This window comes from Vidua chalybeata, chromosome 16, assembly GCF_026979565.1.
Source record: "Vidua chalybeata isolate OUT-0048 chromosome 16, bVidCha1 merged haplotype, whole genome shotgun sequence".
In the NCBI taxonomy this organism is placed as follows: Eukaryota; Metazoa; Chordata; class Aves; order Passeriformes; family Viduidae; genus Vidua; species Vidua chalybeata.
The window spans coordinates 1,371,582-1,510,921 of NC_071545.1; the positions used below are offsets into that span (position 1 = coordinate 1,371,582).

The window sequence follows — 139,340 nt, forward strand, 5'->3', positions numbered from 1 at the left end:
TCCCCGCCCGCTCCCCTGGAAGGCGCCGCCGTGAGGGGATGGAGGATCCGGGCGTTCCCTGTGCGGATCAGAGCCCGCGGCTGAGCCAACCTGGGCAGAAGCCGCTCGTAATTACAGCTGTTAATGACCTGGCGGCACATGAAGCGGAGGTGGAGCCGGCAGGGATCTGCTCGGCTCTGCGGGCGATGTGCAGCCGTGGTTCGGCGTGGGACGGCGGGAGCGGGGCCGGGCCGGGGCCCTCGGGCAGCTGCAGGTGGAGCCTGCACCCACCCAGCCTCGGAGTCCAGACCCACATCCCGACCCAGCACAAGGCCAGATTCACCGGGTTAAGAAGCACCTTCAAACCCTCCCATCCCACAGAGATGAGAGCTGGGAGCAGTTCGTGCAGCACCTGCTGCACTCTCCGTGCTGGGCTGCTCCCTCCCAGAGCCACGAGTGGAAACGGGGAGGGGGGTCCCAGATGGGACCCAGCCCAGCTCGTCCAGCACACCCTGATGGAAAATCAGGGGTCGTTGTTCCAGCAAAAGCAGCATCATTTAAGCCACCAGTCTTGGAGGGGGATTAGTGGCTGATAAGTGAAACTCCACAGTTGCTAAAGAGGAAGAATGTTCTCTTTAGGCTGCTGGACCCTCCCCAAAGGGCACTCCAGGCTTTCTCTGTGGGCAGTTGAGGGGTGCTGAAATGGCAAATGTTCATGAGACCTTCTATAAGACAATGCAGGACCAAAAACTGATGAAGAGCTTGGGCTTCCCTTCATCCCTCTGTAAAATGTGACTGCGAGTCATATCAACACATTTATTTGCAGACAGATCTTTTCTAGAGGCTTCAGACACAGTTCTGCCACTGTTCTTTGGGGTGGGCCAGGGGAGGAGCAGCCCCATGCTGCCCTCACTCACAGATGGGATTCCTGGTCTGGAGGAATTGAGGGCTTGGTGCTCCAGCAGTGCCTGAGGAAAGCACAGAGCAGGTATCCCCAAAATCACAGGATCATGGAATATCCCAAGCTGGAAGGGACCCATGAGGATCATCAAGTCCAACTGCCCAGGACATCCCCAGGAATCCTGCCATGGCCAGTGGGGCTGCCTTGCCCATTGTAGGGCAAAATCTCTCAGGATCCACTGGGGAAAGGGAGAAATTTGGCTTAAAAGAATCCTCTGGCTCCACCATGGTGGGTGTTCCCAGTAAGATCTGTCACCAGCTATGGAGTGGGAGCTTGGGCACTCGGGGACATTCAGTGGCTGCACTCTAATGCTACATGAGGTTTCCTCAGGTGTCCAAGTCCTGGCCCCACAGGTCACATGAGACCTGCTGGGTGTCTTCATCCCTGATCTCTTCAGCCTTATGGAATAGCAGCTGGCTCCTCAAAGCACCCAAAACATGCCCATGTGTGGGCAGTTGGGTTCAGCTCCTTTTGTTATGCTCGGGATTATTAATGAGTGTGAGAACACAGCAGAGAACTCCCTGCAGTTCATGTGGGCTTCAACATCTTCATGGCACAGACCCCAGCTCTGGCAGGACAGGGAGTTCCTGGCTGGAATTATGTCACCAGCCTGGCCATCTTTATTTGGAGAATAATGTATGAAGCAAACTTTGCCCAGTTAAAAAGTTATTTCAAAAAGTGGATGTTTTGAGCATGTTCAGTTAGGAATTACAATCACGTAAGGTTTGGGATGGAAGGGACTGTAAAGCTCATCTCATCCCAACCCCTGCCATGGGCAGGGACACCTTCCACTATCCCAGGTTGCTCCAAGCCCCATCCAACCTGGTCTTGGATCCAGATGTTCCAGGGATCCAGGGGCAGCCACAGCTTCTCTGGGCACCCTGTGCCAGCCCCCCCCCCCCCCTGCCAGGGAACAATTCCTTCCCAATATCCCATCCATCCCTGCCCTCTGGCAGTGGGAAGCCATTCCCTGTGTCCTGTCCCTCCATCCCTTGTCCCCAGTCCCTCTCCAGCTCTCCTGGAGCCCCTTTAGGCTCTGCAAGGGGCTCTGAGGTGTCCCTGGAACCTTCTCTTTTCCAGGTGAGCACCCCCAGCTCTCCCACCCTGTCAGAAATTCAGTGAACTGGGATCCACATTCCCTAATTTTAGCTGGATAATCTGAGCCCCATTACTGGCAGTGCCCATCACATCTTTGAGCACCGGAGAAAGAGAGGTTTACAGTTATTCCAGACAAATTCCTGTTCCTGTCATTGATGATAAAGTGGATCTAACATTCAGTTGGTGCAGCAGAGGCATCAATATTGCAGTGAGCTGCATTCCTGGGAATGAAGGAATGCCGTGGCTGAAGGCCTGGCTAAAGGTGAGGCCAATGTAACCTCCTGCTCTGCCCTGAGCAAACCTCATCACAGAAAACAATCATTTTCAAGCATTGTAACTCCACACTGACTGTTCCCCAGCTTCTCCTCCACCTGCCATGCCTCCTAAAATGATCATTCCATGGCTTCTCCTAGAGCTGGCTGGGCTGCCTGGGCCATCCCAAGCTTTTTTTGACCATACAAACCTTGGTTTCCTCCAGCTGCAAAGGTTCTCCCCTACCCACCAGCACTTCCCAAATCTGACAGAGAAGAGTGTCAGCCAGCTCTCCCTGATGTCTTGGGAAGGCTGACCTAGAACAGTGACTAGACAGAGCTAAAGAATAAAGTAGGGATTTATTAGGAGGCCTCAGTGGATCCACCTTGGGCAGTACAAGAACCCAGCCAGGGCTACACCCCAGGTGAACTCAAAATGATCACAAAATGCACAACTGGTCACAGGGTCTCTCAGTTTTATAAGTTCTGGTCCATTTGCATATTGGAGTTAATTGTCCAATTACAGCTCCAGCCCATGAAGTCCCATCCTCCTTGTTTTTCTCTCTTCAGTCCACGTTGTTTGTGCTCTTGGGCCTGAGATTTGGATCATTTGTCCTTGGTCCCCAGCTAGAGCAGGAATTGTTTTGTCTCCCTACTCTGTGAAGAGAGCTCACCATCCCCTAATATGAAGCTCAGAAGTACACACTAAAGCAGCACAGAATCTGAAACATATAAAAGCTAAAACCTGAGGCATCATCCCCACACCATGGACTCGCACAGCTGAGATCCAACCAGCCATGGTGGACCCATGTGTGTCAGCCCAGACACAGCTCCTGATCTCTCTGTGAGCTCCCCTGGCACTGATCCTGAGCTGCTGTGCCATGGGATACCCCAGAGGATGGGAGGTGGTCTGAAGCAGACCCAGCTGGCCAAGCACAGGGGTACACTCACAGGGTTGGCACAGACTGGAGGATCCACAGGGAGAATTCCCGTTGTGTTCTGGCAGTGCTGGAACCAGCAGCTCCTGCCTGAGGCACATCAGGTGAGAGAGAGAAAGGGTTTGCATGTTCCACATCCCAGAATGTTCCACTGTGGATACTCACAGCTCAGTCAGAGAGAAAGAGAAAGGTTTTCTAACCAGGCAAAAGCCTGGGAAACAGTTGGGAAAGAATGTAAATAATTCTCTAATCTATCTTGTTATTCACATTGTTTATAGATATGTTCTGCTACTGTGTGTCATTCACTGCACACCAATGGTGTGACATGTTTTTACTCTAAGACCAATGAAATTAGTCTTCTCGATGTTCTCTATATATAGAGTGGTACATTTGAAATAAAGAGAGAGCTCATTTTCTTTGCCTTCTGATCTGGAGTTCTCTGTTCCCGTCCTGCTTGACAGCGACATTCCACAGTCATTTCCCAGGACACCAAGCTTGAATGAGCCTTCCCTCAGTTCTTACCTCTGCTGTGACCTCCACTTCACACTGGCACGAGCTCTTTCCTGGTGCCTGCCCCCAACCCTCCCAGCTGCAGCCTGAGCAACGAGGAGGTCCTGATGGCTGTCAAAGGGCAGGACAGAAAGCCATATGATCCATCATTGTTTTGGGAGATCTTCCTCCTTGAGCTGTTGCAATGGAAGGTGCAAGGCAGGTGCAAGGAAATGCAACCCTTGACTAAATATATAATGTATATACATTGTATATATATTGTACATATATTGTATATATATTGTGTAAGGGTGGGGAGGCCCTGGTACAGGCTACCCAAAGAAGCTGTGGCTGCCCCATCCCTGGAAATGTCCAAGACCAGGCTGGACAGGGCTTGGAGCAACCTGGGACTGTGGAAGGTGTCCCTGCCCATGGCAGGGCGTGGGACAAGATGAGCTTTAAAGTTCCTTCAAACCATTCCACGACTCTGTGATTATCTATGTGTGCATCTATCACTGATCAGTGATATGTTTTTAACTGGTAGGGATCTCAAAGTTATGCAGAAGATATAGTCCTGTGTGTGCAACACTGAGGGCACTTGAGGGCACAATATGGTACAAACCCAGAAGAGTTTTGCTTTCATTGTCAAGAGAATGCATCACCCACATTTTTGAGTTGAGGGAAATTGGACTCGATGACTTTGAGAGGGACAGGAATGGCGCAGGGAAGATCCAGACTGTGTTTGTGGAGGCACGTGGTCGTTGCAGAGGCCCAGCAGCTGTCAGCAGTGTGTGTCTGACACCAGGCTCCTGGTTCCTCCTGCTTGCCCAGTGCTGTCACCTGCAGTGGGACAGCTGAGGGGATGGAGATGAATGGTCCTGCTGCAGCTGTGCCAGGACATGTTCAGTGTGCACTGTTGTCTTTTTTTGGTGTGGTTATGGCATTCAAACGTCTCCCTGCTTGAGGGAAAGGTATCTATCCCCTCTACTCAGGGAGGATTATCTGTTCCAAAACCCCTAGGTGATCCCAGGGCCCCACACCTGTCCTTGGGACTGAATCTGTGCCTAAAATGGCCCCCTGGGCTCCACATCATGGGGACATGGGGGATCGGGGTGTCTCTTGGCTTGCTGGAGCTGTGGGAATGTTCATAGCACTCTGGGGGTACTGTGAATTCCCTGTAGTCCTGGGGGAATTCTTACTAGAGGAGGAGAGTTGTCAGCATTTCCTTAGGGGAATTTGAGAGTCCTGGGAGTATCAGGGCCTTCTTGGGGGAATCTGGGAGCTCTGGGAGTATCAGGCATCCCCCTGGGTATGTGGTGTCCCCAGGAGATGTCACAGTCCTCAGTTCCTCACAAGCATTGCACAAATGCACAGGGACCTTGGAGATTTGGGGTACCCCAGCTACCATCAGTGGGGTGGAGGTGTCAGGGGACCCCAGGGAGGGAAGGCCTCCCCAGGTCACTGGTCGGGGGCAGGGCTTGCTGTGGCCCTTGGGCACACCTTGGGGCAGAGGTAGTGACAGGGACCCCCAGGGCCTTGTGAAGGACAGGTCTCATCCCCCCGGAGCCCCTCTATCAACTCCACCATCCCTCAACACCCAGGCTCCCCCTTGACTCTCTACTTTCCCAATGCTTCCCAACAGCCCCTGCTCACTCTCCCACACCCCCAGTGACCCCCAGCCTTCCCCAGTGATGACCCAAAGGATCCTACTGCCCCACCACTTCATTCCCCACTTGCTGTCCCACCCTGAGCCACTATTTACCCTAGGAAAGAAAGGGATGTGGCTTTGGCAAGGGCCTGGGCATGGGGTCCACGGCCTCCCTCATCTCCTTTGACTGCTGGGCAGTTTTCCCCATTGTTTGCCATGGCCCTGATGGTTCAAATCCCTACCAGAGCTATTATGAGGGGTCTGGCTGTCCCCAAACACAGTACAGGGGCTCTTACCTGTCCCCTGCTCCTCACACACATGGGCTGGGCTGCTCTCTCATGGCTCCTTGAGGAGATTCTGTCACAGCCACCCAGGCGACCCTTTGGATTACTGGTTTAACCCTTCCTATCCCCAAAGCAGCTACGAAAACACTTCAAATCATAGAATATGTCAGATTGGAAGAGATCCACAGGGATCACTGCTCTTTAAGAAACCAGTCTTCCCAGTACAAAGTGCCCCAGGTGTGTGGGGACTGGAAAACTCTTCCTCAGAAAGGGCTGAAGGCAGAGGGAAGAGTGGTAGAAAGGATTTTTGGCAGCAGTGCCTCTTCTGCCACCCTCCCTAGGCAGAGAGGTGGGATGACATAGGCAGAAGCTACGTTTTCACTGGAAGTCTGTCAGAAAGGGTTGGTAGAAAGGGTTTGGTAGAGTGGGAATTGAGAACCAAGTGTGTGTGTGAGCTCAGGGTGACTCTGCTCCTTGGAGCAGCCTGCTCCAAAATCCATGGGATCCAGAGTGCCTCCCTCGTCACCCCAAAGCCCACATTGTCCATCTGCCAGGTCTCGCTGAGAGGTGAGTAAGGGCCTTGGAGATCCCCAGGATCCAGCAATAATGATCTCCCATAGAAGGAGCACCTGGAATGACAGGGGCTAAAGAGACAGTAAATGACACAGTAGCTGAGACAATGCAGAATAAAGACTTTTATGGAAGAGACACAGCAGGTGCAGCTCTGGCCATGTTCCCCCACAGAGGAAACTGGCTCCTGGCCATCAGTGGTGCCTGTGGTGCTCGTCTCTCAGGGGTGGCATGATCTCTCCAGTCTCTAAAATCCTGTCCCCCTGTGGGATGAGAGCATGGTGAGCATTCCCTGTGGCATCCAGACTCTCCCTGCACAGCCCTCCTTCAGGGAACCTGCAACTGCCCCCATTTCCAGGCAAGAATCTCACCACAACTCACTCAGAACACTCCCATTCCCCCAACATTCCCAGAATGCCGGAATAACATCACAGCAAAACTACCTGGAGCCTGTACTTGCTTTACCCATTGTTTTCACTACGGAACAGCAGCCACACATTTTGAGCCTGTTTTGTTTTAAAAATTACTTATAGCACTGCATACTTCACTCCAGCAGTGATCAGCAAGTCCAAACCCACGGCCCAGAGCCCATGGAGAGCCATAGAATCCCTCAAAAAGCAACCTGCTGCCCCAGTGCCATTTGTTCCAGCTCCAGGCATAGTCTTGGCCTGCTGAGTTGACCTAACTCGACTGAAAAATTAAGCTGAAGACAGTGGCCAACAGCTTGACCTTCAGCATGTTGCTTTGTGGTTGTTTGGGATGGAATATTTTATAATTTTATTTTAGATAGAGCATGATTAGGAGGTGTTATGCCAAAAATGGGCAGCTGTCAGAAAGGGCAGAGCTGATCTTCTGTATGAATATTTGCCCTCTGACTTGTTATACCAATCAGTAACAGCTCAGAGCAGCCTGAAAACAGAAAAGACCAAACATTGTGACACTCTCTGCTTCATGAAACTCCTCCCAAGCTGAGGTGACACAACTCTTTGGGGACACCTGAGTGTGGGGGACCTTCAGGGACAACTGGGACCAAGCCAGAACCAACATTCTCTGACAACGAGAAGCAGAGCCACTCCTGTGTGATTCCATGTGCTCATATTCACGGGGGCTTTGAACACCCATTCCCAAAGGGAATGTTTCTATTTTCCACCCAGGATGGGCAGCATCAGCCAGGCTCTGACAGCCAGGCGCTACAGAGAGGTAACACTGAAACAGGGACTGAGGACAAGATGAAAGTGCCCAAACCCACTGTCCCCGTGCTGCCCACAGGACCCAGCACATCCCTTGGGAAAGCTGTTACTAGACATTTCCCAGGTGCTGCTCAAAGCTCCCTGGAAACCCCTTCCTGTCTGTGTGACACAGCTGGAAGATAAGACAAGCCATGAGAGATTTACCGGGAATATCCGTGGGTTTGTCATAACCACACCGTGCGGCGATTTCTGGAAGCAGGGGAGAAGAGAGGGAAAGGGCAAAGAGAACAGTGTTACTTGGAGGAAGCACAAAGGATTTTCAAAATGGGCACCATGACCCTTCCAGGATACAAACTGTGCTAAGCAAAAGTCATGTTAAACCTTCCACTACTTAGAGAAATATCTGAGGCTGCAACAGCCACACCTGCCAGGGAGGGCAGGGCTGGCCCTTCTCCCTCCCCACACCAGCAGCTATCCTGGTTATTCCCAGGGCTGTTCCTGCAGGACAGGAACAGTTCAGACACAGCTTTTCTACTTAGATCACAGGAGAAGCTGGGAACTGCCATAAATCATGGAATGGTTTTGGTTGGAAGGGACCTTAAATCTTCCAGCTCCTGTCATGGGCAGGGACACGTTCCACTATCCCAGGGTGCTCCAAGCCCCATCCAGCCTGGTCTTGGACACTTCCAGGGATCCAGGGGCAGCCACAGCTGCTCTGGGCACCCTGTGCCAGGGCCTGCCCACCCTCCCAGGGAACAATTCCTTCCCAATATCCCATCCATCCCTGCCCTCTGGCAGTGGAAGCCATTCCCTGTGTCCTGTCCCTCCATGCTTTGTCCCCAGTCCCTCTCCAGCTCTCCTGGAGCCCCTTTAGGCCCTGCAAGGGGCTCTGAGCTCTCCCTGGAGCCTTCTCCTCTCCAGGTGAGCACCCCCAGCTCTCCCAGCCTGGTTCCAGAGCAGAGGGGCTCCAGCCCTTGGAGCATCTCCATGGGCTCCCCTGGGCTCTCTCCAGCAGCTCCAGGTCCTGCTGCTGTTGGCCCCAGGGCTGGAGCAGGTCTGCAGGTGGGGTGTCACAAGAGTGATTCTTTGTGATGAAGATCACACTAGATTTAAATGTAAGTGCTACCCCGGCAAGGAAGCACAAGCGGTGAACAGGCCACGGGGAATAGCCTTCATCTGCAACCGAATGTGAGCAGCACATTCCCTCACACACCCGCTGTGGGAACACTCCTCTCATCATCCCCCCCGGCCCTGCGCTTTTCCCAGCGTTTCCCCGCCCCTTCCCGCGCATTCCCCTTTACCCCGCCGGGCCCGCACGCACCTGGACGTGGTACTTCAAGTAGTAGGTGATGGCCCAGGCGGGGAGCAGCAGCCGCAGCAGGACGAAGCGGCCGGTCTGGTAGAACTTGTGCACCTGCGGGCACAGCGACGGTCAGGCCTGGCCAGCGGCCCAGGAGAGGCCGCGCGGTGCCCGCGTCCCGCCGCTCACCTGCAGCCGCCAGGGATCCCCGGGCCGCAGGAAGCTCTCCCAGAAGGCGGCCACGGGCCCGAGCCGCCGCGGCGGCAGGACGGGCTCCCGCGGGCTCAGCTCCTGGTCCCGCAGCCAGCGGCGCCGCAGGGCGCGGAGCTGCTGCGCCCGCAGCTTCTCATCCTCTGCGGGGCCGCTCATGGCGCCTGAGCCCGCCCGGGGCCGCTCGCTCCGCTCCGGTTCGGCCCGGCCCCGCTCGGCCCGGCTTGGTTCGGCCCGGCCCCGCTCGGCTCGCTCCGGTCCCGTTCGGCCCCGCTCGGGCGCTGTGTCCTTCGCCGCGGCGCGCGGCGGTGACGTCGGGGCGCGCGCAGTTGTGACGCTCCGGGCAAGGCCGCCGAGGTGGTGGCGGGGCTGTGGCGGCTCTGCCGTGAGGGGAGCTCAGGGAACCGCGCGTGTCTGGGGAAGGCACAGCTCAGGGGGCTCAGCTGTGGCCTCTTCCAGTGCCGGCAGGGAACTGACGGGACAGATGGGGCAAGTCTATTTGCAGCAGCAATCAGGGACAGGACACAGGGAATGGCTTCCCAGTACCAGAGGGCAGGGAGGGATGGGATTTTGGGAAGGAATTGTTCCCTGGCAGGGTGGGCAGGCCCTGGCACAGGGTGCCCAGAGCAGCTGTGGCTGCCCCTGGATCCCTGGCAGTGCCCAAGGCCAGGCTGGACAGGGCTTGGAGCAGCCTGGGCTGGTGGAAGGTGTCCCTGTCCATGGCAGGGGTGGAATGAGATGGTCCCTAATGACCCTTCCCAGCCAAACCATTCCATGATTCCATTGTTCCAATATTCTGTGATTCTGTGCTTCCATGTTTCCAGTGATTCCATAATTACATTGTTTCCATGATTCTTATGATCCCAATGATTCATTGATCCAGTGGGTTCCACGTTTCCCCGATTCCGGTGTTCCACGATCCCAATGTTTCCCTGGCCCCGTTGTTTCCCCGCTCACGGTGTGTGTTCCCCTGCCCCCGGCGATACCATGATCCCGGTGTGTGTTCCCCGTTCCCCTGCCCCCGGTGTTTCCCCGATCCCGGTGTGTGATTCCCCCGATCCCGGTGTGTGCTTTCCCTGCCCCCGGTGTTTCCCCGATCCCGGTGTGTGTTTTCCCGATCCCGGTGTGTGATTCCCCCGATCCCGGTGTGTGTTTTCCCGATCCCGGTGTGTGATTCCCCCGATCCCGGTGTGTGATTCCCCCGATCCCGGTGTGTGTTTTCCCGATCCCGGTGTGTGATTCCCCCGATCCCGGTGTGTGATTCCCCCGATCCCGGTGTGTGTTTTCCCGATGCCGGTGTGTGTTTTCCCGATGCCGGTGTGTGATTCCCCGATCCCGGTGTGTGTTTTCCCGATGCCGGTGTGTGATTCCCCGATGCCGGTGTGTGTTTTCCCGATGCCGGTGTGTGATTCCCCGATCCCGGTGTGTGATTCCCCCGCTCCCTCCACTCCCGCTGGGGCTGCAGCGGGGCCGTGGCGCCCCCTTGCGGCGGGGCAGCTCGGTGGGGAGAGCCGCGGCGTGTCCGGGGGCCGCGGGTTCGATCCCCGCTCGGGCGTTCCGTGCTCGGGGCCGCCGCGGGCGGTGCCGCTCCGCCCTCGGCGCGGCTCCTCCGCCGGGGACTCGCGGCCTGCCCGGCCGTGCGCTGGGGAGCCATGGCCGAGCCGCGGCCGGGGCTGGCGCTGCGCTTCCAGCGCCGCTTCCTGGCGGCGCGGCCGCTCTGCTCGCTGCCCTGGCCGGTACGGAGGGGCCGGGCGGGGGGAGGCGGTACCGCGGCGTTGTTTATTTATTTATCCTGTTCTAGGAACTCGAACAAAGCCTGCGGACTGCGCCGGACTCCGCGCTGCTGGCGGATATTCTGCACAAGGTGAGGGACGGCTCGGAGTCACCCCCGTACCACCGACGGGCGGTGCCAGCGCGTGTCCCGGATCCGCCGGATCGCTCAGAAATGCGGGGATCGGTGATCCGGTATCGCGGTGTTTCGTTAGGCCCTGCAGAACCGCAGATTTCCTTCTTTGCCTGGTATTTGAGTGTTCTTTGATCAAAACTGAGGCCCGCGTGCTAGAGCACTGATGTGCTGAATGGCTCAGTCAGCGCAGCCGCTCCTGGATATTCGGGATACAGGGAATGGGGGTGCCTAAACTGTCCCAGTGGATGGAGATCACAAATCAGGCAGAAAACCAAAACGGAAAGAAGGAAGAGAAGAGCAAACGAAGGAGGAGAGTAAATTGGATTTTTCTCACTCTATTTTCCTCTTTGCTCTATTGAAAAGTGATATTTTTGTTGCCACAAAAAGTAAGAAATCTGTGGACACAGTTCTGTAAACTTATAGACCTGTCAGAAATCATCCCATTTCAATTTCTGGCTTAGCATCTCTTGTACGGACTAAATCCCAAAGTGTTTCATGGCACCCAGGCCCAATTAATGGTCCTCCTGTGATCCTTAGTGCCTTTCCTAAACCCTGCCCTGGGTAATTGGTTTCCCTGGCTCTTCTCATTGTAGACAATTCTTCACCCTCTGTGTGTGAAATATCCTCCTTCGGCCAAGTACAGGAGGTGCTTCCTGACTGAGCTCATCAAAAAGGTACCTCTTGCTTTTCAGCTTATTTTTCACTTTTTTTTTTTTTTTTTTTCCTGAGAATACCTCATGTAATAAACCAGCCACAACATTCAGTGTAAATACACTGTACTAAAATGGGTCTTAGAGTGCAGTTGTTTTCTCTTTCATGACAATGTGATGCTCAGAGCTGCCCTGTTCTCCTCCCCCACAGCTTGAATCCACAGCAGCTGAACCCCTGGATGAACTCTATGAGGCACTGGCAGATGTTCTAAAAGAAGAAGAAGAATCTACTCACTGTTACAAAAACTATTTACTGGTAAAAACTGACACTGCAGTGTTCTAAACCACATTTGCTCACCCAAACTAAGCAATAATTGGCTTTAAAAACAGCCACGCTGAAGCCTGGAGTGCTTCCTGCCTTTTTGCAGGTGCTCCTATTGATTGTAAACTCTAAATCCATGGCCTGTGCTGATGCATCTTTGCCTTCCCGTGTCCTGCAGCCCTCGGGGGAGTGTGTGAGCCTCTGCGAGAGCACAGCGCTGATCTCCGGGGGCACCACGGGGCTCCTCACGTGGGAGGCTGCCCTGCACCTGGCCCAGTGGGCACTGCAGAACCCCGGCCTCTTCAGGGACAGGTATGGCAGCAGCAGGGCTGCAGTAAAGAGCTGTTCATTCCTGTGGGATCACAGAACAGGCTGGGAAGGGACATCATTCCATAGCAGACACCTCCCATTGTCCTGGGGTGTTCCAGCCCCTGCCCATCCTGGCCTTAGACCCTTCCAGGGATCCAGGGGCAGCCACAGCTTCTCTGACACCCTGTGCCAGGGCCTGCCCACGCTGCCAGGGAACAATTCCTTCCCAATATCCCATCCATCCCTGCCCTCTGGCAGTGGAAAGCCATCCCCTGTGTCCTGTCCCTCCATCCCTTGTCCCCAGTCCCTCTCCTGGAGTCCCTTGAGGCCCTGGAAGGGGCTCTGAGGTGTCCCTGGAGCCTTCTCTTCTGCAGGTGAGCACCCCCAGCTCTCCCAGAGCAGAGGGGCTCCAGCCCTCTGATACTGTGAGCTACACAACTATAATCTAATAACAGAAATATTTATTAACAGACTATGCATCTAAAATAACTGCAATGACACCCTTTTGCTGCTGAGTAATTGCTGCTCTTGTCTGTTCTGCCAAACTTAACCTAGGAGAGGACCTGTCAAGACATGGTTTAGAAGCAAACCCTTGCACTGTGCAGTCTGACCTGCTGTGAGGTCAGCTGTTCAGTTTTCAGTAATTTCACTCATGGCCTTCGGTCCATGATGGTATTCACCAAGGAGTATCTACGTTAGATGAGTGTGCAGCTCTGATCACATCATTTCTACTTTATTTATAAGCAGTCAAGACGAGCAAGGACCTTTGAGGAAAGATAATTTAATAATAGTTAAGCCCACAGGGGAAGGAACTGTGCTGCTCAGTGTCTGTTTCTCTCCACTGACTAAAAACTGGAGAGCCAGCTCAGGTGGAAACCACTGTGCTGCAGATGGCTAAAGCCAGGTGGGAATGTCTCTCATCCCTGTGGTGGGAATGCTTTGTGCCTTACAGAAATCAGCATTTTAGCTAATTAATTTTATGCTGACAATTCCACCCTCAGTTATTCCCAACTCTCCAGTTGCTTGGAACAAAGGTTAGATTGTGGATGGTTCACTCAAAAATTACTGTAATTATCTGGAACTGATTTTACCTTTAATTATATTTAGAATGTTTTGATTTTTAACTCAATGCAGAGTCCTGTTAGTACTTTTTTACTCCATTACCCTCAGGACAATCCTGGAATTGGGGAGTGGGATTGGCTTCACTGGAATTGCCATCTGCAAGACCTGCCAACCCGGGACATTCATATTCAGTGACTGCCACCCCCGTGTTCTCAGACAGCTGAGGGAAAACATCCAGCTGAATGGCTTCATCCCGGAGCCTGATGTGACCTGCAGCACCCAAACAGAGTCCCAAGGACAGGAGGTGGAAGGACAGAACTGCCAAAACCCAAAAGTGATTGTTGCTGAGCTTGACTGGGGCTCAGTGACAGAAAAACAACTGCTGGGTCTCAGAGCTGACGTTGTCATTGCAGCAGGTACTGCACCCACAGGGAGCAGGGATGGGCAGGGCTCAGCAACCCCAGCAGCCTCTTGAGGAGTAACAGAATAACAACAACCAAACACAGACTTTTTTTGTACTTGTCTGTGTATAAATTCAGAGGGAGTTTTATAAAAAATCCAATCATGGAAAATCTAGTGACAGTAGGACGATGGTGGTGATACCTAGTGAGAGGAGAATGTCTCAGCTGTAGGTCTTAGACCCTGATTTGGAGCTTTGCACTGAAAAACCTGAGAATCCAGGTGCAAAAATGACTTTGGCATCCAAGGTATCAAGGTTGCAGTGAATGGGAATTCTATAAAATGAAGTCACTGAATGGTACCTAATGCCAATGACTGCTCAGTGCTCAAACCAGCCCCAGCTGAACTCTCCTGAAGGCAAGAACTGAGGGGCACTGACATCTCTCTGCTATTTGCTGTTACTCACTGCAGCACAAGTAACTGCAGTGGAACACACACCTGGACACCTCTGTGTAGGAAACAGCCCCCTCTGAGCATCAGCATTCTGCTCCCCTTGGTGTTCCCTGATCTCTCACCACCATTTCTGCTCTCCAGGGAATGACTCCAGATGAAAACTTCTGCATGTCCTTGGCAGAAGCCTCTAAACCACTCATTTCTAACAGGGCAGGTTTGTTTTGCCAAGGGCAGTGGGAACAGAGCACCAACACTCAGTGGTTCTGCTGCCTCCCTTAGGATGGGCTTAAATAAAATATCTGACAATCCATTTACTAAAAGGAGCACTGATTTTTAGTGATGAGGGCATAGCCCACAAAATGTCAATATTCTCCTGCACTGTGAAGATTTTATTTCTGCTTTGCAGTTTTTATTCTGGTTTTTGCTCGGTTCTCAATAAATATTGTATTTTTGTTTTTTTGTAGACGTGGTGTATGATCCTGAGATAATTTTAGCCCTCATTGGGATGCTACAGAAACTCTCCACCTCCAGAGCAGACAGGAAAGCTCCTGAGGTGTTCATTGCCTCCACAATCCGAAATCCAGACACGTATCAGCTGTTCCAGGCTGAGCTGGGTGGGTGCCTGTTCCATCCATGTTCAAGAGTTTTGCCTTTTTGCCTCTTTCCCCATTAGTTGTTCTGTGGTAGAGGAGCAGGAGCATTGTCCAAGAGCAGAATCTTATCCTAGAGCTGGATTTAAGAGCAGTAGCTTTTGCACATGGATTTCATCAGGAGCTTGGAACTCCCCTTTAGGTACATCCTGGCTATCACTGCTCACATCTGCGAGGGATGATTTGTAAGTCTGGTACCAACAGGAAAGTAAAAAGAGGTTTAAGCTTAGAGGAGGGAACCATCAGTGCTGCACTGTCCATGATAACACCTGAGATGCAGCCTAAACCCTTTTATCTTACCTGTTCTTTGACTCGACTCTTTTCATCTTTTCTCTTTTGATAAAAACCTCCAACTAGAGATTAAATAAAATAAGGATTTGGGGATTTTTCTTCATATACACTTCTAAAGCCTGTCTTTTGCAGTGCCTTTGCTGTTCAGCTGGTGTTCACCAATTGGACCTGGTGATCCTTCTGGGTTCCTTCAGCTCAGGATATTCTGTGAAATTCTGGTTAATTCACAAAGTGACACTGAGTGTTCAGTGGCATTAATGGGATTTTTAAAAAAACACTCATAAGCATTTGCCTGACAATCACAGCATGCTAAAGATCTCTTCTTACGGAACTTGTCATGCAACTTTTGCTCTTCATTTTATTAAGCATAAGTATGATTCCCAGTGTTTCTCTTCACAGATAAAGCTGGGATCAGGTGGCAGGTGATTCCAGCCCACAGCAGCTGTAATTTTCTCTATGATGTGCAGCCAGATGTAACTATTCTACAGCTATTTATATAGGCTTGGCAAACAGAACTGGAATTTTGAGACCAACATGAGCTGTGTCAGCCTTGTAACAAGCTTATCCTGAATTCTGGAAACGAGGTTCTGAGGATACAACTGTACACATGGACACATGGAGTCCTGCCTTCCTCTAATTCCCAGCATAGATCCAAGCCTGCAGCTACCCCTGGGAAGTGACTGAACCTCAAGCAACAGAAACCAAAAAGCCCCAATCACACTTCACGTGGATTCTGTAGAAGACAGCAGAATTCAAGCACGGTTTTTTCCAACTGTGTAGTGATTTGTAAGTATTGGGGACAATCTACAGGATCACAGGATGAGGATCTCTCACAGACAAGGGAGCAAAACAATGTTTCGGAGTAATCATTGGGTTTTGATATTAAAACCAGCTGTAATACTCTGGTCTGGTGTTTTATGTCTGTGTATACTTGCAGTTTGGGTTAGCTTAAAAACCCCCAATAAACAGTGACCAGTACCTGTAGTTGTGTCCCAGGATGACTCTGCTGTAAGAGCAGGTCACAGACTCTGCAGTGATGACAAGTCAGAATTGATGTCCCTTTCTCTCACATAAGGAGTGCCACTTCCACAGTGGCTGCTGGGAATCTGGGCAGGGCTGGGAATGGAAAAGGAATCACTCTCCATAGCAGTGTTCCAGGTATCCTGCAAAGAGGAATGACTGAGCTCCCATGCTCTGAAACTTTCCATCATTCTCCTGAGTCAATCATTCTCCTGTCGGGTAGCATTGGTCCTGAAGCACAAAAATCAAAGTGATGCTCATTCTTCTGACTTCCTTTTCTCTATTAAAAACTACTTAAAAGGAAATGAAAACTTCAACCTCCTCCTTCTGTAGCAATGGAGAGAAAACTGATACCTAACTTGAAACCTGAAGAATCTTCTTATTCTTCAAGTTTAAGGAGACCATGACTGCTGGGATCAAGCAGAAATCACACCAGCCCAGCCCCAGCCCTGTCCCCAAAGAAAGAGCTCAAAGGTGTTACTTCCAGAGTAAACACAAACTGGCAGCCCATACAGGAGCTCCTTTATCTCCCCTTACACAAAATTCAAGACAAAGGTTCTGTACAAAGCTCATTTTGGATCTAAGAAGTTAAATTCTATGAAGAGGAGACCTCTCTAAAGCTTTTGGCATTACTGTTTAAAGAAGGGCCTAACTTACCTCCATGTGCACAGGAATGGCCAAACCTCTAGACAGGATTTTGACTGAAAGCAGGGAAAAAAACCCTAAAAAATTGGCAAATCAATCTTTATGAATCATTCTTCAGTTAATAAGCTGGAGGTTTTTCCAAAATCCTGCAGTAAAGCAACCTGGCCCTATTTTCACCTTTTCTCTTTTGACAAAAGCAGATATTCAATAGTTGCTCAGAGTTTAAAACTGCTGGTACTGAACCCACTGTCCTCACCTCCCACCCTGAAGCAGGAGCTCTGAGGAGCAGTAAATACAGTCCAAACCAAGTATATTTACCAATGACTGACATCTATTTTATCATCAAAAAGGTGATGAAAAAAATCTTGTAAGCATTAGGCTTGCATGTGAATACTGAGCTTAATAAAAAGCTGAAGGCTGTACCTGAGTAAGCACTCACAAAGCAAAGTGCCTTTTGACTAAATTATACATCCTTTGTTCATGTATTTTGGGTTTATTTTTCCCTTTTCTGTTCATGTGTTCAAGAAGAGATGAACTTTATGTTCTTTCCCAAAGTAAATGGGCACATTCATTTCAGAGTACAAGGAGAACAACACACTGCATGCTCTGTTTTGCTCTAAGTGCCCAGTAAAGCTGTCACACACCAGTGCTGTGCTTCCACACTATTGCACACACTGTCAAAAGGAAAAACAACTTGGAAACAAAATGGTTCTGTCTCAATAAAACCACACAGGAGGATATTCAGTGCCTGGGCAATTAACTGGCCATCAAATTGATCAGCTGAAATGAAACAACTCAAATGAAAAGCATCTGCCATGTGCCAAAGAAACCATACCCAAGCCACCTATTAAAGTGCTGACTGTACAGGAGGTGAAGCTGGCAATAGTTTATCTGTATTCAAGGATCTCCACCAAAAAGGGCCCTTCAAGCAGCACAGGTTCCCACACAACAAACAGCCTCAGCACCTTCAGCACCTCCTACTCACCCAGGAAGCTGAAACTGTAAAGGAAGAGAGTGAGAGCCAAGACAAAGGAGTTAGAAACTGTAAGTACAGACAATACAAAGTGTTTATTCACTGTTTCCCAAATCTCTGCAGCTGCAGGAATGTGTTTGACACCCTCCTTCCCTCCAGTCATTCCTTGTTGCCCAGCAAGGGAAGGACAATCTGGTCCCAGCTCTGGTCCCAGCGCAGCTGCTGGGATGCTCGCAGGTTCTCTCGGAAGCTGTGAAGTTTCCCTTCCAGGCTAGGGAAATCCAGGAAAAGCATCTGTAATTTAAAAAGCAAAACCATAGAAAAATAGCTGTCATGTTCCATTTCAGGCACATTCCAGCCTCCCTCAACTACAGCTGCAATTCTGAGGTCTGGCCCCATAAAGAAAGAACAAGGACAAAATTTGAAATGCTTTTGCCAGCTTCAGGTTCACATTCAAACAGAAGTGAGGCAAACAATGCTCTCCAGGCCAGGCAGTACCTTGTGAGAATGCAAAACACACAGGTGATGTTCAGATCTAAAAAGGCTGCTCACACAGTGGCACCTCTGGGGTTATTTCTGGGGGGACAGAAATCAGTCAGAGCCTTTACCTTGAGCTGTTTTGCAAGTTCCTGTGAGTCCCTGAATATCAGACCGTTCTCATTGTGTTTCACCAGTTCATGTAAACTGTGAAAAAAAAGTCAGAAAAGGAAAACTGAGGCAAAAAGCAGTGAATGGGACATTTACAATGTTGCCCTGTGACATCCAAAGGACCAAACCAGGGTATCTGTATCATTATGGCCCCAGATGTCACAAGCTCCACACCTGATATAATGGAGTTAAACAGGCAGTGTTAAACAGTTAAAGACTTCTTCTCCTTTCTATGTCAGACTAAATCTACCACAACCGTACCAAAAGGCCCTCATTCTGTCTTTGTGCCACTCATCTGGACATCCATTAAAACCAGGGCAATTATCTACTTTCAAACTAGATTTTTTTTTCCACAAGGAAATTCTGTCCATGATCCATCATGAAATCTTCAGGAATTTGTCTTCTTTTCTAAAGCTACTGTTTTCCCAAAGGACCATAAATTCCAAGAATGCCCATGCATACTCTCAGTCTTTCACTGAACAGGTGTGTCTATGCAGAAGAAAGATTTTTTTTTTTAAATTAAATATATGGAAACAATGGAATACAGGGATTTTTTAAGGCAAGTGCTTGCATTAAATACTCCCATTTTTGTAGAAACTAGTATTAACTTTTAAACTGCAAACAACCTTGACTTCTATCTTATTGAATTTTAAAAATGGCAAAATACAGGAATCTCACTGAATTCCTGCAGTAGCTGCTGAACTCTGGCTTTGTAAGAATATTGTTTTATGTGATTCCCTTGAGCTGTAACAGAATAAGCTCTTACCATTCAAAATGTATTGCACACACAGGTAAACAGCAGCCAAACATATCCACCACCTTCATGGGCAAATCCAAACCACTGGAGGATTTATGGAGACACACCCCCAGGTCTGCTGAGCCTGAAAAGCCAACACAACACAGTCTGAACTCTCTGAAAGCAACTCCTCTGTGCTCCTGCAAACCTTTATTTTTGTGCTGCTTTGGATGGTGCAAGTGAAACTTTCAACTACCCAGACACAATTTCAAGCCATCAGGGAAAAAAATAAAGCACAGGGTGTTTTGGGACTCAAAATTAGTTATGTTTTAGAAAAGCAGGAGGTGAGTGCATTAAATTAAAGGGGATTTTGAAGATTTACGTATCTTAAAACAGCCTTTCTGCCTCTTAATCTGCTAAAAATGGGTAAGTAAAGGAAAACCCCATCACAACCCCATCAGTATACACTGTGACCTCACTAGTGACCTCTCCCAGCTGAAGTCAGCTCAAACAGAGGAATTACAGTGTGATTTTACAGACATTATGTTCATTATTTTAAAAGGACCAAATAAACAGTGTTTTACAGCCACATAAATTGTCAGGCTCTAACCCTGCAGAATGAAGATCACATGGAATATGTATTTTATAACTCTATTACTCCCATTTTTGTAATGAAGATTCTGAGGGAATAACATTCCAATGACATGTTAATTTAGAATTTCAGCTACTTTTGGTTGCTCAGCCAACTTTTTCATTTCATTTACTGGAGTGATCTTGAAAGTAAAGTAGGACATGCTCAGGCACCTGTATTTCAGCACAGCTGGAAGAAACAAAGAGTGCAAAGAACAAGCTGAAACAGCACCACAGTTACTTCTTAGGAAAACAGGGAAAAGCCAGCCAGAGGAATTCAGCAGCTTTTCTGGAATGAGTCAAATCCATGAATATCCTGTCACTAACCAGCAACATTCCTGACTATATTCTCCAAGTCTGCATCAGCCCCCTGCAACTGTGCTGTTTCCCACACATCCTCAAGCCTTTTCCATCACCCACTATTTACCAAGCAGAAGAGGGTAATCCTCAGCTTCCAGCCATGGTGTACAGATCTGGATATGCTTAAAGCACAGTTTTTGGATCAGTCCATTGTAATAATCTTTTAGAGGTCCTTTACCTGTGTAAAACAGAAAAAAAAAAAGTTTTATCGAGATGACTGAAAACAGTGTGGTCTGTGAAATACAAGCTCATGTTGGATCAGGTGAACAAACAGGATACAACACTTGTGGTACCCTAAAAAGACATGAAAAGTCTTAAGTTCCCTTGAAAGCAATGTGCACCTGGACTTCTCTTACTCAGTATTTCAGTTAGTTTTCCATCAATGTAGAATCATGGAGTTTGTAAGGTTGGAAAAGCCCTCTCCAATCAAGTCCAACTGTTCCTCAGCACTGCCAGGGCCAACACTGACCCACAACCCAAAAGCCACACCCACAGGGCTTTAAATTCCTGCAGGGATGGGCATTCCACCACTGCCCTGGGCAGCTGTACCAGTGCCTGACCACCCCTTCCATGAAGGAATTCTCCCAATATCCAGTCTAAGCCTCCCCTGGCACAGCTTGAGGCTGCTGCTTCTGACATTGCTTTTGCAGCATCATCTTAACCTTGACCTTAGATTGTTTTTCATGCAGAGCTGGAGCAAACAAGGAGGCTCTTTGAGGATGTGCCATAATTGGTGGATGGTGCAATAACTCAGCTATAAATCACTGTCCTTATAACCAGACACAAAGGCAACAGTCCCTCCTCTCTCCCACCAGCAACAGAAGAGTCAGCACAGAACAAAAATGACAACTAAACCTTCTGTTAGCACTGAAAGAACTGTAACACAAACATTCTCACCTGTTATCACACACACTAAAGCTGGAAGCCTGGCTCCCTCCTTGATAAACCTCTCATAATCTGGAGAAGATAAAAGCACTGGTCAGAGCTGACAAATCTCAGGGTGCTTGGCTGAAGAGTGGTGACAGTGCATTAATTATTGAGCTTCCCACTACAAGCTATTTCCTTACAAGTATGTATGAGTAACACAGCAGTAAATTCACCTATGTTAACATTTACAGACTTCTCCAGAAATAAATCAGGCTGTTTATGCATGAAGCATTTCTTCAACTGCTCCCCAATCAGTTGCTTCAATAGATCAATTTAGAATTGCAGCTGCAAAGTCTACAAGCTAAGACAAAGTATTCCCTCCCTTCCCATTAGCAGATACCTGTGGAGAGTAGATGTAATAGCTCAGAAAATAAAACTGCAGTTTAGGAGCCAGTTAGAGATTTAACTCTCCCTGACAACTCCTCTAATTGAATTCAGATGTTGCACTGCTGTATTTCAATTTACCAATGACTGACTAGTGCTAATTAATCAAACACAACTGCATTTTCACCTGAATATAGAAGCATTGCTCTTTAGCAAAACCCTTCTTAAGTGTCCAGAAGATCTCCTTGAAATAGTGAGATCAATTCCTTCATACCAACCTTCTAAAGCTCTTAAAAGGACTGAGAAGTCTTCATCCTCTGAAAGAGAAGGCTTTATTAGTAACGTTCCTATTTCTACCATTTAAATTTTTTTACTTTAAATAACAATTGAGATTTTCCTCACCTTCACCTACACTATTTAAATACAGACCAAGTACTCAAAGGTTAAGTACATAGTCTGTACTTAAAGTTTACTATTTACTGAAATGTGCTATTAAAAGTCCCCTAGTTTATTTTCATAAATAAAAGTCCATAATCATGCACAGTGTTTATCTATTTTGCTTGTTGGCAACATGACAAACAAACCAGCTACAAATACTGTACATCTTTGAAGCTATCAAGATAAAATTTTCTAGTTTCTAAAACTGAGAATTAAGTGCAAAAACTGCCCTGATTGTTCAAAGATAAATACAATCCTGCCCATGGTTACCGGCAATGGTTTTGTTTCCAGTCTCTGTTTGCTTCCTCATACAGAGGAAAAAAAAGTACATAATTATGTAATAAACATAATCAGAAATCATGGAATTTCAAATTGGTTTGGGCAGGATGGGACCTTAAAGCTCATCTCATCCCAGCCTCCTGCCATGGGCAGAGACACCTGCAGGGTGCTCAGTAAGGAGTAAATATTTGAGTTTCTTCATCTGTTTTACACCACCATGCAAGACTGTATGTCTAGAATGAAAGCAAAAAAAAAACAAATAGGAAATCTCTTTTAATCATTCTTAAAGTTGAGCTCTATAATTAAAATACAACTTCAAAAAATCATTCATTTGTAGTATTATTTAAGTTACACAACATTTAGTTGCATCATACACACTTTGTCTTCAAATTCTCCCAGGAAAATAAAGGACAAACATAACTTCAAGTGTGAGAAAGTACAACCAGCCCTATTTGATATGGAAAATAAAACCGATTCCCAACCTGTCCAGCTGGTGCTGCTGATGAGGAGGGCTGGCCGGCCCCTGGACTTGAGCACACTCCCACTGCTCCCATCCCTCTCGGTGAAGGCTGATCTGTCACCACTGGGACTGGCAGCTCTGTACTATGGAAACACAACTTCCTGAGCATGAGCTATACACACAGCCAGCAACAGCAGGGAACACTCTGCTTAACTGGCACCAATTTCCACACATTTGGCTTCAGATTTGCTGCTCAGCTTGTCTAGAAACAGAATCATTACATGACAGAAATACCAGGACAGGGCAGGCCATTTTTCCCCCTTTCCTGCTGCTACAGGCACAATTCCACTTTCCAGCCAAATGTTTTCCTTCACAAGTTGAGCAGAGTCAGCCTCCCTTTCCACAGTCTGTCTCACACTTACCACAGCATGGAGGCCAACAGCACATTTATTCAACTAAACTCAGAACCTACACATTCTGAGCTGGGCATTCCCAAAAAATCCCTACCATGCACTGTGGATTTCACTTCTTTTTCAAGCCTTAGTTTGGTGAAGTCAGCTCCTTGGTACATCTGCTTCAGGTGACATCCTGCACTGCCAGAGTGAAGTGTTTAACACTTGGACCAAGATCCTGAAGGCTCTGCACAGTAATTAAGGAAGGGATGCTATTAAGGAAGCATCCAGCTACTCCAGTGTGGGTCAGTGGCAAGCAGACACCTGCAGAGTTCCACCCCAGACACTCAGCACAGATTGCCTCAGTGCTTATGCCAACTTCTTTAGAAACAAAACACTTCTACTACTTGTGTTACCACAGCTCAATCATTTCACTTCTTCTGGCCTCTCCTAGTGACAATTAAGGCACCTCAGTGCCCCCTGTGCCTACTGGGGTTCAGAATACCCCACACAAGTATTTTGGTAACTTAAGTGCCACAACTCCATGTCCCTTGGTTAAGGACTGCAGGGGCAGCTGCTCTTGCACATACCGTGCTTTGAAAGGCTCGTAGTCCTTGGCAAGTTTCATGAACAAGTTGTGTTGGAGGTCTAATGGTGTTTCCTTAAAATAAGATGCTGGTTTGTCATACAATGTTACAGCCCTGGGAGGAAATAAATGTGCAGCTTAAATAAGATACAGATGTAACAACATGCACATGGCACAGTGGCAGGCTGCAACAATGTAATCAGAAAAAAATAACTACAAAACTAAAACATTAACTAAAAAAACTTAACTATGCAGCAAAGTAATTCATTTTTTGACTCTTACAACTTCCTGTATTCCTGAAGTTTGCTGGAACACACCAAGGTGGGCACAAGTAACAAGGAACCCCTTTCTTGTGTGCTTATTCTAGGGGTGAAATGCACCTGTAAAATCTGCAGACATCACTGTCCTGATTTTCAAACTTCATAACTGCCCCTGAGCAACTCTGATCCTGAAGGCCTCAAGATAAGCTGGCAGGTCAGAGTAATTGTTCCAATCCCAGCGATACCCGTCCCTCTCTGGCTCCACAGGCAACCTGCAGCAAACTTCCATGGCTCCTGGGCTGCCACTCAGTCAGTGGAGTGTTAGTTTAGAAGGACGATGAAGATTCCTGAATGCCCACACTATAGTGGCCCATCACAAAACCAAGCTGATGTGTTTCACTGGTGATGGATGAGCTCAGGAGAGCTGCTTTTGTAAGATCCCTCTGGATCCTGAATCCTCAGGGATCTGTTCTGTCATTTACTTAGCACACACACACTCAGTTATCTGAGGCACATGGCTTACTTTATCTTGAAATTCACCCAGAGATCTTTCCTCATGGCATCAGTGACACACAGGTTATAGTCAGACAAGCGCCCAAAAAGCTTTTCATACCTGACAAAAATGAAATATCAGTCAGAAACCACAGGCAGGCAATTGCAGCAACTGCTCCCAGTGTCCACGCTGGATGAAAGCCAAACAACACCCAGAGAAACCCAACTGCCCCCAGAACTGAAATTTGATCACCAATTTTTGATGGACTCCTATTCTCCAAAGCCTTTAAAGCCTTTAACTACATATAACTAATTATTTTCAGCAAGGAGCTGTTCAAAGAAGAGCTGGAGTGTAAAGCAGCACTAGAGAATAAAAAACCCAGGACATATAAAGCAATTCCAATAACAAGATCAACATTTGCATAGGTAGGTAAAAGCAACCTGCCTAATTCCTGCAACCCCCACCCACGTGTTCAACAAAGCAGCTGCAGAACAGAAACCACTTTCACACAGCAAAGCCCAGAAACCCCTCCCTGTGCCAATTACATTCTCCCCACTGGCCTCCATTCTGAATTCACCAAGGCACATCATTTCTAAAGAGCAGAAATGACTGTACAAACCATTCTGCAATCAGGACCAGTGGGTGGCTCCTCCCGTGACTCAGGCTCATGATGGTGTACCCATAGTTGTGCCAATCAATGATGAGTTTGCTCCCCCACCACAGCCCTGCCACCCAGGCAGCAGCTATACTGGGTAAGCCTGGGGGATTCTGCTCAAAAACAAAACCAAAATAGCATAAGAGAGTTTGTGACCAAGTGACAAACACAAAGCAATTATGAGAAACAAAAAATCAAATTGAAGTTGCATCACCTTAAAGGAGCTTCATGAACAGAGACTCTGTATTCACTTACAAACACTGGCAGGTACTTCAAATTGAACCCTTGGATCAAGATCAAAATTCCCCTCCATTAAACACACCAACATTTCCAGTAACATTTATTCTTTACTGCTACCCATGGCAACGAGGTTTGAAAGCACAACAACTAATGGGAAGAGAAAACTTGGCTTGTTAACAGAGCAATCAAAGTTTAGAGCCAAAAAATAGCTGGATACAGGTTTACACCACCGATGAGGCCAGTTCAGCTCTGAAATAATTAGAACAATGTCTGAGATGGCCAAAAACACCCTGTAACACAGCACTATTTATTTGTACTGAAATTAGTCCCAACACAAAACATACCTGAAGAAGAATACAGGATGGCTGTTCTATCCTCAGCAACGTGTACAGTAACTGCACTGACTGCACGAGCACCTTTAGGACATACTGGAAAAGCTTTGGACCCACTGCAAAGTGACAGAAAAACAGGTAAGAGTATTAGAGCTCTCCCCACAGAAATGTGAACATCAGAACTAACCAGCTCTGTAGAGACAGGGTCAAAATAACATGAAAATGGACACACTTTACCAATGACCTGGGTACGTGATTGAGTGCACCCTCAGCAAGTTTGGAGATGGCACCAAGCTGGGTGAGAGTGTCAATCTGCTTGAGGGTAGGAAGGCTCTGCAGAGGGATCTGGACAGGCTGGATCACTCCAAGGCAGACACTGAGGGGCTGGAGCGTGTCCAGGGAAGGGAACAGAGCTGGGAAGGGGCTGGAGCACCAGGAGCAGCTGAGGGAGCTGGAAAGGGGCTCAGCCTGGAGAAAAGGAGGCTCAGGGGGGACCTTGTGGCTCTGCACAACTCCTGACAGGAGGGGACAGACAGGGGGATCGGGCTCTGCTCCCAGGGAACAGGGACAGATTGAGAGGGAACGGCCTCTAGTGCCAGGGGAGGTTCAGGTTGGATATTGGAAACATTTCTTCATGGAAGGGGTGGTCAGGCACTGGCACAGCTGCCCAGGGCAGTGGTTGAGTCCCCATCCCTGGAGGGATTTAAAAGTGGAGGTGGCACTTGGGGACAGAGGTCAGTGGTGGCCTTGGCAGTGCTGGGGAAATGGGTGAACTCAATGTTCTTAGAGGGCTTTTGCAACCTCTGTAATTTTATTCTACGATCACTGTAAAGCTATGTAAACATCTCGTCATCCCTACAAATTCTCATTCTGTATTTTGTACAGAAAGAAATCCTGCATTCACTGAATGGTTTGAGTTAGAATGGACCTTAAAGGTCATCTCATTGCGCCCCCTGCCATGGGCAGGGACACCTTCCACTGTCCCAGGCTGCTCCAAGCCCTGTCCAACCCGGCCTTGGACACTGCCAGGGACAGGGTGGCCACAGCTTCTCTGGGCAACGGGGCTAAACACAAGGTGGGGGAGAAAGAGGTAGAATGAAAATAATTTCCACATTTTACTCTGCGTGTGAACAGCACCAATGTAGCGGCAGGTGTTTAACTCCAGCGGCTCCTGTTTAACAGAGAAAGGCAGCCAAGGGTGCGGAGCTGTGCGTGCGGCGGGGCTGCACCCGCACACGCTGCGGGCTCTTGATGGTCCCCGGTTCCCCCCGCTCCCTCGGCTCCCCGGCCCGGCCCGCACGCACCTCGCAGCCCGCTCAGCTCCGCCACGGGCACCAGCCGGATGTTCTCGCTGCGCAGCACGTCCCGGTGCGGCCGGGTCTCTGCGGGGGGAGAGCCCGGTCAAACCCGGCCGCCCCGCCCGGCCCCGCGGCCCCGGCCGCCCCTCACTCACGGAGGTAGCCCAGCAGAGCGACCTCGCGCCCGTGCCGGGCCAGCGCCAACGCGTGGTACTGCATCCGCGGGCTGCGGCCCAGGTCCCCCAGCACGGCCACGCACACCCGGCCTGCGCCGCCCGCCCGCCGCCGCCGCCGCCACAGCAGCAGCAGAAACAGCAGAGCCGCCACCGCGCCCGCCACGGCCGCCCACGGCCACGGCCCCGCCGCCGCCATCTTAGAGCACCGCAAGGCGGGAAAGGCGCCGCGCGCGGCCCCTGGCGGCGCGGAGGAGCCGCGCTCTGAGGGGACCCCGGGCCGGCCGCGGGAGCGGGCAATTACCGAGAGAACGGGTAATTAATTAATGACAGCACGGAGGGCGCGTCATCAATTACAGCGGCACTGCACACTCGGCCGCACTCTGGGGTTTCCTGGTAAATCTTAGAGTATCTCGAAGTCAGGGGCGATTTCAGTGCAGCCCGGTCACCATCCAATGCGTGTGCTTTTCCGTAGTTTGAATTCAGCTGAATTCTAACTAGATCTTCTCTGGATCTGAGTTAATACTCTACATATTTCTGTGCTATCCCTCAGTTTGTTGTCTCAATCCCTTATCCTACTAGGTACTAAATCCTTTCAACATCTGCATCCCACTGGTTTCTCACATGTGTGTCTAATAAACAATTTCCATCTATTTTCAGCTTGCTGATCCCTGTTTTCTGGTGGAAACACAGAACAAACAGAAGCCCACCGACAGAAATATTTGCCTCGTGACATTGGCACCTTGGAAGTGACTGAACACCACGCTGAAAAAATCATTAAGTTGTACAAAAGTTTAATATTAAGTCAGTTGTACTGGCCAAGAATCCAATAGGATTGTCAAACAAGGCAGAGAACAGATGGTATTTTTTTCACTACAAACAGGGATAAAGACACAAATGAAAGACGTTGGCTGGGACAGGGACAGATATTGACCAGGGACAGGACCCAAGGGAATGGCTGGAGCTGTGCCAGGGCAGGTTTAGGCTGGATATCAGGAAAGGTTCTTCCCCCAGAGGGCGCTGGGCACTGCCCAGGCTCCCCAGGGAATGGGCACAACCCTGAGGCTGCCAGAGCTCCAGGAGTGCTTGGACAATGATCTCAGGGATGCCCAGGGTGGGGTTGTTGGGGGGTCTGTGCAGGGCCAGGGGCTGGACTCAGTGATCCCCGTGAGACTCTTCCCAACCAGGAAATTTCACAATTCCACGATTCTCTCTGCAGGCCCTTGTGGCCTCCCATCTGAATGGTGTCCTGCTGTTCCAGTGAGGTTTCTTTTCCCCCTTTGACAAAGGCAGATGTCAGCTGTTGAATTTCCAGCGTAACTCTCCATATTGCCAATTAGCTAGTAGGTGGTAACAATGAAACCATTCTTCCCTTCTAAAACATATAACGAATTACAAGTGTGGGCAGACTAGTTCCACAACAAAATAAAGCCTGGAATGTTTGCTCAAAGATTCTGCTCGGAATGCATATTTTTCTACTGACAAAGCATGGAATCATAGAATCTTCTGAGTGGGAAGGGATCCACAGGGATCATCCAGTCCAACCCCTGTCCCTGCACAGACACCCCAACAATCCCACCCTGGGCATCCCTGGCAGTGCTGTCCAAACACTCCTGGAGCCCTGGCAGCCTCGGGGCTGTGCCCATTCCCTGGGGATCCAAGGTTTCCTCAAGAAAAGCCCCACATCCCTTCCTGCTGTTACACACGCAGCCCTACCGTGGCAGACACACATCCATTCCAGCCTGTAGGAGGACTGATCTTGTGGAAATCCCTCGCTTCAGTCCCTCCTATCTCACCTGACAGCTCCTTGCCTGTACTGTTTTAATGCAAAATGCAAATTGCTTTTCTGTTTACTTCCTTGAATAAAGTGCAAATGTCCTGGCTGCAATGGAATGAGGGACTGATGGATTCTTGCAGGCTATCAGGCATAACACCCCAACTCCATACAGCTGTATTTTCTGCAGGTTATCAAAGTACTTAAAATCACAAGTGTTTCAGCTTTAGGGATGTGGTGACTTTTAGTTTATGAAGGTAGAGTTGCAATAAAAGTCCTTTTGACCTATGTAATCTTCAGAGTTTAGCTGGAAAAAGATAAAGAAGGTGCAGTCATCACTTCTGGCTGAGCTTTGAGAACAGGGATGCACTTGAGAGAAATGCATTTTCAGAGACTACTGATCTCTGCCCAGAGAATTTTTCATATGTATTGAATAGCAGATCTGTTTTACAAAAGCCTTTTCCTGTCTCTTCTTCCTGACCATTTCAGAAAGTTTGGAAATGCTGTTTGCACTTACCCTAGAAATAGTCTGTTTAAGCTCCATCCCCAGTCCTCCTGCCCTCGATGGACTGCTGTGAGTGCAATAAACAGAGACAGAGCAGCCAAAATCCCTCTCACACATGGAACTTCTCTCATCCCAGAAGTCTCCAATTCAAATGTCTCAAGCAAATCTCATGACAGCCTGCTGCTACCCTGGTTACTCTTACAGCCATGTGATATATGTAGTTGAAACATTTTAAAACCCACTTTTTTTTTCTTTTCTTTTTTTTTTTTTTAATTTGCACTGAAAAAAATAACATGGAATATCTCAGTAACAAGTATTTGCACGAATCACACCTGCACTGCGGGATACAGGCTAACTCCTCACAAACTCAACATGACTCCAAAGGGCTCCGAGCACAGGCACTGTGCTATATCATGAGGGATAAATTATGGCCATTTTTAACAGCAAGGTAATTTGCTTCTTGTGTTTTGCCACAGTGAAGATGAAAGGAGTCAGCTGCAGAATAACCTCAGTTTGGAAGCTATTCCAGGTGGCCTGAAATGCCACTGCAGGTGGCCTGCTCTGGTGCTGCTGGGATGCCCCTGGGCTTTGTCTTGAAGATGAAAAGCCTGTGGTGTTTGAAGGGAGGACTGGCCCTAATGTTCCTCTAATAATCCCCATTCTCTAAAATACTGAATTAATGTTATTGCTTAGTACCTGCACCTGCTTTACCTCATCCAATGTCAGCTGTTTCCATAAACTTTTCACCAAGCCTTCCAACCTTCTTGTCAGAAGGGAAGATGGCACAGGATCACAGAATCAATGAAGAGTTTGGATTGCAAAGGACCTTAAAGGACTAAAGATCATCTCTTTCCAACCCACTGCATGAAAAGACACCTTTAATGCTCCTTTTTCCTCAAACACTCCAAACTCTGCACCCTTCTTGCAATTGCTGCCTTTTAACCTCACCAGCTGCTTTTTATCTGCTTTATTCATTTTCTCCTCACCCAAAAAATCCCTAAGGAAGGAGTGAAGGTAAAAGAAGTGACCTAGGAAATTTTTACGTAACTTCCCAAAGACAGTTTCCCCTGAATGGTTTGTATTGGCTTAGACAGCTTTTCAGGCAGGTACAGGCTTAGATTATAGAAATACATTTTTTATTCCTCCCAGGGCATAGAAGAGGAAGAAGGGAGATAATCAGGAAAAGCAAAGCCAGTGTGGTTATTAGCCATATGGGAAATTCAGCCATATCAGCCACAGGGAAATTCAAATTAGTAAAAGTTTGTTTCACAATACAAAGCTTTCAAATTGCAGGAAAAGGATAAAATACTTCCTAATTGCAGTCATGCCCAAATTTTCAGAGCTGGACTGAACTTGAGGCTCAAGACAGAAGAATATCTGCCTTATATTCCAATATATAATTGGAATTAGTATTAGATCTAGACATCAGCATGCACTCTCTTCTCATGATATTCACTCTGATAGCAGAAAAAAACCCACCCACTGGCTGACCTCCACTGAGTGGATAAAACAGAGATATTCTGACTTAGAGCCTGACATAGACTTCAGTTAGGGCTGGGAATGTGTCTTCATACCAGAGCTCAGCTGCTCAGATTCATTCGGCCCAGTGTGGCCACAAGGTGTTTTCCCAGCCCCTGCACACACATGTACTTTAGACCCTGCATTTTGGGGACATGAATGTGGTTGTGACACAACCTGGAATGGATACTGGTTATCTTTAACAGCAGGTAGTTATCTCAATTAGTGGGGAAATCATGTGTCTCTGCAAAACAAATACTGGAATTCTGGCAATGCCACCCTTTTCTCTGAGCAATTCTGGAAAAAACAAATCCCTTGTACTCCACTTAATATTAATTCGGTGGAAGGAGCTGCTTTAGAGGGGAAAGTAAACTGAAAAGCAAAGGCACTATATGGAAAGGACAGAGTATTCCTTTTTGAAAAACTGCTTTGTTTTTCATTCCAATTTGGAAGAGGTTTCTGTTCCCTGTGGATTTCCAAAGGTGACTTTTGGCCCGTGGATTCTACACTGTATATGATGTGATTCCAGGCTCTCCAGGCTTCTCTCATGGAAAAGACCGGGTGAATTTGGGAACTGGGTGGAAACCTCCCAATGGAACCCTTAGTACACGATGATCCCTGTGAAAAGGTGAAGCTCTTTGAGCAAAAGACCAAGCACAAAGCTGAGTGAACTCCCAGAGCGCTCTATTCATGCTTTATGTAGAGCTGAGTTTAGACAATGAAAACCACCTTTAGGCCACCCTGGAGTGTGGCAAGCACATTTCTCTCTCAGGACTTTTCATAGAGGTGCACAGAGAGAAAGGAAGAGAAAACAATTTCTATTTCTGCTCCTTGTTTTCTCATGTGAAATGTGTTTGGAGAATTGTTTACCTGGGGTGATTGCTTGATTGGATTCTGGTGAGGATTGTTTGAGCCTGGTGGCCAATCCAATCCACCTGTATCTGGATTCTTAAGAACAGGGTCACAAGTTGTGAGTTAGTTAGATTTGGTAGTTAGAAAAGCAGGTATGTAGTTTTAGTATCTTCCTTTATACAGTATATTAATGTATTATAGCATAGTTATAATAAAGAAATAATTCAGCCTTCTGAACTGGAGTCAGACATCAGCATTTCTTCCCACTGGGTTCGCCTGCATTTTACAATACTGGAGTTCCACTGGACAGCTTGTTTCCAGCTGGAAACACAAGCAGGACACCTGCAGTTCTCCATGGCTGAATAAAACTGGAGGCATAAAAACCCATAAGCTAAGATCTTTTAACACACTGGCTTGTCCTAAGCGAGTTTTCTGGTTAATTTGTGATATAAAACTCCATTTTCCCACCTGTGAGACACCTGAGACAGCAGCACATTTATTTACCTGAACCAGGTCTGCTTATCCTGGGAAAGCTGAGGTATAATCCACTGGCTATGGAAACACTGGGTTCTCCTCCTGCAATACAGCCTCAAGCTTGTGACTCCACAGCCCCGGTGCCCAGGGCACAGGGGTCGTTCCCGTCGTTATTCCACCTCATTTATGGAATCAAGGCCTGAAGAGAGCTGGGGAGGGACTTTGACAATGTGATAAGACAAGGGGAATGCTGTGTGTCCAAGACCCCCCGTTCCTCCCAGAAGGGAATGTGGCCTGTGAAGAACCTGCTGCATGCTCCCACAAAGCCACTGCTGCAAGTGAACCACAGGCTGAGAGTGGAGGAATTTGTCTCCTTGAATATCTCAGTCCTCAAATACCTTAGTAAAGAGTTTTGCTACTATGGGCAAACATGGACATAATTACTACTCCTTGAGTAAGCCAAGCTGCTGCCTGCCCTCTCTCTGAGCAGGCTGAGTGCCACTATCACCCCATTAAATTCCATTCCAGCAGTATAAATACTGATAAAAAATGTGGTGATAGGACGCAGGGAATGGCTTCCCACTGCCAGAGGTCAGGGATGGATGGGATATTGGGAAGGAATTGTTCCCTGGGAGGGTGGGCAGGCCCTGGCACAGGGTGCCAGAGCAGCTGTGACTGCCCCTAGATCCCTGGAAGTGCTCAAGGCCAGGTTGGACAGAGCTTGGAGCAGCCTGGGATGGTGGAAGATGTCCCTGCCATGACAGGGGTGGAAATGGCTGAGTTTTAAAGTCCCTTCAAACACTAAACATTCCATGATTCTGTGATTTAATTATTTTAATAATATATTTGACTAAGACATTTCTTGAAAGATTATATTCCCAGGTTTACAAACTACAGCTCATTTCCATCCTTCGTCCATTAGCTATGGTGTACCAGAGGATCCAGGCACTGAAGTTAGATTCAGGATAACCCAGAGCTGCTTCAATGTACCATCATTCCCTGAGTGTAGCTATTTTTCCCTTCTGGAAAACAGACACAGTCTTAAACCTCCGAAAGGGGGTGCTGGATCTGCAGTGGCTGTAAGGGATGATCTGTATGATCTGTGCTGTCCGTGACATGCGTGAGTGTCACAGGAGCTGTGGAGAAAAAGCCGGACCCTCGGAGCCCGGGTTCCCGGCCCGTGTCCCTGTGGGAGTTATCCCGTTCCTGGCCCGTGTCCCTGTGGGAGCTCTCCCGGTTCCTGGCCCGTGTCCCTGTGGGAGCTCTCCCAGTTCCTGGCCCGTGTCCCTGTGGGAGCTCTCCCGGTTCCCGGCTTGTGTCCCTGTGGGAGTTATCCCGTTCCAGGCCCGTGTCCCTGTGGGAGCTCTCCCGCTTCCTGGCCCGTGTCCCTGTGGGAGCTCTCCCGCTTCCTGGCCCGTGTCCCTGTGGGAGTTATCCCGTTCCCGGCCCGTGTCCCTGTGGGAGCTCTCCCCGTTCCCGGCCCGTGTCCCTGTGGGAGCTCTCCCGGTTCCCGGCCCGTGTCCCTGTGGGAGCTCTCCCGCTTCCCCGCTCCGGCGCCCCTCAGGCCCCGCCAGCCGCCAGAGGGCGCTGCCGCGCGCCGCGCGCCGAGCGCCTGCCAAGATGGCGGCGTGTGGGGCGGCGGGGAGTGCGGGGAGCGCGGGTGGGAGTCCCGGCCGGGCGGGGGTCGGGGCGGGCCCGGCCCCGGGACGGGGATCGGGGCGAGCAGGGGTCGGGACGGTCCTGGTGGCCGCGTTGGCGGTGCTCGGCTCGCTGCAAGTGGCCCGCGGCGCCGGGTGAGTGTCTGGGCGCCGTCTGTTCCGGGGCGCGGCTGTGCCCGGCTCCGGGGGCTCCCGGTGCCCTGAGGTCGGGCTGGTGGAGCGGGTGCCAAGCGGGACGGCCGCCCTTGAGCCGCGGTGGGCCATACCGGGGACGCGGGAGAAGCGGGCCTGGGGTGTCAGCGAGGCCGTGCCCACCCCGAGCCGCGCCGCTCTCATCCCCCCGCGTTTGCGGCCTTGGGACAACCGGGTGTTGTCGTTGCAGGAGCCCCCGCAGCGAGCCCCTGCTGCAGCCCTACCCGCCCGGGCAGCACGGCCCTCGGCACGGCCACAGGCACGTCAGGGACTGCCAGCCCCTCAGGTACGGCAACGTCACGCACGAAGCGTGGCCCGGCGACGACAGCGCGGCCGGCCCGGTGGCTGTCACCAGGACGTTTGTCTCGTACATCCACCCGGAGGGCAGCGACCGCAAGGTGATCTATGGCCACGTCACTTTCGTGAGGAACCCCCTGAGGACCTTCTCTGTACTGGAGCCGGGCGGTGCCGGCGGCTGCCTGGCTCAACGCAGAGCCCCCGTGGAGGAGACTGCAAAGCTCAGGAAGTGTCTGGTGGCCCAGAACGGCGGGTACTTTAACATGGAAACTGGAGAGTGCCTTGGGAATGTTGTGAGCGATGGGAGGCTGGTGAGAGACTCTGGAGGCCTACAAAACGCTCAGTTTGGCATCCGGAAAGATGGCACCATGGTGTTCGGGTAAGAGCTGGGGGCTGTTTGGAGAATGCTCTCTAGCCTGAAGACTTTCAGGCATAACTGGGCAGGAAGCTCATCCCAGCACTGCCTCCTTGGCCTCCCCAGTTAGAGCAGAAGCTCACTTGGAATACTGAAGCTAGGGATGTTCTAGCTGTACCTCATGGAGCTATGTCTGTGGCCCTTGGCTTGTGTCCTAGGATGAAGAGAGGCTCAGTAAGTTATGATCTCCAGCTGTTTAGGTTCCAGTGTCTCCTCTCCCAGCTTGCAGTAGGGACACTGGCTGGGGTAGAAGGGGAGAGGGCTCTGTTTCCCCACAGAGGAGACACAGAGCAGAGTGTCTGTGCTCTGGCTGCAGTACAGAAAGGCTGGGTTTGGAAGGGACCTCAGGAGGTGCCTCATCCAGCACCCTGCTCAGCACAGGTTGGATGGAGTGGGCTGCTCAGGGCCACGCCTGGTTGGATTTTGAACATCTCCAAGGTTGGATACTCCACATCCTCTCTGGGCAAACCTGTGATTGAACATATTAACGCATTTTTGGAGCACTTCAAGGGTTGTGACTCCACCACTGCCCCGAGCAGCTGTGCCAGTGCCTGATCACACTTTCCATGAAGGAATTTTCCCCATGTCCAACCTGAATCTCCCCTGGCACTAGAGGCCATTTCCTCTCAATCTGTCCCCGTTCCCTGGGAGCAGAGCCCGACCCCCCGGCTGTCCCCTCCTGTCAGGGAGTTGTGCAGAGCCACAGGGTCCCCCCTGAGCCTCCTTTTCTCCAGGCTGAGCCCCTTTCCCAGCTCCCTCAGCCCCTCCTGGTGCTCCAGCCCCTTCCCAGCTTTGTTCCCTTCCCTGGACACGCTCCAGCCCCTCCGTGTCCTTCCTGTCATGAGGGGCTCAGGACTGGAGGTGCCTCAGCAGTGCCCAGCACAGGGGATGGTCACTACCCTGAGCCTGTGGCCACACTGTGGCTGGTCCAGGCCAGGTGTCACTGGCCTTCTTGCTCACCTGGGCATGTGACCCTCCCCAAGCAGATGGAGACAGAAGTTCTCATCACCCTCTGATGAGGAATATTTGACTGAGAGACTGGAGTGCCCCCTGGAGTGCAAGGCTGTGGTATTCACATATAGTTTGAACAGAGAGAGACACCAACTTGCCCAGGATTTTCCTGGGAAAGTCTGTGTCTCTCTCTGTTCAAAGGATGTGTGAATACCACACAATGCCTCCAGGAGCTGCCCTTTCCCAGCAGCAGGAGGATCCTAAATGTCCCAGAAGGGTTCTGAGGACCCTTCTGCTGGTCTCAGAAGATGCAGCAGCAGCAGCCTGGAAGTTTCATCCTCCACCTTCTGGTAGCTCACTCCCAGGCCTCAGGAAGGATCCCTGCAAAGCCACACTGAGCGTGCCAAACCAGGGCTTTATCCTGCAGCCATTCTGGCAGCCCTGAGTACCATGGCCTTGATTTATGTGAGAGAGGTGTTGGGTGGGTCAGTGATATGTCCCTTCAGTGAGGGGGCTTCTGCAGAGGGGACCAACAGCAGTTTCGGGGTCACTGTAGAGTCCTTAACCTCAGCTCTGCCCTGCTGCTCCCCAGCTCTGGCAGGATGTCCCTGTTAAATGGAGCTATTGTGATGTTTGGTGGCTTTGTGCCTTCCAAACCATGATCAGAAAAATAGTTTGGGTGTAAGTAATTTTGGCTGTCAGGACAGTGGGGAAAGTCCTTCACTCCCTCCCCCTGCATCACACTCAGCAGGACACAGCCCAGGGCACAGTTACCCCTGCAGAGCTGCTGCTGCTCCCTGGGCTGGCAGTGGGTGAATCCAGGCTTTAAAAGCTGTCGGTCCCTGCCCAAACTGTTTTGTAGTTTGATCTACTTTCAGCCATGTTCAGGTTGTCTTCTTGTTCCTTTCCCATGGGAAAAGGGAATTCATTTTGCATGTTTTCCATTCGGGTATTTCCAATTACACCTTTCTACAAAGCACAAAGCTTTGTTTGCCCACAGTCACGGATACCAAACAAAAGTTGAGCATCCAGCTCCCACAAGACATCAAAAAAGTCATCTTTAAACCCAAAACCTCTGGCAGAGCACAGCTGTCCAGCTCCAGCCCCTGCTCCCATGCTCTCAGTTGCAAACATCTCCCAGCACCAGGCTCCCCTGAGGCAGGTGTTCCCCATCACCCTAATTCAGGAGAGAGCAGTATCCCTCAGGAAGCACCCTGTGGTGACACACAACACCTGAGCATGGAGCTGGTACCTGAACAATCCTTTTGCTCTCTGCAGGAGCAGGGAAATCTCCTTTCCAGATGGAAGGAGCAGGTGGCATCCAGTGCAGCTACAGGCAGGCTGGATGCTGTAGCTCCAAATGCTCTCCAAAGCTGTTTGGTGTCACATTTTTGGAGAATAGAAGCTGACAGGCACGAAGATGTTACAGCTGCTTCCACAGATCCCTGAGTATTTGGCAGTGGCTGTGTCCTTGTGTTCTGCCAGATGCTTTCTGCTCTTGTTACCCTGGCTCAGATCCACTGGTCACATTGCTGCCATTGCTGGCCACATTGTTTGAGGCATAGTGGCCTGGGACTGTCATTAGCTGTGGGTTTGTGTAGAGGAGCAGAGAACAGGGGCTGCTCTGGCTCCTAAAGTGATGTTTCACACTGCTTGGCCCCTGGATGTAGCTGTTCTTCATTCTACCTTTTCCTGCCCTTCTCCCTGCTTCAGGAGCCTGCTGGCAGCAGGAGAGGCTGATTGACGTGCCTGTGGGTAACCCTGCTGCCCTCTGTTCCTAGTTACCTGTCTGAGGAGGATGTCCTGGATCAGTCAAACCCTTTTGTGCAGCTCGTGAGTGGGGTGGTTTGGCTGCTGAGGAATGGAGAGGTGTACGTCAACCAAAGCCGGGCGGCCGAGTGTGGTGACACTCAAACCACAGGTAAATACTGTGGGGCCTGCCTTCAGCCTGCCCAGGGACTGTCCTTCCCCTGGCACTCTGGGGAGAAGGGGCACTTGAGAAGTCCAACTTTCATAGATCATGGAGTAGTTTGGGTTGGAAAGGAACTTAATGGTGATCTTACTCCACACCCCTGCCATGGGAAGGGACCTTCCACTGTCCCAGGTAGCTCCAAGCCCTGTCCATTCTGGCCTTGGACAATGCCAGGGATCCAGGGGCAGCCACAGCTTCTCTGGGCATCCTGTGCCAGGGCCTCACCACCCTCACAGCCAAGAATTCCTATCCTGTCTAAACCTGTCCAGAGAAACTCAAAGCAGGTGCCTCTTACAGGAGTGTAAAGCCAAGGGATTGTAAATCCCCTGCTTTTTGCCTGTGCCAGAAAAAAACTTAATCAAGAGCACTTTTGTAGAGCTTGGATGAATGAGAGGAGGCTGGGCTGTGCTCTCCCTGTGTTTCAGTTCAGATGAGGCCCTTGCTGGGAGCTCTTGTGCAGACACATGTGTCTTGGCAGACCATCCTGTCCCCCATCTGAGTGTGAATTGTTCCCTGTCCTGCAGGAACCTTCGACAGGTTCATCAATGTGATCTCAGCCAGGACTGCGGTGGGACACGACCATCAGGGCCGGCTGGTCTTGGTTCACGTGGATGGACAGACAGAGTCCAGAGGGTAAGGGCTTAAATTCCTGGGACTGGAGGGGCACTGCAGCTGTCAGGGACATGTTTTAAGGCAGAGACTTGCAGAGCTCAGGAGAGCCAGAAAAGGCTCACAGAGCCCTCCTCAGGGTGCCTGGGATGGGAGAGCTTCCCCTTCGACCACAGAGAGCAGCAAGCTCCTGATCTAACAGCTTCACTGAAGGCAAATCAACAAACAAGCTCTGCTTTGCAGGGTCAACCTGTGGGAAATGGCAGAATTCCTGAAGCAGCAGGGAGTCATCAACGCTATCAACCTGGATGGTGGAGGCTCTGCCACGCTGGTCCTGAACGGGACCCTGGCCAACTACCCCTCTGAGCACTGGTGAGTGCTGCTGGCTCGTGCCCAGGGCTGCCCAGGGGCCCTGCAGCTCCTGTCAGGGTGCAGAGCCCAGCCCTACACCCTGGCCTGGCTGGAAGGGCACAGCAAAGGCAGGTGACAGGATCTGCAGGAGAGAGCAGCTCTAGAATTTAAAGAGATTGAGTGACTCCATGTTTTTTCCACTTAGTCATCAAGGATTAAAGCTGAGCTGGTTCCAGACAGGCAGCAAAGCTGTGGCTGTGACTGAGTGGCTGATGTGGGAATCGGATAAGGCAGCAGCTCTTAGTCTGGGAGATTCAGAGGTGCACATCCATAGGAATTAGCAGAGATCTGTCAGCAGCTTATTATTGTGGAAGAGAAACACTGACTGGGAGACCCTGCCCTTCCTCATTGGAGGGAATCTAAAGAATAGTTTGTTTTAAATTCAGCTTTTTAGTCGGTTCTGACTGTAAACATGACAGGATTTAATTAACATTCAGTTGCTATAACTACAGTGATATAATTTATATCAAAGTAAATAATGTTCAAGAAAATGTGTGCTGTGTGTCAAAATGAGGGAAGTTGGGACTGCTTTAAGGGGGACTGTGTTGCTTCTGTAATTCCATGTTTGAAATGATACCTATCAGATGGGATTTTTAGCTCAGTTCAAACCTTGACTCCAATGCAGTTTTATGTTTATATTTTCCCAGTATTAACATTCATGTTTGGCAGCGTGGCTCAGGAGGAAATCTCTGAGTTATGTAATGGGTGTTGTGTTGGGCTGGGCAGTGCAGGGTCAGCTCAGGCTGTCCCCTCTGCTGTCCCCAGCTCTTTTGACAGCATGTGGCGCTGTCCCCGGAGCATCTCCACCGTGGTGTGTGTGCACGAGCCAGGCTGTGACCCGCCTGACTGCAGTGGCCACGGGCTCTGCGTGGCCGGGCACTGCCGCTGCGACGGCCCCTTCTGGGCAGGTCCCGCCTGTGACACCTTGGACTGCGGCCCCGCCAACTGCAGCCTGCGCGGCGTCTGCAGCGCCGGTGAGTCCCTGTGCGGGTGACTCCGGGGGGCCCGGTGATACCGAGGGGCCTGGGGCGCAGCAGGGGGGCAGGACCTGGCCGTGCATCCCTGGGGAATATCCCTGGGGAATCCAGCGTGCCTGCCGCCAGGCACCAGCTGGGTGGGTGGGGCTGCTTCCCCTCTCCGGCATCCGAGGCACAGATAGTCAGAACACGTTGCCTTTAGGAGCCAGCAGCAGGGCTGGGCAGGGGCTCGGGGCTGGAAACTTCAAGCTCTGTGCCTCAGTTTCCTTTTTTGCCCCAGGGTTGTGCTCTGGGTTTGTTGTGAGGCTGCTGATGGACAGGGCTGTGTATTATGCTGTGTGACAGCAGCTGCTTCTGTCTGCTGCCCTTACTGTTCCTTCTTCACCTGCCTCTCCTACTTCATAATTTTTACAAGTGTGCAATTGCTACTCTTCCATTAATCTGAACTGAGGGATTGCTGCAATGTCTGCCCCCATCTTCTGCCCCTCTGTGCCCAGTGCTGTTACCCTCTTCCTGTGCTCCTGACTCCACTCTCGTTCAGGTGTGCCCCAGTGCAGTGGCTGGCAGATCTTGGTGGGTGCAGGTGTTGCCAGTAGCTGCCCCAGAGCTGATCCCAGGGAATGCCATCAGCAGGGATTCTGCTGCATTTGGCTGCTGGGGAGGGGGGGTGTGTGAACCCACCCTTTGTGTGAGTGCAGGGTTCCTCTTCTGGGGCTTTGCTGGCAGGGGTAAGAGGGCACCTCAAGAGGCAGAGGCTCCTAATTTCAAGTCCTTGCTGCTTGCAAGTGTTTTGTTGTTGTCAGTAATGCCTGGTCCGTGTTTGCATAGCTGGATGCCTGTGTGACGCCGGCTGGACTGGCAGCAACTGCACTGAAGGTAAATACTGACTGCTGCTCCACTGCCTCTTCACAGGCAGGAAGAGGGCAGGGGGAGCCACTTTCCAACAGCTGCCTGCCCGAGGGGGGGAGCAGGGAAGGGAAAGGCCACCCTGTGGGCTGGGCTGCTCTTTTCTGGCAGTGTGTGTTTAGTTGCAGCTGGAGCATCTACAGTTGGCTTGGTGGGAGACACTCAAGCCCTTGCTCCTTGTTCAGGACACACACTCAGCTTATTGCTGAGCATCCCTCCACAGGGATGAGCTGTGGCTGTGTGCTGGGATTGCTCACCTCTGCTGCCAGGGCCCTGGTGACACCTCTGCTTGTCTCCTGCAGCTTGTGCTCCTGGTTCCTACGGGGAGTCCTGCAGCCAGAAGTGCCAGTGCCAGCACGGCAGCTCCTGCGACCCCGTGCACGGAGCCTGTTCCTGCCCTGCCGGCTTCTATGGCACCAGCTGTGAGCATGGTAAGGCTCTCAGCGACCTCTGGGGCTGGGGACAGCATTTTGTGTCACCTCTGAGCCTCCTCTTGGGTGCAGTTCTGCCAGGGTAGCTCAGGCCTGACCATCACCAGCCAGCTCCCAGCTCTTCTGGGCCTGCCTCTCCTATCCAAATGGGCTGAAAAGCAGAGGAAGGAGCAGAGAGGAAAGAGGAGTTTGCTTCATCAATGGAAAACTGTAGATTCCTGCTTAGTCTCAGCCCCAAAGAACTGCATTCTTTTCCCAGAGCTCCTGGGTGAACACAAAACATCCTCTGCTCCAGGGTGTTGCACCAGGCCCTGCTGTAGCCCAGGCTTCAGGTGATGCAGGTCAGTGCCTGTGGAATGCTCCAGAGGGCTGTCCTGCCATCCCACCCTCACACTACTTGTGCCAGTGCTAAGTGTTCTGCCTGGTAACCACTCCAGGCTCCCTGTGTCTGAGTTACAGGGGGGTGTGAACTTCCTGGCTGCCTGATTCTGTCACTGATGCTCTGTTCCAGCCTGGGAACACTCAGCCAATCCCATCCCAGAGATGTTGCCCAGAGAAGCTGTGGCTGCCCCATCCCTGGAAGTGTTCAATGCCAGGTTGGACGGGTCTTGGAGCAGCCTGGCATAGTGGAAGATGTCCCTGCCCATGGCAGCGGGTTGTAGCAAGATGAGCTCTAAAGTCCCTTTCAACTCAAACCATTCCATGATTCTGTGATCCCAGTTTTACACAACCTTCCCTCTGAAGCACACCAAAGAGCAGCCTTGAACTCCCAGCACGGTGCTCCCAGGCTGCTGCAGGCTCAGCTGAGCTGAGGGAGCTGCAGCCACAGCCTGCAGCCTCAGAGCAGGTGGAGCTTTGGCAATGACCAATCCCTTTGTGATCCCCATCCCCAGAGTGTCCCCTGGGCTGGTTTGGGCCGGGCTGCCAGAGCCGCTGTGAGTGTGACCACTCGTGTCCCTGTGACCCCGAGACGGGCAGCTGCAACATCACCCACCACGGGGCACTGCAGGACCACTTACACAGAGGTATCCGACTGCAGGGGGTGGGGTTTGAATAAAAGCTGGAAGAGCAGCTTTAGTGCATAATGGTGTTTGCTTAGTCACCTCACCAGCTCTGCTTTACCTTGCTCTTTTTTAGGGGACTTTTACACCCTGGCCCATTTTTCTTCTCTCTTTGTTTTCCAGCTGGACAGTGTTTGGCTTCCCAGAAAAAGGAAAAGAGCAAAGAAGAGTTCTCTCTGTCAGAGTAAGTGTTTGGTGCTCACTGTGCATCTCAGAGGCTGTCACAGAGCATGGGGGTGTTCAGTCTGCAGAAAAGGAGGCTCAGGGGGCCCTTGTGTCTCTGCACAACTCCCTGACAGGAGGGGACAGCCAGGGGGGTCAGGCTCTGCTCCCAGGGAACAGGGACAGGACAAGGGGAAATGGCTCCAACTGTGCCAGGGGAGGTTTAGGTTGGGTATTGGGAAAATTCCTTCACAGAAGGGTGGTCAGGTAGTGGCACAGGGCGCCCAGGGAGGTGGTGGAGTCCCCATCCCTGGAGGGATTTAGAAGCTGTGTTGATGTGGCAGTTGGGGACATGGGTTAGTGGTGGCCTTGGCAGTGCTGGGAGAATGGTTTGACTCTATGATCCTGGAGGGATTTTCCAACCTAAATGATTCCGTGGTTCTGTCCTGCCTGAGAGCAGGCTCACAAGCTTGGGAGCACAGAGAAGGGAGAACAATCCTCTGCACACTTGGGCACATGTGCCACAGGTGAGCTGTTGGTGATGTGACTTGTGTGTCCCACAGAAGCTCGTGGCTCTCCCTGAGCTCTGCCCTGGCCCTGCTGCTTGTGCTGAGTGCCCTGGGGAACGTGGGGCTGGTGCTGCAGGGGCGGCGGCAGCAGCAGGACCGGGACTATCGCTACCACCCCCTGAGGGACATCAACGGGGACACCCCTCACAGCCCCACCTCTGCTGCCTGGGACCAGGAGGATATTCAGGAGCCTGAGGACACTCAGGAGCCCGAGGACACTCAGGACCCAAACCAAGAGTTCCTTTAAAATCATGGATGGGATGAGGCATTTCACCCTGCATTGCCTCTCAGCACCGACTGGGACTGGGGCTGTTCCCATTGGGAGCCTCAAACTGCTGCCTGAGGAACCTCGGCCCAAGAACTGCCCTGTTGAGGCTGTGGTTTCCTTTCCTCTGCTGCCCCAGCACCCAGGACTGCAGCATTAGGGGATGGAGGACATCCCTTGGGTGAGGGAATTCCACAGCTGTAGCAGGAAAGGAGATGGGCTGGTTCCTTCCAAAACTTGAGGGAAACAGGTGAGGGATGCAAGTCACAGGCACCTCCGAAAGATCCCTGCTCACCTGAGCAGTGCTTTTTAAGATGCTAGTTAAACTGCCTCTAGTACAAAGCTGGGCTTAAGGGTATTAGTGTCTGCCCTTCCTTGCTAATCTCAGATTTTAGTCAGAGAAGTGACCAAAAGTTTGTTCTGAAGTGTTGAAGGAGGTGCAGCACCCAGTGCCAGCAGAGCTCTCCTCTTCCGGCCATGGTGGGGGCTCGGGTGACTCGCAGGGTTGTGACAGCCCCTGCAGGGCTGGAGTGTTTCCTGACCAATCCTCAGGCCAGAGCAGCCCCAGAGGGTGATGAGTGCTGTGTTTTGGGGCAGCTCCTGCAGCACAGCACCAAAAAAGCCCTCTCAGGTCCCAGATTCCATTTGTGCATCTCTCCAGCTCCCAGGAGCCAAAGGCTCTGCCCAGCTCCGTGGGCTGAGGGACCCTGGCACAGCCTGGAGCTGCCCCCGTGGGGAAGGACACAGACAGGGACAGCCTGGCATGGCTGGCATGGCACGGACTGGGCTGCCCTGCCCCAGCTGGGCACTCCTCAGAGGGACCAGCAAGGGCTCCAGCCCAGCCCGGATCTCGAGCACCTCCGCTGGAAATCTGGAATGTGTCCTTGCACAGTTACATTCAGTGTTTTGAGTTTGCATCCCCGTGAGGGAAACCCAGCCTTGAATGAGCTCCTTGGATGCTGCAGAGGGGTGAGAGCCTGTCTGAGCCCCACACATCTTTATGCACTCACTCCCTTTTTACCTCTCCAAGTAAAGGATGTGTAATTTCTGTGCCAGTGTTGGCACCAAATCAGCCTGTAACCAAGAGACTCTATTTTTCTATGATTTACAAAAACTTGAATAAAGTCTTTTAGTGCTACTTGCCTGAAACTCCAAATTCCTGATGTGCAGCTGAAGGAGCTAATCCTTTCCCAGTTAACCTCAGCCACCCAGTGGAACCTAGGGGCTCTTTTATTTTTAATAACACCCACACTGCAGGCTGTGCTGTTCCAGCCCACTTTGTGCTAGGAAATTAAACAAAAGATACTGGTTCTGTAGAAAAAAGTCCAAACATTTTAGTTAAAAACCAGGAACAAGTGATTACAGGCATTACCTGTGCTTCTGGGGACAAAGAGTGCAGCACACTGGCTTGAATTTTCACTGCCCTGCAATTTCAACAGTTGAATCAAACAATTCCACATGTTCTCAGAGATGTTTTATTTCCCACATCCCCCAAAGTACAGCTCTACCAGGACCCACAGACACCATCACAGGAGGACATCTGTTATTTCAGTGCCCTGCAGTGGGTTCTTACGGGAGGTTTGAGGGTTTTGGCTGAGAAAAATGAGGATTTCAGTGTATAAAACCAAAGCCAGCTGCAAAGGAGAGAAAAGTAAGTGCTGCTAAAAAACTTAATTAATGCCCATTTAACTTAGGTGTAACTGAAATCTTGGAAGTGGGTGTTGGTGTCACTAAAAGCCAGCAAATGTGACTTGACTCCAATTTCACCTTCCAAGAGAGAAAGAATCAGATGGAAGGAGCATCACAAAGGTGTTGGAGGAATATTAAAGCTAATTGCATGCAGGAATCTTTGACAGCTGCTGTCAAGTAAGTCTCTAATAGCTGTTCCTTGCTTTAATTGCTCACATTACAAACATTTGGGACATTAAAGCAGTGTGAGCTTGTAAAATGCCTTTTGAAATGAGGGATTCCCTGCCTGGAGCAGGGTTGGCCTCAGCCCCAGCAGCTTCCCAGCCCAGTGTGGAGGACAGCTGGGCTCACCACTTCCTACTGGGAATTGTGAGTAGATTATGGCATTTCAAAATCTTCTCCCAACAAACCAAATTGGGATTACAAACTGTTATTCACAGTTCCTGAAAGGGAACAGACGGAACCGAAGTGGCTGAGCAGAGGAGCACAGCTGCAGCTCAGTCACTCAGGATTCCCTGGCCTGGTCACTGTTAGGAATGCTGTTTCCAGCAGAGAGTTCAGGAGCTGTGGAACGACAGAGCTGCTGTGGGGCCTCCCTGTGAGAGCCCCCAGAGCGCTGGGAGTGTCCCCTGGCACTGCTGACACCTGCGGGGCTGGAGCCACCCCTGGTGCCCCGGGGGCTCAGCCCTCCTCCTTCAGTGGGGACAGAGCCCTTTCCACACCGGAGAGAGCAAAACATGGCTCAGGACTGTGCCCTGAACGACAGCTGAGGCCATCCAACATCCATCCTCACACTCTGTGTTTGCCCTTCCCAGCCCTGGGACAGAGCCCAGGGAATGGGGCAAACCTGGAGAACTCACACGTGGCTGTATTTAACTGTGACCTCTGGCACAGCCCTTGGCACCTTGCACAGCATCCTGCACTCCCCCACCACCACAGGACATGGCACCAGCTCTGAGGTAGGTGGTGTGTTTGCATAGGGAGTATCTGAAGCAGGGAGAGCCCCAATTTATTGGGAGCCAGTTTTTAATTAGCAGCTCCTTCCCTGCAAACAGCCCGAGCTCACCAGCCTTGCTGCTGGGGATGGAGCAGGGAGGGCTTTGCTGCATCACCCAAAATGAGCCCATTTACCAGGTTCTGGCTTAGGAAATTTCTGAGGATCCAGAACCGCTCCCAGCCTCAGCTCACTGTGAAGAAAACTGAGTTTATTTTCTAAAGCACACTGATGTCGTTTGAGGGAGGAAAAAAGTGATGTAGAAGTTCTGTGTCTCTGGTACCTGCAGTTCACAGGGTCAGGTTTAGAAAGCACAGCACAGCATTCAGGCTGTTGCTCCCTTTCTCCTGTCAATATTCAGGAGAAAAAGGAAAAAAATTGAATTATTTAAATTTATTTCAAAGTAAATTGTCAGGTGGGATAAACCAGGCAGCCTTGCCAAGGAGAGGTCACAAGCTGCTTCACAGACCTGTGCCACAATCTTATGATGGGCAGAGGAGTGGTACTGCCAAGGGACAAGAGGAAAAACTGGGACTGGGACATCCCCAGAGCCAGGAACACTCTGTGGAACCACCCTTGACCTCACCCTTCAGAGATCTGCCAGAGGCCAAGTTCCAGGTGCTTCACTGACAAATGTCAAATTTCTGGTGGGCAGAAGATAGCATATCCCACATTTCAAAATAAAATTACAAAAAAAAAAAAAAAAAAAATCCAGGGCAAAGAAAGAGATTCTTACTCAGAGCAAACCCAGGGAACAGGAATGTTGCCACTGCAGGATGTGAGCAACCACATGAGAAGGGAAGGTAAAATCCTGAAACAGCACAGGGGGACAGGGCTGGGTTTGCTCCTGGGGCTTTGGGAGCCTGAAACTGTTTCTAGAGTGAGATTTTACTCTGGGTCAAGGATTTTCCATGAGGGATACACGCATGCACTTTTGCTTCCAGAATTCCCGACTTTCCAGAGGAAAGGTAGGAATTACATTTACATTTGTCCCTCTTTATCAGACTCCAGTTATGCTGAAATGCCAGAGACAGAAGTTTCACTTGTCTGGGAAAAACATTAAAGTCTATGGAACAACTGAGAATTGGAAATCAGAATTTCCCTGAGCTCTACATAACCAAGTTACCTGTTCACAGGGAGAGATGCAAGATGCAGAGTGATTCCCTTGGCTCCAATCCTTAAAAAACCCCACCAAAGAACTCAAAACCATATCAAGTTCTTTGTCTCCCATTGTCCTAAATATTTTGGCTCTTTTCTCCTTTGGCAGAGCCTGGTGCTTTAAAGCCAGTGATTAAAAAAACCAGGGTGGGAAGGAACAACAACACAGATTCCTGAATAAAAACCTGATGAGTATTTGACACCTGCTTTCATTTTTTTTTTCACCTGGACAAGAACATGGATAAATTTGCTCCCCAACCTGACTACAGGAACAATCAGATATTAGGGAGAAACGTGGCATTTTTTGGTGTGTAGGAAGACAGTGCATCTTCATCACAACTCCTAAACTCAATCCTTGTTTCTTAATCCTAAAAAAAAGTCTAAAAAAGCACTGGACTCTCACCTTTCCTTGCAAGGAAGGTGACGCAAGCCCTTACCCCACTGCAGCCCTTTTGCAAGAACATCCAGTGACTATAAAGATCAGGACCCAAGCAGAAAGATTGCTTGGGTTTGAAAACAATCAGTTATTCCTTTCTAAAACAAAGTTCATCTCATTAAAAAAAGGTGACTGTATTTAATAAATAGTAATTTCTGACATAATAAGTTAAAAATTAATTTAAAATAAGCTAGTATAGAATAAATAGGCTTCAGTAAGTGCTTACATACATACATGCCTCTGAATGGTTTCAAGTGAGCTCATGTTTAAAAGAAGCAAGTTCTGTAATACTGCCAGAAAATCTTGTGCCTTCAGGAAATCAAATATTGCTTTTCTTAGCCCTTTAGGACTGGATTCAGTTCCCATACACTAGGGAAGGGGACAGACCTACTCGTTATTGCTGTAAACCTGAGTAAAAAGAAACAATAGTTTGGAAGATGCCACTCACTGCAGGCAGATTCAATGCCTGGAATTCCTAAAAAAAACCATTTTGACTTTGTTTCTCAGCAGGGTTAAAAAAATCCAACACATTTCCCAGAGCATCCTGCCAGACCAGAAGAGGTTTTTGGTTTGGAAGTGATTTCTGAACTATCCTACCTGTACCCAGGTGTTGGCAGTTCCTTCCAAGGCTCTGCCCCTGGAATGCCCACTTGACTGCCCAGTGTGGAACCAGTACCCCGTGGGCACCCAGGACATTCCCTTGGTTTTGCCACCCAGGAATTATCTAAAGGTCCAACAGGTAAGGCAACATCAGCCTCCTCTGGAGAAAATTACCGATGGGAAGAGCCCTTTGGAGTGGAGTGGATTCCTGCAAACTCACAGGCACCCAAAATCCACAGGTGGTGAAGGAGGCTACTGAGAAGCATGCAGCTGACCCAAAACTCCTAAACCTGCCCTTGGAATTTCAGTTTTTGTGGTTGAAGCAGCTCCCAGAGGCCTCTCTGTGTCCAAATGGCTGTGACTGCCCCACGGCTCAGCCCTGGAGCTCTTTGGTGTGGGGCTGAAGCAGCCCCAGGTGCCCCTGCTGCTGGAGCCTTGGCTCTGCTATCTGGAGAGGTGGGAGCTGCTCTGGGACTGGCTGGAAGATGTGGTGACTCCACTCAGCTGGGAAAAGCCACTGTTGCAAGATTCCAGGCTCGACATGGATCCCCTGGGATGGGACAGAACAGATGTGCTGTTAGGAAGGCTGCAATTAAGGCATTCCTCCCACAGATAGGCTCCCCCTTTCTAACACTTGCACAAGTGCTTTTTGGCCCATTATTTCTCACTTGCTCTCTAAGAATCTCTGTGTCATGATGAAAAATTAATCAGTCAGAGACATTTTTTCTCATTTACAGATATTATTCCTTGTCTCTGACTATTGTTCTGGTGAAAGGGACACAGCTGGAGCCTCTGGGAGCTGTCTCTGAGGAGAAAGGAAAGCTCCAGAGCACTCCAAATGCAGTCCTGTGAACCCAAGGACTCCAGGCTGCTGAACACCAGAGTCCCAGCTCAGCATCTCCAGCTCCTCCTGCCAAAAGCAGGCTGGGCTCAGGAAGAGCCCCAAGGAAGAGCATGACTGAAGTGAGGCATTTCTGCTACTCTGACCCCAAGGACCTGGCCAGGTCAAACCTCAAGCAACCACCTTCAAGTCTGTTCTGGCCAATGCCTCCTCCAGCTCTAGGGAGGAGTCAAGGAGCTCAGATGAACAGGAGATGGGGAGGTGCTTCTGCCATTGAAGGAGGGGGCCAGGCACACCCTGCCAAGGCTGGCTGTTCAGCTGTTCAGAAGTGCTCATCCTTCTCAAGTGCCAAACAAAATCATCTGGGAAATAGCCTAGCTGATATTTAAATTACTCCAAAAGCAGCTTCTCAAAATATTCCCAACTAAGATAAAAACCCTCTTGAGTCAAAAATCTCCTGCTCTTCAGGCAGCTGCAAGCAAGACCCAAAGCACAAATTTCACTGGTGGACACAGATTCAAGGGAACTTTTAAATACCTACAGCACCAGAGGAGTTTGGTTGCAAAAATGCCACCAATTTTGTGTCCATCCACTCCTCAGTGAAACACACCCCCTGTGAGGGTCTCTGATATCCAAGTGTTTAACTCACACTCAGTGCAATTCGTAGTAAACCTCTTGTAAATGCCCTACCTGAAGTCCTTGGAGGCCAGCACCTCGTAGTAGTAGATGAGCTTGCACTTGTGGCCGGAGCCCTGCAGGGAGGCCAGGACATCGTCCACGCGGGGGAGGCTGGAGCTGGAGCAGGGCAGGGGCCCGTGCATCCTCCACTGCAGGATGTAAAAGCCAGGCCAGCGTGTGACATGGGACCCCTGCAGAGAGGGAGGGACACCAGGTGACCACAGGTGTCTGGGGGAATGGCTGAATGACCCAGCACAGGTGTCATTCACCTGGCTCACCTCCCTGAGACACAGCCCTGTAGTACCCGTAGGAAAAAAAAAAAAAAACACAACTTATTCTTATTCAGCTTAATTTCCGTAAGAATTTTAGCTTGGAGTCTCTTTCTAATGACTCACTCTAAATAAGGATTTCCCACTTTCACAGGATATCCAGAAATTGATCACAGAATGGTTTGGGTGGGAATGGACCTTAAAGCCCATCCCATTCCAACCCCTTCCACTGTCCCAGGCTGCTCCAAGCCCCATCCAGCCTGGCCTTGGGCACTTCAGGGATCCAGGGGCAGCCACAGCTGCTCTGGCACCCTGTGCCAGGGCCTGCCCACCCTCCCAGGGAACAATTCCTTCCCAATATCCCATCCATCCCTGCCCTCTGGCAGTGGGAAGCCATTCCCTGTGTCCTGTCCCTCCATCCCTTGTCCCCAGTCCCTCTCCAGCTCTCCTGGAGCCCCTTTAGGCCCTGCAAGGGGCTCTGAGCTCTCCCTGGAGCCTTCTCCTCTCCAGGTGAGCACCCCCAGCTCTCCCAGCCTGGCTCCAGAGCAGAGGGGCTCCAGCCCTTGGGGCATCTCCATGGGCTCCCCTGGACTCTCTCCAGCAGCTCCAGGTCCTGCTGCTGTTGGGCCCCAGGGCTGGGGGTGAGGTCTGCAGGTGGGGTCTCACCTGAGGGGGCAGAGGGGCAGAATCCCCCCCCTCCTGCTGCTGGATATGACCACAGCCCCCCTTTCTAGCAGTTCCTGATTTCCCACACCATCAATTCCCTCCCTACCACCTGATTACTTTGGAGCTCACAGGACTCTGAAGCCATGGCAGGACCCAAACCCCTCTGACCTGGATGCTCTCTCCTTCCCTGCAGACCAGGGGAGATTCCACCCGGCTGTAATCCACCCCCAGCACCCAGGTCTTGTCAATGAGCTGCACATTGTCCCCTGCACCAGAGGGACTTGGTGATGTGGCTTCTTTGTGACTTGGCTCAGGAGCTCGTTTGGAGTGGAAGAGGCTGAACACCACATCTCCCTTCAGGATGTCAAAATCCCAGGTGATGACAGATTCCCCTTCCAGGATCTCCACAAGTATCTAAGAAAGGAACAGAACAAGCCCCTTGCAGGGTTAGGTGCTCAGGTGGCAGCAGTGTGTTTGCCCCCCCACTCTGGAGCAGACAGCCTTGGCTCCACAATCCTTCAGCTGGCCAATGGTCTCGATTCCTGAGGGGGAATCACCAATTTCCACTCCCAGCCCTACCACAGTACACCCACTCAGGTGTTTTTACCTTTTCTCCCCATATCAGAGTTGCTTGTAAATAAGTTACTTGTTCTAGGAAAACCTCAGTGGAACTGAGGCACAAAGAGCCAAATCAGAGTGATTCCCCATCAGAGAGGCCAGAAGACTGATTTGACACTAATTTGCTCCTTTCTGGGACATCCTGTTTCCTGGTGACTCCCATCAAGCAGTTCCCAGCACACATCTTCTTTATCACCCCCGCTACTGTCCCAGCTACACTGCTGGGAATGGGAGCTGAACTATCAGAAGGGAAACTGTGTGCACTTTATTTCTCCCAAGAGGAGGAGTAGAGGGAGGAGGAAGAGACTGGACCTTACAGAAGGTCAGGCCATAGTAGAGATAAGAGACACTGCTGTTCTTCACTTCCCTTGCAGGAACAGCAGCTGCTGCCGAGCCCTCTGCTGCTCCCTGTGTTGGGAGCCCTTGGCTGCTCCAGTCAGCCCAGCAGAGGGGACACATGTCACTGTGCCATCCCAGCACCTCAAGCTGTGCTCTGTACCTCGTGTGGGGCTCCTTTGAGGACACTTGCAGAGTGGTAGATGGTTTCTGTCCACAGCCGGATGTGATCCAAGTTCTCCGGCTCGTCCTCAGACTGGTACAGGGACTTGGGGACGAGTCCTCCTTCTGAGACAGTGCACTGCAATGGCCAGACAGACAAACAGGAGGCTCAGGATGTTCCAGCAGTGAACCAGGAACTCTTGCTGGCTGTCAGACACGGCTGACCCTCAGCTGAGCCAGAACTCACAGTGGCTCTGAGCTCACTGGAACTACCGAGGTTTATGTGAGCTCCCTGTAGAGAGCTGCCCTCTGATCCTGCCCCAGGATCCCAGAGCAGCACCAGCACTGCAGGGGGCAGCCCTCTGTGCCCAAATGAACTGCCCTGTGCCCACAGCAGGGGCATGCTGGCCAGCACAGAGGCTTAAGCCCTTCCAGAAGGCAGTGGAAGGCCAGGGTGGCGAGGAAGAGGGAATCAGTTCCAGAGTGCACCTGCACACAAGGATGGAAAACCCACCATGCAGTCTCCTCCCAGGAAGTCTGGGATCACATCCTTGTCCACATAGTCCACCAGCCCTCCTGAGCCCTGGTAGTTATTGCCACTGTAGATGAGGAACTTCTGCCGTGTGTTCTCATTGATAAAGGGACTGACCTGGAAGACAAAGGGCACACAGGACATGGCAGTCACTGAGGGCAGCTGGGGACGCTGCCTGAGCCATCTCATGATGATGCTTCGGGCTCTAGCCTGGAACGTCCCAGCAGTGTGCAGAGCTTCACAGCTCTGAGGCACTTCCCAAGGAGAGGGTAACAAACTGAAAATGTTCTCTCTCTGTATCACCATTTCACAATACTTTCTGCTTCATGTAAACGAAGTCTGCAGTCACTGTCTCACCTACAAACCTCACAAGAAATATAACAACCACGTTCTCACACTGCCAGAGCAGTCAGCAGGCAACAGGCAGAACTAGATTTATTATTTACTACTTATTTGTTGGGGAAGATGAAATAGCAAAGCCCTATAAATATGATGGCCTGGCAAAAGAATCAGAGAATACAGATATTGAGATGAAAACAAGGTTTGAAATACCAAACCTTAATCACTGAACATCTCGAAAACAGTAATATAGCCAAGCTGAAAGCAATCCCCCTTTCTGATGATCTAAAAGGTCAAATGGAATGTCCTGTCTCACCCCCCAATGTGTGGTTCATCCCATACCTGTAACCCTCCCCTGAAGTATCAGGTATCTGTAACCCCATTGGCCCAAGTCCTGTCCCAGCCCACCTTGAAGCCCCCTGATAAGGTGTGGCCGAGGGACCGGACGCTCTCGCTTGGACCTTCCTGCTGGGACGCCCACCTGGCACCCTCTCTCTCTCTCTCTCTCTCTCTCTCCCTCTCTCTCTCTCTCTCTCTCCCCACTCTCCCTGGGCCTAACACAAGTTGCGGCTGGCAACTCCAAGCAAGGCCCTTCACCCTTTACAATAAACTATATGTTCTAAAGACCGGGCTTCAGAGATCCCTCATCACCACCCATCCAAACCGTCCAGGAGCCCAGCAGTCCCCGCACTTATTATTACTACTTATTACCCTTCAGTGTCCTACAACACGAGATTAAAAGGTGTCTGTCTTTTCCCATCTATATGAAAGCCCACCAAGTTTGGGTGGAATGGGGAATTCCAATCCAGGTTTCTCATCCTGTCCTGGTGGATGGCACACCAGAACCCAGTGAGCTACAGGCACCCCATGGCCTGGTTCTGCTGTGGCTCTTCAGGAGCTCACAATAAGTTGCCTGGAGATTTTCCTACCCTGCCTCTGCTGCTGTAGCTATCTGTGAACCTGCACAAGTGCCAGTGATCCTGCAGAGCCCAGGTTTCACCCACCAGGGTCCAGAGCACAGGGAAGACCCGTGGTGCTCTCACGATCAGGAGCCTCCCCAGGGTCTCAGGGTAGTTGTCCTCCACCACCTCAATGATCCTGAGCAGGGCCTTCACCCCAGGCCGCCAGAGATGCCTCATATTGAGCCCTTCCAAGTCCACCAGGCAGGTCCAGGATCTAAAATAAACAGGCAGAAAAAGACCTGTCAGAACTTTAGAGTGTGGTGGCTGCTCTGTTTAGGATCCACAGTAACCCCACAGCCTGTGGAGGCTCCAGGGAAGCCAACAAGGGACACGAACAGTTCCAATAAAAGCACATCTCCACTCAGGCAGCAAACACCTGAATCCAGGTGAGCTCCAGGTAACACAGACACCCAGCCCCAAGGGCAGGAACAGCTGTCACTCTGAAGGAAGGTGAAGGTATGCAGGCCTATTGCTAAAAATAATGTAAAAATGCATTCTAAATGAAGGTGGAATCTGGTAGACAGGCTCCTGTATTAAAAAAAACCCAAAATTTCAAAGATGTGGATTAAAATCACTGAGACAGAAAGATTAAATTAATCTGAGATGGGATATGAAAATTATGTAAGGAAGGATCAATACTTACTTTCCAATGAAACTGCAGGATTTGTCTGCATTTAAGTCCAACAAATAAATGTATATATAGATCTGTGATCCCCATCCAGCCCGTAAGACACATTGCTGTCTGCATTGTAACCCTAAGGACATCACCCCAAACCACAGCAGCATCCTTCATCATGGCACTGAGAGTCTGAAAGGACTCAGGAAAACCAATTATAAACCAATTTATACTGACGTGATGGGGCGGCCGAAGATGTTGGTGTTTTCCTCACATCTCTTCTGTCCTTCCTCATTAATGGACAGAACCTGGAGTCAAAGACAGGGTTTGAGTAACCAGGATGGCCCGGAGATATTATTTTAAAAGATACAGAAAGCAGAGGACAGGGAGGGATGGGATATTGGGAAGGAATTGTTCCCTGGCAGGGTGGGCAGGCCCTGGCACAGGGCCCCTGGATCCCTGGAAGTGTCCAAGGCCAGGCTGGACGGGGCTTGGAGCATCCTGGGATAGTGGAAGGTGTCCCTGCCCGAGACAAGGGGTGGGGTGAGATGAGCTTTAAGGTCCCTTCCCACCCAAACCATTCCAGGATTTTGATGCACCATGACAAGACTTCCCAACACCCTGAGGGGAACAGGTGACACACAAAGGCACAGCTCACATGTCGCAGCAGGGATTCCTCTCCCAGGGCCTTCACCAAACCCTTGGTGTCCATCTGGCCGAGGCGGAGGATGTAGAGCGGCCGCCCATCTTCAAAACAAAGGGGTTAGAGAGGGCAGCACCTTAGTCTCCCAGGCTATCACTCTCATACCTTTTTTAAAAGCTACATTAAATTTCTGAAAAGGATAAAAATCACTGCCAAAAGCAACCTGTTCAGAGAAATTGCTTTGCACTGACTATCTGTGCAGAGGAAATACACTTAGAGGGAAGCAGAGTGGCACTCACAGGCACTGAACTGCTTTGTTAACTTTAAAAACGTCAATACAGCTTTCCTCAACATCCCAGGCCACGGGTGAGGTGCCAGGACCAGCTCCTCACCTTTATCCTGGTAGTGCCACCCCCCAGTGTAGTACTCCTGCAGCAGGGCTGGGGGTCTCCAGGACTGCAGGATGAAATCCACCTGGTACTGCTTGCGCCAGGCCAGCGACTGGCACAGCATCTCCCGCGCTTTGTCGATGTTGAAGTCGCGGGCGCGCAGGAACCGCAGGATGTGCTCATCCTTGGGGATCTGCCAGGAGAGAAAGCCCCAGGATCAGCACTGGAATGTTCCATTTGGCCTGCAGAGGAGGCTGCACAGTTGACACCATTGTTCAATCTTTAAAATGAAGACAGCAAACATTAAACTTCTCTTCTGCCTCCCTCCCTCCATAGCTAACCCAGCTGGAAGCAGCAGAGGGTGCCAGCAGCACAAAAGCAGGGACCAGGTCACTGACTGTGAGAAGCCCTTCCCCAGTGCAATTCTCAGGAGCCCCAGCAAACTCCGGGCTGGCTGTTGTTTCCCTTGGCTGGTTATCCACAAGGACCTCCAAAATACTGTAAGAAAGTCAGGAAGCTGCAAGTTCACCTGCCCAGGGCCAATCAGCCCAAGATGGCAACAGGTAACAAACAGCCACAGGTAACACACTGACCACACCAGGCACTGGAGGGGAAACACAACTGTGCAGTCTGAATGATGCCACCAGTACCAATTCCAGTTCTTGTGCAGGCCCTGCTGCTGGTGTTTGAACAGGAAAGCTCTTGAGTGCTTCCAAAGACTTCTCTGCCCCATTATACCACAATATCTCTTGATCCAAATCAACCTAAACTACAACACACCATCTCCCAATCACCCACCCCAGCACTAGCACTAATCCTAACATCATAGGCACAAAAGCTTTCCAAAGCAAGTCTGCAGAATGGCTTATTCCAACCTCCTTCCAGATCTGCCATATTCTCTTCAGCTGGAGAATCAAAGAAAGCTTGGCAGGAATGCCAAGCAGCAGGAATTAACAACAAACCTGATGGATTCCACAGAAGTGCCAAATGTGACTAAGAGCCTGTCAGCTGCAAATCCAACTGGATTAAAGCTGCATGTGCTGCTGGATTCCCAGTCCCTCACTCCAACTTCTCCAAAAGTGCTTGGCCTCATTCTCTACAAGTTTCCATAAAAAATTCCAGCTCTGTGGAGCAGGGATAGTCTCTTTCAGAGTATCCCTATTGTGCTAGCACAACCCAAGCACTCCCAGCCCTGCTGGGACACAAACCCCCATGTTCAGGAGTCAAAGCTCCTTTGTTTGTCCACTGCCATGCCCAGGGAAACAGAAAGCTGGGTAGAAAGCAAGGCTGGCAGCTGTGTCAGGAGGGAGCAATCTTGGATTCACAAGCAAAGGATGGTAACTACTGACTCACCTAAAGAAGGGGCAGAGTTCAGGCAGTCTAAACCAATCCTAAAGCACCTTAGGAGTAGGGGGGAGATTAACACTGGTTCTAACACTACATCTGTGTGTCCTGGAAAGGAGAGGGCAGCCTTCCCAAAGATGATCTCAGGAGTATTTAGAGGAATTCAGTATGACATCAAGTTTAAAGCCAGCAGAGTGTTCATCAGATAATTCAGGCTTGTGTTCCTGCTGCTCAGAGGCAGCTGTCACTCATCAGACCCAGCCCAGACACCCACAACAGCTCCTGGATCTCTGCAGGAGAGGGAATGGCTGGTGGAAGGTTTGATACTTCTCCTGTTTCAAACCTCCCCTGTGCACAGCTTCAGGCAAGAGTCAAATCCAGCACTTCTGTTTGCTGTTTGGACCAAAGGCAGGAAGCTCCAAGAAGACTTATTTCACAGCAGAATTAGTCTTTTATCCTTGTCCAACCAAAGCAGTAACTCCCACATGCAAGAAAACAAAGGTTTAATTTCAGCCTGCTTTTGTATTCCCTGGTAAAACTGCTGCACTCTTCTGCATGGTGCAAAGCCTTGAACAGAGCTTTAAGTTGCTGCAAACAACCATTTACAGTTTGTTCCTTCAACTCTTCAGATTTTTTAAGCAACAACATATCTGATTGTAAAGGTAACATCTGCTTTGGAAGGAATAGGGAAAGGATAGTGAAATAGGACAGAGGACAAAAATAAGAAGGGCCATTTTCCAAGAAACAGGAGATCTATTTTTTGATAATTTCTGACAGAGGAATAAGGCCATCTCTGCTCTGAATTAAAAGAACAGATTGTCACAGCAAGGTAAGAGCCTCTCCAGGGACAATCCCAGCCTTGCAGGATAAGCTCCTGATTTTGGTCTGCTCTGTCAGGGAATCGGAAGAGGCAGCTGAGCAGGCAGGGGGTTCAATTTGAAGTTTCAGTAGCCAGCACCTCCCTTCCTGTGTGCCCACATCCTCCTGGGGACAAGGCCCAGCAAGGCCACCCAAAGTCCTGAGACAACTCTACTGTCCCCCGAACTCAGGATTCAGCGGCTCCCAGCACAGCACAGGGGACAAGTGCTGCCACTCCCTGCCCAGCTCCAGGCACCCAAGGGGCAGCTGTTCCATATTTTGCTTATGTGCTCTCACTTTTTCCTTCTCCAGCTTGATTCCCCAGCCTCTGACATGGAGGGGGAAAATCAACCTGTGTGTTGATACTTTTCAACCTAAACAAATGTTCAGGTGGTGCCTGTTCCAGCTGAAAGCAAGATCCTTGCAAGTCACACCAGGGACATCCCTCTCTTTGGGATGTCCTCCCATCCAGGAGCCACTACGTGAGATATCTCCTACCCCAATGGAGCCCACACCACTTCACTGTTCAGGTCTCCATGAAAAGCCTCCTGTCCTCTCTCAGAGCACAGTCACACCTGGGGACTGATCCCTGCCTGTCCAGTGCCTCTCATCTGACTGGAGGCTGGATCATAGGCAGACACAGATCAAAAGCAGTTTCCAGCAGAGCCCCTTTTCCTGGTGAAGCTGTTCCTGCTCACACAGCTCACTCACCACCCCTGGCTGGCTGGGAGCCCAGCCCCAGCTCCTTCCTCAGGGGCAGAGCATCACAGTGACACAAGAGCAGCTGCCAGGGAGGTGTCACAGCCCTTCAAGGGGCCCTTTGCTACATCAGGTGTGTGTATATGTGCAATACATTATATATCATACAGATACTCCTGTAGTCTCTACCTGCCCCCAGCAGCTCCCACCCTTCTGGTCCAAGTTATCCAACCTGCTGTTGATACCACTGTACACCAGTGGCCTTGGCCAGCTCTGGCAGATGTTTGGGGTGGGAATTTATCAGCTCCTACAATTCAACAGCACTGTTGGTGTCTGGAGCTTATCAGCTGCTGGGAGCCTCTCACACTGCCCCAACACCTCCTGATCTCTTCAGACTGAGGTTTGCTGGGAGCTGTTTCTTCATCCACATTCCTGGGTGCCAACAAAACTCACGTGCCTGCTCGCACACAAGGGAACTTCAGGAGTTCAACAGCAGCAGAACAATAGCACTAAATCTTTGTTACATTTTATTTCTACAGAGGTGATTCATATTCACTTTTCCAAGAAAAAAAAAAGCATTCTAAATCATGTTCAGACTCCCTTTACACAGATGAAACATGCTCAGCTCTGAGACATACAGCACAGCATGCAGGACTGGCAAAGCTCCTTGTAAGCAGCAGAGTCTTTGGAAAGGCCAGGTAAAGAAAAAAGAATGAAAATCTTCCCAAAGCCAGGAATGCAGAGCATCTCACCTAACCCATCCTGACTGAGCTGATTCCTTCTAAGCCAGGAAGCTTTTACTGTTGAAACTTCATCCAGCTATTCTTTGCTTCCAAGTAAGATCACTTGCTCCTCTTCCTAAGCACCCTTTATCTGCTCAGCCCACCCAACTACTCTCTCTTGTGCTATGCTCAGTCCTTCTTTCCTTCCCTCCTAATCCCCCTCCATGAGGAAATCTGGAGTTAAACCCCTTTTGAGGCATTCAAGCTGTTCTAGGCCCTTTCTTTTCCCAGCCATATATCAGTTACCGTGCTGGTCTGAGAGAGACTTTCCTTTAACCAAAAGGAGCCCGGGTAGCTTCTGGACATTCCAGCAGAGCAGACACACCTGTCCCTCAGTGCCCATGCTGCTTCTCAGGGAAAATATCAGAGAACCATGGAATTTCCTTGAGCAGGAAGGGACTCACAAGGATTATCCAGTCCAACCTCGACCCTGCACAGACCTCCCCCCCCCACAACAAACCCACCCTGTGCCTGAGTATTGTCCAAGCACTCCTGGAGCTCTGGCAGCCTCAGGTTTGTGCCCATTCCCTGTGGAGCCTGGGCAGTGCCCAGCACCCTCTGGGGGAAGAACCTTTCCTGATCTCCAACCTAAACCTGCCCTGATACAGTTCCAGCTGTTTCCTTTCCCTGGTCACAGAGCAGAGATTGGAGCTGCTCCTCAGGAGGAGCTGCAGCCCTGGTGAGCTCTGTGCTTCATCTCCTCCAGCTGAACAGACCAAGTGCCCTCAGCTGCTCCTCCCATGGCTTCCCCTTGAGACCCTTTCCCACCCTCATGTTCCTGCTTGGAACACTTTCTGACAGCTTTAGATCCTTCTGATATCCTGATATCTGATATTCTGATACTCCTGGCGTCCAGGATTAGAGGTGAGGTCACTCCAGCACAGGGCAGAGCAGGACAGTGCCTGCAGGGCACAGTGACCCTTTGGGCTGCCAGGGCTGACTCATGGTCAGCTCGACATCGACCAGGATCTCCAGGTCCCTTCCTGTGGTGTCACACTCCAGCCTCTCACTACCAAGTGTGTTTGTGCATCCAGGGTTCTCCATCCCAGCTGGGGATCCCCCCAGATGCCCCTCAGTGCCTGTCCTACCCACCTTTCCCTTGTGGGTCTCCTGGAGCCACTGGCGCAGGCGGATCAGGCAGCTCTCCTGCATCGGGGTGAGCTGGCCCAGGTAGCGCTCGATGTAATCAGCATCCAGTTTGTCAGCTGCAGGAAGGAAACAGCTCAGAGCAGACTGGCACAGCCAGCAGGGAGGGGAGCAGGTGTGTCTACACATTGGGTTCCCTATGATTTACAAGGGACTTGCTCAGAAGCCTCATCCCAGCAGCCTGGGGGAGGAAGGGAAGGGAGACAGGGATGGAAGGACACTCTCCTGGTGACTGGGGCATGAGGCCACAGGCTGTATCACAGCTGGATCACTCCTCCTGTCTCTGGGAACACCAATGTTCCATTCAGCCCTGAATTGCTCCAGAAGGAGCTTTTAAAAATCTATCATGAGCTCTGGCACTCAGCTCACCAACCACTCCAAGACTTGGGCACTTCCATCTCCACGTGCCCTAAATTTCATGCACAACTGCAGTGACTAGTGGCTTGCTGGAAAACCAAGCCATTATTCTACCCAGGGACACCAGAGACTAAGGGAGAACAACAGCACATTTCTGACAGCCAGGAAGGATTTTGGCAGGAGGAAAACTCCTGTGCACACCAAGCAGCTCAATGCTTCTCCAGCTCAGAGACAAAGGACAAGGGGTTGGTGACTGCCAGCACTGAGGGACAGAGGGATGTGCCTGCACCAAGGGACAGAGGGATGTGTCACCCAGGGCTGGCAGCTGCTAGCCAGCAGAACAGGGCAGCTGGGGGGAGCAGCCCAGGCAGCAGCTGGGCTGGAAGACACAGGGAGCAGGGCTGGGGACAGAGCTGGCTCTTTGTCAGGCACAAGGCTCTCAGTGGATGCCACCACCTACAGAAGGAGGCCTGTTCACCCACAGGATAAGTGAGAAATTGCATTTGGAAGTGAGACATGCCATGGAACCCCCAGAGCTAGCAAGGTGGGGAGCAGGCCCAGGGAAGCTAATCCTGTCCTGAATAGGAATATGGACAGAAAAATAAGGGCTATTCTTCCTCTTCTGCTGGCTGGGACCTGCCACTCTGAGGTCAACATTAATCTCAAACATTTCTCCTAGCAGCTTGTCAGTAGATTCCCATCTTTTTCCAGAAAAGTTCCCAGAGAATGTCAGGTGAGAGCAGAACTACTGATATTTCCGAATTCCAGGCTTTTTGGCTAGTTCCACTCAGCAAAACAAGTGCTGCCTTTCCTTCTCAGGAATGACAACAACTGTTTCTATTACAACAGCTCTGGATTCAAAGGTCCCTGCTATTTCTTTTTGCCAGATAAGTACTTTATTTAGTCTAGAAAATATCATCAGACCAACACACAGAAAGATAAAGTTTGTTTCAGGCATTTTGTGGGAAAAATGCATTAGGAGACATTCCTCAAATTCGTCTTGGTCTGATACAGGGCCAAAAACTATCCAAACCTGTCCTCAATAATATTAATTTTGGAACAGATAAAATATTTAATTCCAGCATACTGAAGACCTTAAAGGGCTGATCAAACCTAATTTTTTTTCTGAGCTCCAAAACATACTGCTTGCACAGCTTTTTTGTTCTAGGGGAAAAAAAAGTTTCATTGTTTATTTTTCTTGAAAAAAGAAAAGAGCTTTCCCTCCTCCTCCTCCCCCACACTCCAGATGAAAAACCTGATGCCAAGAGAAATTAAAATAAGCTCCTTGGTCAGTGCTACTGACCGAGTGCTGCAGTGCCTACCGTCAGGGCTGGCAGGCTCTGGGGGCGGGCAGGGGCTGGCAGCCGGCTCCCTGCTGGTGCCAGCAGCCCCAGAATCCAGCAGGATGTCACCGGGGGCCCGCCCCACCGCCGGGGCTCGCTCTTCCTTCGCCGCGGGAGGGCTCCAGCGTGGGATGAACGTGATCCCTTGGGAGATCAGCTCCTTCAGGTAGTGCTCGATCACCTCCTTGCCCTGAAGGGGAAAACTCTCATTAGGAGAAAGCCTCCTCCAGAGCCAGCAAGGCACTGGAGTTTCCTCAGGACAGATGATGAATGCTGCTAAGGATAAACATAGGGGAAATCTCTCCTTCCATCCCCATGATCCTGTCAAAAAACCTCCAGTATCAAAGCCCCCTGTGAATGATGAATTACACTAATGGCCAGGCAAATCCCAGTTATGGATGCAGCTGCCTTTCTAACACTTTTACCCCATCCTCCTGCTCCCAAACCCAATTAGCTGCCCTGTTCCTCTGCAGCCCAGAGGCACTGACCCAAGCCCAAGCTCTGGAGATGCAGGGCATGATTTTCACCCGGAACTTTCCCTTCCTGCACAAGAAGAGTGTCCTCAGTGTCCAGCAGCCCTGCACTCACAGCACCCAGTGCCGTGCTCCTCTGGCACAGCCGGCTCCATCTCTGCACAGCCACATTCCAGCCAGCTCTGTTCTGTTCTGTGCTCTTTGCACATCGGCTTTGCCTTCCTTGGCCCAACTGAGGGATTTCAGAGCCGTAAGCAAGGGCACAAAACTACACTGGGTCTGCTTACAGAAAGGCAAATAGAGGGCCTGGGGTGTTCAGGCAGCCAGGGAAGCCCACCTTACCCGTTTGATGTTGGAGGTGTACTGCTTCATGGCAATTTTTTCCACAGTGCTTTCAAAGCCAAAGAAGGATTTGATGTCGAGAGAGGCTGACTGCTCAAAGCAGGTCCACTCCTCGTTCTCAGGGTGAACCTGCAGCCAGGGAACACACAGGAGGGATGGTGGCAGATGGCTCATGGCACTGGCACCACACTGGCTGTTCAACCTCCACAGCTACAGAGAGGGGCAGAGGAGGCACTGCCAGACCTGGAGTGACCAGCCAGGTTCATTCCCGTTGTGAGAACCCTTTGTGAACTGGACATCCAGACTTTTGCTAGCCCAACATTCTTCACATGCACAAGGAAATCAAGATGTAAACCCATCCCTGCCTGAACTGTTGTAGTAAAAGCTGTACAAAAATAGCAGTGGAACTGCCCACTTCAAGCCATCATGTCAAGGTCTCCTTATGGAAAGACAGGGATGGCCTTGTGGAACACGCAATTAAAACTCCTACACCTGAAAAGAAGAAAAATGCAAACCAGGTTTCTTTTTTAGTTTTGGATGGGAGACTTAGCCTTCTCCCCAAAACACTGGGGACATGGCAGAGCAGGGAGTTTCCCCATTCTTCAGCTCAACACACACCTTTCCCTTATTTCCTCTCTGTTGCTCTATATATGGTAGAATCCTTCCCTCTTTTAAACTTAACCTTTCCCGAGAAGGCTCTGCCTTCTCTCTGCAGGTGCTGCTGTTCACAAACTGACACGAAATAAAAACAACTCCAGCCCCCACACAAAGATACCATAAAAGACAAATTCCCTGGAGAGATATTAAGTAACTGCAGGAGCAGGATCATATTTCTCCAAGTTGCCTCAGAGAACACTGCAGAAAAGGAAAGATGAGAATAAACCTGCTTCCGGTGCACTCTGGCAGGGAAAAGGGAACTGGTAAAAATAGAGCAGGGAACCATCTTAAGGATGCAGCCAGCAGCTCCCACCCTGTTCCCCTCAAAGCCCAGATGCTGACGTTTCCTTCCTAAGGACACAGCCAAAATCAGCAAGTGTAACAATCTCAGAGTTGACCTGGGAGCATTTCAGACCTGTCAGTGCCTTTGATGATGATGGAAGTTTAATTTACAGCATTTTTTAGGATGTTTTTAGGCAGTTTTTAGGAAGCTTCATTGCAGCCACCAAGGGACCTCTGACCCAGGAACACCCTCACCATCCAAAATGTTCACAGCTTTTCCACTCCTCCTCTTGCCTGAAGCTCCTCACAGCCTCCTTACTCCCAAGAAACTGAGCTGCTGTCCAGCTGCCAAAAGGGCAGGTAAGTAACAGGAGCTGGACATTTGTGTAAGGAGCAACAAGCAGGATCTGATTGCTTCCAGAAACAGCTGAGCTATTTCATGGTGACTGGGTCCTCAGAGCACCATTGCAGTGAACAGCACAGAAACAGCCACAGAGACAGACCAGGCCACAAATAAGGCTCAAGTCCTTTCTCCAAGTCTTTAGAGCATGAAAATAATGACAAACAAAGTGCTAAAACTTTTACTTATTTGTTGGCAAAATAAATGGCAGACTTCACTCAGGCCCTTATAATAAAGAATACTAAGGGTTTAATTCTAGATTTCCAGATTTATAGACATGCCTAAGCTCTAGATGTTTTTGTTAGCCTGAATTTCAACCAAAAAGAAACTGAGGGAATACCAGCAGTTCTGTTTTCCACTTTCACTCCAAGCAGGGAATCACAATCAACCTGAAGAAGTTTCTCAAGCCTTATGAAATCACAGAATGGTTTGGATGGACACACAGAATCACTAGGTTGGAAGAGACCTTTAAGATCATTGAGACCTTAAAGTCCACCTTGTTCCACCCCCTGCCATGGGCAGGGACACCTTCCATCATCCTAGGTTGCTCCAAGTGCCGCCCAACCTGACCTTGGACATTTCCAGGGATCCAGGGGCAGCCACAGCTTCTCTGGGCACCCTGTGCCAGGGCCTCCTCACCCTCACAAAGAAGAATTCCTTCCCAATGTCCAATTTGTCTGTGGGAAGCCATCCCTCCTGGTCTTGTCTCTCCAGGCCCTTCATCCAAAGCAACTGAACAATCCCACACCCAGGACCCAACAGCCTTTCCAGCCCCAGAGTCTCTAATCCCAGCCCAGCGCTGCAGGGGTGCTCAAACCCATTCAGGCACCTTCCCCCTGTGTGTGAGTGCACAGTTCCCCCCTCCCAGCACAGACAGCCCCAGCAGGGCTCTCACTGAGTAGCTGCAGGTCTCCCTGACCACCACCCGGTTGGCAAAGGTCTCGTTGTGGGCTTCGATGCGGAGCGTTCTCTCTCTCCAGTTCACTGTGTTCTTCTGGATGAAGAAGACATACTCCACCCCTGCAATCTGAAGAGGAGGGGGAAACACAGAGAGACAAGAGTAACTTTAGGAGCCTTTGTCTATCTGAGCCAGCCAACAGAATGCAGCCTCTCTGCTCCCAAGGTTCCACCTGCCTTCTTCAGCAGCCTGGGAGCATCCACATTCAGCTTGCAGCTTCGCTCAATGACATGGATGGCTCCATCCTCACTCCTGGATTCGTGCAGGATTTCACTCCCCAGGAAGACTGGGATCTCTGGGCATGTAGGAAAGCGTTTCTCATAGGCCTAGAAGAGAAAATAAAGTAAACTTCAGCTTCTGGGTAAATCAGTTTTAACTCTTTCTGAATTAATTCATTCCCTTACAGTGAAAGTCCAACAAAACCTAAGGCCCCTGAACCCTGGAGTTGGCCCCAGTTTTCTCAGAGATGAAGTTAAAGCAGAGTAGGTACAAGCAGGGACAGCACCACGTCAGTCACCAGCCAAGCACATCCTAACATAACTTTTCCTTCACACGTGAAGTAGAAACAGAATTCTGTTGTTGAAAAATACTAGGAAGGGAATCATCACTTCAACATCAGGAAGCTCCTAACTAGCAAAAGCAAACAGAGCTCTGCTGATTTCTGCTGGCTAAAGACTTAGATATTATAATCTCTGTGTCAATACTGTCTGTATGAAGCCTTAAAATGTGATGTGTCAAACAGTTCTTGTTGCCCTAAACTATCAAGAGTAAGACCACCAATTATTGGCTACTCACTTTGCCTCAATTTATCCCTTTCTAAAACAACTCTGTCCTGGCTCTGAAATCTTCCCTGTTCTCTTAGCACATCCCTCTGAAAAGCCCTTTCTCCAAAGCTTCTTTAGCAGCTCAGGCAGAAATCCAGTCTTCCCTGGCACTTACAGTGAAGCTAACTTGCATGAACAGTACCTACTGCTGCTGCTCCTTCCCTAACTTCATCTCTTACTATAGTCTAAGATGTTTGCAGGATGGAATGTTTTCCTTGGATTTCTGTAAAACCTCTTGCATGTTGTGTTGCTGTTGAAAATATGTGGTAGCTGCACAAGCTGCCCAGAATTCCAGTGCAGCTGTTCCAGGAAGAGAACCTGTGCTCTCCTTCCACTGGACTCTCAGAGCTCCACATTTCCATCGTAACATGCTTCTGCCATCGTTCCAAGGCAATTCCTCTAGGAACTGCTGTCATCTTCCCATCTTCCAGAAGACACCACCATTTTATACAGCACAGAAAAATAAAAATGTTCATGAGTTCTCTGCCCCAAAAGCAATCATTGATGTGCTGATGCTGGAGCTGGGCTGTGCTGTCAGCTCCCCGTTAGCACAGCCATGCACAGCCTGGATGCCCCTGCACAGATTCATGTCCCTGCTCCCAAAATAGCCCAGGCACTTAAGGACACATTCCATATCTCCTGCTCCTGGACCTCTGGACGGGAAAGGAGCTATTTCAGATTATCATGTTGCTCCAGTATCAGGAGGGAAGTGCAGGCAGCTGCCAGCTGGAGTCCTGGCCAGAACAGAGCACGCAGGTTTGAAACTCTGCTCTCCCAGTTCCTCAGCAATATCCTGCTTGCTTTGCCACACTTCTCAGAGAACCTTCCTCCTGTTCTTCTACCTGTGCTTTTCACTCCTCATCACAGGAATAACAAAACCAGTTTAGATAAATCCAAAATTCCCATGGTAAGTGTCTGTTTCCAACACAGATCCACCTGGCTCCAGCCAAGAGAAGCACACTCGCTGCTTTAAGCAGCTTAATTTGTTAGGATGGGAGTTCATGGATCTGTGTCAGGCATTGCCACAGGACACTCTCAGCCATCCCCTCCTGGTGCCCTTTGCTCCAGGGCCACCAGGCAGGAGGGCTGCACACCTCAGTCACTGCTCTCCTCTCTGCACTTGCCAGCCCATTTATCTGCTAAGGCAGAGTCAACACTTCCTATTTGTGCTTCCATCTGCCCTCTCCCAACCCTCCAGACTCCAAACCACCACCCAGGGCTATCCTGAGGCCAAAGCCTTCACCTTGCTGGTCTCTTCTGTTCCAGCACATACAAAATGTATCTCTTCAGGCCATCCATTCTAAGTTGCTGGAGTCCTGAGTGGTTGGGCAGCGCATGCTGAGAACACCTTCAGAGGCCACTGGGATACCAGAATATTTAGCAAATGGTTTTGAGCAGTTTGTCCCATGACACTCTGTACACATGCCCTTAACACACTTTCAAGAAGTGTCACTGAAAGCCCTTCCCTGAGAGAAGGCTGCCCCAATTAACTCCACAGCAAGGGTGGACAGCTTGATAGGACAATGGGAAAGGGTCTTAAACTAAAACAGGACACACTTAAATCAGATGTTAGGAAGAAATTGTTCCCTGTGAGGGTGTTGAGGGCCTGGCACAGGGCACCCAGAGAAGCTGTGGCAGCCCCTGGATCCCTGGAAATGTCCGAGGTCAGGCTGGACAGGGCTTGGAGCGGCCTAGGACAGCAAAATGTGTCCTGCCCATGGCAAGGGGGTGGGACTGGATGGGCTTTTAGGGTCTCTTCCCACCCAAATTATTCTGTGATTCTGCTCTTTCAGGGGTGCAGCCATGCCAGGAACATTTGAGGGAGTGTCCAGACAAACAAGAGCTGTTCTAGGGGGACCAGGATCCTCCAAAGGCCTCACTTGAACAGCTTCACCTGTAAGTGTCCCCTCACCACAGAGAGACCACAAGAGCCAGTCTGAAACCACCACTGAATCCAGGTGCCTGTGGCTCCCATCTGAAGGTAAACCACTGGATCTAAAATCCCAGCTGCTTCTTTCTCCACTAAGTATGGACTCGATCCAGCTGGAAACAGGCTCCCTAATAAACTGTGATCCAGCAAAACTAAGACCAGGACTAAGAGAGCAGCCACTTTTTCAGTCAACTAAACAACATCTGGAGCAGGAAGAGAGGCCAGGGCAGAGGCACATGGCAGTGCACAGCCTGGTGATATAACTGTGACACGAGCCCAAACACATTGCCTAAATAGGGGGAACAGTGCCATATTTGACAAAGAATCCATATCCACATCGATATTAAGTCCTTTGCTAATCTTCTTTGCACAACAGCTCTAAAAATACAGCAGGGAAGATGCCTGAGATCACATGAAGGACAGCTGAAGCCCCACGCTGCAGACACAGCAAAGCTGTTCCCAGAGCACCCAAAATTTCCATCCCTGCAGACTGAGCTGAGCAGGAGAGCAACCCATTTCTGCACCCAGCAGAATCCTCTTAATCAAAATCATCCTCTCTATGCAACAGCCCATTGCTGCAACAGGGAAACTGAGAGAGGTTATAAAGACAGAGAAATACTTGATTTTTTCCAAGCCATCACAAGGCTGTTATGTCTCCTCTTCTGGGATTCTGCAGAGTCCAAGGTGGAAACAGAACATCCCAGAGAAATGAAAGGCACAGAGTATTTAGTATTAATTGTTTTAATGCTTTGGCTGCCTGCACTTGCTCTTTCAGCTCCTTCCTGCAGGAATTCTGCACTGGGCAGGATATAGGAACTAGGATTTGTCTCTCCCTTCTGTGCCTCTCCTTTCCCAGAAGGAACAACAGCAGTGTTTAACAGTGTGTGTTAAACTGTGGGTCTGCACTTCAGACTGACACTGGGATGACTAAAGTTTCCAACAGAATCAGATATATATCAAAAATATATATAATAAAATTCATGGTGCCATGAAGCCACTTCCTCCCTTCCTCTAAACCCCACTGGGATTAGCACCTCATACCCAAACCAACCATTCCACAAGGGGTGCTGGCTCAGGCCCACCAGTGTCCTCCCCTAAATCAAGTTGGTTTTCCCCAGATTTCTGGCCAAAGATTTGTTGCAAAAATCAGTGTTTTTATTGTAGTAGACTGTGACCAACAGTTCAAAGAGTTTAAATCTCTGCAGCCCTGAAACTGGAATTACACATTAAATTTCACAAGAGGGCAAGACAGAGGAACCCAGAATCTGTTTGAACTTGTCAAGATCTTTTGCTTAGAACTATAACCAATTATTTTTGGGTGCATCTAAATGTAAAAAAAAAAAAAAAAAAAAAAAAAAAAAGCATTTAGATACAGTTCATTGGAATGAAAAAAAAATCAACAAAGAAGAAAAGAAGAAATTAAATGAAAAAAACACAAGTGAAACAATTTCTAGCTGAAAAGTTAAAACATGCAGGAAAGTCAAAGATCTCAAAGGTTCAATAGTGTCAGATTTTCCTTTCACACTGAAGAGAGCCCAAACTAGGATAAGGATATTTCCAGCTGGCTACAGTGACCTCTGCATCCCAACAAAGACCCCTTTTAATGCCACTTAAGCTGACAAATGATTAATTACAAGGAGCAATCATTAACAGTGATATGGCTGACTGTGAAACCAGCAGAGTGATCTGACCAAGCTTTTGCCCTGTGATCTCCTGGGAAATACACCCAAGTGGTTTTACCTGCTCTGGTAAATATCCATCCCAAATGGATTATGGACCAACACCGAAAAGTGAAAATCAGCTTGTGAGAAGAGAGCTTGAGAACAATGCAAGAAGCCATGCTTGGAAGTGTTCTGAACTGTACAAACTCTCAGTAACCAGTACGAACCCCACATCTGTGACAAGACAGTACTCCAAAGGTCAGCCAGATAGATGCCAAACAAGAACAAATTATACAAAACCACAAGTGTCAAACCCCAAAAGTGACATTCTAAAGCCTCACAGCCACAGAGAAAAGAGGAAATTACCTTCCTTTACACTCCCCCTGACTCCACCTGCTCAGCCCCTTCCCCTGCAGAGCAGGGCCCTCTGCAAGCCCTGCACATTCCCAGCTTCGGGGTGTCAGAGATCCTGACAGTGCCAGAGTGCTCCTGCCTCCACTTTAGGAGCTGTGTCACTGCTGTTCCTGCAGGAGCCACAGGACATGGCCAGCAGGCAGCATCTTTCTAACAGCTACTCCTGTTTCTCCTTGGCAGGGTTTTCTAGGAAGTGACCTTGAAATCAATTTACACCACAGAGACCTCAGGAATGCACAACAACAGGGACGTGTAACCACTGAATTACTGCAGGAAACAAAACACCTCAGCAGCCAAACCCCCTGCACACCTCGAGGTAGCTCCCTCCAGCCTGCTGGGTCCTGAGTGGTTTCTTCCAGAGGCAGCTTCTGTGAGATGGGATCTCCAAGAGTACAAAAGCTGTTGGGGGGGAAACTGCATTGTGTGGAGCACAAAGAAACTTAATTGTGACGCACCTGATGTAGACAGAATTTATGGTCAATATTACACGAATATGTGACAAGGAGAAGACTTCATCCTCATGCTAAAACACTTCAAATTTTCATGATCAGATAATGGTTAAATCTGTATTAATTAATGAGATTCCTCAAGGTCATGTTACAGCCATGTGCAGGTTGCCAGGAAAAAGGAACCCCTGTGTTCAGAAGAAGGGAAGTGAGGAGGAGGTACAATACCAGGCTTTGAGCTGAAGATGCCCAGATCATCATCCCTTTGAAAAGAGATGATGAGAAGCAAGATGAAGACACTTCATCACTTTTAAGTAGGAAGTGGATGCATTCGGAGCAGCTTTTGAGCGGCTCTAATGATACATAAATATTCCTTTGCAGATTCAGGCCTTCTAGGAAAAAGGAATTTCATCCTGTAGTTCCTCCCACTGCTTGGTTTCAGTGCTGAAGGGAACCACAGAGTCTGCACACACCAGACACAATAATCCATGTGCTTTGAACAGATCAGATACCAGCTTCCCAGTAGCCACAAAGTAAGATAAAATATACAAGGAACAATGTGGGAGGGACAAAATTTATATTTAGGGTAGAGAAAGACACTGATTCAGGGAAAAGAGAATTTCCTTTCAAGGAGGTGCAGAGTATGCACAACAAAAGTGTTTGGGGCCCAAGGGAAAAAAAGAAACACTTCTGTTGGCCAGAGGAAAAAGATTTGCCAACAAGAAGTGCATGGGACAACAGCACCCAGGCTACAAACATTGACCCAGTGTTATCTCTGCCTGGACTACAGCCAATAATTTGCCTCATTCCTTCAGATTTTGGTGAAAGAAACAATTCAGGGAGCAGAAGCATCTATTGCAATACAGGCACAACTGAGGGCCACAGCAAACCTCCTAAACCCAGGCCCTGCACTGCAGCTGCACAAAGGCCTCCCAGGAAGCCACCAACGTGCCTGACCTGTCTGAGAAAGAACAATATCCCATTCAAGCTGTCCTGCTGCAGCCTTCTCTCCTCTGCTGGGAGAAGGAACTCTGTGTGGAGCAGTTGGGGTCACCAACAGCACAAGGCTTTGGCCTTTACAAAAAACTGTGGAAGTGACACCTTATCCAGGAACCACTGCTTGTCACAGCCCAGTGTGGAAAGAGAGAAACCAAAATGGGAAGGCAAGGAAGCAGAGATCTGGTGTGAGTAACACCTGAAAGAGCAAAACACAGCAGTCAAGTGTCACATCACACATTTACTGCTTGATGATTCACCCCAAAATCAAACAGGCTGGCTCACAAACTAATGGCTACTCAGAAGGACACTCTGCCATTGCCAGAAGCTGCTGTGAGGATTTATACAAACTGGCCATGATTCAGGGTCAGACTTGGGAAGGCCACTTTGCTTATCAATTAAAACAATCCCATACTGGTTGAGATGTAAGGATTAATTATGATTCTAAATTTTACCAATTCTTTTAGTCCCTACTGAAGAGTTTGTAATTCATCTTCTGCACCTACACATTCAGTAGAGAAGGGTCTTTTGGTCACTACTGAAAGACGAGAAAAAGGTGGTACAGCAGAGCTGGAGGTGTCTCCTTGTGCTGTGCCTCTGAACTGGAGCTCCCTTCAGAGCTCAGCCATCCCTGCACCAGCCAGATTAAGCTTGAGACACAACCCTTCCTTCAAGGAAATAACCTCCATGCTGCAGCTGGAGAAGGTGAGTAAACCTGTACAGACCCTTGGAATTAGTGTAAACCCTCTCCAGCCCACACATGGTGCCAGCACCATCCTGCCCAGCAAATGGAGTCTGAGCAGTGGCAAAGCTCTCAGAGACCGCTATCATCCCCACAAAACACACTGAGGGCGACTGCAGATGTTGCCAACAGTTCTTCCATCAGTTCCTCCCAGAAAGCAGCTCTTCCATCATCCAGCAGCTGTGACAAACAGCACTCACCAAACACTTTCTGCTCATTTGAGGGGAAACATCCCACACCACGGTCCCAGGAGAAATGTCAGCTCTTTCCCAGCTATTGCTCACTCTCAACCTGCTTCATGCCAAAGGAGGAGGTGGCAGGGCCTGGGGCTGAGCCCCCAGTGCAGAGCCAGCCCAGCTGACACACAGAGCATCACTCCCAGGCTCCTGGTGCCAAATGCTGCTCAGCAGATGAGGGGATATTTTTAGTGTATCTTGACAGCAGAGTTTCAAGCCTTCAAGTCACACTGAAGCATCATGTCTTGAGTCAACACTAGATTATCTCTAAGTGCATAAAATGTTAACCCAGTAGCTTCTGGCAGTCACAGCAAACTCACCTTCCAAACGTGGCAAAAAGTAGGGATGAGGGAAGCTGCCTTCTTTAAAACATCTGGCACAGCCCATGGTGCAGGCAGACCATGCACATCCAAGGAGGAATTGTCAAGTTTTATATACCAAACAATCTATAATCAATAAAAATCTGAAACATATATCCATAACAATCAATAACAAACAAAACAGATCATGTTTTGCAGGGATTTCTTAACTTCTTAAGTGCTTAGGTTATTATCAAGACATTTCATGTCACGTGTGGCATGGGCTGACCACCAAAGAACACCTGTTTTGAAGCATTTTTCCCCCTTGCACATTGATTCTCTCTCCATCTCCAGGGCCCTGCTACCCAGCAATACCATTTCAGGCAGTACCTAAAAACTGTGCCAACTGCATCACAGCAGCTGCAAAGGAGCTCCCAAGCACTGGACACACTGCAAAGCTCTTCCCTGTGCCACCTGCAGCCACCCAAAGAGAGGGCAGCAGGATCCTCTCCCCTGGCACTCCTGCAGCTACTGCACTGAGAGCTCCACTCCAACTGCCCTGGCTGCTCCACACAGCCCTCTGTGCCTTCACTGCTGCTCCTGAGGATTCCAGCTGCCAGGAACTGCTCTGTTCCCTGCAGCAAGTCCTCTCCTGGCTCCAGAGCTCACACTTGAAAGCAGAGGCTATGAGCCAGCATCAAATATTTTAGTACGATTCTAATATTTTAGTTAAGATTCTACTTTTCTTTATGAAGATGCCCCATGGCATCATTAAAACCAGGCTGTGACAATACCATAATAGTGACAACAACTTGGCGCCCCAGATGGGGCTATTCCAGCCTGTAACTACAACTTGGCATCCAGGAACCCCCCAAAGTGTCCTCTGTGGTGCATCAGTGCCATGGCACTGTAGGTGACCTGACAAACAACCTGCAGCACTTAGGAAGCAAGACAGCAGCAGCCTTTGAGGCCTGGCTAGGCTGTGAACACACACATTGAACTGTCACTCTGAACAAACCCACAGAGCTGATGTGACCTCTGCTAGACATCAGCCTGCTTGTGCATTGTACAGCTCTCACAGCACTTATCTGTTCCCAGCACACCCCGAGCTGTTTGAGTGTTAAGTAGCAAAAGGGAGCTCAGAGGTTCTGTTGCAGGAGCATCACTTCATCAGCCAGTGAAAAATCAAACCCTTTAAGACACCACAGCATTAGGGAGGAGAGCACACTCAGCACACCAGGATTTAAGCAGTCTCTTTATACATTCAGTCTGCTAAAGGCAACATGAAGAAGTCATTAAATAAAAGCTACTTAAAATCTAAAAACTTTAACACAATGCATGTTGATGCTGAAAAGGAAAATAAGTTTGAAAAAGTGTATGGAAAGCAGTCCTGGCTGTCAGGACCTGACCTCCAGCATTCAGAGTTTCTTCTCCTCCAGCTAAGCCTGACAGCCAAAACAGCAGTATAAGGAGGAGAACTCCTGTTCCTGAGGGTGAGCTCCACAAAGGGCCCACTATTTTTTCAATTAGCCTGCATCGACAAACCTCCTAACACTCGTGACACAAAAGAATGTTAGGATGGTTGTGGAATGAGTGATGCATTTGGATTTTAGTTGTCCTGGATGGTGGCTCTTGCATCTAACCCTGGGCCAGATCCTCAGCTGTCGGAAAGGAGCAAAAGCTTTGCCAGTGAGCAAACAGTGCAGAGAAGGCTGAGGAACAGCAGTGAGGACCACTGCCAAACCCAGTGAGAATCATTGGACTGCTCCTGAGAGTCAGGCACAAGAGAAAGACATCTCACACTGGGACCATGGATGTTTGCTTTTCATGGGGATGACCCTGTGTACAAGATGAGAGAGTAGAGATGATGGAGAAGGAATATTTCTGCTGCTTACTCCATGAGAAGTAAGTTTTGACTTTAAATAAACTTGCAGCATTTGTAGCCTGAATTAAACTTGTCACTCAGCTTGTTAGAACCTCTGACACTCAAACTATACTGAGCTGAAACAGAACCATCCACTGTTAATTTCCTACTTCGTCTTACCTGTGAAATAAACTGCAGATCAACTAAATGTAAAGAACATTGGAGACCTACAAATCTGGAGATGGACTTTGGATGAGGACATAGAGTGATAGGACAAAGGGGAATGATTTCACCCTGCCACAGGCCAGAGTTAGATGGGATGTTGGGGAGAAATTGTTCCCTGGGAGGTGGGGAGGCCCTGGCACAGGGTGCCCAGAGCAGCTGTGGCTGCCCCTGGATCCCTGGCAGTGTCCAAGGCCAGGTTGAACGGGGCTTGGAGCATCCTGTGATAGTGGAAGGTGTCCCTGGACATGGCAGGGGTGAGATGGGCTTTAAGGTCCCTTCAACCCAAATTGTTCTGTGATTCAAAGAACACTAAATCACCATTAAAACTAGAAGAGTCAGGGAGCTGCTTGGAAGTACAGGCCAGGGGTTCAGATGCTACAGCTTTCACTTGCAGAGCCAGGCAGGGGGCTCCTGAGCTGCCACAGGTCTGTCAGAGACTCTGAGTGATGCTGGGGATGAGAAACAGCCCCACACCAAACAGGCACCCCAGAGGAGCCACCCCCACCCAAATTCTCGCTGCAGGAGTAGAATTGCCCTGGCCTGATGAGCAGTACTGAGCCAGCACAGAGGCACACACCAAGGCTCCCCATGTGTGTGTCCAAGAGCTCAGGCTCCCAGCTGCACAGATATGTGTCAGCACATGCCATGGGCAGCACCAAGAAATGAGGTCAAGCAGAAAGCAGCACTGACTCACATCAGGCACATGTGGGGCTCCACGGCGATTTTGTTTCAAGCACAAAATACAACTGCACTAATGCTAATGCTCCTGCAAACATCCCAATGCCTGATCTTTGTTCTTTTTTCCCAAAATCATGACTTATTTTTATATAGTAGTGCAGAAAGATCCCTGTCTTGCAGCAGAAACCATAAACTGCTCTTAGCAGCGAGAGCTGAACATGAAGTGCACTGTGGCAAGAGGAGCAAATCATTGACACGTGCTGTCAGAAACTTCTCATCTGCACCACTAATGCAGCAACTGAAATTATCCATCACATACAGAAGACCCTGTAAGGTCTCTGAGGGGTTATTCCCAACCTGTAGCTTTGGGGACTTAATTCTATAAATCCCCTAAAGTGTGTGAAAATGGTCCATGTCAACTGTGAGTGTGAAGGGCTGAGGCACTACTAAAAATAACAGGAACACAACTCCCTACCACGTTCAAAGGTGAAACCCTCCAGCCACAGCTATCTCATCTAACCTAATAATTAACATTAAATATGCAGTATGTCTCTCTCTTGGCCCTTTCCTGCATGTTGGACTCTCTCACCCAAACCAAATTCTCCTCCCCAGTACATCACAGAAGGCTCACAAATATTTGCATCACTCGTATGTGGCACAGGTACCTCTCCTTCTGGATTTTTCATTCATTATAACATTTTTTTTAAATCCCTTTTAGCTTTCCAACCACAACAGAAAGAAAATGAAAAGTAAGTTTATGCTTGGGAATTTTCTTGGCTGTAAGATAAAATTAGAAGACCTGCAATGTCAAATCTACTGATCTAATTGAAGGGAAGACAAGATGAGGCCCAGAGAGGCATGGACAATCCATTGGAGGAACAGCTCCATTTAAAAGAGGACACAGACAAAAAAGATAAAATAGAAAGGAAAAACATGACAAGATAACAAAGCCTAACAGAAGTCAAGGTTCTTTTCAAGTATAAGGTATAAAGGTGTCAGGCACTGAATATGTGTTTGAAGAGCATAATACTTTTGATCCATTAATGTGAATCCAAGTTAGGAACAAAGCAGGTGGAAATGACTACAGTGACCTTGGACAGGTGTGAAAAAAACACCCTTTGCTTAAATCTGTTTTAGAAGGAAGGACAAGAAAAAAGAAAAAATTCAGAACTCCCAAATGACAAGAAAAGACTTGTTAAGCTGATTCCTTTTTACTTCCGCAGATGCACAGGACTGGAAAAGAGAGCAAGAAGAGGAATGTTCTTCCAAGGACTTGGAATACACATCAAATCTCCTGCCTGCAAATGCTCCAACCCCAGCTGCAGGAGCATTAGCAAACAGCAGAGTGTAAATCCAGAGACAATTATCCTGACACACGGTAACAAAGGTATCACCAGGAAAAGCCCCAGCTCATCCCTGGAGCACAGCCTCAGGCACACACATGGCCTCTGCACAAGTCCAAGGAGGAGAAGTCCTGTTCCTGAGGGTGGGCTCCACAAGGGGCCCACCTGTGGACCTGTGTGAGCCAGCCCAGAAACAAGGAATTGCTTGCCAAATTTGGCTGTGACAGCCCTATTTCTCAAACTCTCCGATGTGAGCAAAGTACACCCAACTGTTTTCTAGGGTCCAAACACTGGAGATTCTGAGGGAAAAATACTTTTCCCAACTTACTTCGTATGTTCTGTTCAGGCTGTGTTGTGAGGGATGATCTTCCCCAATGAGGAATTAAGCACAAGTGTATCAGGCTGAAGGGTGCCCAGAGATCTGTAAAACATGGGGGTGTCTTTGGGTCACCCCTGTGACCTCTGCTTTCCTACCACAGCCTGAGACGTCAGCACTCCAAAGGTTCCCACACAGCATTTGAGGGGAAAAGATGAAAGCAGCTGAATCTCAGTGCTGAGGAAGCTGCTGTCAGATTTATGGTGAAGGAGATTAACAGCAATGCCACGTGCTGAGGAGCAAAACAGCTTCACCGTACTCCCACTCTTCCCTGCACAACTTCCAGCAACTGACAGCTGGTACCTGACAGCTCTGCGAGATCCGTGAGATCCGCGCTGCCTCCACACGAGCGGGAGCCTCCGTCTGAACGCGGCAGCAGTGGCAGCCAACTCTGCATCCAGCTCAGCCTGCAGCACAAGACTGAAATGCTGCTTTACAACAGCAGATCCCGCTGGGAGCACAGGATTTTCATGGCGGGGTGGGGGAGGGCTAAGGGGTCTGTATTCAGCTCTCTACTCCACAGCACAGTCTGCAGGGTGACCCTGGAAAAGGAACTTGTTCATGAGAAAGAGGACTAACAACTTTGCTAAGATTTGCTAAACAACTAAAGGATGACATTTACAGCCCCAGCCCTCACTCTCAGGGAATTTTAAACTCTGTTAAAAACTGAAAGCAAATAAAATTAAACCATTTCAAAATTAAGCCTACCAGCCTTTAGGCATGTGCTAACAAGTTTATAAAGGATTTGTCTCAAGGCAACTCTCAATTGGCAGGCAATTGACTGAGGAGCATCTGGTGGTAGCTTTATCCTGCTAATAGAGACAACAGGAATGTGGAGAGGTGTGCATGGAGCAAAGGCTCCCAGGATCTTCATCACAGGTACTGGTGTTTTATTCTCACACAGGATGCACTGAGAGAGCAAAGACCACAGCCAGGAAAGCTTCACTGCCACAATCATCAGCCCCAGACTGGTCAGGGCAATTCTGTGGCGCGTTCTGTGGTTTAGCTGTGAACAGACATGGCAAATCTGGGTAAGACTGGGGAAAAACGGGGTGGATTTGGGAGGGAGCTGCTCAACTGTCAGCAAAAGCAGTGCTCATGTGGATGATCAGAGAGCAAAGTGAACAGCAACCAGTCTCAGCTGCTGCTACCTTTGGGGGTCCCCTGTTCACAATGAGGAACAAACTGATGCCCCCAGTTTTAACTGCTGAAATAAAAGATTCAAGGCTGTTTTGGATAAAACAAATCTTAAGGCATTTCTCAGAAATCTTGAAGAGGCCACATTGTCAAGAGGAACTCAATAGAGACTCTCCCTTCCATTCATGCGAATCACATCAGCTGTCTGCAACAGCTGCAGCTTTCCATCCTCTTTCTGGGTTCCCATAAACTAAAGGAACTGGGAACAGGCAATGGAGGAAGCAGCAGGCTAAAAGTGGCAAACACCAAGCCAAATCCCTTCAGCTGACTGAAATGCTGAGCAGATTACAAAACAAAACCTTGCAAGATTCCATAAGCAAGCTCCTCTAACAACACCCAAATGCTGCCCTTGAAATGCAGCAGCAAATCTTTGAGAAGGGTATTTGATTCACACCTAACTGTGACAAAGTCCAGAATATTGCAAAGAAACTCTGCCTAAAGCAGCTCCCATGGTCAACATCAGCCTTCTGCATCCCCAGTGAATGAACTTCAATGATAGCCCTCAAGCCCCTTGCAGAAATCACAAGATTTGGAGAGAGGTCTCCTGACAGTTCAATCACAGAGTGGATGGGGAAGAACAATACAAAAGACTTTTTCCAAAGATTTCCAGCCTTTAACCAAATCAAAAAGCTCAGTATTATCCAGAATCCAGTTGTAGATACATCCATACTACAGTGCTGACTGGGATCACATCTGGACAGATTTTGAACTGAGTGGCATTTGGTGATATAGCAAAGAAGGTATCTGGCCACAAACCGACCCTGCCTAACAATGTCAGGTTTTTTTTCTTTCCATGTCAAAGAATAATTACATAAGGTTGGATTTTCTTGTTTGCTTGTTTTTTTTTTTTTTGTTTGTTTGTTTTTTCCCTTCTAACAACTAAGCTGCCATTTTTAATGCTGAGATATTGATCCTTATTTTTCTTGGAAAATTAGAGGAGGGGAGCTGAGGCTCTGTTCCTGCAGTAGGACTGTCACAGACATCCAGCCAAACCCACAGTCCCCCACCTCCCACTGGCCCTCAGCAGCTGGAGCAGGGAAAGTGCTGAGTGTTACTCACTGCCATGACGAGCTCAAAAGGGTATTTGTAGACTCGAACTGGGGACTGGTATTTCTGCACCATTTTTACCACACACCTGTAATAGAGAGAAATCGGAACATTTTAGATCCCCCACGCCAAGCAGCGAATACATTCTAGGCAATTTTTACAGATCTTACTAGAAGTTGTAGCTCTTTCTTACAAATAGAGAGGGGATTTATTAGGTAGAATATCTTGCCTAGTAAGTGGTAGAGACAGAAGCAAGTCTCTGCAGTCCCAGTCCAGAGCTGTGCCCAGCATGCTGTGCTGCTTGCCAGCACTACTGCAATAAATTCAACTTGGACCTCCAACAAAACTCACAATAATTAAAGCACAGCACAGAGATATAAAGCCAGAATGAATTATACTCTGGAGAAGGAGTCTGTCTTAGGAGCCTTACAGAGCCTACATCGCAATTCTTCCCCCTATCCCCCTTCCCTACATTATATCTGTAATAATTAGGGCAAAATCTTTCTCATTGAAAGCTTCCACAGCTTTCCATACCTCCGTGTTTTAAATGCTTTTGTGCACAAAGTAGGATTCAGTTGTTTTAGCTCACTGAAAGGAAGGAAAAGGAAGCAGCATGCTGGAAGAACATGCTCAGTGCTAAGCTGGCAATCACATCCCACTGCCTGGATGCCCACTGTTCCAGCTCAACTGAGGCAAGAACTGCAGGGAACAGGAACAATCCCGTCCTCAGCGTTTCCCTGCTCCCAGCCACCTCTCACTGTCCTCATCGGGATTCCTCCCTCAGACTCTCCTGCCCGGGTTTTAACTCTCAAACATGCATCAGTAACCAGCATCTCAAGGGAAGTACACAAATCATTATAAAAAGCATTATTAGGTTGCTTTCTGCAATTCCTTTAGGAATTCCTTTGTACTGCTCCTGCCAATACCATCCATGAACATCAGGACACAAAAGGCTGGATGGCTGGTTGGAGGCACTGTGCTCATTCCACCCCACTCAAATTCCACTGCTGAGCAGACACAGCCCTCGGCAACATGACGCAGTGTAGCGCTGAACTCAACAGTCAGAGCACTCAGACAACTTACCCCTGACATTTTCAGCCCAAAACTAGAGGTGAAATATGAATAGATAATAGATTCTCCCTCAAAAATTGCTGCAAAATGCCATCACACTGTAAAATCTATGCAAGGGCGAGGGAAAAAGGACTTGAAAAGTTTGAGTACCTGAGAATGAGGGATTTTTGGAGAAATAGGGCCCAGTGATCAGACAATTCCTCTGCAGAGGATCATATTACCTAAGCAGCAAAAGTCAGGGCTCGCTGGATCTCTCAGTCCCACTGGTGCTAAAAGCCAGTCCATGCCAAGCCAGTCAATGGAGAGAGAACCTCCCAGCAGAGCATCCAACCCAGAGTGCAGCAGGAGGAGCAGCACAAGCACATCCCAGGAAGCCCGGGTGCTATCAGGTATCAGATACCCGAGCCAAGAGGCACAGGACAGGGCACCTTGGAACATGACCTGTAACATGATTAGGCTGGGCAGGGACCCTCCCCGTGAGCACAAATAGAGCGGGAGAAGCCTCGTCCAGCACATTTACCTGGGATCTTGCTTATTCTGACCTCACCTCCTACACCAGGAATTCCTGCACCTCTGCAGGAGAAGGTCAGAAACCTCCACAGCAGGAAGGCTCAAGACAGACCAGTCTAGAATCACCCACAGAGGCACCAGAAACAGAACAGTGGGATGGCACAAGCTGTAGCTCAGCAGCCTTAATTGTGCTGCCTGGACAGACCCGCTGCTCCTGGCAGCTGCTGGACCCGACTGCCACAGGTTTATTGCCTCTGTGCTCCTCCAGCTGAGGGAAGGCTGGAGAAAAGAGCCAGTGACTAGTGCACCCACAGAAAGCTTTAGAAAAATGACAGCTGATAACTCACACCTGCCCTAGAAATCTTTCATACCTCGTCAGAGTACAGTGGCAGCAGACCTTCTATGCCCTCTCCTCCAAACAGAGCTGTGAGATGGTCATTGTGCTTCTCAAAGCAACAGGGACTCCTGCCATAAGTCCTGGAAAAAAAAAATCAGAAAAGTCAGTGAAGGTGGCTACTTGGCACACCCGGCTGAAGATGATGATTAGCACTGATAAGGACAGAGTCCAAGATGTTACCATTGGGCATCTGGGCCATATTAGCTCAAGACGTGCATCTTCCCAGGGCTTTAGCACCAAAGACAGATGTATTTTTAAAGTCATCTTGTGTTCCACTCAAATTATAAACAGGTATGCTCAACCACCAGAAAGAAACCACCCAGTCAGAGAGTATGTCTGCTCCTCAAACATCCTTCCAGCTCTACAGCGGCCCACGCTCCCTGCTCAACTTCCAGTTTGCATCTGGCTAAAAAAACATATTAGGGAAGACAACTCAGGTGAAGAGCAGTGACCCACTGAACTACAGCATGACCACTTAGAAACCCCAATCCACAGGTGGAGGCACACCTGGAGCATCCCTGGGGAAACACCAGGAAAAAGGCTCATTACCAGCTGGCCAAGCCCAGAGCAGTTGGTAAAAGCTCAGAGGCTGGAGTCGTCAATGCACTGAAGCAACAAATCTGGCTACTAACCACCATCCCAAGCAGATATTAAATTATTTCAATTCTTGCACAGCTGAACACAGAAAACAGCAGCAGCTACCACACTTCACAAAGCATCCTGTGACACACTGTGCCAACAGCACTGAGCCCTGAGAGCCTCAGCTCCCTGGGCACCCCTTTTGCTCCAGCCCACACAACTCCTCTGTGAACCAAGCAGAGAGAGCTCATTACAAGCTCAAGATCCACCTGCTGGGTGCTCCAGGGAAGGAGGTGGGAAGAGGAGGGATATGGACCCCTGATGGCACTTGCTGTAACTCTGGAAGCATTCCAGAGAAATGGATTCTGAAGAAGCAGCGGTGCACCCCCAGTGTGCAAAGCTCCCCCAGCACAGGAGCCAGGCCTGTGAGGGCTCCCCTGAGGAACACACATCACCACACACAGCAAAGGGACAGGCAGTGACATTAACTGTGTGTATCCTTCTCATCCAGAATCACTCACTGCACACCTGAGGGATTTTCCATATGCTTGACTTCTATTCTACTATTTGCAGGAGCAGCTTACTTGACAGAATACAGCCAGATGGTTGGAAATCAGAAACTGAGTGTCTAGATTAAATACCCAGAAATCCCCAAATCAAACCCCCTGCTTCTCAGCCAGGCACAGAACTCACTCTGCTCCTTCCACACTGGAGCTGCCTGCTGGACTTGGAACTGGCAGCAAGTGACTTATTAACTTCTCCCACCTGTGGTGGCTGCTTTTCATCTTGAAGAGAACTGAGCAGGGCTTTTTTTTTTTTTTTGTTTTGTTTTTGACAAAGAACTGCTGAAAATAGCAGGATTTTTGACTTCCTCAAATACCATTAAACCATGTGAAAGCCAGCTGTGGCACCTAGCTGAGCTGATATTTCCAGTTAGAAAAGGTGGACTCCACAGGGCTGCATTCTTTCCTCCTGCCTTCTAGAGAAAGGTGGAGAGAAAGGTGTGTGACATTTCCCCTGCCTGGGGCCCCTTTCACTTAGGGAGATATTGTAATTTATGCTTTACACACAGAATAACAACACAGTACCAAGCTGTAGGATATTTATTAGAGCTTTTTCACCTAAGAACTTAAGAACAAGTCTCTTGAAGCTTGATATAAGGAAGGCTCAAGGCAGAATGGTGCCAGAATAAACCTTTGCTATTTTTTAGAAGCAGACATTTGCTCAGGCAGGGCTTAATCTTGCCCCTGAGAAACACCTCTGGAGCAAGTGAAGCAGCATGGAAGGTGCAGGCTGAGGTGGAACCTGGGTACTACTCCTACACCTAGCAGAGGTACCTGGAGTCCTGGCGAGGATCAAAACCAAAGACAAGCAACACAAACACCAACATTTATACATTCCTGACCACACAATAGGGAACAGTCTTTTTGGCTGAGGGGAAGAAGGAAACAGAACAGTGTCCAGCACTCTGCTCTTAGAGCTGTTTCTCTTCCTTTCTCTTTCATCTGTGTATCACAACAAGCTCCATGTCCAGTACTTCCACACATCCATCTCATAAGGTAATTTTCTCACCAAAGAATCACCATGGAACTTTTACGCACAGCAATACACTAACTCCCTGATATTTGCCAGCCTGTAGCAGGGGATAGGCATTCCTGAAGTAAACCCCCTCATTCCTCACCTTACTACTCCACAGGAAGTCATACCACATCCATTTATCCATCCAGTGTAGGAAATAGTTCAATTCTCAAACACAATTTAAGAATAGGAAACACAGAATCCTGGAATGGTCTGGGTTGGAAGGGACCTTAAAGCCTATCCTGTTTCCTCCCCTGCATTGGACAGGGACAGGTTCCACTATCCCAGGTTGCTCCAAGCCCCAACCTACCTAGCCTTGAACATTTCCAGGGATGGGGCAACCACAGCTCCTGTGGGCAACCTGTGCAAGGGCCTCATCACCCTCCATCCCTTGTCCCCAGTCCCTCTCCAGCTCTCCTGGAGCCCCTTTAGGCCCTGCAAGGGGTTCTGAGGTGTCCCTGGTGCCTTCTCCTCTCCAGGTGAGCACCCCCAGCTCTCCCAGCCTGGCTCTAGAGCAGAGGGGATCCAGCCCTTGAGGCATCTCCATGGGCTCCTCTGGACCCATTTCAACAAGTTCACATCCTTCTTCTGCCAAGGACCCCATGCTTCAGTTTAACACGTAAATCAAGAGTGGAGCCAGGAAGCAGCTCACTCGCAACAAAGCACCAGCAAACTGCTTCAGTATGCATTGAGTGAAATCTGCAGCTGTATTTTCCTTGAGCAGAGGCTGGCTGTCATCAACCCCACCAGATAAAGTGGTGCCATCAACACAAGCACCTTCTCACCATCTACAGACCAATTCTACTGCTTGGAGGAGTTTAGCCAAGTGACCCAGAGAATATACTTGGTTCACCTAGAAGCTGACTTGAAAACATGGATTTACAGAATGGTTTGGAAGGGACCTTAAAGCCCATCTTGTTCTAGCCCCTGTCAAGGGCTAGTTCTAGCCCTGCCACCCCAGGTTGCTCCAAACCCCATCCAGTCTGGCCCTGGACACTTCCAGAGATGGGGCAGCAACAGCTTCTCTGGGCAACCTGTTAAATCCATGAATGCATTTAACAGCATTGATCAGGGTCACCCTTTGAGTTTATAAATACTTCAGGGTGAGTTTCAGGGTGGAGCTGTTGAACCCCGAGCCCCGAGGAGCTCGGCGTGTCCGGCTCTCCGGAGCCGCTCGGGCTGGTACCGGGGTCCCGCTCGCAGCCCCGTCCACGGCTGAGCCCACCTGGAGCGAGCCCCGCCCGCCCCTCAGCCGGCGCCCGCCGCACTCGCCCCCGGCACAACACAAACCCGACAACTTCAGACCCGCTGTATTTTGTCCTTAGACCCGAAGGGCTCCCCCGCCACCCCGAGCCCACCGCGCGGGTCCTCACCGGCTCCTTCCCTGACCCCACAGGATTATGACTAAAATTTCCCTCTCGGCTTCCCGTGTCTGAAGGATAGCGGCTCCCGGCGCCCCACACCCACCACCGCCCCCGCTCCGCCGCCTCACGACGCGCCCGGGCACACGAGGCAAGAAAAGCCTCACACCCACCCGCCCTCCCCTCACACGGCCGCCCCGAGGGACCCCCGGAGAGCGCTGCCCACCGCGGCCACCTCCCATATCCCTCACCCATATTCCCGCACCCATATCCCATTCCCCGGCTCCCCTCCCGCCCATCCCGCTCCCCCTCACCGCGGGCGCGGCGCAGCCCGGCCGGACCCATCCCGCTCTCGGCGGCTCCGGCGGCGGCCCCGCCCCTCTGCCGGCCCCGCCCCCCGCGCGGCCCGGCCCCGCCCCCCGCAGGGCGCTGTCCATTGTGCTGCGGGGGCGCGGGCAGGCCCCGCCCCCCGCACGTGCGGCCCCCCCGCGCCCCCCGCCGCCATCTCGCAGAGGGGCGGGTGGGTCCGGGCCGTGAGGGGGAGATCGCTGCCCAATATCCCATCCATCCCTGCCCTCTGGCAGTGGGAAGCCGTTCCCCCTTGGCCTGTCCCAAGTCCCTCTCCAGCTCTCCCGGAGCCCCTTTAGGCGCTGCAAGGGGCTCTAAAGTCTCCGCGGAGCCTTCTCCAGGTGAGCACCCCCAGCTCTCTCGGGCTGTCCCCGCAGCAGAGCTGCTCCATCATCTTGCTGCCTCCTCTGGACTCGCTCCGGCAGCTCCGTGTCCTTCCAGTGCTGAGGACTCCAGACCCGGGCACGTCTCCAGGTGGGGTCTCACGTGGGCAGAAAAGGAGAATAACGAGGGGTGTGTGTGGAGATGGGCTCACCCCATCCTACAGAGAGGTCACAGCAACAGCCCTGCCAGAGCTCAAAGAGTGCTTGGACAATGCTCTCGGGCACAGGGTGGGATTGTTGGAGTGTCCTGTGCAGGGCCAGGAGTTGGACCTGATGACCTTGATGGGACCCTTTCAGTTCAGGATGTTCTGTGTTTCTTTGATTCCTGCCCTTGAAGAAGAGGAACCTTCTTGGGTCAGGGCAGGAGGAGGCAGAGCCACAGCTCCCAAACACAATCTAATCCTGCTCATCCCAGGGTAGGTCAGAGCAAAGGGACCTGCTCACCTCAGCCCTTTACTCTATCACTGCACTGTATTGTTTGATTTATTACCTGACTACACACCTGTGAACCCACTCCTTGAGCAAATATTCCCCAGACAGTACTCTCTGATGAGGTACAAGGGGATCACTCAGATAAGTGAAACTGAGAAGGACACTGGGAGGCATCCTCACCTCTCAGCTTCCCCCTCTCTGAAAACCTGTGCAGAGTTTGGTGAATCTTGGAGGGACTTTGCAGCTCAGGATGAGTGGTCCCTGTTTGTCAGGCCATGTGCTGGGCAGTTGTCACCATTCAGTGACAGTCCTTGGGGCCGTGGCTCTGTGGAGGAAATGATGCCAACACTGCCCAACTTTGGGGTGTCAAAGAGTGGCTGAGCAGCTGGTCCTGGGGCAGGAGAGGCGTGTGGCACCAGGAGTGGTGGAGGAGAGGGATGTGAGAGACCAGCAGGGGAATGTTTTGCACATTCAGAACCTCCTTTCAGGTTCTCCCTAAGGACCAGCTGCCCCTTTGCCTGCTGGTCTTGAAGTAACATCACATTTACTGCTTTGTCTTTTCCTGCCTCCTTATCACTTCCAGCTGTGGGGTGTCCCCTTATCTGGGCAGACATTTCAGGAAGCTGCAGTACTATTTCTGATCAGCAATATTTCCTGAAATGTTCTGCTATCTCAGACTGAGGAGACCAGCCTGACACAGCCCAAAAACAACCGCTGACCATCAAATGTCAGAGCTCCCAAGGCTACAGCCTGTGGAGTCAGGGCACTTTTCCTAAAGACCTTTGCAGTACAACTTGGCATCAAAAGCCACAAAGTTACTCAAGGCCTGCAACATCTACTTTATAAATATATATTCAGAATAAAACCAAAATGTATTTAATTATAAATAAATATTCTGAATTTCCCATCACAATGCAACTTTCTTTTTTAAAGAAGTATGTCTCTCCTGTTCCTCATTTACTACTAAATTTCCTCACAGAAAACAGAAGAAAAAATAAAGCACTATTTCCATCTTCCTGCTACAGAATTTGCACCAGCCTCTAACTACTTTGTGCCACAATTGTGGTTGTTTCACTTTTGTTCAGGTTATAAAAGCTGGATGAGATTTTGGTGAGTCCCAATCCATCTTTTTCTCTGCTGTGCAGCCCTGACTGTAATTCCTATTTTCCAATACTTGTTTTCTCCTGCTGCCAGAAGGTCACCTTGGCATTTTCCAGTGTCAGTGGGCTGCCTTTTCCCCTGACACAGGGCCAACTCTCCAGGGCATTCCCAAGGGCCCTGACAGTCCTTCCACCTACCAGGACTGGGTGTTTGCCTCAAGGGCTGGCACTGACCCTCAGTTTTTTCTCATGGGAGCTCCTCAGAAAGAAGTTCTCATCCCTCAGCAGCCCAGCCCAGGAACTCCTGCAGTTAGAAAGGAGAATGTCTTCCAGGAAGGACATCTGGTCTGGAGATATCGTTTAGTCTTCACTTCCCCCAATACAAGGGCATTTCACTTCAAATTCTGCTTTTGTCTCAACTTCTATGCCTCATCTGGTGGCATAAATTAAAAAAAAACTCAACAGCAATTCAAATGCATTGGCACATCACTGTAGGGATTGTTCATGGTATTGTTACTCCTATTTACCTTATTAGGAAAGCAGCTGAAAGAAGCTGCAAAGGAGGTTTGTGGCAAAGCTGCAGTCAGCGAGGCCAGAAAATGCAGTGGTTTGCCATGGAGGTGCTGGGGTAACGACCCTGCGCAGGGGAAGGATCCCCCTGGATCCCTGAGGAAAAGGAGAAGGAGAAGGGAAAGGAAAAGGCAGTTTCACACCTCTAGCCCAGCCCTTTCTGCAGTGTCACTCTGGGGAGCTGCTGTCCAGCCCTCTGCCACACGTGTTCAACAACCCTTAGAAAATCAGCACTGGTTAAAGGCTCGCTTTAAAAATTCAGCAGTAAAGTTCACCTGCCTTTTAGAGCCCAATTTAAGCAGCGTGGAGGTGTATTCCACTCTCTAAACGTGGGCTTCAGTCCAGGTGTCACAGTGGAGCTGAGAGGAAGAAGAGGCTCCCCACACAGCCTCCAGCACTGGGATAGACACACCAGCCTACTCCACTGCACCGTTCTGGGCTGGAGCTCACTTCTGCCTCCTCCACACCTCTGTAAAGACACCTTTTAAGCACTTAATCTCTGTTTCACCAGAGCTGAGAAAAAGCTGGATCTGCTGTTCTGAGAGCCAGGAAAAGTTGAAATATTGAGGCTTTCTTTACTGAAACCAGACCAGCCGTACCCAGCCCCACAGCACTCACGGACCCCTTTGTTCCAAGAGGTTGCCCCCACATCCCAGGGATCTCTTTGGGCTTTGCCTTCCCCGTGCCACTCTCAGTCAGTTTTTTGGTGCAAAACTGAGATGAAATGTGCTGCCCAAGGTCACCCAGCAAGATGGCAGAGATCACTGGCAGGGATGAAACTGGAGACCAGCAGACTGAGGTTGGGTTCCTTTCCCCGTGGGACTGCAGATGAACAGTGTGCTAATGGCTCTGCTACATTCACCTTCCGAGACAATACCGATGTGGCTCCCTGCCCCGCCTTCCCTGCTTCTGCAGCTTTTAAAACAGATGCTCCAATCTTGGTTTGGTTTGTTTTATGAAGCAGAGGAGTCTCCCACCCTCTGACCCACCAGCAGCTAAGAACTGAATTTCTGCTTTGCATAAGAGAAATACAAAATAAACCCATCACATCAGTAATATTTAACCCCCAAAGCTTCCAGCTCAACAGCTGATCCTATTGATGCTCTTTAAATGCGTCTTTTTGAGTTCATCACTTGCAGTGTGTTGACATGCTCTGTTTGTGGGGGTCTCTCTGCATTTTGGCTCATAAAATATTTGCCATATTCCAGCCTATCATAGAATCATGGAAACACAGAATGGTTTGGGCTGGAAGGGACTTTAAAGCTCATCCAGTTGCACCCCCTGCCACAGGCAGGGACACCTTCCACTATCCCAGGTTGCTCCAAGCCTCAGTGTCCAACCTGGCCTTGGACATTCCAGGAATGGGGCAGTCACAGGTTCTCTGTGCCAAGGCCCCACCACCCTCACAGGGAAGTTTTTCCTGATATTTAATCTAAACCTACTCTCTGTCAGTGTGAAGAATTCTCCTTTTCCCTGTTACTAGATGCTTTTGGAGCACCCCTCCATCTTTTGTATAGGATCCCTTCAGGATCTGGAAGGCCACTCAGGAAGATCTAAGACCATTCAGGTTTCATTTTTATCACAAATACTCCTCCTCATTTCTGTGCAGTCATTCTGGGACCCTCCAAGGCACATTCTCTGAGACGAACACAGCACATTGTGACAGCAGCACATCTTCACAATCTTACAAGCAAACCAAAAGTATTGCAAATTAACCCAGTGTTCAGCTCTCTTGTAGAGTGCTGGACAGGCCCTGTGTGAATGAAGAACATCCTATTTAAATAACTTCTCTTTCTGTGCTGTTTGTTCCTTTATGCATTTCCCCTTTTGCCTCTTGGTAGTTCTGTGAGGAGCTGTCACCCTGTGCCTTGCTGAGTTCTGCCTGATTCCCCTTGCCGGGGAGTAAAGCCTGACACAGGTTTGTTATTCTGGGTCACCAAAGTCAGTGTCATCTCCAGAAGCACAGCTCTTGTCAGAGCTTAGCTCTGAGCACTGCTCTGCAGAGATGGTGTTGGAACAGAGGGGGTTAACAGAGAGAAGGAAGTCTGCTGAGCTCAGAGCAAAGGCAAAAGGAATATGGTAAATTCAAAGGAAATCCTGGAAACCAGCTGAGAAACATGAAAGCTTTGGCAAGCATGCAGTGCTTGATCCTTGTTTGACGTGAGGCTCTCCAGTGGCTGATGGGAACATGGAGGATTTCCTTCCCAGAGCCAGTAAGCTGAGAGCACAGAGCTGTTGGGGCTATTTAAAAGGCTGAGAACTTCACAGCTCTTTTGGAAACAGACAATTCAGGAGACCCCAAATACAGCGACCTTGGAGCAGCATCCCCTTGTTTCCGCCCCTTTCCAGGTGCCAGTACCAACTGCACAATGCTTATTTCATCCAAACCCTCACCCACTGTCATGCTTTAATACAAAATCTTCTTCCTTGGGACCTTAAATACAGATCTATGGATTAATACAGACTGTGGAAGCATCATCAACAATTTCTCTTTCAGACCATGTAACTGGTCCCTGCTGGGACAGTCCTGGTCTCTGCCTTTCCAGCACTCTTGGAGGTGGAGTTCAGTACTTGTATTTTGAAAAAAGTATTCCATTACTGTCAGAGAGGCTTTTGAAACTTCTGTTGATTTCCACAACAGATTGTTGATTTTCTAGCTGATTAAGTGCAGCCTAAAGGAGTCTGTTTTCCCCATAACTTTGCCCTTTTCTCCCAGGTGTCTCAAGTGACACTGGGTATATGAAATAACACAGCACAACCCAAGACCTGCTCCTTCCCAAAATCCTGTTTGTGCTGTTCCCTGACAAGTGTGACAAGCAGTGGCTGGAAATGTCTCCCTAGGATGTCACCTCCAGGCAAATGCTTTGGGGGAGACCCTGCCGGGGGCAGACTGGGATCTGCTGGTTAACCCCAGGGGAACTGGAGGTGTTTTTCCAGAGCCAAGTTACACCAGACTGGTGAGACTGGATTTTGCTGTGTGTGCCTCTTACCTGTCTGAGTAACACAGGAGATGAGAACAAAGCTCAGGTAACACCAGGATTTGCTATCATTCCATTACAGCAGAGAGCACTGGGGAATGAGCTATTAAACACAGGATATCCCATGATGAATATTTTCTCCTTCCTGGGAATATTCCTTGTAAGCAGTCCAAAGGATTATGTCTCCTTTTAAAAGTCCTTTAATTTATAGTCTGAGGTATGCACTCCCAAGATTTAATTTACCCCAAGCTATGAAATTAAGCTTACCTAAAATTTCAGACTGGTTATTTACGTGATACATTCCACCACACAGTTGCTAGTTTAGCAGTGCAGTGATACCTCGAGTGCAGGGGATACTGGTGAGGGTCATGATTTTGCCTAAGCCTTTAATTTAGACAATAAAGGATCCACATGCTTTGAACCCCCACAAAGAAGATTTGAAGTAATCTTAACAAATTATTTGTAAAAGACAGATTGTACCCCATTTTCCTGCAAATTCTCAATGCATCTCCCCAGGAGCTGCCAAAATAAGAGGGAGGAAAAATGGTCTCAGGCTGTGTCTTTGTCTGTGAGACACTGAATGCAGCAGCTGCAATCAGAACCCAGAGAGGAAACTCTTTGTGGGGAGTGTTTCCATTTTATTTTCCAGACCTCTGCCCATCTCAGATCTGATTCCCATCCACTGCTGTCTCAGTCTTGCATCATGTGGATCTCATTTCCCAGTGACACCAGGGACCTTTACTGAGCTATGTTCACTATGCCCACCATGTCCTGCCCCGCGTTCCAGGGAGGGCTCGGTGTCCACGCTGTGACCGGAGCACCCCGCTGGCTGTCCTGCACTCTGGCCACCAACTGCCTGAGGTGCTGCTTCCCACTCCAAGCACTGCAGCTGGAATAAGCTATACAAAAAGAATAAAAAGAGAAGTACCTATCCCAAGACAACTAGGACACTAGGGATTAAGCTACTTTGATTACAGTCATGAAATAGACTTTGGTTTTTCATCTGAAATACCAAAAGGGATCTTTTGGAGACCCCCGAGTCCCTCAGGTACATTCATGCTACCCAGAATACAAGCTCTAAAAGGCTGCCACAGAAATCCAGGCCTCTGTAGCCTCATGAGAATATTTTTCCTATAAAGCTGCAAAACTGTGAGCAAAAAGCCTTGTATGATAACTCAGAGGTAGACATGCAGGGGAGGTTGCTGAAAAAGTCTTGGATAGTTAGGAAGAATGATTCTTGTGTGAGAAAGCTTGTTCTCAGTCTGCTTGGCCTGGAAGCTGAGGTGCCTGGGGGGTGTCTTTCCTGTCTCCCATGGGATGGATGGCTGTGGTTCAGAGCACCACCAAGCCATGGGATATTTATGTCGACTTCTTAGGCAGTTCCGTAGGGCTTGGTGGCTGTGGTTGGTCACTCTTGGTCTGGGCTGCAGGAGGGGGCCACGTGGTCTTCTGATGAAGGTGGCTGAAAAGGAGAAATATGCCTTAGGTAGTCTGGGAGAAGGACACAGAGGAGAATGTGAAGACAGCACTCGTTATTTAGGAAAGAAGAGGAAGCCACAGATCTTGCCTGGTTAGACTGTGCAGGCTGCCTGTTTTGTCTGAAAATGCTTTTCATAACCTTGAAATTATCATTTGCAAATGGGTACTTTGTACCTAAACAAAAAACTGTGCTGGCAGGTCTTCAGGTTGAGTTAAGCTAAGAAAGCAGTAGAAGATATTTAGGTCTCAGAGTGCACTTTCGGATAACTTTAGGAAATGGCTCTGTTAAATACAAGCAGTTTAAGAGGTTTCAGGGAAATTTAACAGTTTAAGGTCCAAACAAAGCCATGTCATCCTGCTTTCCTTGTCTGGAGCTTCACAGCATCTCGATATCACAGCATACAATATTAACATATTCCGTGATGCTTTTTCCCTTACACAGAGTGCACTATAAAAACGCTAGCTAGACAAGCCACAGAACCACAAATTCCCATCTGGCCTGAAGGAAAACCAGCATTTTATAAAGCAAAAGAGAATTCCAGGAATTCACACCGTGCAGGGTGGGAAGTCTCTTTCTGTCTAGGAATTTCACAGTATTTCTCTGTCATGGCCATCTGGAGGCCTCTCCTAGACTGTCTGATCAAAAGTTGTCAAGCAACAGTTTTGGTTAAAAAACCCCAACAAAACAAACAGGAATTTTTAGTATCTATGTTGTCAAAATTACAGACCACAGTAGTTTTGACACCTACTCCTTGTAATTTGGGATTCCTTCAGCAGGCAGGCACTGGTCCCTGTCCCATGGCAGAGCTGCAGATGGAAGCACAGAGCCAAGTGTTAGTTCAGAGAACATGCCTAATGCTGCTGCTGCATTATCATAATGCACATTTAAATGGGGCAGGAGCTCAGAAAATGCTGACAGCACTCATAAACCAGAGGTGCTCCTGAAAGGCTGCAATTATTTCCTTTGTGTCTTGTGCTTTGAGACAAAGGCAGTGCTGGGCCATGGCCACGCTGAGCTGGTGAATAGCATCAAAGAGCAAGGACTGGGCACCTGTTTGGGGCTGTGCATTCACCCAGACGTGACACTGAGGAGGTCAGACACTCATTTTGTGGGGGAAGAGACAAGCAGGGTCAAATAATTGCTGCCAAGAAATCTTTATGGCTTATGGACCAGCTCAGAGTCCCAGACTGGGAAAGCTTAATCCAGACTCCCGTGGAGCTGGATGCCTGTTCCCTGATTTTCTCACAGATGGGAGGAAAAGGGAGCATGGCTGGTTTTTACTCCAAGGAAACGGGGAGGTGACTGTTCCCTTCTGTTCAGCATTGCTATAATTGTACCTGGATGGTGTAAGGAAAGTTTGGATCCTGGGTTTAAAGCTGTTGGGAAACTGGACAGGATCCAGCAAGGGAAGCCTCAGGCCTTCAGGGAGAGGCTGGGGAGGGCTGAGGGAGCTGGGCTTGTTTAGCCTGGCAAAGAGGAGGCCGAGAGGCAACTTCACAGCCCCCACTGCTACGTCAGGGGCAATTAAAGGATGCTGCAGCCGAGCTGTTTTTGGCAGTGCAGGCCGTGTAAGTGGGGGCAGTGGCCACAGGCTGCCCCTGGGGGAGCACAGCCTTCATGCTGGGAAGATCTTTGTCACAGAGCAGTGAGGGAACACCATCCAGGAAGGCTGTGGATCTCCATCCTGGCTGGCTAAACCCACTGCAGATCCCTCTACTGGGATGGCCCTACCTGGAGCAGAAGATCTGATCTCCAGCAGTCCCTTTCAACCAGCATTTCAGTGATTCTGTGAAACCCTCCTCCTGCCTGTTGGGGTTTTCCCCCTGGATAAATGCCTTTCCTCTGGCCCTGGGCACAAGTCTTCGACTCGATACCCTGCGAGTCTGCATTGCAGATTCACAGATGAGTCACATGGATATAGGGCAGTTACATCTCAGTGAGCATGAGAGAATCAGGGAGGCTCAACTGGTATGGAAAAATATGGAAGATGATGGAAACTGCCAATAACACTGACAGAGATCCCTGAGACTTGCTGGGATTCAGCTTTCTCCAGTTAATTTAGTGCTTACCGTCCTTGTTGGAGAGGATTGGTGCTAACAGTTCTTTAGCTTCTGATAGCAAAAGGTCAACAAGATCTGGAGGTGGAAGAGATGTGTCTGAGACTGCATCTGTTTTATCCTCTTCTGTTTCATGGTTGACGCTTATAAATATGGAAAGTGCCATCAATACTTCTGTCAGAGAATGGTCATTGACAATCCTGGCCAGCCTCTCAGGAAGGATCTGCTACATAAATTCTGTGTGTTTGGGGGGTTGCATCTCCATCCCTCCACATTCAAGTGTCTGTTAGACACACTTGCATTGCTTTGTTACAGAAAAATAGCAAAGTATTCTTTAGAATTTGTCAAAAGCATTTCCCCTGCATTATATTAGAAATAACCAACTTGGAAACTTAAAAACTGATTTCCATCCCTCTTAAAAACTGGCTTTTAAAGGGACTGGTCATTATCGATGGGACAGTGACTTTTCAATGATTTAATCAGTTAAAAACACACATAGAGTTGTGATACATTTATGCCCAATTGATAGGAGATAGGCTTAGGTTGGAGGGGAGTCCAGAAGCCTGAGCTCTGTGTTTGCAGCCATTCATGCAGCTGAGAGTCTGGAGAGCTCCTTGCTTACACTCTGTCTACTCTAACTGCTGATAAAAAGGATGTGGTCCTGCAGCCAAAACCTGGTTTATGTTTGGAAAAGCAGGTGGGTCAAAACTCTGCTGCTCTGAAACAACCTGCTTGGGGTCTCTGCTGACAAGAGCAATTTAACCCAAGCTGAGTTTCAGCTACTCACTCCCAAAAAAGCCTGAACAGAGGCCAAAGTCCCCCAGCACCCACCCATCAGCAGCCTCCAGATCATCTTTCTCCCATGGTTTCACTTCCAAAGTGAAAGTATGTTTAGAAAGTCAGGGTAGGTTACGTGTGAAGCACCTTCCCCAGAGAAAGGTCAGAAAAGGACATTTCATGTTGCTGTTCACCATTCCCAGAAGCCATCTCCTACCTTTTCTCATCTGGTAAATGACTGTGTGTGCTCAGGACCTTGTAAATGTTCTGTCATGCAACAGAAAAAAAAAAAAAAAAGGTTTCAAACTTGTAGAAATGAATAATTCCTGAGAACAAACCCCATGGGTTTTTCCTGATGATCAGATTTAATATGACAGTAATCAGCTTCTGCTTATTCATTGCCCTTGAAGCAAATATCTCAAGGCCTTTTGCAGCTTAGGCAGCATTCATGAATCTACAGACACATCTGAATTCTGCATTTTAATATCACTGCTAAAATATATGAAATGCAACACAAAATCCTCTTCCAAGGAATAATTTTGCAGGCCGCATTTCAGTGATCATGGCTGCCAGCAATCCCTGGCTCCTGGGTTGGACCTGCACGTGTAAGCTCTCATTACCGTGCACTTCTCCAACACTACTGAGGGGTGGAGAAAAGAGGAAAACATTTTGCTCCAGTGCTCAAAAATCCTGTGATGTTTGACCCTGGGGTCAAGTGAGATATATTTCCAAAGTCTGACCCCAAACTGCACAGGCTCTAGAACGTAGTGCTGAAGCTCTGGAGGCATTTAATTGTTCCTTCTCTGGAGCAGAGGACACAGCATCTACATTTCCTTTTGCTCCACTGTTTCTGCTTGATTTGAAGAATTCTTGGGACAGGCCACCAGTAGCCATAGCAGATACACTGACTACTAATGTTTCCCATGCTGGCCAGTTTATTAATGACACATACTGGTGTTCCCAATATAGGGAATGAAGTGGAAAACCCACCAAATGAAAGACTAAACTGTGAGATTTTGCAGGAAATCCAGGGGGAAAAGCACTGGAAGAGCAAAGCCACTCTCCAGGTTCCTATTTATAGAGCTATAGCAGGGGAAGGTGAGCACGGATGATTTTGACAGCCTCAGCGCGGGGAGCCAGGAAGAGCAGAGCCACCAGCAAAACCTGCACCACAGAGTTTGCATTGCTCCCAGGGATATGAGGAGATCTGAGTTCATTCTCTGCTTCCTCCTAACCAACAGAAAGTGACTTTTTTGAGTGAGACAGGAAAAAAAGCCCTCTTGCTTATGGAGCAGGAAGTTGATTGGACTTGCAAAACCACCCAGAAGGAAAGAGGCCGTGGTGATGCTGCAGCACCGGGGCAGGTCCACACCTCACCTGCACAAACAGGAGCAGTTTCCTATTGCAGATCTCCAGGCGCTTCCGGGAGACTTCGGATTTTCGTAGCTGGCCATCAGCCAGGGACAGCTGCCTCTTCAGCTCCAGGATGTCCTCCTGAGGCAGGAACACAGCGGGAGGAGAAAGGTGGTGATGATGCTCCAGCCTTGGCTTTTGGAAACAACAGTTTGTGGCATTTGCTACAAGCAAAAGCAGTGTCCTTTGGGAAAGGACAGTGGAAATTATGCAAATTGTAACACAGATCCAGAGACAGTGTTGGCCTTGTGGTCCCACACAGCAAATTATCTATGTGCTATTTCATTTTCTCCTGTGTCAATAGAAGGAGGGTAACCTTAGTTGTGGCTGCCCCATCCCTGGAAGTGCCCAAGGCCAGGCTGGATGGGGCTTGGAACAGCTTGGGATAGTGGAAGGTGCCCCTGCCCTTGGCAGGGGGTTGGAATGAGATGGGCTTTATGGTCCCTTCTGGCCCAAATAATTTCATGACTCTATGAACCCACAGAAGAGTCTGAAGGGTTGTAAGTTTTTCCAGGGGGTTGCATTACCTCTATTTCAGAGACGTGCTTTGCTTTTTTCCCCGCCAGCTGCATCTTCAGTTCTGCAATTTCAGCCTCCAGCAGGTGGATCACTTCCTCATAGTCCTGCTCGGCGCTGTGGGCCTGTCTCTGCACCACCTCAGCCATCTGCAGTTTGCTGTGCAGGGTCCGGTTCTCCGACAGGAACCCCAGTGCCTTCTGCAAGCACCCGGAACTTCTGATAAACACACCACGTCCCCCTCAGCTGCCAACCCCTAAACCCACCCCAAGCACCCCAGAAATCCCTTCACTAACCTGGTTCAGCCTCTGAAGCTCATCCTCCATTGACTTCTTGCTGCTCTCCACTTCTCTCAGGAGAGACTGTGGGAAATACGTTCACCAGATTAGAAGCAACAAATGACAGGACACTTTCTAGAATGCCCCTACCCACCAGAATATTATTTTACAGAAGTTCTGTGCACTTTGCCCCCCCACAGGGAGAGCTTTTAGAGCTGTGACCTGCAGAATTCCACCTGGACACAGCCGAGGTGCTCACAGCCAGGTGAGGGTGAGAGGAGAGGTGCTGCTTCTGTTAATCACACACTGGAACTCTTAATGAGACCTGCTTTTTAAATATATTAACTCCCTGCTGAGAAGGGACTGCATGCTTGAGTACAAATAAGTTTTCCTTTGAGGTTGAGAGTGAGAAAGAGGCAATTAAGGAGAGTGGAGGGTGAGAGGCTCCTGTGTGACGAGGAATGCAAACTGGTGACTTCTCCAGAGGGACAGGCCACCCCATTACCCCCACAGAGAGCTACAGCAGAACACCCCAGCCAAGAAATCTGCTCTGAGAGGAGGCTCCACCTTCAGCCTGCGGACTTCGTGCCGCAGATCCCTCATCTCCAGCTGCAGCTGCTCCAGGTCCTCGCTGCCATTGCAGTTGAGAGAGTCAAAGGTCTGCAAGGAGAGGGACAGACTCATCACACATTGAATCAAAATCGCCTAAAAAAGGAGTCAGCATTTTTATGTAATAGAGGAGTCACATTAAATAATTCAGCTCCAGGGGGGTTCATTTTGCCCCACAGAATTTTACTCTCTGATCCCCATCACTGCTGAAATAGCTGAGCTAGAGTGAATTTTCACTTTGTGAACCAAAAGAAATTACTTAGAATTGATTAATTATGGCTATTTCTCCTTCTGCATAACCACCAGGCTCTTCCTCATATTATCCCATAGATACTGTTATTTCCTTATTAAAAATGAGATGTTTTAGGTACTTTATAGAATTTCCTATTAAAAATTATTCATGAATAGTTTTGCCTTGACTTTCTAACTCTAGAACAACCAGAAAATGGTAATTTAGCTTTTCCCATCTCAGAATTCCATGGATTCAATGTAGAAGATCCATGGATTCAATGAAGGAGAGCTTTGGGGTGACTGACCGGGGAGTGAAAAGCTGATGTATCCAGCAAATTGGCCACTTCGTGCTGAGTGAAGAGCACAGAGCCGGAATCCAGACCAGCCTCGTTCAGCTCCTGCTGCATCAGATCCCTGAGTGCTTGGAGAACATCTGTGGGAAACAATCAGTTTTTACCAGGCTAAAAGAGAAAATTGCTCTGTGTTAGGAGAAAATGCCACTGATTTTGGGGCCATCCAGTGGTGCCAAGCAGGGTTTAGAGATGCCAGACAGGTTTCTCTAATAGTCCTGGGTTTGTCAGCAATCCCATCAGGCTTAAATGAGTTGTTGACAGCCTTTATCAGACTCCTGTTCCTTATCCAACTGAAAAAACTGACATTTTTAAAACTCAGAAAACCCCAGATATTTTCACAGGGGAGTTCTCACAACTGTGGTTCTGAAAGTTTTAAAATTTTAAGCTAAACCCACATTACCCTGACAAAATTGCACCTGCTGCCATTTCTCATGTTACCGATTTAAACAAAAAGACAACTAATTGTGAGTTCAGCACTTAGAAAAGGTGTTAAATTGACAAGTCTTAAAATCCACATTAATTTTGCTTTCAGACATGAAGGAAAGCACAGCAGAAGGGGCTGCGTGGGACAGGTGGGAACCATCAGGGAGGTGGCACCAGGGTCCCAGAGCTTCCAGTCACAGAATCACAGAAACATGGAATGGTTTGGGCACAAAGGGAACATAAAGATGATCTTATTCCATCCCCTGCCATAGTAGGGACACCTCCCACTATCCCAGGTGCTCCAAGCCCTGTCCAACCTGGCATTGGGCACTGCCAGGGATCCAGGGGCAGCCACAGCTGCTCTGGCACCCTGTGCCAGGCCTGCCCACCCTGCCAGGGAACAATTCCTTCCCAGCATCCCATCTATTCCTGCCCTCTGCCATTCTCTGTGTCCCGCCCCTCCATGCCTTGTCCCCAGTCCCTCTCCAGCTCTCCTGGAGCCCCTTTAGGCCCTGCAAGGGGCTCTGAGCTCTCCCCGAAGCTGGAGGAGGCAACTCTGCAGGGGGGGTCTCACCTGAGGGGGCAGAATCCCCCCTCCTGCTGCCCATACCAGGGCTCAGCCCAGCACAGGGGGGTTTCTGGGTGCTCACAGCCAGGGCATGTCCAGCTCTCATCCTCCAACACCCAAATCCTCCCCCAGGGCTGCTCTCAGTCCCTGCCCAGCCTGGATTTGTGCTTGCGACTTCCCTGACCCAGGTGCAGAACATGCACTTGGCCTTGTTGAACTTCATGAGGTTCACATGGTCCCACTTTGAAGCCTGTCCTGGATGGTGCTCGGTCCCTGGGCTGCAGCAGGAGCCAGAGTCTCTCTGCAAAACCAGCACATTTGCTAAATAACCCCAATCATTATTATTTCTGTTTCCACAAACTTGACTTCCAGTCACTTGTAGGAGAGGGCCGTGGTTCTGTGTCCAATCCCTCCCTCTGCACAAAAAATTGATCCAGATGCCTTGTGACTGTTCTCTCTGCTGGGGACATTGCTGATAGTTTTGGATTTTTGCTGAAAGCCTTCTGGGGAGCAGACCCTGTGGGCCAGGCATGCTCTGGAAGGCCACAGAAAGCAGAACTTTCATTTTCTGTGTCTCCTCTGGCCAGTTCCTGCTAGGAAAGCTGTGATGTTAAGGAAAGTAAGCCCTTGCACCAACTTTGTTTAGTCTGATTTTACCTATGATAGGACAATGGGAAGGGCTTTAAACTGACAGAGAGTAGGTTTAGGTTAAATTCTTCCCTGTGAGGGCAGTGAGGCCCTGGCACAGGTTTCACAGCGAAGCTGTGGCTGATCCATCCCTAGAAGTGTCCTCTTGGACAGGACAGAGCAACCTTGGGATAGTGGAAGGTGTCTGGTGGAATGAGATGAATTTTGAGGTCCCTTCCAAGCCAAACCATTCCAGGATTCCATGATTCTACAGAATGCCTTCTTTTATGTTTGTGATTTTCCCTCTTTATAGGCTCCATCCCACCCAAGGCAGGTGTCTCACCAGCCACTTCTGTCCCTTTTTCCCTTTTTAGCTGCCAGTGAAGCTGCACAGAAATGTCAGATCCCCCTGGGCAGAGCTCTTGCTCACCTCCATAGGCCACAGTCCCCTGTGAATCCGTGGTCAGGCTTTGCCGCAGCTGCCTCTTCTTCTCCTCGGTCACATCCAGACCAAGGTACTGCAGAACCTTGAGCAGAAACAAGGAGCCTTTAAAAAGAAAAATACTGCAAAAGCAATTCTTTTGCTGGGAAGACACTTGGTGCTTCTGGTGTTTCTCCAGGCAGCATCTCCCAAAGGAACAGGCTTGGATTGGATTTCCAGTCTCTCCTTTGCTGCACAGGTACAGAAATGTCTGTTCCTGAACACAGGTTCACATCCCTCCAAGAACATTTTATCTGCAATCAGATTTGCGGCTCTGATGAGTTTTCAGGACTTTTATCAAAATCCAGTGGAGTTTTAGCAAGACTCAGCTGGCAAGAGCTCAGCCTATCCTTTCTCTTACTGCCCAGAAATTGTGTTTGGGATCAGGAAGATAAAAGCTATTAAAGAGTGTTTGTCATGGTGAGAGGAGACATTCAAACATTTTGCTCCTCCATGCATGTTTTGCTCTCTCATTACTCCTGATGCCCTAACTTCTACTGATATTTATCAGTTCAACCTCAGGGCAGCACACAGAAGCAGATAAACCTGTGCAAGCCCCACTTCCCTGCTGGTAGCAGCAACTGAAAGCTTTTAAAAGACAAAGTCGAGCTCAGCAGAGTCTGGGAAAGAGCCCGAGTGAAAGGTTCACCTGTGCCAGGCTGCACTCACAGCTCCTGCTCACAGCACCTCCCGGAAATTCCCTGGGAAGGGGCTGCGGGAGGAGCCCCTTTCTCCTCGCTCGCCTTTCCAGCACCAGCAAGTCCCTGGGATCCACCTGCTGTCCCGTTCGAGTCCCACCTCCTGCTCCTCTGCCCACCACCCCTGTGCAAGGCAGTGCTGCGGGCTCCCAGACTTTGGGATGTTGGCGGGGTTGGGCACCCCAAAGCCACCTCGGGCTGTGCCAGTCGGTGTCACCCCCCCCCACCTAACACAGCTTTGAAAAGTGAAGCCAAGCGCTCCGCTCCTGCCAGCCGAGAGGAGCTGCTTTGTCCCCGTGAGAAGCAGAGGTCGCTGTGCACATGCCATCCTGGATCCCGCTTTAGAATTACGCAGGCTCAGAGAACGGCTCCGCTGCGCTACCGTCGGGTGGCAGCAGATGTTCGTCACATCGGGGCCTCCGTGGCGTCCCCTGCCCCGCACAAAGGGCTCTGTCCCCACATCCCCCCCTCAAAGAACCCAAGGTGCCAGACTGGGACACGGCCCCCAGGACACCCTGGTCTTCCCCAGGGTCTCGGTGAGCAGATGGGCAGCTCCGCTCCATGCCCATGGAATGTGTTCTCTATAAAATGATGAAAGAATCAGCAGTTCTGGATGGCTTCTCGATGAGATATGTCCTATCTCAGCCTTCCCTCCCCCACACCAGGCTGCCTGAGGTCACCCTAGCAGTGACAGCAGCACCAAAAGTTTGGAGGGCACAACCTTAGCCAATTGCACGATGTCCAAGGGAGGTACAGCTGCTAGGAAAAGACTTCTGGAGCTTCATGGAGCACCAAGGAATAGCCAAGATGAGCCAAGGGGTGTTTAAATGCCCCTTTGGACACAGTCAGGATGTTTCACCCTCTTTACCTTCAGAGGCTGGACTCAAACTCCAGCAAACTCACCTGAAGATGGACTATTTCCTGCATGGTGCACAAGGAGAAGACTTTGTTTTGGGGAGAGGGACGCTGCCACTTACCAGTTCCAGTTTTCCATCCTTGAGCCGGATATGGGGATCCAGTGCTACTTTAGGTTTGGTGCCTGAAGCTGCTTTGTAGTTAGAAGCTGAAGCAGGTGCTGAAAAATCAAACCCAAATATTAATGGGGAAGCATTTGGGTAGAGGTGTCTGCAAAGCAAAATTCAGATCTCTTGTTGCATGAAATATAAAGTGTGTGCAGCAGGGCGAAAATCCAAGTCCAGGATTTACTAAAACCAGCTCTGGAAGGTTGAACTAGGCCTGCCTTGGAAAGATTGGATACTGGGGCAAATCCTTCTGAAACTGGGCTTATACATGGTTTAAAGTGACATGTTTCATCCAGGGACAAAGGACTGCAAAAAATTTCCAGCACTTTGGAAATTTCCAATCACAGAGTTTTGTGGAGTCTTGGAGTTATGGTGAACTGTGAGAAAAATGAATTAAAATCTGCCTGGTTCTTGTCTACACTGATTAAGCAAAACAGAAAGAATTCCTGACACCCATGGGAATGAACAGATTAAAAGTGATGTGGAAAAGCACCATTCTGAGATTTTTTTCCCTCCCCAAAACTGCAAAAAGCTTTGAACCCTTTTTCCCTCAGCTGGGCAGGCAGGTTTTTTTTGGGTAGAAGGAGCCACATGTGTTGTGAGGCAGGCACAGAGGCAAAGAGAGGCAGAGGCAGCAGCTGCTATACTGGTGAAAAGCTGTCATGAGCTGGAGGATCCAGCTGCCAACAGCTGGCTCAGCATTGCCAGCACTGCTGCACAGCTGAAAAGGTCCAGAGCACAAACCCTGCCCCTCCATCCCTGGAGGGAACCCCACCTTTCCCCTTATGATTAACCCTTACCTGTAAGGAACCATGATACTCCCTGGGAAGAGGGTTGTAGGAGGTGTTACCTGCTTCTGAAGAACCCAACCAGACTCCAGAAGGGTGCAGGGTGGCTGTGCCTGCCCTTGCCCACCCTCAAACCATCAGCCCAGGTGACAAAATTCCTTCTGGTGCCAGTCACAAGGTTTGCCCAAGGAGCAATTCCCGTTGCCTGCTTGGATCTGGTTAATATCACGGGGAGCCCTGTTTTGCCAAGTAACACAGCTCCTCTGGAATCCCTGCAGCCCTTCTCCCTCACCCCCCTGTCCATCGGGGCAGAGCCCAGGTGCCAGAAGAAGGCAGCGAGTAGCAGAGGAGCTGCATAATCCTCCTAATCCAGGCATCCATCTGCTCTGCTAAGGCCAGCAGCTGGGAAGCAGCAAGAGGTAGCAAATGGGTTTGCTGGATCAGCCACCACCACTTCCCTCTCCAAGTTCAAGGGCAGAGCCATTACCCTTCGAGCCATGGCTAATCAGGATTAGCTCCATGTGCCTTTGCTGTCAGCTCTGGACACAGCCATATCCAGGGCATCCATCAGGCACCCAGAGAGAGGCATTGCCTGGCCCAGGCCCCCAGCCTGGCTGTTCTCTCAGAGCCAGTTGTCTCCCTCCATGGATGACAACACTGACACAAAGCCTCCTTGGCATCCCACATTCAAACCCTGGAGTTTGAATCCCCCAGCTAAGTCAGGCTGTGGGTGGGTCACTGCTGGTACTGGGTGGCTCTGTACCCATCACCAGGACTGGCTGTCTGTGGTGACCACCTGAGAGTGTCCCTGGCACCTGCTCAGGGCAGGGAGGACAGAGCTCATCCCTGTCCCAGGGCCTCTCCAGGGGAGCATGGAAGGCAGAGCTGAAGCTGCTGAGCTTGCCCAAGGTGAGCCAGGCATCCCTGGGAGCAGCTGCTCCATCTCCTGCTGATCCCAGCTATGGACTAAACACAGTTTACCTCCAGGGCTTGCTCTTAGCCTTCCAGAGAGGAATTGCAGCAAAGCACAGGGATTTGGAAGCAGAGCCAATGTCCAGGGAAGGAAGGGCTGTTGGATTTGAAGCTGCAAGAATGGTGGGCAGCACTTGTTCAGGATTTGTTGGGTAAGTCCATCTTTCCCTCAGGGCAGAAGTAACCTTCCTATCACAGGGGTATGGGGTACCTTGGTGGAGGTTGTCTCCCTGGGCTCCGGGGATTATTGAGGTTTCCTCAATAGTATTAATGGATTTGGGAAGCTGCAGGGTGATTCAGGTTCACCCCCCATTGCTGTCACACTGTTGGATGAACAGAGTGGTTCTCTCTACAAAAGGTAAGAGTTCAGGAGACCCAGGGCATAGAGATGAAACACAGAATGGAAAAATAAGCAAAAACTGAAACTTGGATGCAGAGAGAAATCTGATTTATTTAACATCTCTAAGCCACTTCCCAATTTGGCCAATTGAGGGCATCCTCAAAGCCTGTTCAGAGCCCAGGGTTGTGGTGTACATCCCAACTCTCATTACCTGACTTCTTTTATGCTGTGTGTCCAAGACCCCCCGTTCCTCCCAGAAGGGAATGTGGCCTGTGAAGAACCTGCTGCATGTCTGAGGTGGGCAAAGCCACTGCTGCAAGTGAACCACAGGCTGAGAGTGGAGGAATTTGTCTCCTTGAATATCTCAGTCCTCGAATACCTTAGTAAAGAGTTTTGCTACTATGGGCAAACATGGACATAATTACTACTCCTTGAGTAAACCAAGCTGCTGCCTGCCCTCTCTCTGAGCAGGCTGAGTGCCACTATCACCCCATTAAATTCCACTCCAGCAGTATAAACACTGATAAAAAATATGGTGATAGGACACAGGGAATGGCTTCCCACTGCCAGGGGGCAGGGATGGATGGGATATTGGGAAGGAATTGTTCCCTGGGAGGGTGGGCAGGCCCTGGCACAGGGTGCCCAGAGCAGCTGTGTCTGCCCCTGGATCCCTGGCAGTGTCCCAGGCCAGGCTGGATGGGGCTTGGAGCATCCTGGGATGGTGGAAGATGTTCCTGCCTGTGGCAGGGGGTGGGGTGGGCTGGGCTTTAAAGTCCCGTCTAAGGCAATCCATTCAGTGATTCTGTGGTTCTGTAATTTCACGATCCTCAGCTCTGAGGAGCCACAGCTGTTTGTCACCCGCACAAAGAGAATGGTTGAGCAGGACTCACCTGAGACCGTAAGCTCTGGTGGGCAAATGTCCGGAGATAAAGAAGGCACAGGAAAAGGATTTTCACGTCTATTCTAGAAAAACAAGACAAAATGGCACAGACAGTTGCTAAGAAGAATCTGTTGGTGTAAATAATGAGCAGGAGACAGAGTTCAAGACAGAGCCATGAGGGCACCACATGCATCTCTTGTGCAGGTGGGCCTAAAGAGATTTCAGAGGTTTCTCTGGGAGCACCTGGCACCTGGCACAGGCTGAGCCACCCCAAAACCTCTGGTCACATGCAAACGGCTCTGTCCTTACTGTAACTGTGCTTGAGTGCTGAGGCTGGTTTTGACCTTGCCTGGTTTCTCCACAGAGGTTCTCCCTGAAGCTCTGCATCCAATCCAGCAGGGAGGTCCCAAGTCTGACCACAGCCAGGTGCAATATTTACCCCAAACCCATAATTATCCTAGTGAGCAGGGCAGGAAGCCGAGATCAATTCACACCTTTTCTTGTGTGCTATGTCATGACTGAAAGCACAAGGAAGAGGGAAAAATAATCTGAGGGTGAGCACCATCAAGACAGCTCTGACACAGCTGGGGACTTGGGCACCAAGAGGGCACAGGACTGGTTTGAGGACATACAGACAGGCAGCACACGTGCCTGGGCACTCTTTCCCTGGTGTGGAAATCCAGACCTCATTAGAAGTTCCATCTTTCAGCAGCACAGCGAGGAAAGGAGCCATTTCAGTCCAGCCAATGGTGTGATTTCACACAAGTGCACAGCATCACACAAGCTGGGGGTGAGGGTCCAACCACAGCACCAGGCCACAGCTCCAGGGGCTCTGGTGCCTTTCTAGGGCATGTCTCCAGCCTGGTGCACTCAAAATCAACACATATGTGACATTCATGTAAGTCTGTGTCCCCACAGGTCTGGAAAGTAAGGTGTTTTGTGAATGGTCTTGTATGAAAGGAAGATCCAGCCAGACTCTTTTGAAGGAAATTTGTGTGGAAGAGGGCAGAAAGGACACCCAGCATGGCACCAGTCCAGGATGGGAGTGACAAATGCACAGAATGGAGCTACTGACCCTGAAGGTTGTGTGGTTAAACCCTGTCCAGCCATTCACAGCTTGAGCACTTCTCTGCAAACACAATGTGGAGCTTGGCTTTGCAGGAGGGATGAGCCTGGCTTATCATTAGAGTAGTCAGAAGCAGGAATGGGCTGTACAGGAATGTTGGGGATTCATCCTCATCAGAGGGCTTGAAGAATAAAGAGTTGTGCCTGCCTTTGGGTAGGAGCCTAGATCAAACTGACTCCAGAGATCCCTTCCAGCCCTATGACTGGTGCTGAATGAGATGCAGGTTGCTATCCACACAAGGGCTTTGTTTTTTTTTAAACCTGAGACTCTTGAAACAGGTCTGAATGCAGGCCCTGGAGATGAAACTCCTGTCATTACCTCCACAGATCCATCTCTGTCTCAAACCCAAGAGAGAAGAAATTATTTCAGATTAAAAACATCTGCCTGCAGGTAAATACATCAACAGTACAGACTTCCCACTGGATTTCCAGAAGTATTACTAGGGACTCCTTAAAGAAGAGTTCTGTGATCAAGGAAAGATCCCAGGACTGGTATCTGTCTCCAGGACTGGTATCATATCTCTTTAGAGATGAACTTCCACGTACCTCTGGGGACCTGACATGGACCTTCAGCCTGCAGGAGCTCAGGCCGTTTCCCACAGTCTTTGGAGGTGGGGATGGAATGTTGTTGTGAACTGACAATCCGGGATGTAACCGTCCCCTCCCAGGGATAAAGGCCACTTCTGTGCTTCCCTCGTGTCTTCAACAAACAACAAACACAGAACATCTTATTAACAAAACAAAAGGCACAATTTGCAGAGCTCCCATGCTTGTGGTTCTCTCTGCAGGATAACCTCACCTAAGCCTGAGTAGCCTGCTCCAGTGCAGCTGGATCTCCACCAGCTGCATTTCATTGAATCATGGAAAGGTTAAGGTTGGGAAAGACCCCTACAATCATTGAGTTCCACCATTTCCCAGGCACTGCCAAGGCCACCACTGACCCATGTCGCCAAGTGCCATATCTCCATGACTTTTGAACACTTTTAGGTGATTCCACTACTGCCCTGGGCAGCCTGTGCCAAGGGCTTTACAACCCTTTCCATGAAGAAGTTGTTCCTAATATCCAATCTAAATATCCCCTGGCACTACTTGAGGCTGTTTCCTCTTGTCCTGTCGCTTGTTAATTGGAAAAAAAGCCCAATCCCCACCTGGCTCCACCCTCCTGTACAGATCCATAAGGTCTCTCCTGAGTCTCTTTTTTTTCCCTTTTTTTAACTTCAGTTCTGTTTCAAAGCTCTGCTGGGCAGTGATAGGAGATACTCATGAGCCCCAGAACATCAGGAAGGTCTGGATTACCCTTCAAAATGATCCATGCCTTCAAGATTTCCTGATGTGACCACCTTAAAGAATCATTTAAGACTAACAGTGCCCTTGAAGCCAAACCTTGGTATGAAGTGTTCTGCCTAAGACTCAACAGCACCTGATGATGACAGGAAATACTTTCTATGCCTACCTGAATTTGGCTTTTTCAATTATTTTTCTGGCCTCCTCATGTGTGCTGCCCACTAGAGAATCTCTGTTGATAGCGATGAGTTGGTCTCCAGGTCGGAGCCGACCATCCTAAACAAACAGGGAGAAAGAGACAGCATTGAGAAGGGATATCTCCGCCCAAAGCCTTCTCCTGCAACACAAATCCTCATTAGTCCATGCAATTATCCATCTACTCTTAGGAAAGCTGCTTCAGAAGAGCCATAGCCTCTAGGAAAGGTCCCCATGGCAGAGCTCCTGAGGGTCTCCACGCCGACTTACTTTGTAACAGTCCCCATCTGGCAAAAGCTCTTGGACGTAAATCATGGGCCCGTCAGGCCTGTTGGATCCGCCACTGATTGTCAGCCCCAAGCCAGAGGAGTTTGCTATAGAAATGCTCTGGATTCCTGAGTCAATGGAGCAGCTGCAAGGGAGAGAAGTCAGCAGGTGACTCAAGGTGATCTGGGTTATCTTCTCATATCACTGAACAAACTGCCTGGATTTATTTCCATGTGTGATCCTTCTACCTTCTCCCAGCCTTTTATTTGCATCCTTTCTTCCACCCACCGTTGGAAAGGGGAAGTGAGGCCTCCTGTTCTTTGGCAGACATTGTTCAGTGTTATTACTGTGACTGCTTCCCCTAATCCCCAATAAGGGAATACTCGTTTAGAGAAGAAACTAAAAATTTAACCAGAATATATTTGGCATTCCTGGTTTTATAGCCAAAAGCACACAAATGATCAACATGGTTGTTGCTTGAATCCAGCTAAATCACCAGACAGCAATTTACAGATGGATCAGCTATCAAGCAGTTCTTAGGAAACATCGAAGTGAAGCTCAAGATACACAGCTGGGTGTGTCTTAACCAGGATTTGGACCCAAAATCATGCTAGATGCCCTAAGAAATGGTTATCCTTTACAGCAACACCCACCACACTGTGAGTTGCTGCTGTGGCAGGTGGCTTGCCCAGTCAAGGATGCAAAGGAGCAGGAAACAGGCTGGACCCTTCCCTCCAGGAGATGCTGGACAGGACTCAACAGGCCACCAAGGCCCGGCCGCAGCGGTGGCTCCGTGCCAGCAGGGAGGTCTGGCAGTAGCAGAGTTGTGGGAGCAGAGATTTCACTGAGCTCCCATGGGCAGCACAGCAACAGGCAGGGTTTGGGGAAGGATTTGGTGGTATATAAGCATCAGCAAGCCTTTTCCTCCAAATGGGATGGGTGCAGCTGGTGGGTGCAGCTGACTTTTTGCTTTTTTGCTTTTTTGCTTTTTTGCTTTTCAGCAGCCACTGCGCAAAGAGTCTGCACTGGCTCCTCGTGTTACAACTTCAGACACAAAAGCAGCTGTGCATGCCGTGCCCCACAGTGACACCAGCACACGTTCCCAAACAATGCCCTCCCTGGTGGTCAGACACCCCAGTGGAAGGGGTGCATGGGCCTTAGTCTTATGACAAAACATTGCTTTAAGGTGAATGATCTTATGGAAACGGTGTCATTAAATACAGCATTAAAATGCTCTGTTCAGCCCAAAATCTCAGACACTGACTGTGGTGAGATGGCATCGCATCCAACTCCCATTGCTCAGTGGAGGGGCAGGACCTCAGGTGATGCCACAGTGAGAAGTCACAGCCTGGGGACAACCTGTGGTGAGCAGAAGGGGTGGCAGCCACACACATGAAAAGACCCATAGCCCAAATTACATCTCACAGCTGACCACCAATGCTCAGGTGAAACCAGTGATCTGTGATTTCAGGGGAAGACCACTGGGGCCTGGCAGCAGCATGGAGACAAGCAGAACATGGCACAGCATGGCAAGGAGGCCACCAAGACAGGCCCCTCTAGCCTAAATGTCCATTTTCCTGCCCACGGAGGAGGGTTGGAATGAGATGATCTCTGAGGTTCCATCCCACCCAACCCAATTCTGGATTCTACATCTCAGCCTGGAGGGAATTAACAGCACAGTAAGGATGGCTTGTCCAAAGCAGCTGCCAAGTAGATGATCTGGTGTCTCCTCTGTGTGGGTCTCTCACTCCATGCAAGCAGCTTAAACCTCTGGTGTCAAATATTTGTCCTCTGCAAATCCCTAATAAGCTGGTATTTAGCAAGAGGATTTACTGGTTCTGCAGTGAGGGCTGATTCTCTTTACCAGTGCCTTGGCTTGTTTGTGCTGGCGAAGGAGGGGAGCTATGAGCCCTGGGGACAAATGGTGCCCATTCCATGACTGTGAACACCCTCCGAGCTGTCCCTCTGGAAAAGGGCCCTGGAGACGAGACTGCGGAAAAACCAGCTCTGCCTGTCCAAACCTCTGACCCTAAGGAATGTGCAAGGGCTGATGACCACGTGAAAACACACTCTGGGAGATGCTCTGGCTACTAAAGGATGCAGTCACTGCAGGCTGATGACCCCAAAGCAAAGGGCATCAGGGATGTTTGCATGGAGAGGTGCTGGTGCTCTCAGAACATAGGGTCAAAGTGAAAGGAGCAGGGCAATAGTAAACAAGCTGCAAAAACACCTCCTTGAAAGCAGCACCAGCCTTGCAGGAACACTCTGCTTGTGGTTTACAAAGTGATGTGCAGGGCCCTCTCAGCTGGCCATAAACCATGACCTCTCCCTGGGATTCAGAGGGGAGGAAGAGGAGCTGCTGCATGGTGCAGACATATTGATTGTCTCAACTGGGAACCTTTCCACCCCTTGGGAACAAACCTCCCAGGAACAGCCAAGATGCCACCACCACATCCAAAAGATGCTGTGGCCTCTGGATTGTTGCGGTGATAGAAGAGTAGAGAGATCATAAGGATGAACAAAACTGTTCAACAAGCACTGGAATTCTTTACTGGGTGTAGCCCTCTGACATTTGATGGTCTCCTGCTGACCCCCCAGGCCAGGCAGGTGGGATCTGTACGTACTGTGCGTGAGGAGTGTGCGCCAGGTTCCCGAGGAAGGGGCCGTGGGAGTTGGCAGGGCTGAGCAGCAGCGGGCTCTGGGAGCGCGAGGACGAGCCCGAGGAGGTGCTCTCCAGGTATCGACCTGAACAGCAAAGGCAGAGTCAGTCCAGGGCACACAAACACTCCAGCATCCCCCCTGCTCTGCTGCTGAGAGCTGATGCTGCACTCCTGGATTTTTGGGGAAAGCCACATGGTGGTTAAAGACATCAGGGTAGGGCTGAAGGAGAGGAAACATTCAGCCTCCTTGGCACAATTCCAGCATGGGACTGTCACCCCTCTGCCAACCCTACACACCTCTGCCATAGGGGAAGGGCCAGCAGCTGTCTGGTGGGATGCCAAACCATAGGGAAAGCCTTCCCCAGGCACACAAGGCTTTTTGTGCTGGCATCTTGCTCAGGTCAACCTTGTTGTGTCTCATTAAATATTTCCCATTTGCAAATGAAAAATAATGATCTTTAAATGAATTATTGCTGAAACGCCTTGAATTCCAGAGCAAAAATGTACAGCTGCATTTACTGATGGAGTCACCTGCCCAGCACATCAGGCAGAATCTGGGGATCAGGGGAGTGGTTACGACCCCAATTCAAGTCTCCCTTGATCATCCTGTGGCATCATTGGCCACGCTCTTGGCATGCACCAAGGGTCTGCAATAAGGACAAGCTTTCTTCAAACCTCCACCCCAACACCTACTCAAATCCAACCACAGCTCTTTCAGAATGACACTGGGATAAAGGAAACTCTCTCTGCAGAGAGAGGGGCTTTCAGTTCCCTGCTAAGCTACTCACTGCCACCATGCAGGACCGGCGAGCTCCGCGCTGAGCCCGTGTTGCTCTGGGAGCCGAACTTCTCCAGCAGCTCAGAGAACTCTCTCCTGCAAACAAAACCATGGTGCAGTCAGCTGCTGCTCAATACTCCCCCCACATGATTTATATGGCAAAAGAGCCCCCATGGCAGTGACTGGGTACCAAGGCTGCAGGGCCAGTGCTCTCCAGCTGTGGGGAGCAGACAAAGCTTCCTCATGCACAAGGGGAACACCCTCTGCTTTCAAGAGCTTGTGCAAGGCTTCAGGTCTATAATCAATCTCATGGCAGTGCAGCTTTCCTGTGGTGGGCTGCAGCTCCAGAGTGCTCCTTCCCTGCCCAGAATGTGTTCAGGGCAAGAGTAGCTGGGAAGGGTCATATCCTTAAAGGTCGTTTCCAATCTTTATGATCCTATGATTCTATGGACAGGCTGTGTGCTGAGAACTGTCATTTCTGAGAGAGGGCAGGATGGACACTGGAGCCCTGCCTTGCATCCTGACTTCCACCCCTCCTCATGGACCCTCCTGGGAATGTTTTCACCCCCAACTATAAGGCTCAAAAGTTTTGCAAATAAACCACACAAATTAAACCCTGCCAGAAGGAGCTGTAACTGTGCAAACATAACCCAAAAATTCTTGGCCTATTTGTGACTCCTTCTAGGACAGTTAAATACAGGTTATTCTCTGGTTTTTCTCCTCTTTTCCTGGACAGAAAACAGATCTCGTAGCTCTTGCTGGAGTAAAGAGGGAGATGGTTTTCGGGGCACCTGCAAAAGCATCAGCCCATTCTCCCAATCCATCCATGATGATGTTCTCCACAAACATCACAAACTAAACCCTTGGAGCATGACACCTCAACAAAGACCTGCATGCAATCTTATCCCCAAAATCCCCCGGAAACTGATCTCCATGCCCAGGCACCAGATGCTTTGTTCCAGGTTGAGTTTGACCAGCATGTGTTGAGCTGGAACTCCCTGTACCCCACAGGTGATTTGCTTCATGACCTTTATTTTGTGTTTTTTTAAACTCCATTAAGAACTACCATTGTCAACATTTACCAGCTCCTGCCTCATTTCTGTAACCTTTCTTTGAGTTGCTGTGAGCCCCTTACATCCTTTCAGATGAGGAGGCATGGAAAGGAATGACATCTTCATCATGCCCATGTTCAGCAGCTTTCCGATCCAGCCCTGCCACGCTGCTCTCATGTTGTCCCTCTGCAATGGGGGATGTTCTCTCCCTTCACAACCCATCCCCACCTGACTAATCCGACCTTTTGGCAGAGAGATCCTCAAGGATGACTAATTTCTTACACATGCCAGTTAATAAGCATCCAGGCAGTGGGACAGACCCTGAAAATGTTGTTTCAGTGGCCACAGTAACACCATTAGATGTCGTCTTTGAAGGCAGGAGGGAATCCCCATGGGAAGGTGGCTTCCTGATGCCATAGCCCCAGGAAAAGCCTGGTTATGAGTGGCTCCCTCTCAGGCTTGACAGACAAGCTCAAGAGGTGAACCTGTAGGAACCCAGCCACAGCAAAGTTCCCTGAGCAAGGAGACTGCTGTGACACACTCGCAGACGCTGCGTCATCTGCGTTCCTCACCAGGACAGATGTTGGGTGTTATTGGCTAGATTAGAGTCAACAATATTAAATGATGAATGAATCATGAGCTCCTCAGGTTCCTGCTGGAAATGCTCTCAGTAATTTACATCTTCCCAGTCACAACCAGCTCATTAACAAACTTCAAAGACCAGTGCCTGCCTTATCTAATATTGCCATCAAATTTATGCCTTATTCATTCCATTTAATGCTAATTTAAAACCCAAGTGTCACACAATGCTCAGTGACATCCCTTGGTGAATCCAAATATTTGCATCCATACTATTGTCTTTATCAACCAAACCCATGACCTTAAACAAGACCATGACTTTGTTCAGAAACCCCACGTCTCACAGAGCTCTTTTGGCTTTCACCTCTTGGGCACAAACTTCCCAGGAACAGCCAAGATGCCACCAGGACCCCAGAAGATGCTGTGACCTCCCAGTCATGGTGGTGATAAAGCAGGAGAGGGGACATGAGGATGATCAAAGCTATTCTCCAAGCACTGGAATTCTTTATTGGATCTACCCCTCAGACAGTGGCAGGCAGTTGGTGGCCCACCAAGGGACAGCTGTGTGCGGCCAGCCCTGTGTGATCTGCACTTACTGTGCATGAGGGGAAGGCAGTTTCATAACATAAGGCAAATATGTAAAATATTAGGAAAATTTCTCCACTGAAAGGATGTCAGGCACTGGAACAGGCTGCCCAGAGATGTGGTTCAAAAAACATGTGGATGTGACACTTGAGGACATGGTTTACTGGTGGCCTGGGCAGTGGTAGGTTAAGGGTTGGACTCGAGTGTCTCAGAGGGTTTTTCCAACCTAAATGATTCCACAAGCACTGGGAAAGCAGAAGGACAAGTCAGCCCCTGGTTTGCTGATCCATCGATCCCTGAGCTGAGCCTTGGGTGGATCTCAGCAGAATTATTCCAGTTTCCCAGTAAAGCCTCTGTGTTTCTGCAGCTGATTCACACCAGTTTCACTGGAAGCTCACACAGCCATGGCCTTACCCCTCCCTGACCCTTGCGGGGGCAGGTCCAACACGCTGGAATCTCACATATTATTCCCAGTGTTTACCAAGTCACCAGCACTTCAGTTTTGTTTTGGGCTGGGTATTTCTGTGGTCATCTATTGTTCCATTTTCCTCAGATAATAATCCAGCAGAGCACAGAGGAGGTTATAAACGCCACACAATGGCTGAAATGCTCTTAGTCAATGCAAATGCAACTGGTGCAGCAGCTCTGTGACCCTGCAAACCCTGTCACCAACCTGTGCTGCCAAATTTTGTCATAAGTGAGGACATGCATGGGCTCAGCACTCCTTGTTGTTGTTTATTTTGTGTCCTGAAATTCATCCACAAAGGAGGTTTATCATTATTTTCTCAGGAGCCTGAATGAGCTGTGAGACTGGGTCCAGCCCAGGGACAATGTGACCAAATGCCACTGTCCCAGCTCCTGCTTTGTTGGTCAGTCCTGCCAGCCCCAGTTCCACCAGGGACACAAACACATGACTAACTTGAGGCACACATCCCAGCAGAAAGTAAAGCACTTTCTGGTGCCAGTCTCCTGGGAATTAATTTTATGCTCAGTGCTGTGTTTGGAGGAGTTGGACGCGGGCAGACAATGCCCAAACATTGCCGATTAATGAACGAGTGCACTGAAGGAATGCCAGCAGGCCTTGCTTTGTGCTTTCAGACACCAAGAGGCTTCAGAAGATGTCTTTAATATTTAAAACTTGACCCTTACTAAAACACTGTGAATTGTCAGGTGCCTGCAGGACTAAAATGCCCAGCTTGATTAAAAAACAACAACCGTGGCGTTGTATGAGGTGGAAAGTTCATTTTAACAAGCCCTTCTCCAGTTTTTTTTTCATTAGGATGCAAACATTTGAGGTCTGGAGGATGCTTGCAATAGAGCTTGGCCCTGGACATGCTTCAGCTAGGCTGAAGCCCCCAGCCCCATGGTGGGATGGGGGCTCTGCCAGCAGCAGTCACCTCCAGGATGACTTTGCTACAGATTAAGCAGCAGAGGGTCAATCTCCTCGCAGAAAATTGTTGTTTTATCTCATAATGCCTCTTTGTCCTGCCCTTTTGTTCCTGGAAGAACAAAGGATGAATCCTACATCAAAGGTTACACAGCGTCTGGAAACCTCAGCTCTGCACCACAGCTGGGAGAGAAAGTGGAGCCTGTGACATCAGAAATTACTGGTTTGTTCAAAAAAAAAAAAAAAAAAAAAAAAAAACAACAAAAAACACCAAACCTGCAGGTCAGTGGGAGCCATGAACCCAGAGCACTCCAAAAGCATCACAAAGGCAGATTTTCTCACACAGCTCCAGTGGAATCAGGGCACCCACAGCCAGCCCAGAGCTGACACCCAGCTGTGTGGGGAGGTCACACCCTGGAGGGGAGGGATGGACAGGCTGGAGAGGGGGAACCGTGCAAAACTCATAAAGCACAACAAGGCCAAGTGCCTGGGTCAGGGCAATTCCAAGACCCAGTCCAGGCTGGGCAGAGAAGGAATCATAAGCAGCTCTGGGAGAAGGATTTGGGCTGTTGGTGGGTGACAGCTGGACTTGTCCCAGCCATGAGCACCCAGAAACCCCCCTGGGCTGGGCTGAGCCCTGGTATGGGCAGCAGGAGGGGGGATTCTGCCCCTCTGCCCCCTCAGGTGAGACCCCACCTGCAGAGCTGCCCCAGCCCTGGGGCCAACAGCAGCAGGACCTGGAGCTGCTGGAGAGAGCCCAGGGGAGCCCATGGAGATGCTCCAAGGGCTGGAGCCCCTCTGCTCTGGAGCCAGGCTGGGAGAGCTGGGGGTGCTCACCTGGAGAGGAGAAGGCTCCAGAGAGAGCTCAGAGCCCCTGGCAGGGCCTAAAGGGGCTCCAGGAGAGCTGGAGAGGGACTGGGGACAAGGCATGGAGGGACAGGACAGGGAATGGCTTCCCACTGCCAGAGGGCAGGGCTGGATGGGATATTGGGAAGGAATTGTTCCCTGGGAGGGTGGGCAGGCCCTGGCACAGGGTGCCCAGAGAAGCTGTGGCTGCCCCTGGATCGCTGGAAGTGTCCCAGGCCAGGTTGGACAGGACTTGGAATGACCTGGGATAGTGGAAGGTGTCCCTGCCCATGGCAGAGGGTGGAATGGGATGAGATTTGAGGTCCCCTCCAACCCAAGCTGTTTGATGCCTTCCCTCTCTGTGGGTGGGATGGAAGCAGTGCCAGGCACAGGTGCACCTCACTGCTCTGGGAAAGGCTGGCTGCTTTTCCGAAAGCACAGCCTTTGTCCCTGGCACACCCAGGCTTGCTGGAGTCAGCCCACCCTGCCAGCTTAGCAGCAAGTGCTCAGAACAACAGTGCCATGGGCTGAGCTGTCACTGTCACACACAGGGCTGGCAGGGCAGGAGGGAATATCCCGCATCGACACCAGGCCAGGCACCAGCTCCAGCCACAGCCCCTCTGCTGGGAAAAACAGTGGGGGCAGAATGACCTGGGAACTGATTCTGCCCCTTTACCTGGGCCTGACCTCAAGGCCTGGGGTCACTTCTGGGCCCCTCACAAAGCAGACATGGAGGGGCTGGAGCGTGTCCAGGGAAGGGAACAGAGCTGGGAAGGGGCTGGAGCACCAGGAGCAGCTGAGGGAGCTGGGAAAGGGGCTCAGCCTGGAGAAAAGGAGGCTCAGGGGGGACCTTGTGGCTCTGCACAACTCCTGACAGGAGGGGACAGCCAGGGGGGTCGGGCTCTGCTCCCAGGAACAGGAACAAGACAATGGGAAACAGACTCAAGTAGTGCTGGGGGGGGGGTCAGATTGGACATCGGGAGGAATTTCTCCATGGAAAAGGTGGTCAGGCCTTGGAAATAGGTGGTCAGGCTGCCCAGAGCAGTGGTGGAGTCCCCACCCCTGGAGGTGTCCAAGGAACAACTGGACATGGCACTCAGTGCTCTGGGCTGGGAGATCAGTCTGAGGTTGGACTCGATCTTTTCCAGCCTCAGTGATCCTGTGAGTCTGATGCTGTTCCATACTGCCAGGGCACTTGCAGAGAAGCAGCCTTTCCTTCCTGCTCATTGTGTGAGACCTGCTAATCCAACAGCCCCTGTTCCTGGGATGCTGGGGATGCACCTCTTGTGGAGACCCAATGAATTTAGGATTTTATCCTGCCAGGACTCAGAGGTGCAGCACAAACTGGCTCCTCCCAGTGATAAACCTGACAGACCAGGCCGATATCTGTGCAACGCAGAGAAACAAGGAACTATTGTAACTTTCAGGCTGAGAATGAATAAACAATAATTATGACTATGCAATAAAATTATCCTCATTAGCTGAAGGTGAGCACAGACGAAAATCAGATTTAAGCATCACCTAAACCTGGTGAGTCCAGCTCCAAATCTGAATCCTCTGCTTTAAGCCCTGGCATTACTGCTGCTCTCTGCAGCCCAGCTGATGCGACAGGCCCAAAACATGCATCTGATACATGCCAGAGACTGAGTTCCATGAAAAGCACAGGTAATTTGGGCTTATAATTAACTCCAGAGACAAATAATAGCGTTTATGACTCAAATTCACCCAAGGGCAACCACAACAAAATGCTACTCAGCTGAGTCATTGGGAAAATTGGCAGGGGTGTTGGATCCAAACCCAGAGCCATGACGTTCCCTCCTCCAGAGCACTTTGAGTGCTCTGGGTGAAGAAGGATCTGAAAATAAACCGAATTTTCTCTGCCCTGTGTCCTCTTCAGCTTTTGGGTCTTGTGAGCTGCTTTGCTGGGCAGTGGGAAGGGGGAAAGCTGCCCACAGCTCATGGTATGGCACCTCCACAGGCATCACCCCCAGAGCTGACAGCCCCTTTCTACCCAGCTGGCTGCTCACCCACGCTCAAGGACAGACTTAAAAGATAGCAGGGCATCAATAAAAGACAAAACTAAGTGGGGAAAAAGAAGTGGAGAGCAGAAAAATCCTTCCCCATGTTCCCATAGCCCTTAATCCTGGAGATATGTATTCGTGTATTAAACAGTTTGTGAGATGATTATGTAAGTGAAATCTCTGCAAATCTTTTGGAAAAAAAGAATAAATAAACTGATTACTTCCCCCCTCTCTCTCTGGCTAACCCTTTGCAGATTTAACAGAAAGCCAACAGTGAACGGAGGCCAAATAAATTGCCTAAAGTTTCATTGCCCTGCCGGCCTGCCCCAGCTCCCTGCAGGGTGTCCCGGGACTGCCGGCAGCAGGGGGGGAGCCGGAGCCACGCCTGTGTGTGCTTCAGGAAACATCTGCTGCAATTTGGGATATTAGGAGCTAGAGGAACAGCTTGAAACAGATCACGGTGGAGGCAGAAAACCTGGGGGCTCTGGCTGAGAAATCAAGTGTTTCAGAGCAAGTCCTGCTGCTGCTGGACAGAGAGATCCCAGCTGAGCTGTGGGATCCCATCTCTCCTGCTGGGAGAGAGTGTGAGGTGTCCACTGGCACTCTGCCCCACCAAGGGGACTGCTGTGATCCAGAGCTGCATCCTGAGCATCCCTACTTGGACCACAGGATCCCTGGTGACCTAGTTGCTTCACCCAGCACTTCCTCAGAGCTGCTGAAGGACTTGCACTTAATGTAATAATAGGAGATGCCATTTCCCCTGGAAGAGGGTGGCTAGAAGCAGCCCATCATTAATAGCAAATAATTCTTCCAGCAGTGTATTGCTGTGTCAGAATTAGTCTCACGTCTGTCATTAGAGCACTCTCACTGCTCTGCCAAGGCAGGAAGGCTGCACAGCAGCTGATGGATAAGGAATGCATCCATCATTAATCATCCATCATCTCCACACTAACGGGATCTGGGTGCGTTCAGCAGGACTCTGACCTGCAGCCACCCATGGGCAGAGCACAGCCTGCCCGCCCACAGCCATGCTCTGCCAAATCCCACCCTCATTCCTCTGCTTCCTGCAGCACCTCAGCTTCCTAAACCCCTGTTTCTGTCAAGGGAGAGGCTGTGCCAACACATTGTGCCAGATCTCCCGTGGGATATCAGCAAAGACCCCACTAATCTGTACCTTGGTTCCCACAGTTCCGCCCGCTCCCATGGCACCATTATTGTCCCACACAGCTTAAATCCAGTCAAGACAAGACTGAACTCTTTCCTTCTCCTTCCAAACCTCTGAGTCTCTCCAGAGAGAGCAAGGTTTCCCAGGAAGCAACAAGGGTAAAGGTTTCAGGGAGAAACTTCTCATCCTCCCTGAGAAGGAGGAAACCTCTGGGGAAGGAAGACCTTAACTCAATGTGTCCAACCAGAAAGGAGAGGGAAGATCCTGGTATCCCTGCACATCTTCATCCAGAGCTCTGTGCAGGATGTGCTGAAACACCACACAGCGAAGCTGAGGGAACGGTGCCACCCTACAGCCAAGACTGGAGCAGCCCTGGTCCTCCCTGGGGAAAGACCTGTGGAAATCTGCTCAGTCCCACAGACCCCACCCAGGCAGGGCTGGAGATGGGAGCCACCAAGGGAAGCTTTGCTTCCCTCCTTTGCAGCAGCACTGAATTCCCACCAGTGCACAGTTATCAAAGACCCCTGGCCACCTCTGCCTTCCCCGTGGGCTTTGAGCCTGATTTGCCCCAAGGCTTTCCTGCTGTGGAGCCAAGGAGTGCCACAGTCTCCCTTCCCAGGGTGCCATGTCCCCCCTTACTTGGCGTCGTCATCGCGGGCTATCAGGAGGCGCATGTGGCTGGTGGCCGACGCCGTCCTCAGGATGTCCACGGCCCTGGAACACAAGGACCATGACACGTCAATCCCAGCTCCCAGCGGTGCCCCACTGCTCTCACCCTGCTCACCTCAAAGCTGGGCAGAGACCCCTGACCTGGGCAAACCCTGCCAGCAGCCGAGGCTTTGGCTGCATGCCCTGTTCCCTGCCCTGGCAGTGAGGCTGAGGGCAGCCCATATCCTGATTTTCCCACTTCTGCAGTAACTGAGAAGTCCCTGATAGCAAAACTCAGAAGACACCTGTGGTGGTGAGCAAATCCTCCTGCACAGCCCATGGCAGGAGGCTGGAACAAGGTGATCTTTAACATCCCTTCCAACCCACACCATTCCATGATTCTGTAATTCCCGACCTGGGAAAGTTTCCATCCCAGGGACAGCCATTTTCTGGGTCAAAATACAAGTGCCCTTGGCAGCCAGGGCAGTTGCTGAGAGCCAGGCACAGCCACAGAGATGTTCTCATGGACATCACCAAACCCAACTGCCCTGGGGCTTGGGCATCAGGACCAGCTCCTCATGCTGCTCCCCATCCAGCCTCGGCACCTGGTGCAGGAATGCAAGGCAGGCAATAGGATAGCACAGTGCTTAATGGGAAAGGAGAGCCACCAAGGTGTTGGTGCTCCTGTGGAGCTGTGAATGATTCTCTTGGTGCTGAGGGGCTGGATCGTGGCTCCAGAAGGAATTGGAGCAGCACTGTCAGGCTCAGGCACCAGCTAATCTCTTGTGCTGGGAACTGCAGGATGTGTTGGGAAGCAGCAGATGGAGTGGAGGTGCCAGGAGCTGTTTAAAAACTCAGCATTTGGGGGGAATGTCTGAGTATCTCAGATACAATTTGGGCTCTCTGGTCTATTTTTATATTGAATCTTTCTGTCTGATAATTTCTGAGTTGGCTCTTGGGAACAGCACCCAGAGTGATGCCCTGGTGCCCTCCACACAGCTCACAGCCTAAGCCACTTCACAGAATCCCACAAAAGCAACAGGAATGGGAAATTTCCATTTGGATATGGTACCTCTCGCTTGTAACCCCAATTAGCGAATCTCCATTGACCTCCAGGATCTGGTCTCCTGGCTGCAGGCGCCCTAGAAAAGAAAACTAATGGATAGAAACTGTGGAAAATACAGCTTGAAGGGACTGGGAGAGGCTGGGCAGTTCCCCCTGTGCCCAGAGACAGGATGAGAAATGCATTTGTTATTCCGGAGATGCTCGTCCGACCTGTTTTTCCAGATGTCCATAAATGAAGTTTCTGCAGCCTCCCAGAACAACCCGTGCCAATGTCCCAGCACTTCCTCTGCTCTAGGAAGTTGCAAAAGTAAACACTGAAAACTGCAATAAAGCTTTTGCTTAATTTGCTTTGAGGTCAAGTAGTTCAGTTCGAGGTCAGGTAGAAAACCATGAGAGGCACTTCCACCTGTTCTGGATTTATTTTCCTTTATTGGGTGGAAAAATGATGTAACAGCTGGGGGGAAAAAAAAGATCTTTTTAGACTGAAGTTGTAAAATGTGAGCTCTGCAAACCCATAATACCTACTTAGATGAACGTATTCAGAATGAAATCAGAGACCCAGAGCAGAGCTGAGTTTGTAAAAGGATCTCTGGTCATTTTGGGGCCACAGGGAAGTGGGAAAGGACAGGAGAGTTCTTGTGTGGCAGAGGTGGGTCGTGCTCTACACACACAAAACAATAGTACAGATGCTGAGGAGCCAGTCCAAGGCTGCTGTCAGATGTTAGAACAACTGCCACACTAAAAAAATACCCCAATCACTGGAAAATCTCCAAGCAAGCACGCAAAACATCTAATAAGGGATGAGACAAATGTGTGAAATAAATACCCACAGTCTGGGCTGTTCTCAGACCTCATGCCCCGTGTTTCACTCACCATCTGCATAAGCAACACCCCCTGGAAGGATCCTCTTGACGTAAACTCCATATTCTTCTCCAGTGAGCTCCTTGATGCCACCAATGACCTTAATGCCTGCAGGGAGAACAGAGCCCGTGGCACAAAGGCACGAGAATCAGAGCTGGCACAGGCCATGCCTGAGGGATGCAGCCCCAACCCTAAATTCATGGAATCATGGAATGATTTGGGTTGGAAGGGACCTTAAAGCCCCTCCAGTGCCACCCCTGCCATGGGCAGAGGCACCTTCCACTGTCCCAGGTCATTCCAAGCCTTGTCCAACCTGGCTTTGGGCATTGCCAGGGATCCAAAGGCAGCCACAGCTCCTCTGGGCACCCTGTGCCAGGGCCTCCCCACCCTCCCAGGGAACAATTCCTTCCCAATATCCCATCCAGCCCTGCCCTCTGGCAGTGGGAAGCCATTCCCTGTGTCCTGTCCCTCCATGCCTTGTCCCCAGTCCCTCTCCAGCTCTCCTGGAGCCCCTTTAGGCCCTGGAAGGGCTCTGAGCTCTCCCTGGAGCCTTCTCCTCTCCAGGTGAGCACCCCCAGCTCTCCCAGCCTGGCTCCAGAGGGGCTCCAGCCCTTGGAGCATCTCCATGGGCTCCCCTGGACTCTCTCCAGCAGCTCCAAGTTCATCACTGATGGGAAAGGATCTGTTCCTACTGCAGATGAAAACATTCCTGGTGACAAGTGTTTCCCGCAGGAGATTCCTTCCCTGTGCACACCTGGACAAGCCCCAGGGGCACGGCAGTGCTGGGGACATCTCCACTCCCCTGCCAGGCCCCAGCAGCACCTCAGCCTCTGACTCGGCCACTGATGGCAGAGCCACACCCCAGGAGTGGCCACTTGTGTCAGTTTGGCCTGGGGCGAGCAGCTGAGGCAGGAGCGCAGAGGTGACCCCTGTTCCATGTCTGAACCGCCCCCATGGCACAGCAGAGCCCGGGTGCCCTGCAGCACCTTGGCTCAGGGCTCCTGCTCCTCACAGCCACCCCTCGGCCACGGGGCCTGTCCCTGCGGCCACCGTAAGCTGGCTGCCAGGAAAAGGTCCAAGAGACTTATTTATCCAGGGCTCGTTAAGTCCTGCTTCGAAGATCCAGGCTAGGGACAGAAGGATTAAAAAGCCTGGCTTTAATTAACAAATCTCTGCCCAGAGCCACCGGTCGGGCTTTTTGCTGCCGTGGCCAGGAGGGCAGGCTGGGGACAGGCAGTGCCACCGAGCCAGCGCCAGGCCAGCCCTGTCCCCCGGCTGCTGAGGGGCTGCTCGAGCCCTGGGCACCTCCTGGGCTGTGGAAACAAGGCACAGCTGCTGCCCTAAAACCGGGAACCCTTTCTGAAACAGGCAGGAGGGAAGAGGATCCTGAGTTGGGGTTACTCAGGACACGGCACCATTTCCATCCCTGCTTCCCTTCCTTTTGTAACCCAAGCTCTGCTCTCAGGCCCTCACAGTTTTCCTCTGCCTCTAGGGAAAGACTTTGTGTTTCAAGTCACCTTTATATTAAATTAGATTAAAACTAAATTACTACAATTTCCCATAAAGAGATTTCTATTTCTATATGCACCAACTGCTTCTTTTGCCGAGCTCCAAGTCCCAGCCCTGTCTGGTTGCTGGAGTTATTCACTGGGCTTAATGCTTTAACCAGGCACTTGTGAGGAGCTGTTTTACTGCTGGAACAGGGAACTCACAGCAGAACACCTCAGGAATGGACACTAATATTTTCTAATTTGTAATATTATAGGATAATATTATTATAATAGTATTATTATAATTTATATTTATAATATTTTATATTGCATTATAAAAGAAATTCACTCAAATTGGAAATATTGCCCCCCAAAAAATGCCTATAAGCAGTACAAGCCTCACCAAGCTGTGGGTCAGGTCAGGCACCTGGGCACAAAAAATGGGGAGGAGATGCTGTGGCCGTGGGCCAAAGGAAAAACGTGCCCATGGCCAGGGATGCTCAGCTGGAAATTTCTCTGCTCCCTGTGGAGCCAGGGGATCTCTCTGCTGGGCTCTGCAGAGACACCCCAGGGAACAGGGGCACCCCAGGGATGGGCTTGAGAAACCTTGGCATGAGGGGTCCTGCAGAGGACCCCATCGGTTCCCTGGATGGAACAGAGCCTGGAAATCCAGCCCAAGCCAAGGGGATGACTGAGGAACTCATCCTACATCTTTCTTCACCCCTAAAACAAAGGAATTAGTAATGATGAAGCACATCAGACAAATAATATAAAAATCTGCACCTTGCAGAGGCTGAGCCACAGCATCCCCCAGCAGCCCAGTGTGTGCCGAGATATCAAATCAATAATGGCTCATTTCCCTTTTGTGTCTGCAAATCAATTGGAATAATGCCTTAATATAGCTGAAGTATCTCCAAATCCTCCTTTATCCCCAACGATGTCATGAGAAAATCCGATCTTGTTATTAAAATCAGTGATTACTCACAGTATTGCTCCAGACACCCTCCAACTTGGATGGGAGAAGAAAAAATCCCTGAGTTTTAACTCCCTTGTTGGGAAAGCAGCTGGATGCTGCCGAGCTCTGCCCACTAATCACACCCATCACCTCACCAAGAAGAAGCTCTAGGTGCCAGTCCTGCCCCCCAAAATCCACTGGAGAGTCCCCACTGGGGCAGGGAGGAGGAGGAGGAGGAGGAGGAGGAGGAGGAGGAGGAGGAGGAGGAGGAGGAGGGAGGGCTCACCCCTTCCAGGGTTCAGACCACTCCAGGGGACAGCAGCTGATGGATGGCAGCAAATCTGGATCATCCAGGACTGTGGTGGCAGCATTCCTGGGACAATATTTTTTAATATATTTTATAAACTTTTACTTCAAGCAGATTTCTATTTGGGACCCAGTGTAGGTAAATAACGGCTCTTTAATTATCACAGCATCAAAGTCCCAGTATAATGCTTATTAAGTCATACTTAGGGCCAGATAATCTAGCCTATTTTGGATCCCTCTATTTAATCTTTCCTTTCTGGCAAAGGTCCTGGAGCTGATGCCCATGTCCCTGTTTTTTTCTCTTTTGCAGAACAAAGTTTGCCAGGAAAACTCCAGATGGACTTAGAGGTAAGTCTGACCAAGACTGTGTTTTCTTTAGGCTCTTAACGATCCTATAAATTTCTTCAAGACCCTCAAGCTTCTCTGGTGCCTCTAATCCTGCTTGCACTAATGCCAGAGTCACAGTTCTCAGGCTATAATCTCACCTGCTCCTGGATCCACACAGGTCAGGGGGTGTCCTGGCTAATCTGGTTGTTTAGTCCAACTGGGATCATCCCGGGCGCACCCTGACCCCACTGCCTGCCAGGCTGGGCACAGAGAGGGGCCACCCACTCTCTGCCTAAGCTGGCAATGTTCAATTACATTTCCCTTAATCCCTCTGTTGATCTTGCAGCCCCCGCCAGCTTTTTCTGTCTGGAGGAAGGGACAGATTGGAGGTGAATCACTCGCTGCCCTGTCCTAAGCAGATGAAGGTCAAGATAATGGGATCTCAGTGTTTCTGAGAAATGCTCCTTAATCAGCACTTCCCTTTGATGGCTATTCTTTAATTCGAGGTTCAGGTTTGAGGAGCTGCCAGGTAACCCCTTTGAACTTCTGCTGAGGTTCACATGTGGGTTTCCACCTAAAGCCACAGAGCAACTGACCCGCGGCCAAATGCTGACCTGGCACCAAGCAGCGATGCTGCGCCAAAGGAACTGCTGGAATAATGCCTCATCCTGCCTGGGAAACTGCTGGGTTAACACCTGTATCCCACCTGGGAAACTGCTGGGATAACACCTCATCCCACCTGGGAAACTGCTGGAATAACACCTGCATTCAGCTTGAGAAACTCAAGGCACTTTTCTTTTCCCAAATAAACCCACTCTGAGCAGCTACACCTCTGGCAAACACAGGGATTCTGTAAGCACCACTCATCAGAGAGGGATGATTAAGCTGCCAGAGGGCAGGTTCAGATGGGATATTCAGAAGGAATTGTTCCCTGGGAGGGTGGGCAGGCCCTGGCACAGGGTGCCCAGAGCAGCTGTGGCTGCCCCTGGATCCCTGGAAGTGTCCAGGGCCAGATTGGACGGGGCTTGGAGCAGTCTGGGATGGTGGAAGATGTCCCTGCCCAAGGCAGGGGTGGGATAAGATGGGCTTTGAGGCTCCTTCCAAGCCAAACCATTCCAGGATTTCTGGAGGACAATTGCTCGTCCTGAGTGTTTCAAGCCTCACAGAAGAGGATGAAGCCAGCAGTTGATGGCATTAGGAAATCCACATTATTGTAGCTTCCTCCAGCACACCATAATTTGCTTTGTAGGTTCTGCTAGACCCTGCAAAGACCCTCTGGCCACAGACTGGGGGAAAGGAGAGGAGCTGGAACCCAGTGAAGGGGCCCACAAATTGCTGCCACATCTGTCACTTCTTCCAGAGGTCAGTGATGGCCCCATCAGGCTGTTCTGGGCCTCCTCCTTTAACAAGCTAATCTAACCCAGCAGCTGAAATCCCAGCAACTCAACCAAATTCACCTCTGGAGATTAAAATATCATATTCACCAAGTAAAGTAATTTCTCTGAGCTCCTGTGAACTTCATGAATGTGGAAAGAGTCAGCAAGGCTGTCCCCCCACGGCAGAAAGTCCTGTTACCCCAGAGCTGGAAACAGCCAATAATTAATCCATAATTAATCTCAGGTCTCAGGAAACCTGAACTTGTTTCTCTGGTGACTCCTAAGGAGCTGTCCCAAATGGTCATTCAGGAGTCTTCCCAAGAGGTCTCCATCTGCTCTGAGGGAGCGTGGGCTGTACTCACAATAAAGGATTAGGGGAGAGACTGACAGAGAGGTCAGAAGAAATGCTCTGCTGGATCCCTCTGGGCTGAGTGTCATGAACCTGGGATTTTCTCATGTTCTGGTGGATGTGACCTTCTCTTTTCCCTTCTCTTCCATGCTTTGAAGTTCAGAGCGCTGTGGAAGGACACCTGACTCACTCAGTGCTCATTCCCTTCCCCGTGGGCCAAACTTTCCAAACCCAGCTCATGCATCCAGTCCTCAAGAGTGCTGCAGGAAGCACCTTCCATCCCCCATTGAGGTGCCTTTCTGTGGGAAAAGTCTGCAGAGGGGCAGGGGAGTGCTGGGAATTCTGCATATTTATTTATTTATTTATTTATTTATTTAGCATTTTAATTGATTTAGTCCAAAAAATTCTGAAAGGCCTCTCCCCCTCACCCTGCTGAGGGAAGGGGTTGTGGCCCTGGGCTCCTGCGCAGCTCCCAGCACTGGCTGCTCACCATTACCATGGAATTAGTTGGGATTTTGATGTTCTTTTAATGCCACAGCTGCAAAAGCAGCAGAAGATGCTCGACACAGGCAGGTACAAGACACAAGAACCAGTGAGACACCAGACTTCACACAGGGAGGCACATCCTGACACAGGCTCTAGGGGTTGGGGGGATGTTTGGGGTATCCCAGCCCAGCCTGCTGTCCCTGGCACTCACCCAGCCCGTTTGCACACTCGTAGAAGTCAAAGCAGTGCACGGTTCGATCCATCCCGTACGGTCCCATGAGTGTCCTGGGGGAGACAAGAGGAGCAGCTTTCTGTCATGGGCCAAAAGGGAAAGAGGCACAGGTGCCCAGCCAGCACACACACAGGTACATTGTCCCTTGCAGCCCAGAAGGCACTGCAGATACCCAGGCTGAGGGACAGCCCCACCACTGCACCCACACAGGCAAAACTCAGCCCCCAGCCAGCCCCCCCGATCTCTACAGAGATAAATGAGAGAATATGTGCAGGGCTGAGCATCATCCTCCCCACCCAGCAAATCTGATGGACCTGTCTGTGATTCATTACCCCAGATTATCAGGGCTGGACAGCTGTGCAGCACCCGGGAAATGAGATCAGAGCTCGGAGCCGTGCTCTGGAATAAAGCCGTTTCACAAACACAGCCTGTAATGAACACAGCCGGGCACAATCCACTCTCAAGGGTTTTAATGCAGGCAGAGGGTCTGCAACAGGGGATGCAAGAGCTGCTCCAAGTCCTGCCTGGTCTGGTGGGAGCTTCTCACCACAAGCCAGAGCGGACGGAAGAGCATCACACACCTGAGATTCCCCCAAGCCGAGTAACTCCCCAAAACACCTCACAGTCTCCCCCTAAACACCCTAGGCAAGGTCCCAAATGAATGACCCCAAAACCACCCTGGCCCAACCATAGACTCCAAACCTGGGACCACCAGCGCTTCTCCTTGGGCTCCTCAGGATGGATGAGCTCTGACCTGAGAAACCCCAACCCAGATGTGCCAGGTGGTGAGGAGGCACCAAAGCACTCCCCAGAATTTAAGTTGCAAGAGGGAAGGTGTTTCCCAATCGATATCAGGTCCCAGATCTGAACACAGATGAGGAGGAACAGCAGCGTGGGAAACAAGAGGCTGCTCCAAATCCAGCAGGATGCAGGATAAGAATAACCTGCAGGGACTTACCAGGAGTCCAAAATAAAACTCAAAATATTGAGCTGTCCAGCAAAGCCATTAACTTCCACCTCTAAGATTCAGACTGGAAGCATTTTCTCCATGTTAAAAGATGCCCCTCCTTGCAATCCTTGCACTGCACTGAAGACTTAACAAACAACTGGCCACATCTGGCTATTGAAAAATGGAGCTCGAAGGCATCCCAGGAAGGCAGAGCAGCCCTGGGCCCAGGCTGGTTCAATCCCCCACCCAGGATTTTCAGGGTATTTCGAGAAAATCACCGAGGAAATTCCCCAGGTGAGCCCGGGCGCTCAGGACGGGTGGGAAGGCACCATACGGCTGCAGCTTCAGCAGAGCAGATGCCTCCTTGATACGATCAGCTCTTATCACCATCCCCTGCGATGAGCTCTTATCATCATCCCCACGCCGAGGCACGGCCGCCCAGCAGCCCCGAGCCCTGCAAATGCCACCAATGCAGACAACCCAACCAGCGACGGTGTCCTGGGCTCTTCCTGCAACCCCTGCCTGCCAGCCCTGCTCCTGGAGAAGCCACAGGGAAGAATCTGGGCTGGAAGTGGAAGCCACAGGACCCCCGGAGCCCCCTCCCCATCCCCACCGCAGCTGGGGGAGGTTACCTGCTGATGATGATGGCTCCTTTGTAAAGGATAGAGACCGCGGGCATCTTGCCGGCGGTGGCAGCCCGGCCCTGCCCGGCACCGGCCACTCTGATTTGGCAGGAATCCGTTAAAGTGATGGGAGGAAAAAAAAAAAAAGGAGGGGGAAAAAAAAAAAGGGAGGTCGGAGGGCATCACGTGGTCTCCCCGTATGCATGTTAATTCCTGCCAACATTAACACAGATCAGCTCAAAACATCTCCAACTTTGGATTAAAGCTTACGCAAGCCGGAGCCAGCGCGGCCCCTCCGAGCGCCTTCCCAAAGCTCAACCAGCCCCGAGCAGGGCTGGCCCCTCATCCTCAGCACAAGGGGAATTACTTGGGATGTGCTGTTGGGAATGGCCCCTCCAAGGATGGAGGGCAGCGTTCGGTGTGGAACATGTGCAGTCACCGTCCCTAAAGGGTTAAAATCCATAGCAAAGCTTTGGAAGCAGTAACAGACTGTGGCACTTAGGGGGTTTAGGGTTGATGTTGATTTTTTTTTTCTTTTAGCATTTTTTCCAGCCCACGGTATTTCCTTCTTAATGCAGAACAAGTTCAGCTGTCCCCTGTCCGCTGGGAGGTCAGAAGCCTGACTTGCCTTTGAACAGCCCCTTCCACAGAATTCCCAGAATGACCAGGTTGGAAGAGACCTCAATGATCATCGAGTCCAACCCGTTTCCTGACACCTCAACTAAACCCTGGCACCCAGTGCCACATCCAGTCTTGTTATAAACACATCCACGGATGGTGACTCCACCAACTCCCCAGGAAGAACATTCCAGAACTTTATTACCCTTTCTGTAAAAAACTTTTTCCTAATATCCAACGTATATTTCCCTTGACGCAGCTTGAGACTGTGTCCTCCATCCCTATCTTGGTGCCATCATCCAGATGGAGAAGAAGCAGCACCCCTGTCTTGTGGGATGGGGGATGGAGGGATGAAATAAGATTATCCAAGGTTTGCCAGGGAATGGGAATGGACCAGAACAGCCCACCTCAGGGCTTGGCTAGAGCTGGGCTGCCATCCTGGCAGGAAAGATCTGGTGACCTTTCCTGAGAAGGGAAACATACTCCCCTGGACTGGCAGGAGGACACGGGTCCTGCATCCCAACCAGCTCTGGAGGACATCTGAGGTCACAGGGAAGCTCCTGGCCCTGACCCCACCAATGGTGTTCTCCTTGTGCTGTTCCCACAGCGTCTCAGCAGGCTCCTGGCCAGGCCCCATTAGTGGCCCTTGCCCTCGTTAGTGGAGCTCTGACTGCAGCCGCCGTGGACGTGCCTGCCTGGCACTGCCACTCCTTGCCAAACCATTCCTTGAGTCCAAGCTGCTGGATATTGCTGTTCCCGTGTTTGAACAACTGATTTTATCAGCTGGAGCTTCCCTGATGGCCTCGTGTGAAAAGTGCTTCAAAACAATGACAAATTGGAAAAGTTCTCCTGCATTTTGTCTTCTTTTTTTAAATTGTTTTCATTTGAGGACATTCAGATGACATTTAAAATCTGAGTAGATTTGACTTTTGGGTGGCCAAGACGTTCCTAAAAATTAAATTATCTAGCTAAAGAAATAAAATTTGGATAAGTAATGCCAACTAGACAAACGTAGATGCATCTGGGGATAGATACATTGTGAACACAGCAAGATGTGTTCACACCCTTGCCAAGGCTTTGGCTGAAGCAGACTAAGAACGAGGGGTGGTACCTGGGCCCATCTCCAAATCTGCCTGATGCTGCAGCCTTCAAGAGCCTCACAAACCTGCCCATCCCTCAGCAACCCAACAGCAGGGAGATGCTCTTTCTCCTGCCATTCCACAGAAAAGGACCAGGGTGTGGAGAGCCAAAAATTAAGGCAGGAGATTCCAACACCTGATGGCCACCAGCTCTGGGTCTCGGTGACTCGTTCAAGGCTGGCCAGGAGGTTTTGTGGCAGAACATGGCACAGAAATTCAACTCTGGGCTGTGGGAGCCTCCCTCTGTGCCTGTTCTGCAGTGGGAGCTGTTCCACACCAGGGCACAGCTCCCCAAGGGGCAGGAGAGTCCTGGCACCATGCCCAGCTTAGGGTGACCTTTTTGGGCACCCCTCACCCAGCAGCCTCCTGCCACTCACACTCAGGATCACACTCCAAGTCCTCTGATGCATCAATAACCTTCCTGGTCAGAGGAAGAGACATTTCCATCCCACCACCAAAATACCACGTACAACCATCCAAGATCCTGTGGGACTCTGCTAATGCATTGTCCCACAGTGACTGCCTTGATCCATGGGCCAGTCTTGGCTGGAATAAATCAGGGATGCTGAAGGGAAGGGATTGCACAAGCACCGGAGGCACTGGCAGTGGGATAAAGTTGAAAAACTGGCACAGGGTGCCCAGAGAAGCCGTGGCTGCCCCATCCCTGGAAATCTCCAAGGCCAGGTTGGATGGGGTCCATTCCCACGACAGGGAGTGGAATGAGATGATCTTTAAGGTCCCTTCCAACTGAAGCCGTTCTGTGGCTCTGTGATAAAGTCACTTCTTTGACCAGTTTCAGAGGGGCTGCAGAAAAGTTCACTAGAGTCAACCCAAAACTTGCAGGAAAATTGGGAAATTTTCCTGCCTGGCACTTCAGTAATTTACCCACCCAGATTTCTGCATCTCAGGGAATAATTTCTGCACTTAGGGTTAGACAGATGTGTTTGGGGCTCCACACCTCTGACATGAAGTCCTTCAGCTGCCCAAGGCTGGGATTCCTGGTCCTTCCCACTGGGTGGGATGTTGCAATAAACCACACGCTTGTCCACAAGCTGGTAAAATAAATGAAAACCAAATCCAAGAGGCCCTGAGGGAAAAGGAGCAGCGCTCAGCTTCCAACTTTCTCTCCAAACACTCAGATCCTTAATTCCATCCTCCAAAACACACACCAACTCTGGCAAAAGACAGACACTGCTGCTGCTCCTGTTCATTAACACGTCTCTAATCAGAGGAAGTTTTGACAGAAACAATTCAGAGGATTTTCAGTGGTTTAAAACTTGGAATCATATTCAGGAAGGATTTATAGAGGAAGGCCTCTATTATCTACCTAAGGGTGCCAGGCTTAATTTGTATAACAGTGTTGAAGGCAAACATCCCACTGGCAAAGGGCCTGTGCTATTGCTCGAGATCCTTACGGAGCTGGGACCCAGCTGAGCCACTCCGAGTTAGCCCAGGATTCTTATCCCAGAGAACTGCTGGTGAGACTCGAGATTTTTAAATCAATAAGAGAATAGAAGGAGTATGAATTAAGAACTGAGTCACCCCATGGGGCTGGACAGCAGATAAACACCTTTCACTTGTTTGTCCACTTTTTCATTGACTGCTAGAAAAATGGGTTTAAAACTCACTGAAAAGTTGATTTTTTTTTCCAAATGGAAAAATTATTTTTGCTAGAAAAAATGTTTTTAATAGAAGTTGAGTGAAACTGTATTAGTCAGCTTTACTTAACACTACCATTTATAAGCAGGGATGGGTGAAACTGTAAATAGAATCAAAATGAGTCTTGGAGCAGGAGCATAGGGTTAAAAATGCTGGGTCAGCACAAGTCAGGTGCATTTCCAGTATATTTTTCTGTGAGAGCATGAAGAGGAAAGTGTGGGAGAGTGAAACTGGGAGCGCTGGGGAGAGGCACAGAAACTGCTGCCAAGTGGAGAAGGTGGTGGTGATGGTTTGGGTTTCAGAAAGAAAAGAGGGTAAGAGAATGGCTGAAACAAGTACAACCAAAGATAAAGTTATGATAAAAAAAGAACTCAGCTCTGCCCTTGTCCTTCCTACCCAGACAAGGAGCAAACAGAGCTGGGAACAGCTGGACCACGAGGGGAGTGATGGGTTTCATGTCTTTGGGAGTGTTGGCATAGCACGGTCAACACGTCCAGCAGCAAATGAAAATCCCACAGGAAGGCATCACCCAAGGTTCCTCTCTCATGAAACACACTTCCATTTGAAACTGAGGGCTCAGGGAGTTCTTCCTCCAGCCACACAGCCCTTCACAGCCTGGCTCCTCAGGTGGGGTGTCCTGGGCAGCCCAAAATGTTATTGTATTCCATATCTAGCTGTGCCCAAAAACTGTTGTCTTGAACCAAGACATGGGGTCATCTCCAGGCCATGTTAAGGCTGTACAAGAAATGGAACCATCATCTCCTCAGTTATTCCAGCCCCAGTGTCGAGGCTAAGCCCAGGAACCAGGAGTGGGGAGCAGCTGAGCCCAGGCATGGCCAGACCCCATGGGGATACCCAGCCTGGCCAGATCCCACAGCAGCATCCCTGGGTGATCCCACAGACCCAGCCAGGACCACACCATCCCAAAAAGGGGACAGCCCCAGGAAGGATCCTGAGCTTGGCCAGGCAGTGGCAAAAGGATGGGGAAGGGGAAGGGGAAGGGGAAGGGGAAGGGGAAGGGGAAGGGGAAGGGGAAGGGGAAGGGGAGGCTGTGCTGACAGCAGCACCCTCGAGCCCGCAGGGAGCCTCTGTGCCTGGCTGAGCAGAGGAACAGAGTCCAAGTAGGTTTGCGTGGGTGGGGATTAGAGGTGGGAAGACATCCTGCAGTGGAAGTGAGATCTGTCTGAGGCCTTTTGGCTCCGGAAAGCAGCATTAAGGAGGTGGGAGGAGGGAGGGCTCACCCAGCAGGGCACTGGGTCACGGTCTCTGCCATCCTCCCACCACTCTGGGAGCAGCAGCAGGAGCACGGGCTGCCCAGGCAGCACAGGAACTTTGGATCATTATTGAGTGAGTCCACTTCATGACACAAGAAAATTAGTGTAGGCTGCAGAGGCTTTTACATCTGATTAGAAATTGGAAAATCGCAACTGTGCTGCTTGCAGGATCAGCTACAAAGCATTGGGGATAAATCAAAAAACCAATCAGCTGGGAAGGAGCTGCCCACGGTGCAGCCCACGGTGTTCTCATAATAACACCCATGGAGTCACTTCAGATGTGCTCAGGAGATCAGAGATGCTCACAGACAAGTCTGAACAGAAGAGGGAACAAACAGTCATGGAATACCAGGTTGGAAGGGACCTTGAGGAGCACTTGGTGCAACCTTTCTTGTCAAAAGTACGGTCTAGGCAAGACTGGCAAGCCCAGCACCCTGCCCAGCTGAACCTTGAAAGTATCCAACAGTGGGGGATGCACCACCTCCCTGGGGAAGTGATTCCAGAGGCTGATTGTTCCCATTGTGAGAAGTTTTCCTCTCTTGTCCAGCTGGAACCACCACAGGAGTAACTTGCACCCAAAGGAACCACAGTGCCAAAATTACTGATGAAGGAAGCAGGCAGGTCCTACGGGGAGCACTCAGGGATGGGCAATCCCACCCCAGCCCTGGGCTCAGCATCTCCCTGGGCACCCACCTGCAGGGCAGAGGGTGGCAGCAGCTGCAGCCAGCCCTGGAGGGGTGACACTGCTCCTCCAAGCCTGTGGTCCTCATCCCCATGGGCAGGGCTGCCAACCATCCCACATCCCTGTCCCCACACCCCTGGGCACTTTCCTCCTTCCAAGGACCATGTGGACCCCAGTGCTCCTTCAGTCCCCTCCTCTGACCCCTTCAGAGGTCACCGGGTGGCTCCTGGGGAGCGTTTCACCCTCCTCACTCCTTCTGCTGGTGTCACCCCTCACTCCCACCTGAGCCAGGCCTGACCATGGAGAGGTGAGGAGTATTTGATGGCTGGGTGGTATTCCAGTGCTTGTTCCCTCCTTCTACTGGTGGAGAGTGTCTCCACCTGAGGCTGAGGCACATTCTCACTCCTCAGAGAGGAAGGCCCAGGACATCTGCACCAGCAGGCCACCAAGACCTCAGGCAGACAGAGATGCCACCTCACTGCTGGCCAGGCTTTCCTGTTCTTCAACCCCTTTTATCAGCTTCCTCTGAACTTCCTCCCTATTTCCAACATCCTTCTCAGCCAGTGGATTTCTCCAGCATGAGGGCTCAATCCAAATGAACCTTTGCTGTCTGAAAGTCAGATCTCTGCTGCCCATCCCCTTCACCCCCAGGTAGAGAGGGGCTTGCAGAAGGCATCTGATGCCACCTGACAATTTTGCATCAAGTCAAGAGTGGTGGAGCATTTTCTGGGGGTTCTTCTTCTTCAGGGAGAAGATGGTGAGTCCATGGGCACCTGCCTGGCAGAGCTGCTCTTGGAGACTGCTGGGGCTTGGTTAAACCACAACTAGAAGTTACAGTTCTCTTCCAATGGGCATCAACACACAGCTCTTCCTGTGCTGTTCCAAAAGATTTTGGTTGGGGAAAAGGCAAAAAGAACCTCTTCAATTAGCCTGTCTTGCAGTAATTAGGAGAGATTGTTTAAGGTAGAAGGGAGGTCAGGCTTGGTCTGCCCAGTAGTTTTTAGGAAAGTCATTTATGCCAGAGCTGAACGTCCCCCAACATCTGCTCCAGCCCAACCCTTGGATGTACCCCCTGAGATGGGGATTAACACAAACACAGTCACATGGGAAAGCTCCAACAGGCACCTTCATTTTCACTGCAGCAGCTCCAAGGTGTGCTAACATCTCTCCCACGAGGAAGCCTTTCTCCTTCTCCTCCTCCTCCCCCCCTTCCCATCAGCTGGATGATCCGCTGCTCTGCTTGGGGACTGGTCCCGTGGCCCCTGTTTGGGTGTCAACTGCTGTGAAGGGTTAACAGGATTATAAATCATCCTGCCTGCCTAAATCCCCTGGGCTGTGGGATTGGACTGGTTATAAACTTATTAACAGGGGCTGGTGGGGGCTGCAGGACCTGCTCTGCCAGCCTGGCCACCCTCTGTCCACCTGCACTAGAGGGAGAAATCCTGAGAACCACAGCAGGAAATTCACCCAAGTGAATCCCTAAAAACAGAGATGGAAAGAGAGAGGTGAGGGAAATGGCTGGGTGTGGAAAGATGGGAAAATCACATATTTTTGGGAAAGATTTCAGAACATGTTGCTGAACTGGAAGTGCAGCTCTTGGGAAAAGCTTTGATCCGTCCTTGAGCTGCAAACACCCCCCTGCTCCAATCCGGACCCCGGCACAAGCCATAAACGGACAGCAATAATAATTCCAAGGGGATTGGTGGAAGTGCAGGCCAGTCTCGCACCGGGCCACGCCTGGCGAGGAGCCGGCAGCGGATCCAAACCCCCCGAGCGCCCAGAGCGTGGTCCGGCCGCGAGACCTGCCCGGCACCGCCGGCGCCTTCAGGGCTGTTTGATTTCCTTCCGGCTCGGGCAGAGCTCCTGCACAGAAGCCACCACTGCAAAACTTGCTTAGAGCTTCCAGCAGGCACTCTCCAGGAGAGACCCCGCGGGGTCACACCGGCATCGCCATCGGCAGAGGCCGGGGATGGGGGATGAGCCGCTGCTCCGGCCGCGGCAGGCACCACCCCCCGCCCGCCCTGGTGCTGCCGGGTGAGGTTCTGCTGACGGCTCGCGTTTATTTATTAAATTCCTATTTCAAACTCCAAAATTAATCTTTTAATCAGCGGCAGAGCGGGGTCACGCTTATCGGAGAGCCGGGGAGGTGTTATCTCCCCGCCATCTGCTCGCCATCCTCCGCCGCGTCCCGACGGAGCCGGCAGACAGCCGGACACCAGCCAGCACATCTGGCAGCCGCCACATGTGGGGGACGGTCCCCCTGACCACCCCTCTCCTCCCAAACTAAACACAGCCCAGTGGACAAAGCTGAGGGAGGGTTCGACCCAAAATTCTAGCCTATGAGCAGATTTGTGAGGTAGAAAATGGAGTTTGAGCATTTCTGCCTCGCAGGGGCAGGGCACCAGGGCTTAGCAGCCCCGTGGAGCCAGGGATGGCCAGGGGCCCCCAGTGAGGTGACGGGGCTGCTCCCATACACACCCCACGGCCCCACAGCATCAGCACCCATCGACAGCGCTGCCCCAAACGCGGCCACGCGATCACGCCTATCCTGCACCACCTCCTTCCCACCGGCAACTGATTTTGCCCTTTCCGCACCCAAAAGCAGCAGGGCAGCATCAGCCCAGCATCTCCAGGCACCGTCTCGGTCGCAGCGACCCCGGGGCGCTGCCCCCGCCATCCTGCCGGCACCCCAGGGGGCAGCGCCCCGCAGCCCCCCCAGCCCTCGCTCCAATGACCTACTTCAGCCGCAGATGGATCATGGCCCAGCAGGGCAGGGATCACGGCCCCTGCTGCCTTCGGCGTGCCCCGGCCTCTTGGTCTCGGCTGGGGAGAAGCCCAGGTCTGGCCAGCCCAGGAAAGCCTCCGCCAAACCTCAGGGTGGTCCGAGACCCCGCAGGGGCCCACGCCGGCGCTGGCTCCGGCCCACTGACCCCCAGTTAATCGGCTAAAGCCGCCCGCTCTGAACCCTGGCCCCGGGCAGAGCCGCTCTCTCTGCCCTACATAGACATCTGCAGCCGCCCGGCGCCCGCCGTCACCTCCCGTCCCCTCCGCCGCCCTCCCCGCAGCCAGCCGGGGCCCTGCTCGCATCCAGCCCGCTCCCCGGGCACCGGCAAGGGGGGACGGAGCCCTTTTGGGCAGCTTTTGTCAAAGGCGAGAGCCCGCACCACAACTGCAGCAGCACCCACAACTGCTGGCAGAGGCTGGAGGTGCTTCCCCGGTCGCTGCCTGGAAAATAATTTCCATTTCGCACCCCTGGCTGATCCCGGCCTCACCTGAGCGCTGCCCTGCAGGTGCTGTGGGACCCCCAGCAGACCCTGCCCCCCGCATGAAGCGAAAATGAACCGAATCAAACAAACACCGCCAAAAGCCGGGGGTCATCGAGCCCAGCATCCTCCCTAACGCCATCCCTGCAGAACGGATCCAAGGCTCCGAGGGATGCCCGTTCCCGGTCCCGGTCCTGGTCCCGGTCCCTGTCCCGGTGCGGCGGCATCCCGCCCCGCTCACCAGTAAATGAGGGAGAGCCCATCGAAGCGCTCCAGGGGCCGGCCAGGGGGCTGCAGGTGGGACATCACCGGGCCCGCCGGGCCTCAGGGCAGCCGCGGCCGGCTCCTGCTGCCCGGGGCCATGGGCTCCGAGTGCCAGCGGCTGCGGGGCTGCCCGCCACGGCTCCTTGGCACGGCTCCCCGCCGCAGCGGCTACACCTAATCCCGGGCGGGCGAGCATGTGATCGCCCCTCTGCCGCCCCCCAGCTAAACCCTGCGGGGCCGCGGGGACCGCGGGGCCGAGCGGCCGGGCCGGGAATCGCGGTGCGGCTGATTCCAGCCAGCGGGGCTGAGCCACACCTGGGCTGGGAGCCACGGCGACCACGGGACCCCCACGAGGGCAGCAAAGTGTCCCATCACCCGTGTGCCACCGTCCCACTCTCCCTGTCCACGGCGGCCCTGATTCCATAAACCAAGCAATTATTGTGGCACAAGGACCCCTTCAGCCCCCTACCAGCGAGCCCCTCCTTCACCCTGCACTTGCAGTGGCTGCTAGTGATGGTTATAATCATTAATGATGGTTATAATCATTAATGATGGTTATAATCCATGGTTAACCTGCCACCACAAACTATTTAAAGACAATTGTAGGCGTCTCCGACCTGCACTAAGCCTGGGCTGTGGCAGTACTCAGGGCTCCCCTCCTCCCTGGCCACTGCATGATAATATTTTTTATATATATTTTATATATATAAAATATATATATAAGTATATTATTTAATATGGGGCACAAGTCTTGCATTTGGGCATTTTTCCCCCCTGTTTAAGGTTTTCTGATCTTATCCCAGCAACCAGATTACCCTTTAGACTATAAGGAAAGCCCTGGAAGTGAGTGCTGGTGGGCAGATGGAAACTGTTTGAAGTAGGATGTTATCCTGGAATGTGAATTATCCCAGAGCAATGAAGCCACAGCCAGCCCAGTCATGTTTGTCCATATCTAGCTGTAGGTGGGACAGAAGGACAGCAGGATGGACAGACAGGCCCTGATTCGGGGCAATGGAAGTCCCAAATGAGCATCAAGCCACTGCATTTTGTGTATTTAATTTCTCCCTCTCCCCATCAGTTATGATCCCAGGGCAGCAGCTGGGAGTGGCCGGGACATGGGGATTAGGTGAGACCTGGGGATTATGAAATGCATCTGTCTGTGTCCCGCATGGCCTGGGAAAGCCACCAGCCTCCCCAGGGCCAGGTCCTGTGCTCATCACTCCCCCCAGCTCCAGGTAATGCTGGGACAGGAAATCATGGAATATCCTGAGTGGGAAGGGTCCCTTGGGATCATCCAGGCCAGCTCCTGGCCCTGCACAGACACCCCAACAATCCCACCCTGGGCATCCCTGGCAGCGCTGTCCAAGCACTCCTGGAGCTCTGGCAGCCTCGGGGCTGTGCCCATTCCCTGGGGAGCCTGGGCAGTGCTCAGCACCCTCTGGGGGAAGAACCTTTTCCAACCTAAACCTAAAATCCAACCTAAACCTGCCTTGCCACAGCTCCATGTCATTGCTTCAGGACGGGACACATGAGGACGAGCTGAGGAGAGCACTGAGCAGCAGAGGCAATGGTGACCTGTCTGTGCAGCCACTGCTCCCCAGTCCCCGAGCGGCTGCTGGGCCTGCCAGGGCTGGGAGCTCAGAATGTGACATGAATGGGGACACCTGGATCCCTGGGGCGAGCGCAGCCGCCCCAGCCCCTGTCACCCACGCTGTGATGAAGAGCAGGGAGGGCCCGGCCGGGCGGGCGCGGGGCCCCGCGGCTCCGGCAGCCGCCCCGGAGGCCGGGCCGTGCCCGGGGCGCTGCCCGAAGTCGCTGCTGCCGGGACAAGACAGGGAATTAAGGCCGATCCCGCTCGGCATCCTTTGCGAGTGACTGTGCAGGATGTGCCGGTGCCAAAATCCTTTTCACCTGTCGCCTCCCAGCCCGGTGACAAGTCCCCTGTCCTCCACCCAGGACAGCCGCCTCCAGCTTGTCACGACCCCACTCTGGTGTGCAGCTCTGCTTTAGGGGCCAGCCCTACAAGGGACCCAGCCCAGGATCCCCATCCATGGGGGCACCCCATGGTGCGTTTGGGGTGCGTTTGGGGTGCGCGCCCTCCCCAGCCCAGCGATCCCGAGGGGTGCTGGTGTGGGGAGAGCCGCCCGCTCCCGAGGCTGTCGCAACGCGGGCCCGGGCGGTGCTGGGCGTGAGTCCCGGGACTGGTTTGTGCCGCCGGGAGAGGATGGGCACTGGGTTTGCCGAAACCGCGGGGAGCGGGCGGGCGCGGGGTGCCGGCTGCCGCGGCCGGCTCGGGGCAGGGCCGGCCTCTCCCAGTCTCACCAGTCGGCATTGT

The 139,340-nt window shown here is 50.5% G+C and overlaps 6 protein-coding genes across 7 annotated transcripts in view; 2 read left to right on the plus strand and 4 right to left on the minus strand.

The window, feature by feature from the left end:
* Window positions 1–6,320: 6,320 nt before the first annotated feature.
* NDUFB6 (NADH:ubiquinone oxidoreductase subunit B6) lies at window positions 6,321–9,241 on the minus strand. Its single transcript, XM_053957817.1, has 4 exons — window positions 8,898–9,241; window positions 8,730–8,822; window positions 7,613–7,657; window positions 6,321–6,481 (listed from the first exon to the last, which is right to left on the minus strand). The coding sequence occupies exons 1-4, from the start codon at window positions 9,075–9,077 to the stop codon at window positions 6,413–6,415; spliced, it is 387 nt and encodes a 128-aa protein (XP_053813792.1). The 5' UTR covers window positions 9,078–9,241; the 3' UTR covers window positions 6,321–6,412.
* Window positions 9,242–10,530: 1,289 nt separating this feature from the next.
* On the plus strand, window positions 10,531–16,539 carry EEF2KMT (eukaryotic elongation factor 2 lysine methyltransferase). Of its 2 annotated transcripts, XM_053957814.1 has the most exons (8): window positions 10,531–10,654; window positions 10,720–10,782; window positions 11,418–11,498; window positions 11,686–11,790; window positions 11,975–12,108; window positions 13,276–13,583; window positions 14,484–14,633; window positions 15,360–16,539. In XM_053957814.1, exons 1-8 carry the CDS (start codon window positions 10,571–10,573, stop codon window positions 15,458–15,460), a joined length of 1,026 nt encoding a protein of 341 aa, XP_053813789.1. In that variant the 5' UTR covers window positions 10,531–10,570; the 3' UTR covers window positions 15,461–16,539. The 2 variants fall into 2 exon arrangements, with proteins under 2 accessions (XP_053813789.1, XP_053813791.1); XM_053957816.1 differs by lacking the exon at window positions 11,418–11,498.
* Window positions 16,540–17,674: 1,135 nt separating this feature from the next.
* ALG1 (ALG1 chitobiosyldiphosphodolichol beta-mannosyltransferase) lies at window positions 17,675–27,028 on the minus strand. The gene is made up of 13 exons (XM_053957785.1): window positions 26,812–27,028; window positions 26,663–26,740; window positions 25,371–25,474; window positions 24,751–24,899; window positions 24,162–24,251; window positions 23,383–23,493; window positions 22,423–22,538; window positions 21,502–21,540; window positions 20,870–20,929; window positions 20,040–20,150; window positions 19,013–19,127; window positions 18,207–18,282; window positions 17,675–17,892 (listed from the first exon to the last, which is right to left on the minus strand). The coding sequence occupies exons 1-13, from the start codon at window positions 27,026–27,028 to the stop codon at window positions 17,758–17,760; spliced, it is 1,401 nt and encodes a 466-aa protein (XP_053813760.1). The 3' UTR covers window positions 17,675–17,757.
* Window positions 27,029–33,572: 6,544 nt separating this feature from the next.
* Window positions 33,573–43,966, plus strand: NAGPA (N-acetylglucosamine-1-phosphodiester alpha-N-acetylglucosaminidase). The gene is made up of 11 exons (XM_053957862.1): window positions 33,573–33,745; window positions 33,993–34,478; window positions 37,247–37,386; window positions 37,962–38,070; window positions 38,290–38,418; window positions 39,223–39,431; window positions 40,263–40,310; window positions 40,643–40,771; window positions 41,665–41,796; window positions 41,956–42,016; window positions 42,558–43,966. The coding sequence occupies exons 1-11, from the start codon at window positions 33,573–33,575 to the stop codon at window positions 42,808–42,810; spliced, it is 1,869 nt and encodes a 622-aa protein (XP_053813837.1). The 3' UTR covers window positions 42,811–43,966.
* A 319-nt stretch (window positions 43,967–44,285) lies between these two features.
* Window positions 44,286–78,759, minus strand: SEC14L5 (SEC14 like lipid binding 5). Its single transcript, XM_053957310.1, has 15 exons — window positions 78,688–78,759; window positions 64,574–64,723; window positions 64,335–64,466; window positions 62,101–62,229; window positions 61,265–61,475; window positions 59,532–59,644; window positions 54,760–54,949; window positions 54,383–54,471; window positions 53,962–54,032; window positions 53,151–53,322; window positions 51,790–51,924; window positions 51,277–51,414; window positions 50,328–50,573; window positions 49,237–49,415; window positions 44,286–48,255 (listed from the first exon to the last, which is right to left on the minus strand). The coding sequence occupies exons 1-15, from the start codon at window positions 78,748–78,750 to the stop codon at window positions 48,150–48,152; spliced, it is 2,124 nt and encodes a 707-aa protein (XP_053813285.1). The 5' UTR covers window positions 78,751–78,759; the 3' UTR covers window positions 44,286–48,149.
* Window positions 78,760–90,398: 11,639 nt separating this feature from the next.
* Window positions 90,399–139,340, minus strand: part of LOC128796324 (syntaxin-binding protein 4-like) — a 49,275-nt gene continuing 333 nt past the window's right edge. Inside the window, exons 2-24 of the mRNA XM_053957863.1 lie at window positions 139,328–139,340; window positions 138,712–138,823; window positions 126,514–126,613; window positions 121,026–121,121; window positions 120,160–120,229; window positions 119,079–119,153; window positions 110,815–110,900; window positions 109,991–110,111; window positions 107,370–107,511; window positions 107,074–107,180; window positions 106,167–106,320; window positions 104,506–104,578; window positions 101,471–101,568; window positions 99,745–99,841; window positions 97,649–97,776; window positions 97,071–97,163; window positions 96,522–96,587; window positions 96,237–96,425; window positions 95,674–95,790; window positions 94,514–94,563; window positions 93,532–93,662; window positions 92,211–92,268; window positions 90,399–91,444 (exon numbers count right to left, since the gene is read on the minus strand). The exon at window positions 139,328–139,340 is cut by the window's right edge and continues 169 nt beyond it. Of these exons, the coding sequence (XP_053813838.1) occupies window positions 91,342–91,444; window positions 92,211–92,268; window positions 93,532–93,662; window positions 94,514–94,563; window positions 95,674–95,790; window positions 96,237–96,425; window positions 96,522–96,587; window positions 97,071–97,163; window positions 97,649–97,776; window positions 99,745–99,841; window positions 101,471–101,568; window positions 104,506–104,578; window positions 106,167–106,320; window positions 107,074–107,180; window positions 107,370–107,511; window positions 109,991–110,111; window positions 110,815–110,900; window positions 119,079–119,153; window positions 120,160–120,229; window positions 121,026–121,121; window positions 126,514–126,613; window positions 138,712–138,823; window positions 139,328–139,340 (2,279 nt within the window). The 3' untranslated portion in view covers window positions 90,399–91,341. The remainder of the gene's footprint in view (window positions 91,445–92,210; window positions 92,269–93,531; window positions 93,663–94,513; window positions 94,564–95,673; window positions 95,791–96,236; window positions 96,426–96,521; window positions 96,588–97,070; window positions 97,164–97,648; window positions 97,777–99,744; window positions 99,842–101,470; window positions 101,569–104,505; window positions 104,579–106,166; window positions 106,321–107,073; window positions 107,181–107,369; window positions 107,512–109,990; window positions 110,112–110,814; window positions 110,901–119,078; window positions 119,154–120,159; window positions 120,230–121,025; window positions 121,122–126,513; window positions 126,614–138,711; window positions 138,824–139,327) is intronic.

Bases quoted from the DNA above. Each gene is read 5' to 3' on its own strand.
- NDUFB6 (XM_053957817.1), bottom strand. From the start codon at position 9,077: ATGAGCGGCCCCGCAGAGGATGAGAAGCTGCGGGCGCAGCAGCTCCGC. The intron at 8,823-8,897 runs GTGAGCGGCGGG...CTGTGCCCGCAG, and splicing joins GGGATCCCTGGCGGCTGCAG to GTGCACAAGTTCTACCAGAC. The intron at 6,482-7,612 runs GTAAATCTCTCA...CTCATCCCACAG, and splicing joins CAAACCCACGGATATTCCCG to GGGGACAGGATTTTAGAGAC.
- EEF2KMT (XM_053957814.1), top strand. From the start codon at position 10,571: ATGGCCGAGCCGCGGCCGGGGCTGGCGCTGCGCTTCCAGCGCCGCTTC. The intron at 10,655-10,719 runs GTACGGAGGGGC...ATCCTGTTCTAG, and splicing joins TCTGCTCGCTGCCCTGGCCG to GAACTCGAACAAAGCCTGCG. The intron at 12,109-13,275 runs GTATGGCAGCAG...CATTACCCTCAG, and splicing joins CCCGGCCTCTTCAGGGACAG to GACAATCCTGGAATTGGGGA.
- ALG1 (XM_053957785.1), bottom strand. From the start codon at position 27,028: ATGGCGGCGGCGGGGCCGTGGCCGTGGGCGGCCGTGGCGGGCGCGGTG. The intron at 24,252-24,750 runs GTTTGTACAGTC...CATTTTTGTCAG, and splicing joins CTGGTCCTGATTGCAGAATG to GTATGAAAAGCTTTTTGGGC. The intron at 18,283-19,012 runs GTAAGAGCTTAT...TTTTTTTCACAG, and splicing joins TGTGCAATACATTTTGAATG to TTTACATGAACTGGTGAAAC.
- NAGPA (XM_053957862.1), top strand. From the start codon at position 33,573: ATGGCGGCGTGTGGGGCGGCGGGGAGTGCGGGGAGCGCGGGTGGGAGT. The intron at 38,419-39,222 runs GTGAGTGCTGCT...TGCTGTCCCCAG, and splicing joins AACTACCCCTCTGAGCACTG to CTCTTTTGACAGCATGTGGC. The intron at 40,311-40,642 runs GTAAATACTGAC...TGTCTCCTGCAG, and splicing joins TGGCAGCAACTGCACTGAAG to CTTGTGCTCCTGGTTCCTAC.
- SEC14L5 (XM_053957310.1), bottom strand. From the start codon at position 78,750: ATGGTGCAGAAATACCAGTCCCCAGTTCGAGTCTACAAATACCCTTTT. The intron at 61,476-62,100 runs GTAAGGTGGGCT...TTTCCCCTTCAG, and splicing joins ACACCTCCAACATCAAACGG to GGCAAGGAGGTGATCGAGCA. The intron at 59,645-61,264 runs GTAGGCACTGCA...TCCTTCCTGCAG, and splicing joins AGAGCCTGCCAGCCCTGACG to CTGACAAACTGGATGCTGAT.